This window comes from Bufo gargarizans, chromosome 8, assembly GCF_014858855.1.
Source record: "Bufo gargarizans isolate SCDJY-AF-19 chromosome 8, ASM1485885v1, whole genome shotgun sequence".
NCBI lineage: Eukaryota > Metazoa > Chordata > Amphibia > Anura > Bufonidae > Bufo > Bufo gargarizans.
In genome coordinates, this window is record NC_058087.1 from 44001793 (window position 1) to 44145971 (window position 144179).

Genomic DNA, 144179 nt, shown 5'->3' on the forward strand with positions numbered 1-144179 from the left:
AGAGGTGATAGATCCTTTTTAAATCAGACCATATAATTGGCCTTTTTACTGGCGGCATAACTTATTTAAATTTATTTATTTTTTCTTGTGTTTTATTAAGTATAATAACTGTTTGCACAATGGTATACTTCACCACAGGACTATTTCATAGTGTGTTTGCAGTGGTCCACCATACTTCTCATGATTTCTCTTTCTCATTTATAAAAAAAAAATGACGATGTAGCCTGTTGTCATCCCTTTTCTTACCACAGTTCCTCAAACTACTTAAACCATTAGTTCCTATTTTTATGTTAACATATAGCAACTTAATATCCCACGGCCAGTTGCATAATTTTCCCAGTACTATGATGACGTTTAATTTAAAGGCAATCTGTCACCAGCGACCTGCCTGACCCTTGTTTGTATGGACAAATAGCCGTGGTTCACCTGATGCAAACGCTGTTTTTATTTTGTTGATTAGAAGCTTTGTTCTTGAGTTATGATACTTTCTCTAAATATGCAAATTACAGATTCGATATATACCCCTCTTACCTTAGGCTGTGGTGTAATTTCATAAAAAATCTGACTTTAGTGATATGTAAATTTTTTCACTACCAGCAAGTTGGGTGGACTTGCTGGTAGCCGCTGCATCCTCTGTCTGAAAAAACGCCCCCTCCTCCACTTGATTGACAGGGCCAGCGAGCGCTCTCATCCTCTAGCTGGCCCTGCCTGCAGCTCAAATCCCACGCCTGCGTCGTACCGGCGTCATTCGGCGCAGGCGCTCTGAGAGAAGGGCGCTCGCTTGGCTGCTCCTTCCTCAGTGCGCCTGCGCCGATGATGTCAGCCCTACACCCGGAAGAGAAGACTCTGTTTACAGAAACACCCCATATGTGGTCGTAAACTGCTGTACGGGCACACGGCAGGGCGCAGAAGGAAAATAAATGCCATACGGTTTTTGAAAGGCAGATTTTGCTGGACTGTTTTTTTTGACACCATGTTCCATTTGAAGCCCCCCTGATGCACCCCTAGAGTAGAAACTCCAAAAAAGTGGCCCCATTTTAGAAACTATGGGATAGAGTGGCAGTATTGTTGGTACTAGTTTAGGGTAAATATGATTTTTGGTTGTTCTATATTGCACTTTTTGTGAGGCAAGATAACAAGAAATAGCTGTTTTGGCATCATTTTGATTTTTTGTTATTTACAACATTCATCTGACAGGTTAGATCATGTGATATTTTTATAGACCAGGTTGTCATGGATGCGGTGATACCTAATATGTATAATTTTTTTTTATTTATGTAAGTTTTACACAATGATTTCTTTTTTGAAGCCCAAAAAATCATGTTTTAGTGTTTCCATAGTCTGAGAGCCATAATTTTTTCAGTTTTTGGGCGATTACCTTGGGTAGGGTATGATTTTTGCGGGATGAGATGACGGCTTTATTGGCACTATTTTGGGGTGCGTGTGAGTTTTTAATCGCTTGCTATTACACTTTTTGTGATGTAAGGTGACAGAAAATTGTTTATTTAGCACAGTTTTTATTTTAAATTTTTACGGTGTTTATCTGAGGGGTTAGGTCATGTGAAATTTTTATAGAGCCGGTCGATACGGACGCGGCGATACCTAATATGTATACTTTTTTTTATTTATGTAAGTTTTACACAATAATATCATTTTTGAAACAATAAAAAAAAATCATGTTTTAGTGTCTCCATATTCTAAGAGCCTTAGTTTTTTCAGTTTTTAGGCGATTATCTTAGGTAGGGTCTCATTTTTTAAGGGATGAGATGACGGTTTGATTGGCACTATGTTGGGGTGCATATCACTTTTTGATCGCTTGCTATTACACTTTTTGTGATGTAAGGTAACAAAAAATTGTTTATTTAGCACAGTTTTTATTTTTTATTTTTTATGGTGTTCATCTGAGGGGTTAGGTCATGTGATATTGTTATAGAGCCGGTCGATACGAACGTGGAGATACCAAATATGTATACTTTTTTTTTATTTATGTAAGTTTTACACAATAACAGCTTTTTTAAAACATGTGATCGGAACTATACATGACGTGCTGGTACGTCATGGGTCTTTAAGGACTCGGGAACTATGCCGTACCGGTACGTCATGGGTCCCTAAGGGGTTAATAAACAGCTAGGATCAGTGACTACAACTTGAGTCTAAGGTAGTCTAATATCCTCCTCCTGTCTCCTCATTGGTTCAGGCTGCTGCTCTCACCCACTAAAGAGGGATTACAGTTTCAGCAAATAAATGTTATTCATTAACAATTACAGTATTTTTTGCCTTATAAGACACCACTAGGTTTTAGAGGAGGAAATTAAGAACATTTTGGTGATGGATCATGTGATGGACCATGTGATGAGCACAGTGACATCACCACAGGTCCTTTTTCTCACAGATGAAGACAGAAGAGAAGTCGGGCTGCGCAAACAAGTGGATTAAGGTGAGTAAAATAATATATATTTTTTTAACCCCTCCAGCCCTACAGGGAGTGCAGAATTATTAGGCAAATGAGTATTTTGACCACATCATCCTCTTTATGCATGTTGTCTTACTCCAAGCTGTATAGGCCCGAAAGCCTACTACCAATTAAGCATATTAGGTGATGTGCATCTCTGTAATAAGAAGGGGTGTGGTCTAATGACATCAACACCCTATATCAGGTGTGCATAATTATTAGGCAACTTCCTTTCCTTTGGCAAAATGGGTCAAAAGAAGGACTTGATAGGCTCAGAAAAGTCAGAAATAGTGAGATATCTTGCAGAGGGATGCAGCACTCTTAAAATTGCAAAGCTTCTGAAGCGTGATCATCGAACAATCAAGCGTTTCATTCAAAATAGTCAACAGGATCGCAAGAAGCGTGTGGAAAAACCAAGGCGCAAAATAACTGCCCATGAACTGAGAAAAGTCAAGCGTGCAGCTGCCAAGATGCCACTTGCCACCAGTTTGGCCATATTTCAGAGCTGCAACATCACTGGAGTGCCCAAAAGCACAAGGTGTGCAATACTCAGAGACATGGCCAAGGTAAGAAAGGCTGAAAGACGATCACCACTGAACAAGACAAACAAGCTGAAACGTCAAGACTGGGCCAAGAAATATCTCAAGACTGATTTTTCTAAGGTTTTATGGACTGATGAAATGAGAGTGAGTCTTGATGGGCCAGATGGATGGGCCCGTGGCTGGATTGGTAAAGGGCAGAGAGCTCCAGTCCGACTCAGACGCCAGCAAGGTGGAGGTGGAGTACTGGTTTGGGCTGGTATCATCAAAGATGAGCTTGTGGGGCCTTTTCGGGTTGAGGATGGAGTCAAGCTCAACTCCCAGTCCTACTGCCAGTTTCTAAAAGACACCTTCTTCAAGCAGTGGTACAGGAAGAAGTCTGCATCCTTCAAGAAAAACATGATTTTCATGCAGGACAATGCTCCATCACACGCGTCCAAGTACTCCACAGCGTGGCTGGCAAGAAAGGGTATAAAAGAAGAAAATCTAATGACATTGCCTCCTGGTTCACCTGATCTGAACCCCATTGAGAACCTGTGGTCCATCATCAAATGTGAGATTTACAAGGAGGGAAAACAGTACACCTCTCTGAACAGTGTCTGGGAGGCTGTGGTTGCTGCTGCACGCAATGTTGATGGTGAACAGATCAAAACACTGACAGAATCCATGGATGGCAGGCTTTTGAGTGTCCTTGCAAAGAAAGGTGGCTATATTGGTCACTGATTTGTTTTTGTTTTGTTTTTGAATGTCAGAAATGTATATTTGTGAATGTTGAGATGTTATATTGGTTTCACTGGTAAAAATAAATAATTGAAATGGGTATATATTTGTTTTTTGTTAAGTTGCCTAATAATTATGCACAGTAATAGTCACCTGCACACACAGATATCCCCCTAAAATAGCTAAAACTAGAAACAAACTAAAAACTACTTCCAAAAATATTCAGCTTTGATATTAATGAGTTTTTTGGGTTCATTGAGAACATGGTTGTTGTTCAATAATAAAATTAATCCTCAAAAATACAACTTGCCTAATAATTCTGCACTCCCTGTATTTTACTAAGCATTCAGTTTTAAGAATGCTATTATTTTCCCTTATAACCATGTTATAACCATGTTATAAGGGAAAATAATACAATCTACACAACACCTTAACCCAAACTTGAACTTCAGTAAAGAAGTTCAGGTCTGGGTACCACATTCAGTTTTTTATCACGCTTATGCAAAACGCATTGCACCTGCGCAATAAAAACTGAACAATGGAACGCAATCGCAGTCACAGCTGACTGAAATTGCGTAACTACTCGTGTGGGTTTGCCGCAATGCACCCGAGACGCACCCTGAGCCAAAACATGACGCCCGTGTGTTAAAGGCCTTAGTGTAATACACTGAGTAATACACTAGCAGGTTGCCTAGGAGACGAGTCTGAGGCAGGATCTCCTGGGCACCAGTAGAAGGCAGGTCCCGATGCTCTGCACGGCATCGGGCTGCCTTGTCACCCATTGGGTCCCCGCCACAGCAGTGCTGGGACCTAATGGGCTCCCTCATCCGCAGCAAACCCCTTCTATGTCGCGGCTGGCGCGGACCGCGGCATAGAAGGGGTTAATCCGCCGGCGTCGGCTTTTACAGTGATGCCGGAGGATACAGCAGGGGCCCGGCTATCAGTGACTGCTGGGCCCCTGCAGTGATCGGGCGCGCACCGCTCAGGTGACTGTAATTGTGCCTCTCTGTGGCTTCCTCATGCTGCTGCCACCTCCAGACTCTGTCATTGTGCCACTCTGTGGCCTCCTCCTGATGTGGCCACCTCCAGACTCTGTCATTGTGCTACTCTGTGACTTCCTACTGATGCTGCTGCCACCTCCAGACTCTGTAATTGTTCCTCTCTGTGGCTTCCTATTGATGCTGCTGCCACCTCCAGACTCTGTCATTGTGCCACTCTGTGGCTTCGTCATCCTGCTGCCACCTCCAGACTCTGTCGTGCCATTCTGTGCCTTACTACTGAGGCTGCTGCTGCTGCCACCTCCAGACTCTGTCATTGTGTCATTCTGTGGTCTACTCATGCTGCTGCCACCTCCGCACTCTGTCATCGTGCCACTCTGTTTCATCCTCCTGATGCTGCCACCTCCAGACTCTGACATTGTGCCACTATGTGACCTCCTTCTAATACTGCTGCCACCTCCAGACTCTGTCATTGTGCCACTCTGTAGCTTCCTCATGCCTCTGCCACCTCCAGACTATTTCATTGTGCCACTCTGTGGCCTCCTCCAGATTCTGCTGCTACCGCCACCTCCAGATTCTGTCATTGTGCCACTCTGTGGCCTACTAATGCTGCTGCCACCGCCACACTCTGTCATTGTGCCATTTTGTGGCTTCCTCATGATACTGCCACCTACAGACTCTTGTCATTGTGACACTCTGTGGCTACCTCGTGCCTGTGCCACCTCCAGACTCTGTCTTTGTGCCACTCTGTGGTTCCTCATGTTGCCGCCACCTCCAGAATCGGTCATTGTGCCACTCTGTAGCTTCCTACTGATGCTGCTGCTGCCACCTCCAGACTCTGTCATTGTGACACTCTGTGGCTTCCTCATTCTGCTGCCACCTCCAGACTCTGTCATTGTGCCACAATGTGGCTTCCCTCTGATGCTGCAGCTGCCACCTCTACACTCTGTCATTGTGCCACTCTGTTGCTTCCTCATGCTGCTGCCACCTCCAGACTCTGTCATTGTGCCACAATGTGGCTTTCCTCTGATGCTGCTGTTCTCAGCTCCACACTTCAAACTATGTAATTGTGCCACTCTGTAGCTTCCTACTGATGCTGCTGCTGCCACCTCCAGACTCTGTCATTGTGACACTCTGTGGATTCCTCCTGATGCTGCAGCTGCCACCTCCACACTCTGTCATTGTGCCACTCTGTTGCTTCCTCATGCTGCTGCCACCTCCAGACTCTGTCATTGTGCCACAATGTGGCTTTCCTCTGATGCTGCTGTTCTCAGCTCCACACTTCAAACTATGTAATTGTGCCACTCTGTGGCTTCCTCCTGATGCTGCTGCTACTGCCACCTTAAGACCCTGTTATTGTGCCATGCTGTTGCTTCCTCCTGATGCTGCTGTGCCACTCTGTGGCTTCCTCGTGCTGCTGCCACCTCCATACTCTGTCATTTTGCCACTCTGTGGCCTCCTCTAGATGCTGCTGCTGCCACCTCCAGACTGTCATTGTGCCACTATGTGGCCTACTCATGCTGCTGCCACCTCCAGACTCTGTCATTGTGCCACTCTGTGGCCTCCTCCTGATGCTGCCACCTCCAGACTCTGTCATTGTGCCACTCTGTGGCCTCCTCCTGATGCTGCTGCTGCCGCCACCTCCATGCTCTGTCATTGTGCTTCTCTGTGGCCTCCTCCTGATGCTGCTGCTGCCACCACCTCCAGATTCTGTCATTGTGCCACTCGTTGGCCTCCTCATATTGCATCCACCTCCAGACCCTGTCATTGGGCCACTCTGTGGTATCCTCATGCAGCTTCCACCTCACCACTATGTCATTGGTCCATTCTGTGAACTTCTCATGCTGTTCCTACTCTGTGGCTGTACTCACTCTGTGGCCTACTCATGCTGCTGCTACTTCTAGACTCTGTCATTGTGCCACGCGTTGGCCTCCTCATACTGCATCCACCTCCAGACCCTGTCATTGGGCCACTCTGTGGTCTCCTAATGCAGCTTCCACCTCACCACTATGTCATAGGTCCATTCTGTGAACTTTTAGTGCTGTATCCACCCTCCCCACTTCATGACTGGTCCACTATTTTAGATTTCAGCCTGGCTGACATCATCATTTATTTGACACTTCTTCTGATCTGTCAGAAGGAATTAAAAATGAGACACACAATGGATCCTGTCTGTGTAGCAGCTTTAAGTCCTGTATAGTCCCATCAGAATTGGCTTATGATTTGGTAGCCAAAAGCAGGAGTGGGTACAAAACACAGAAGACATGCAAATATTCCATTCACGTGTCATCTCTGTTTTAGATCCATTCCTGTTTTTTTTGGCGTTAGCAATACTGATGGATTATTGAGCAAATGCTGACCGAGTGAAGGCGTATGCTCCACAGACAGGATCAATTTTTTGTGGGTTGTTGTTCTGACGGATCAGAGAATGGGGAAAATGAATCAGTGATGTTAACATAAACTTACTGCTGACACCCTCTCCACTCTGTCAGGGGGGCTCTACTTGTATTAGCGTTTAATAGAAGAGGTTCTGTAGACATCTATGTGGAATCAGCTGACGACGGTGTAAAAGGAGTGCGCTTCTTCTTGACGCTAACAGCTACCTGTAGGACTGAGTTGATAATTCAGTTATTTGGTCAGTTTTGGCCCCGTGACTGCCCAAATAAGTGCCGTATGCAGTGATTCTAAGACCGACACCTGTCATCTGAATGTCATAAGGACTCACAGTATTATTTCACTACCAAAGCAAACTCCCTATGCGTGTTACTGCAAGGCACAGTGTTCTACACCCCTATAAAGGCTCTCTGCAGCCCAGAAATAGCCATTTTTTTAAATGTAATTCGCCGCAAATAAATTCGGATCGACCCAAAGTTTTCAGAAAAATTAGGCGAATCATCTCTAGTCATGACGTCACTGGGACTCAGGTAAACAGTGAGAAGGCCGTGGCACTACTGCCAGTGCCACTGCCTTCTCAAACAGCTGATCAGCGTGTTAGATCCCCATGGTTAAGCAGACCCCCAATGTTATTCAGACTTCAGATCAAATTAAAAAATTATAAATTAACTCAACTCATCTGCTCCAGACACCGGAGCGCTCTTCCTGCCACGCATTGCAATGTCGGGTCACAGCGTGGCAGGAAGAGCTCTCCAGCGTCTGGAGCAGAGGAGGTGACATGATTTATTTACAGGTCAGCATCAGCAGAAGACCACGGTATGGTGACTACAGCCAGCACAAGAAGTGCTAGATTCACCACTCCCTGGTCCTACTGTACTAATGATAGTTTTCAAGATTAGAGTTGAGCGGACACCTGGATGTTCGGGTTCGAGAAGTTCGGCCGAACTTCCCGAAAATGTTCGGGTTCGGGATCCGAACCCGATCCGAACTTCATCCCGAACCCGAACCCCATTGAAGTCAATGGGGACCCGAACTTTTCGGCACTAAAAAGGCTGTAAAACAGCCCAGGAAAGGGCTAGAGGGCTGCAAAAGGCAGCAACATGTAGGTAAATCCCCTGCAAACAAATGTGGATAGGGAAATGAATTAAAATAAAAATTAAATAAATAAAAATTAACCAAAATCAATTGGAGAGAGGTCCCATAGCAGAGAATCAGGCTTCACGTCACCCACCACTGGAACAGTCCATTTTCATAAATTTAGGCCCAGCACACAGGCAGAGGAGAGAGGTTCCGTAACACAGAATCTGGCTTCATGTCACCAGAGAATCAGTCTTCATGTCATAGCAGAGAATCAGGCTTCACGTCACCCACCACTGTAACAGTCCATTTTCATAAATTTAGGCCCAGCACCCAGGCAGAGGAGAGAGGTCCCGTAACAGACAATCTGGCTTCATGTCAGCAGAGAATCAGTCTTCATATCATAGCAGAGAATCAGGCTTCACGTCAGCCACCACTGCAACAGTCCATTGTCATAAATTTAGGCCCTGGCACCCAGGCAGAGGAGAGAGGTCCCGTAACAGACAATCTGGCTTCATGTCAGCAGAGAATCAGTCTGCATGTCATAGCAGAGAATCAGGCTTCACATCACCCACCACTGTAACAGTCCATTTTCATAAATTTAGGCCCAGCACACAGGCAGAGGAGAGAGGTTCCGTAACACAGAATCTGGCTTCATGTCACTAAATAACTCGCCCATCTACAGTACTAACGACAGATTTAGCTGGATATAAATTTGAGGCCTAGTATTTAGGCGCTGGGTGACAGGTATGGGTTTACTGACAGAATTAGACTTGGAAATGCACAGTAGCGGGTGTGTGAAGTTATTCTGAATGACCCTATGTGCACCTTCAATATGATCTACCCTTTTAGGGATAGATTTCAAATAGCTCTGATACAGCAGAAACCACTACATTTTTAAATTGCTAAATTGGGAATTGTATTTCAACCCAGAACAAGAAATGTGCTTGAACGGACACTAAATAACTCGCCCAGCTACAGCACTAACGACAGATTTAGCGGGATATAAATTTGAGGCCTAGTATTTAGGCGCTGGGTGACAGGTATAGATTTACTGACGGAATTAGACTTGGAAATGCACAGTAGCGTGTGTGTGAAGTTATTCTGAATGACCCTATGTGCACCTTGAATATTATATACCCTTTTAGGGATAGATTTCAAATAGCTCTGATACAGCAGAAACCACTAAATTAGGAAATTGCTAAATTGGGAATTGTATTTCAACCCAGAACAAAAAATGTGCTTTGACGGACACTAAATAACTTGCCCAGCCAGAACAGTACAGCAGTAACGACAGATTTAGCGGGATATAAATTTGAGGCCTAGTATTTAGGCGCTGGGTGACAGGTATAGATTTACTGACAGAATTAGACTTGGAAATGCACAGTAGCGTGTGTGTGAAGTTATTCTGAATGACCCTATGTGCACCTTGAATATTATATACCCTTTTAGGGATAGATTTTAAATAGCTCTGATACAGCAGAAACCACTAAATTAGGAAATTGCTAAATTGGGAATTGTATTTCAACCCAGAACAAAAAATGTGCTTTGACGGACACTAAATAACTTGCCCAGCCACAACAGTACAGCAGTAACGACAGATTTAGCGGGATATAAATTTGAGGCCTAGTATTTAGGCGCTGGGTGACAGGTATAGATTTACTGACAGAATTAGACTGGGATATGGCCAAAAAATAACCACACTATTGCTGGTTAAATGCACTTGGTGTGACAGCTTGACCAACCACACTACTGAGGGTTAAATGCACTTGGTGACAGGCGCAGCTTGCCCCTGATGTAGTATATGGCCAAAAAATGAACAGACTATTGCTGGTTAAATGCACTTGGTGTGACAGCTTCACCCTGATGTAGGCTTTAGCCAAAAAACAACCACACCATTGAGGGTTAAATGCACTTGGTGACAGGCGCAGCTTGCCCCTGATGTAGTATATGGCCAAAAAATAAACAGACTATAGCTGGTTAAATGCACTTGGTGTGACAGCTTCACCCTGATGTAGGCTTTAGCCAAAAAACAACCACACCATTGAGGGTTAAATGCACTTGGTCGCAGCTTGTGCTGGCGCACCACAAGACACAAAATGGCCGCCGATCACCCCAGAAAAAAGTGACTGACAAACGGTCTGGGCAGCCTAAAAACAGTGAGCAATTGAGTATCAGCAGCTCAATGACCCACAGCTGCAGATCGATCAATAATCAAGTCCTTTGGAGGAGTTAATCTGCCTAATCTCGCCCTACTGTCGCAGCCGCAACCTCTCCCTACGCTAATCAGAGCAGAGTGACGGGCGGCGCTATGTGACTCCAGCTTAAATAGAGGCTGGGTCACATGGTGCTCTGGCCAATCACAGCCATGCCAATAGTAGGCATGGCTGTGATGGCCTCTTGGGGCAAGTAGTATGACGCTTGTTGATTGGCTGCTTTGCAGCCTTTCAAAAAGCGCCAAGAAAGCGTCACAAAAGCGCCAAGAAAGCGACGAACGCCGAACCCGAACTTTTACGAAAATGTCCGGGTTCGGGTCCGTGTCACGGACACCCCAAAATTCGGTACGAACCCGAACTATACAGTCCGGGTTCGCTCATCCCTATTCAAGATCTCTGTTAATGGGAACCTATGAAGATTCATATTCAATGGCAGTAAACAGAGATCTTGGAATCCATAAGGAACTGCTACAGAAGCTATATAATAACTTTTATTTGATGAAATCGTAACATCCTTTCAATGGTTTTATACTAAATCTTGCGGTAATGCATGATACACAAGTTCCTATCTATTGAGTTGACTTTTAAGCACAAGCATTATTTAATAACTGTTGCTTCTAAATTAGTTCAGTTGTCAGGTCTAAAATCAGAAAAAGATCTTTTTTATTTTATTTTTTGCTGCGTATCCGAACGGCACTTCTAAAATTCCATCACCATAATGTAGACTTTTAAAGCAAGCATACATGGCCTTCCAAAGTAAATATATTTTCTTTAATTTAATTTAACAGATTGTCAGGCAGTGGGACTTCTGACCAGAACACTCCTTGTCCCAGCAGTGATACTTATACTTGATGCAAAACAATTTCCTTTTTCTCACCACCTGTTCCAACACAATGGAGGACATGCTACTTAAGATAACAACTTAAAGTCTCCAAGACATTGAAGGCAAACAGTCCTCCCAGTAGTTTATAATAAGCATTAGACATCATTTGTAGAATAATAGTAATTTGTAGAAATTCTTGGGAATATGGATGACCCACAAATAGCTTCATGGTTGATAATGGCTGACAGATACACCCTGAGATGTTTGAACTGTAGATTTTATGCAATTCTACATGTTCTGGGATGACTAATTTTATAGGTGCTCTATCAAGTCTATGCAGCCCAATCTGAGAACAGCAAAAAGTAGTGAAAGAAACCCTGACTTCATCAAAGTATAACTTTCTGGATGTCCTGCTGAAGTTTTCATAAAGTCAAACTTTAACAGCAACAAAGAAGCAGAGGCTGGAGTCTTCTCCAAGTTGTAAGCACACAGCTGAGTCCATGATATTCAAGAGGAATTCTAATGCCCACCCAGAGCTTTCTTCCTAGGTATAGAAAGCTGAATGCATTTAAGCTAAATGATCATTCTGGTAACAATTTAGCTTAAATGAGTGTTTATGATCTCTCAGGAGTGCAGAGATAAGGGCTACAGACCAAGTCATCAGACAGCTTCCCTCACAGATTTTTCTGAGAAGAGGAGTGAGGATCCATCAATATATATAAAAACATGTCCAACTAGCCAAGGAGAGGATAAAGGATAAAGAATTCAGAGGTACAAGACAGGGTCCCTTGGCAGCTGCAGATGTAGTGGTGCCAGAAATAAGGAGTCCAAGTTTGTTACTGAAGATTCAAGTTCAAATTACAGTTCTCAGTATGCATGACAGATATACAGATGTAAGTGCAATTTCCACAGCTCTTACAGGTTCCATAACTGCAGTTAGAATTAATAGGCACTGCAATTTTTCTCAAACTTTTGCTTAAGCATCCAGGAATTGGGGTGCAAAACTAAATGTTCTCTTTTTGCAGTGCAACTAAGGAGCGAATCCCAACGTGAGCCTTAGCTCTGAACCTTTTTTTAGAAGTTGCAAGTCTCACAATGTACGCTTTCACAAAAGTCTGCTTCCGGATGTGGATATTTCACACATGCAGATAGGCAATCTGTTGTTCAGGTGTGTCCAGACACCGTAAGGCCTCATGCACACGACCGTTGTGTGCATCCGTGGCCGTTGTGCCGTTTTCAGGTTTTTTTTTTTGCGGACCCATTGACTTTCAATGGGTCCGTGGAAAAATCGGAAAATGCCCCGTTTTGCAGCCGCATCCGTGATCTGTGTTTCCTGTCCATCAAAAAAATATGACCTGTCCTATTTTTTTGACGGACAACGGTTCACGGACCCATTCAAGTCAATGGGTCCGTGAAAGAACACGGATGCACACAAGAGTGGCATCCGCATCCGTGATCCGTGGCCGTAGGTTACTTTCACACAGACGGATTCACAGATCCGTCTGCATAAAAGCTTTTTCAGAGCTGAGTTTTCACTTTGTGAAAACTCAGATCCGACAGTATATTCTAACACAGAGGTGTTCCCCCTCTAGTTAGAATATACTACGAACTGTGTACATGACTGCCCCCTGCTGCCTGGCAGCACCTGATCTCTTTACAGGGGGCTGTGATCCGTACAATTAAGGGGTTAATTGTGCGTATCATAGCCCCCTGTAAGAGCTCATGTGCTGCCAGGCAGGAGGGGGCACACCCCCCTTCCTCCCCTGTAGTTAACACATTGGTGGCCAGTGCGGCCGGCCCCCCCTCCCTCCCCTGTAGTTAACACATTGGTGGCCAGTGCGGCCGGCCCCCCCTCCCTCCCCTGTAATTAACACATTGGTGGCCAGTGCAGCCGGCCCCCCCCCTCCAATGTGGCCACCAATGTGTTAACTACAGGGGAGGGAGGGGGGCCGCACTGGCCACCAATGTGTTAAATACAGGGGGGGGGGTCTGCCCCCTGCTGCCTGGCAGCACCTGCCAGGCAGCAGGGGGCAGTCATGTACACAGTTCTTTTAGTATATTCTAACCTGAAGCGTCCCCATCACCATGGGAACGCCTCTGTGTTAGAATATACTGTCGGATCTGAGTTTCATGATCTAACTCAAATCCAATGGTATATTCTAACATAGAGGCGTTCCCATGGTGATGGGGACGCTTCAAGTTAAAATATACCATCGGATTGGAGAAAACTCTGATCTGATGGTATAAAAGGAACTCCTGATTTTACATTGAAAGTTAATGGGGGACGGATCCGTTTGCAATTGCACCATATTGTGTCAACGTCAAAGAAATCCGTCCCCATTGACTTGCATTGTAATTCAGGACGGATTCATTTGGCTCCGCACGGCCAGGCGGACACCAAAACGACTTTTTTTTTCATGTCCGTGGATCCTCCAAAAATCAAGGAAGACCCACGGACGAAAAAACAGTCACGGATCACGGACCTACGGACCCCGTTTTTGCGGACCTTAAAAAAAAAAACGGTTGTGTGCATGAGGCCTAAGACTAATTCTTCCAGACCCAGACACATGGATATAGAGACTCAGAGTTCCTTTTCAGACAACATTTCTCCACAGAACTTCTCCTCACACCTTCTCCTTTCTTCTGGCATACGCCTTGTTATAGATTTGGACTTTTTTTCTAACTACTTTTCAGTTTGGCTTGTCTCTGGCTAATTTAATCTAGACGAGTGTTCAGATATGTTTGCTCTCATCAATCTCTAGACTTAAATTACCTCTAGATTATGCTAACTCCGACTCTCTAAGGTAGGGTACACAGTAATGTCTAGTGGCTGGATGTTATGGCTTGTGTACTCAAATTTGCTCTTTACAGGAAAATACATAAATGCACAGTAATTAATATTTTCCAGCAGCATTCCTATATAAATTGCATGTCAAACCCATTTGCAGGGGACAACCGCGGTAGCAGTGGGACTCTGCACATGTTGGATGCTCAGGGCAAAAAATTACATTTTAAATAAAGACCCGTTGATTTTTGGCGCCCAAAAAAACAAAGATTTTCAAGATATAACATATGGCATCTGCTGACAATGTAGAAGAGGAACTTTAACACTATTAACCAACTGAATTTTACCTCAGTCCTTTATTGTCTTCCTCTCCTACACTGAAACACGCTTACTTGGCCTATGTGTATGAACAGCTTATGTATGCATAGCATATCTAAAAAATCATAGCAGACAAAATACAGGAGGAAAAAGAACATTAATGTTGGCCATGCACATTAAATGAATGTCCACCGAACCTGCTAATTTTGGGGAAATTTGAAGATCATCTAATGAGTATATGGTAGAGGTGGGACGAATCCAATTTTTTATAATCCGAATCCGAAAATGTTCTCGAATATATTGAATCTTTCGAATTTCGATTCCTATGAATCCTGTACATAAGAATTGTGTGAATGGTGTAAGAAACAAAGTGATCCAAACACTTATTGGGGGATCTGTAGATGACACTGCTATGGGGGGGATCTGTGGATGGCACTGTAATGGGGGGGATCTGTGGATGGCACTGTTATGGGGGATCTGTGGATGGCACTGTTATGGTGGATCTGTGGATGGCACTGTTATGGAGGTTCTGTGTATGGCACTGTTATGGGGGATCTGTGGATGGCACTGTTATGGGGGATCTGTGGATGGCACTGTTATGGGGGATCTGTGGATGGCACTGTTATGGGGGATCTGTGGATGGCACTGTTATGGGGGATCTGTGGATGGCACTGTTATGGGGGATCTCTGGATGGCACTGTTATGGGGGATCTCTGGATGGCACTGTTATGGGGGATCTCTGGATGGCACTGTTATGGGGGATCTCTGGATGGCACTGTTATGGGGATCTCTGGATGGTTCTGTGATGGGGGGATCTGTGGATGACACATATATATCATCTTATGCTATGTGCCATCCACAGATCCCCCCCCCCATAACAGTGTCCCTGCAGTGTGAATGACCCCCAATACATGGGGCTGGGGGCCGGCATCTGGACTAGGAATGACAGTGGGGACCGTTGCAGTCCCTGTATTCTATTGCACCGGCCCCGCTTACTTGTATAATCTTATCCAACCTGTAGGCATTGTTAAAATTAGAGGTGGGACGAATACAATTTTTTTAGAATCCAAATACAAATCCGAAAATGTTCTCGAATATATTGAATCTTTAGAATCTCGACTCCTACGAATCCTGTACATAGGAATTTAGTGAAGGGTGTAAGAAACAAAGTGATCCAAACACTTATGGGGGGGATCTGTGGATGACATTGCTATGAGGGGGGAGTTGTGGAGTGTTAGGACCCGAGCTACTTGAGAAACCTTGGCACGGTGCTCGGCTCAGACATGTCCTCCTGGTAGGACATGTTTGCTAATCTCTCAATTTTAACATCAGTTTGAGGGCTTAGGAAGAATGCAGAGTGCACCTGTCCTTGTTGTTATTAGATTGTTATATTGGTTATCACATCCACATAATTGCTATCTTGTGTAGGATGTCTTTTGTGGTACTTGTAGTCCGCTGCAGGCATCCTCCACTGTATGCATTTTTGCTGGTGATTGCCATTAGCAACGGGCCACAATTGCAGGATTCGCTCCCCTGTATATACATGTACAACTGCATATGGGTTTGAGCACTTCCTGCCTGTTTAACACCACGCCATTCTTGTTGGATCTGTGGATGAAACTGTTATGGGGGGATCTGTGGATGGCACTGTTATGGGGGGATCTGTGGATGGCACTGTTATGGGGGATCTGTGGATGGCACTGTTATGGGTGGGATCTGTGGATGGCACTGTTATGGGGGATCTGTGGATGGCACTGTTATGGGGGGAGATCTGTGGATGGCACTGTTATGGGGGGAGATCTGTGGATGGCACTGTTATGGGGGATCTGTGGATGGCACTGTTATGGGGGAGATCTGTGGATGGCACTGTTATGGGGGATCTGTGGATGGCACTGTTATGGGGATCTGTGGATGGCACTGTTATGGGGATCTGTGGATAGCACTGTTATAGAGGATCTCTGGATTGCACTGTTATGGGGATCTCTGGATGGTACTGTAATGTGGGAATCTGTGGATGACACATATATAGCATCTTATGTGCCATCCACAGATCCCCCCCATAACAGTGTCCCTGCAGTGTGAATGACCCCCAATACAGGGGGTGGGGGCCGGCATCTGGATTAGGAATGACAGTTGGGAACGGTGAAGTCCCTGTATTCTATTGCATCGGCCCCGCTCTCTGTTGTATAATCTTATCTAACCTGTAGGCATTGTTAAAATATAATAATCATTTGTAATCCAGCTGTATTACTTACAACTAAGTTCCGGAGGAGGCAGGCCAGGAGGGTGGGCGAGCGGCGTGTCACTCATTGCGTCATGCACCTACGCCGCCCACTTTATGAATGAAGCAGGTGGAGAGGCCGCGTGACTCACTGAGTGACGCTTTGCACGCCCGTCCTCCCGGCCTGCCTCCTTCCTCCTCTCTGCTATGGAACTTAGTTGTAAGTAATACAGCTGGATTACAAATGATTATTATATCTTAACAATCCCTACAGGTTACATAAGATTATACAACAGTGAGCGGGGCCGGTGCATTACAATACAGGGACTGCATCGGGCCCTGCTGTCATTCTTAATCAAGATGCCGGCCCCCAGCCCCTCCTCCCTCTGTTGATACACCCCCCCCCCCACTGCGCTGTGCGGCATGGCGGCGGCCATGTATCATTAGGTAAACTAATCGCAGCATTTTTGGGTCGGCCAAATCGTCATATGCGTTGCGGGATTCGTCGAATTTCGAACTTAACTAAAAAACATTGAGATTCAAGTCCACAAATCCAACAACATTCGAGGGATTCTTGGATTTTACAGATTCATCCTCCCACCTCTAGTATATGGCCTCTCAAGACTCCCCTGATGAGAGATACTGGGGAATGCATGTTGGATTTTAACACACCCAATCCTGTTGTTTACAAAGGAAATTAAGCTACCATCAGGTTAGTCCACCATCACGACTGAGAACACATACATGCTTGTCCACATGCACATGTGTATGAAAGAGTCTGGAGGATCAATTGTCAACTGAACAATCCTTTGGCCTGGAAAGTGTTGCCAGCTTTTGGTATATGACACAATATGAATTTAGGAAAGTTCTACAACTTAATTCATCTTTTCATTTGTCTTAAAGGAGTTGTCAGGTTCAGAACTGTACTTTACGTCGTACTAGTATATTACCATAATTATTGCCATAGCGACAGTGTCTTGAAAAAGTATTCATACCCCTTGAACTTGTCCACATTTTTTCACATTACACCCACAAACTTAAATGTATGTTATTGTGTTTTTATGTGATAGACTAACACAAAGTGGCAAGTATGTGTGACGTGAAAAGAAAATGACACATGGTTTTCAAAATTTTTAATAAATACAAATCTGAAAAGTGTGGTGTGCATTTGTATTCAGCCCCCAGTACTCTGATACCCCTAAATAAACTCCAGTGTGACCAATTGCTTTCAGAAATCATCTAATTAGTGAATAGAGTCCAGCTGTGTTTAATTTATTCTCAGTATAACTATAGCTGTTCTGTGAAGGCCTCAGAGGTTTGTGAACATTATTGTTCAAACAGCATCATGAAAACCAAGGAACACACCAAACAGGTCAGGGATAAAGTTATGGAGAAGTGTAAAGCAGGGTTAGACTCACCTGAGTCATCTGAGACTCACAGCCTATCAAGGGGTTAATCAGGGGTTAAAATAAAAAAATATACACTCGCTTTATCCATTTCATCATGGAGAGGCAATTGCAGCAATCTTGATTGAAGGCAATTCTCTCTGGAGCGTTTTTTTTTTTATCAAGATGACTGCGATGGCCTCTTCGGGAAAAACTGATTTGTTACCACGAAGCACCAAGAAATTCAGGTTTGCGGCAAATCAAATTTGTCCTGAAATTCAGATCGAATTCCACTTTGTTAACTTTGATTCGCTCAACACTACCATCCACCTAAACTGACAGCCCAGGCAAGGAGAGCTCCTATCCTGGTTTTGGCTCACAATCACTGATGGAAATCACTGGCCAAAACACTGACGTGTGAATGAGGCATTAGAATGGCCCAGTCAAAGTCCAGACCTAAATACAATTGAGAATCTGTGGCAGGACTTGAAAATTGCTGTTCACAGACGCTCTCCGTCCAATCTGGCTGAGCTTGAGCTATTTTGTAAAGAAGAATAGGCAAATATTTTAGCCTCTAGATGTGCAAAGTTGGTAGACATATGTGTACCCCAAAAGATCTGCGGTTGTAATTGCAGCAAAAGGCTGAATACAAATGCACGCCACACTTTCCAGATTTTTATTAATTAAACATCTTGAAAACCATGTATCATTTTCTTTTCACATCACATATACTTGATACTTTGTGTTGGTCTATCACATAAAATCACAATAAAATCTATTTAAGTTTGTGGGTGTAATGTGAAAAAAATGTGGACAAGTTCAAGGGGTATGAATACCTTTTAAAGGCACTGTAGATCACACTATACTAAAACTGAACACAATCTGACTAATAATTTATATACTAATAATTAGAAACAATTCAATAGTGATATGATCAGTAGCAATACCAGAAATTACTATAGATTGTGAATGAAAAATGGAACTCAAGAAAGGATTTAATAAGCATTTTTGCTCTTTACAAGGCTTTAGAGGTTATTTCTTTCTCTGTAAGTTGCAGACATGACATCATAGGTCTTTAGTACACAGTCGCCAGTATTTTTCTTAAGAAGATCCACAAATAACTTTATAAATCTGGCCCTGAATGCAGAGAAGTCCTTCTTTAACTCCTCTGTGCTAACAGACAAATGAATAAATCATTAATAATATACTGTTCAAGAGAAAGCCAAATGCAGATGGAGAAAATTTCTAGTAGACATTATGGTGGCCCAGAAAAAAAAAGAGTTATGTGCCTAGGGTATTTATGATGTTTTTGTAGCAAAGGAGCAAGAAAAGGAACGAGTAACTGACTGAAAAATACTACTTGACCCTAAACCATGATTTTTAAAATGTTTTGTCTATTTGAAAAAAAAAAGTTTATCCTAATGGTAGCAGTGGTAGACCCTCTGCTGGTTAAACCAAGATGGAGAGTCTAGGAATTACCTGGTTTTTACTGCAGTGCATTGGTTTTTGCTGCAGGGAATTTGCACATTGCAGTTACTGCAGTAATCTCAGATTGTGGCGGTAGTGAAATAGTAATGGCTCCAATAATAGGTAGTCAGCAAATGTCAGGAGCAGGTAGAGAGAACATAGTCTAGAACAAAGTTGAGGTAAAACCATGTAAAATAACAAGTGCCAAGAGAGAGTCCAAGGGCACAAAGGGATTGCTAGTAGCGTAGTCGATTGGAGCGTTGCTTTCTTTATTTCCTGTGCGTCTCTGTTAGATACTGAAAACAAAGAAAAGAGTTAGGAGAATGGGACTACCAGTGTCTAGTGCTCACAGTAAGTCTACTATGTACAGATTTCTTTTGTTTTTGCACGTGTCACACTTAAATGTTTCAGATTATCAAACAAATTTGAATATCAGAAAAAAATAACCGGAGTAAATACCCCAAAAAGTTTTTAAATGATTTCATTTATTAAGGTAAAAAGGCTATCCCAAATAACATGGCCCCATGTAAAAAAATAATAAACCCCCCCCCCCCCATGAATTAACTGAGTTCAATTTCACTAGCCACACCCAGGCCTGATTACTGCCAGACCTGTAGAACCATGAAATCACTTAATTAGAACCTGTCTGACAACATAAAGTAGGCTAAAAGAACTAAAAAAGCAACACATCATGCCCCAATCTAAAGAAATTCAAGAACAGATGAGAAAGAAAGTAATTTACATCCATCATTCTGGAAAAGGTTACAAAGCCATTTCTAAGACTTTGGGACTCCAGTGAGCCATAGTGAGAATATTATTATCCACAAATGGAAAAAACATGGAACAGTGGTGAACCTTACCAGCAGTGGCCGGCCTACCAAAATTACTCCAAGAGAACATTGAAAATTCATCCAGGAGGTCACAAAAGAATCCACAACAGCACTGCAGGCCTCACTTGCCTCAGTTAAGGTCAGTGTTCATAATTCAACAATGAGAAATAGACTGGACAAAAATTGTATCCATGGGAGTGTTCCAAGGCGAAAATCACTGCTGACCAAAAAGAACACAAAGACCCGTCTCACATTTGCCAAAAATTATCTTGATAATCCCCAAGCTTTTTGGGAAAATTTTCTGTGGACTGACAAGACAAAAGTGGAACTTTTTGGAAGGTATGTGCCCTGTTACATCTGTCGTAAAAATAACACAGCATTTCAGGAAAAGAACATCATACCGAAAGTCAAATATAGTGGTGGTGGTGTGATGGTCTGGGGCTGCTTTGCTACTTCAGTATTTGGACGACTTGCTGTAATTGATGGAACCATGAATTCTGTTCTCTACCAGAAAATCCTGAATTGTATGGCCATCTGTTCATGACGTTAAGCTCAAGTGTACTTGGGTAGTGATGGACGAACATCTGCTGGGACGGTTCGCGAACGCGATCAAATGTTCGTGAACCGCAAGTTCGCCGCATTTCCCATTAATTTTAATGGCAGGCGAACCTGAAAAACCTTCAGCTCATATTTGCAGCCTAGAAATAATTACTAGAAATGCACAAACCCACAACATGGACAGTGACATTCCAGATGCATTATTCGAATTTGCGATCTCCATTCATTATTTTTTTTAATGTGAAATATCGGCAATATAATTTTCACGTACACACATGCGCAAATGCACTATACAGTACCCAAATGCACTATAAAGAAAGTATATTGTTATATAACACCCCGCTTCAACCTGTTTTTTTGAGGGGCGACTGGTATATCACACCAGTAGAAATTATTTGTTCTAATACCTGCAGTATCGCAGCAGAACCGCACACAACTGCCGCACAATACAAATACACTATAATATACTTTCTAACATAGAAAGTATATTATAACATTGTACACGGAAGGCAATCCATTAGAATATACATAAAGATAAAACGTAACCTTTAATAATGTTACTATGAGGGTCCATTCACATGCCCGTAAGTGTTTTGCGGATCCGCAAAACACGTAAACCGGCAATGTGCATTCTGCAATTTGCGGACCGCACATCGCCGACACTTTAATAGAAAATGCCTAATCTTGTCTGCAATTGCGGACAAGAATAGGACATGTTCTATTTTTTTGCCGAAACGGAAGCATGGATGCGGAAGTGCGGATCCGCAAATGCGGATGTGGACAGCACATTTTGGCCCTATTGAAAATGAATGGGTCTGCACCCTTTCTGCAAAATTGCGGAACGGATGCGGACCCATTTTGCGGACGTGTGAATGGAAAAGATATCCCTCAAAATGAAAATAAATTAAATTATTAAAGTGAAGCAAAAAGCATAGATGTTGTAGGCAATAACAAGTGCTCGGCGGCACCAAATCAGGTGCTCGGCGGCACCAAATCAGAAACCATATGTCCTACCACAGTCCGGGGGGTTCCAGTGCACATCGATGAATCCAGGAGCGAAAGCAAAAAACATCTATCCCTGGGCTAGATGATGATGTGGTATTGAAGGACAGGGTGGGCAAAGAACTGTCCCTGATATTGCCCTACAGGGGGGTGCTCTTTTGGCCCTGATAGCCTAACCACAGACCACCCGCCCTGATAAGAGCGACCCCATCCGGAACCTTACCCTATATAAAAATGGCCCTAGTAAGCCCCTAGCCCCTAGGCCCCTGACTTCCAGGTGATCACGATATAAATATATGTTTTTGACTCATTATAAAAGTATATTATAAGTATATTGCACCCCCCTGTGTGTCACACATATCAATAGCACACCTATACTAGTCCTTAAAAGGACTTTTGTGGCCCTATTAGCTAGTGTTTGGTGTCCCTAACAGCCTGTCCCTGCTCCACACAGCAACCTCTCTCTACACTGGCAAAACACTGACTGTAAAATGGCGGCCAGATCAGGTTTATTTATAAGGTAGGGGGTATGTCATGTGCTGAAATGTCTCAATTGGCTGTCCTGTACCACCTGATGGATGTGTCACGGCCGGGTCAAAGTTCCTCACAATGTAAAAGAATTTGGCGGGAGCGAATATCTCCATATGTTCGCATGTTCGGGGAATCACGAACGAGCCGGGCGAACCACAAGGCCATCTCTATACTTGGGTTCTGCGACAGGACAATGATCCAAAGCACACAAGCAAGTCCACCTCTGAATGGCTGAAAAAAAAACTAAATGAAGGTTTTGGAGTGACGTAGTCAAAGTCTGGACTTAAATCCAATCGAGATGCTGTGGCCCGACCTTAAACAGCCCGATCATGCTCAAAACCCTCCAATGTGGCTGAAATAAAACAATTCTACAAAAAAGAGTGGTCCAAAATTACTCCACAGAGATGTGAAAGACTCATTGCCAGTTATCGCAAACGCTTGATTGCAGTTGTTGCTGCCAAGGGTGACACAACCAGTTATCAGGTTTAGGGGGCGATTACTTTTTCACATAGGGCCAGGTTGATTTGGATGGCTTTTTCCTTTAATAAATGAAATCCTCGTTTAAAAACTGAATTTTTTGCATTAAGTGTGACAAATGTGCAAAAATAAAATAAATCTTTAAGGGGGCAAATACTTTTTCATAGCACTGTACAGATATACTAATCGGTGATAGGCCCATTCCCCTCTCTCATCTCCCCACTCAGTAATTAACAAAGGGAATAGAGATAGAGGAGCAAGCTGCCATTGGTCAGTGCTGGCCGCCAGTCAAATACTGTGGGCAGGGGCATAGGCAGAGATTACTAGGAAGCCAGCGGCTGGAGAAATGAGATAAGAGGCAGGCTACGGCTACTTTCACACTCGCGTTTGGTGCGGTTCCGTCATGGATCTGCACAGACGGATCCGTTCAGATAATACAACCGTCTGCATCCTTTCAGAACTGATCCGTTTGTATTAAAAAATACTCAAAGGGATTGTCCAGCTTGTTATAAATTCTACCACTGTATTTAATGTGCTCTGTTCTCCACTTGTAAATGTCTGGCATGGATGGGGGTCACGTGTGCCACCGCACCTGATCACTGGCTGCAGCGGTGGCGTGCCCCCTGCAGCACGTGATCCAGTGTTGTACCTCTTGGAGGACACTTCACCACTGCGGTTGTAGCATAGCACTGTAGCTAAGGAGCTTGAACTTAGCTACGGGGAGCAGGTAGTTGTGCTTGACTCCACAGGTCCAGCAAGGAGGGGGAAGAATTTGAAAACTTTTTAAAAGCTAAACAACCCCTTTAATATCATTGTCTCTAAACATAATTAAAAATAAATAAATTAAATAACATTTGCTCTTTACAATCACAGAGCAATGAGAAATGCAGCTAAGGACCTCTCAATAATTGAATAGGAATAACATTTTATGCTCTTCATAGCTATAGGAAATGAAGACAGAAGAGAAAATGTAGGTAATAAACATACATATTTACAGTATTTATAATGAATAAATAATGAATGTCTTCCGTCCAGGCCATGAACTGCTCATTCCTATAGAACAAGACATATACAGGATCTTTACACTGAAAACATGACTCATGTGAAGAATGCAGAGGACATAGAAAAGAACTGTTTGCAACTGCAAAAAAATAATGTATTAAAGAGGTTACAATTTAGCAGCTGTCTGAGATTAAGAAAACTCCTCTAGTTCCCCCATGTGATAAAATAACATATATTCACCACTTAGTTTCAAGCTCTGCTGATTTGGTCCTCACCTCTGATTTCTGTTTAGGGGCTGCAGCAGTGACATTGCCATATACTGTATGTACAACACGTCACCGTTGCAGCCAATCACTGGCCACAGCTGTTTTGTTTCATATACTGCTGAGTGCAGTGATTGCACATACTGTAGCTATGTCACTGCTGCAAAAATTGGAGGCAAGGAACAGAGTAGCAGCGCATGAACTGGTGAGTATGTGTACTTTTATTGTATTAGCACATTTGAGGGTACTGGTAGTGTTTTCTTATAATTCAGTCAACCTTTTTATCTGCCAAGTAGAGATGAACAGTTTGGGTCAGGCTGAATCCAACAAAATCTTTCACCCCATACTCAAAAAGGGTCTTCAGATTTATTTGAATTTACCACATCCAATCCCAGCCGAATTAAAGTCTTGAAAGGGGTTCTCCAAATGTTTAATACTGATGACCTATCCTAAGAGTAGGTCCTCAGTACCTGTTTGAAGAGAGAGCAGCACTCCGGTGAGCACCACAGCTTCCTTGAAGCTTACCGAGCACAGCGCAGTCCATTGGATTGCGATTGTGCTTGGTATTGCTTGATTGTGGCTTGAATGGGAATGAGCAGCGTCTAGGCCGGGGATCAGCAACCTTCGGCACTCTAGCTGCTGTGAAACTATAACTCCCAGCATGCACACCTTTTCAGCTGTTCTTAAAACTCCCACAGAAATTAAAGAAGTATCTGGAAGTTGCAGTTTCAGAGCAACTGGAGTGTCGGAGGTTGCTGGTACCTGGCCTAGGCTATTTGACCAATGAATGTTATGTCACTGACCTAGGAAGAGGTAGCCGTGCTCACCACAGCCCTGCGGTTTCTTCAGCTGATTGGCAGGATGCCAGAAGACGAACCTCCACTGATTTGATGACCTGACCCCTTGAGGACATCTGCTACACATGTACAGCGGATTTCTGCAGTTTAAAGATGGTGACCACTCCAGAGCAGACCAAACACCATAGCTGGTTTATGCTGTTTTACATAGCAGACACCCTCAAAGATAAGAGGCGACAAGCATTCTTTACAGTAAGGGCTGTGAATCTCTGGAATAGCCTGCCGCAGGAGCTGGTCACAGCAAATACAGTAAATGGTTGAAAAAAAGGTTTAGATGACTTTTCATTTCAAAATAACATTAAAGGGACACTGACATGCCCAAAAAGCATATTTAGGTATTTATATGACAGTACAGGTCATATAAAGTGTATTAGAATCATCTAAGTATCCCCCCTGTCCACCTCATAAATACAGTAATCTGAAGTTTTATAACCTGCTTTCCCGGTGTTCAATCTGCCCAAGGGGCGGTGCTTCATATCAACTTGCGCCCAGCCAGCCTCGCCACAACTGCCGTTTGAAGCGCCGCCCAGCTCATCAATATTCACTGAGCTGGGCGGCTACTCTGAAGCGCTGTACTAGTGTCCCCGGCCATCTTCAGCGCATGCGCCCGGCACCCTCACTGCCCGGGATCGCGCGTCTGCTTTATGCGCATGCGCTGGGCACAGCAGCGCCCCGCATGCGCATAAAGCAGACGCGCGATGCGATCCAGGCCAGTGAGGGTGCCGGGCGCATGCGCTGAAGATGGCCGGGGACACTAGTACAGCGCTTCAGAGTAGCCGCCCAGCTCAGTGAATATTGATGAGCTGGGCGGTGCTTCAAACGGCAGTTGTGGCGAGGCTGGCTGGGCGCAAGTTGATATGAAGCACCGCCCCTTGGGCAGATTGAACACCGGGAAAGCAGGTTATAAAACTTCAGATTACTGTATTTATGAGGTGGACAGGGGGGATACTTAGATGATTCTAATACCCTTTATAAGACCTATACTGTCATATATACCCCTAAATATGCTTTTTGGGCCTGTCAGTGTCCCTTTAAGGCTTATGAAAATGTATAGAAATAAATCCATGGTTATGATCACCCTGTAATCTAGCAGCGGTGGCGGTGCTTGCACTGTATAGGAAAAAGTGCCTGCCTTTTTGGTGGCTGGGACTGTGAGAACTCACATAGGCTGGTGCTTTTTTTCTATTGTGTGCAAGCACGGCCACCACTGCTGGGCAATCACTGTACATTACCAAGTGCCTTGTATTAATTTTCTCTACATACTAAATGCTATTTGCTGAAGTGACACAAACCTTTTAAAGAAGACAAAAATTTCTAAAAATATAAGTAAAAATAAAAAAAACTATAAAAAATGAAGATCATTTGTACTGCCGCATGCCAAAATGCCTGAACTATTAAAATATAAACATGTTTCCAATACAGTGAAAGCTGTAATGGAAAAAAAATCTAAATGACAGGTTGGCTTTTTTTTGTCACTTCACCTCCCCCCTAAAAATAAATAAAAAGAGTGATCACAAAGTCATACACACTCCAAAATGTGTCAAAAACTACAGATCTCGGAAAAAATTAGCCCTCTCACAGCTCTGTAGATGTAAACATAAAAAGTCATGGGGTTTAGGATATGGCAATGCAAAGAAAAAAAAAATCTATGTATACAAATGTGGTATCGTTGTAATTATACTGACCACAAGAATAAAAGGAAAAAGGTCAGTTTTACTGGATATGGAACACTGTAAAAACAAAACCCATAAAACTTTGGTGGAATAGCTTTTTTCCAATTCCAACCCATTTGGATTTTTTTCCAGCTTCCCATTACGTTGTCCAAAACCAGGTTTTTGGGTCAGCTGTTGGCCATCTGATGCTACTCAGGCCCCATGAGGGACATGCCGCCCAGCTGTATCCCTAACCACAGCCAGCGGGCCCACCACTCAGCAATACTTAGCCTTGACATGTGGGTCCACCAGGTATTACCTGGTACCACCTAGATGGTAAATCCCAAACTTATTCAGCATGAGACCTCCCTAGTCCTTAGAACCCCTCACACTACCCAGAGCTATTCAGCTGTCTATTTCTTCCCCTGACCTAAATTTCTATTGTCCCCAGGACCTCTCCTCGCTGCTACTAGACAGTTCTCTAACCCCCTGTAGCTATAGTAGCAGGCAGTTGATGTGGAGCCACTGTGCCAACTAACTGGCTTTGGTATAAACCTAAGGTTGTTGTTCTGGTGGTCCCCTGGTATTCATCTTTTAACCCCTATACAGGGATCTGGACTTCACTGCAGGAAACCAAACAGGCCGCTACCTCCTGGAATAGTCTCAGTGAAGTGGGAAGCTGACCTATGGGAGTTAGAGACACTAGTTTGAATGACCAAAGGGGCAGACAATGCTTGTAGGCAAGAAACAGGTCGGGATCACGGCAGAGTTCATGTGTATCTGTAAAATGAATCTGCTGCAGGGCAGGCAGCAGGGGATCAAAATATGGAAGATTCATACACAGGTAGACAGAAAAAGCACACCTTCACTAGGACTTGCTCAGGCAAAAGGGCAAATAGGAGACCTGGTCAGCAACTTAGTCAGCAACTGGACAGAGAGCAAGAGGGAAATATGAACTCTAAACGTACCACAAATAAGTTCACTGAGCACTAACTCAATACACACAGGGTGAGTGGAACAACGCCAATGTCTGCCCAGATAGGGGGGGGGGGGGGCAGTGGCGGACACAAGCCCCAGCATAACAACAATATCTGGGAAATTGTAATGGCTTCCTTATTGCTCATTTCACTTGTCACTCTTACTATTTCAAATGCTTAGATTCACATTTTTACAAGGTATTAATGGTCTTTCTCTTGAGTGTTTGAGTCTGTCACCCCTAGATGTCACTGTTTCTGCTGTATCTGATGGATTAGCTGTCAACTCCAATGATATAATACTAAATATCATGAATATGTATTCCTCAATATAGCTACTCAGTTCTTTTAAGTCTGTCTAATCCGTTCTCTGATTCTTTCTTATAGAAATAAAACTAAAAATGGAAACAATTCAATCAGTGCAAGATAGAGACTAAAACGGATCTACAAGGTTCTCTGGACCACAGGATAAATAGTACAGACTGTATCTGAAGTTAAGGAAAATGTGCATGCGGCCAAAGTAAAGTCCTGAAAATGTCTGAGCCGACATACACTATTTTAACACGGTAGCTTCAACTGCCAACTTACACTTACTCAGGGCACTAACAATGCTATTTTACTGTCAAGTGTTGTCAACTAGTTACTGTATATTAGACAATTGACCTGATTTACACTAAATATTTCCACTAAAAATGTTTTTATGAGGCTGAAATGGTACATAAAGATCACATTGCCCCCTCTTCAACCCTTTAGGGTACATTCACACGACCTTATGTGTTTTGTGGTACTCAAAATTCTGATAGGCAAAAAATATGGATGACGTCCGCGTGACATTGTTTTTTTTTAGAACCCATTGTAACAATGCCAACGCAAATCAGACAAAAGAAGGACATGTTCTATATTTTTTGTGGGACTACAGAAAGGACATACAGATGCATTCTTTGCAGCCCTATTGAAATGAATGGGTCTGCATAAATTGGATGTGGAGCAAAAATACGGTTCTGTGAATGGGACCTTATAGGAACCCAACTACTGTATCACAAAAACCCTTGATGCCCACCAAATGTACACATGAAGGAGCCTAAGGGGACCTGACCTTAGACGATATTCCAAATGGCAGCCCTGGTTGTTGACATTCACATGGCATTACTATAGGGCTGTGGGGTGACCTATGGTAAGTTTGATCAACTTGTGAGGGTCCTGTTGTTGAGTCCCCAATACAGACTTTATATGTGTGTTTCATCCATGTGATTGGCTAGTGTTGAGTGAATCGAAGCATATAAAGCGGAATTTGATCTGAAGTTTAGGAAAAATTTGATTTGCTGCAAAGCCGTATTTCCTTGTACTTCGTGGTAACTAATCGATTTTTCCTAAAATAGTGGCTGAAAATAATAAAATTATACTCACCTCATCCACTTTATTACGGAGAGGCAGTTCACTCCATCTTGATTGGAGAAAACCCACCAAAGGACCTGCAGCATGCATGAAGACGTCACTACGTGATCATGCTGGCTGCGCGCAATGACATAATTAGTTATGATGTCACCGCGCGCGACCAACGTGATCACGTAGTGATGCCATCAATCTTGTCGCAGGTCCTTTGGTGGGTTTTCCTCAATCAAGATGGGAGCGGACGGCCTCTTTGCGGGCAAGTGGATAAGATGAGTATAATCCAGTGAGTTTAATCCGAAACTCGATTCGCTCAAGCTTACTCATGAAAATAGTAGGTGTAGAGTTGGGATAACAGTATGACAGCTCTATTGTTCTCTTGCTAGGCCTAGACAAAGATGCCCACATGGAGCATTGTGTAATTTGTGAAGCTCTAATTGAGTCACTGATCCTCTCATCCTTCTCTGGTTACAGTGATGGTCTGACTCAGATAGTTGAGACAGGTTGCCGTGCTGAAAGTCCAACCAAAGGAGACATTTAAGGACAGCTAGGACAGGAAGTAGAATACGTGGAGTGACTTCAGAAAACCATCCACCCATTTTCTGTGAAAAAAACAAACATAGAATATTCACATATAGACTGTTAATATGACAGGAAAAAGTTGATGATAGTGTCCATTTAAATGTTTTTGCAATATCTTTATGGCCTGTGTCAGACTGGAGTGCTGAGGGCCCACCAGTAAAATTCATTCTGGGGGCCCACTGTAAAGCTACATGCAAATACTACCCGTTTCTTAGTTGATACATTGCATATATGATTTTTTTTCACTTTGTTTTCTATGATCAAATGCACTTGGAGGCACACATGCATCCAGAAATGTAACGTATTGAGCTACCTACCTCTGATGTTCTCCTCCAGCACCCAAGAAGATTCACAGTCCCTTTCTGTCTAACTCGTTGGCCATCCTCTTCCTCCACTTCTTCTGTAATAATATCTGGAGGCTGATGAGGAGAGTTATGGCTGAAGCCAGCTGTACTTACTCTTGTTAGGATTGCTCTGGTCAAAGCCTATTAGCAAAGAACAGATGAGTGACACACAGCAGATAAAATGCAGTGTCCTTTTCAGCTTAATGCCAGGAACATTACATATCCCTCCTAAATTCTGGTTCTAGGTTAACCCTCTATAGTGCTTACACTGCTTAAATGGAATTCTGCATATTCACTCCTAAATTACAGCAAATCAATGCCACCACTTGATAGTCTAGTTCTTAGATTTTATCCTAGAAGATATTACGGATTTTAATGAATTACAGTCAGAGTCTTTTTTTTTTTTCATACAAAATACACCGGAAATGACATTGATGACTCGGCATAATGTTCTGTACAACATATCCAGACTTCAGACGTAAATTCACTGTGGTGATCAAAAAAGTCACAGCACAAACGGACCTAAAAATATCTCTTTTCAAGACTCTGGAGACGTCTCTTCCTTCTTAACAATGAACTGCAAATAAGACTTAAACAATTTACTTGGGATAATATGACTCTATTAAATGTCGCATGAGAGACGGCTGAACAGGATGGCCTACTGTGATCTGTAACCCATGGAGGGAGATGAATCTTAACAGGATGTGTAACTAGATCCCTCTGATTTGTACGTCTTTGTCAGTCCGGTAGCGTGTGTGTAGGAATTTCTGAAAGTTAGCTCTTCTGTTAACCTGCTATTTTTATTCATCTAATGTAATCCCACATTAAACTGCTCTCAAACTTTTTCTCACTCATGAGTTACATACTTTCTATTTGTCTTTTCCTGTATGTATAGATGGCGTGACAACCAAGATATTTAAGCACAATAGACATCTGGAAAAAAAACATTTTGTTTTACTGTCTTCTTCCATATAATCTTCATACTAGTGTTGAGTCAATTGAATTATCTAATGTGGACTTCAATCCGAATTTCAGGAAAAATTCGATTCGCCACAAAGCTGAATTTCCTCATGCTTCGTGGTAACAAATCAATTTTTCCCTAAAAAGTCCTACTCACCTCATGCATTTGAGCTCAAAGAGGCCTCCATGTGGGATCTTCAATCAAGATGTATGTGACGGCATTTTTGTATTGAAATTGATAAGGTGAGTATTTTTTTTCCACCAATTAACCCCTAATTTTTTTTTATCTCAGATGCTGTGATCAGTAATGATGTTGATTAATGGGAAAAGATCCAGTAAAACATAAAAAAAAACTAAAAGGGTGCTCAAGACCTTCACATATTAATCTAAAATAGTTTAAAGGTCACCATAGAAATGTACCGAACCAGATTATTTATTTTTATCTATATCTATCTATCTCTCTCTCTCTCTCTCTCTCTCTCTCTCTCTCTCTCTCTATATATATATATATATATATATATATATAAATATATAAAGTATATACTATCTTTCAAAATAATACATCCATTAAAGTATGGCAAGGCACAACTGCCAATCACAAAAGCCCTATGAGACCATGATTATAGTCAGCTGTGACATTGATGATGATAATATTAACTATGCTATCTCCGGCAGTCCTATAGAGCCATAACGATTGGCAGTTCGCATGTGTGACCATTGATCCATTTAAATTAGCCCAGGCCACCATTCTAGTGATCGACAGGAACCCCAGCGATCAGACACTCATCCCCTCTCCTTTGGATATGGGAATAGTTGTCTTATAGGGACAGTCCCTTTAATATATGTATTTCCTTGGATTGCTGACTTATGTTGTTTCCCTGAGCTTTCAACCAAGGAAATCTCTCCATTGCCTGCTCCTGTGTTTGCACTATGACTAGTCTGCAAGGCATGTAATGCAGGAAGCATTTAAAATCTGGATTTATCTCCTAGTGGGAACAATTCACAGTCAGGAGAAACTTTTCAGCCTCCAATACGCTCCATATGTCTCATTTATCCAGTTCAGTGTCACATACAGTATGCCGCAGATGTTGTTCACGTTATTCAATGATTTGCCGGGACAGGAAAACTTGATTCCTCTACTTTATTGTAATTATGAAGGGTTTCCGATTCTCATACAAAATGTAAAATACTACAGTATATCTGAAGTCTGGAGCATTTGGAGAATGAGTTTGACCCTCATTTATAAACATTTTCACTTTTCCTATACATACATTGAGGAGTTTGTGCGCATTGAGTGTGTTTTGCATTTTGCTCCCTTCTTAGGGTACTTTCACACTTGCGTTGTTTAATTCCGGAAGGCAGTTCCGTTGCTGTAAACGCATAAATTTTTTTCTGACTTAGGCATTTTTCAGACTGATCAGGATCCTGATCAGTCTGAAAAGTAACTGATCAGTCAGAAAAATGCATTGCAATACCGGATGCATTTTTCCAGTGCCATCAGGCAAAACGGATCCGGTATTTTTTTTGTTTCACATTTTTAAAGGTCTGTGCATGCGCAGACCGGAATACCAGGTCCGTCAATGCGGCAAAATGCAGCATTCAGGCAAGTGTTCCTTTTTTTGGCCAGAGATAAAACCGCAGCATGCTGCGGTATTATCTCCATCCTAAAAAGTCAAATAGACTGAACTGAAGACATCCTGATGCATACTGAACGGATTGCTCTCCATTCAGAATGCATTGGATAAAACTGATCAGTTATTTTCCAGTATAGAGCACCTAGGACGGCACTCTATGCCGGAAAAAACCGCTAGTGTGAAAGTACCCTTAGGGGTGGCACCAGAACACTAATAACATTCCTCATTAAAAGACAGCTGGGTTCATGCAGGGGGATCTCTGTATTGAGATCTGAGGCTTGTGCCGGGGTGGAGGGCTGAGACCCATGTGAGGGGAAACAGGCCGACTAAAGCCTGCTGATTGACTCTTGTTGGCAGAACAGGCCGCATGGTGCAAACTAACACCAATACTACAAGCTGACTTTTTTGCTTGAAAGTGTTTTTTTGTTCTGTGACCTTTCTAACGTGTGAATAAACACTGAACTTTTGGTTTACAAACTGGTTGGTGCCTCTATACTGCGTCCGCTTATCCTGTGAATCCCCACACGATCACCTACACTGTATAGGGAAGAGTGATCTCTGCAGCGACCTTTCATCCCCACACAGATTCTTTATTTCTGGACAACAGATCCCTGTTTTAATGGGTTTGATCTGCTGCCTGGAAACAATGATTTTGGGTGCCACATCAACAATACTTTCATCTGATGACTGAGCATTTGCTCGTTGACTGGCTTATCAGTGGCAGCTTTAAACAGGGAAATTATTGAGAACGAGCAATTGAGTCAATAATTGGCTTAATCAAAGGGGCCTTTAGGGACCAGTTCTGACAACAGTATTTCAGGTCAGCTTTGTCAATTCATGTACTTTTGTAAATGGAATATCTTAATATTAAGATCATTTTTCGAGCAATCTCTTTAAAGCACAACCCCACACAAAATGTATAAATTTGAATGCAATTGTAGTTAAATCTGAAATATCTTTCTCCAATGTTCCCCCATGTCACACTCTAGGGAGATGAGACAGTGTTGTTTGGTGAGGTCCACACATTTAATTGCTGCTGTGGCCACCTGCATATGACACAGAGGGGACACTTTGGTCAATGGTAATTTTCTATCTTTAGTTTTGCATAATCACAAAAAAAGCAACAATGTAGAACCACTCTTTTAGGAAAAGAAGACTATTCAGTAACCACAGTATACTTTATATCAGTATACCAGAATAAGTAAAGTCCACACTATAATGACCCCTATTAATATCATTGACTGTGCATGGTAAATACTGCTTATTACAACACAACAGCTCTATTTTATGAAGACAACACTGAAAATAAAGTTCACATTATTCTTCATGATAACTGAACTGGTAATTTAGGTCATTAAGTACAGTAAAATGTTCTTAGCTTTAGTTTTGTTAATGTCTTTTCGGTTTTGCAAATTATACAAAATCCTTCACTCAAACCAGAATGTTAAGTTTAAAATATATGTGATGTCATCTTTCCAAGTAATTCCTCTTAGCATTAGGCAAAATTGCACTGGTAATGGAAGATTCAGGTCATTAAGGTCATAAGTTTCCAGTAAAATATGGTTAGTTTTCTTTTGTGCTTGCTTAGTTATTGATTGTTTGGTTTGCAAATTTTGTAAAGTCTTTAACGAAACCAGAATGTTTTTCCTAATTCTTTATTTTAACATAACCTTAAATTTATTTTAAACTTATCTTTCCAAGTAATTCCTCTGAGCATTAGGCAAAATTGCACTGGGGAGTTTCCTTCCATCTGTCATCCACAAAACGAGGAGGAAGGTAACATTAAGATTTATCCTTGTTATAATTCCTCCAAAATAGTATTATGAGATTTTATATTACAACTGAAAAATTATATGCACACATGCATCCTTGATGTCCTGCTCCTAATTATACACTAACAAGCAAAAGGGTAACAATGTTTTAAACTTTTGACTTTCAGGCTCCATATCTCACCATCCACTATAGCTTCGAACGTGAGACTACCATCATTTTATAGACATCTTGGCAATATAATACATAAATTGGACTTGCAACTATTTAGCCTATGCTTAGTTATGCAGAGTCTTGTCATTGCTACTGTTTTGCTCCTAAAATTCTAATTTTTTATTTATTTTTAATTATTATTTTGTTAGTATTTTGTAAATCCATCTGGCTTTTAACACTGCCTGAATCCTTCTGGACATGCTCTCGATCAGGTTCGAGCATGTCCTGACAAAAATATGTTCCCAGGTCTCTTCTATACATTTCCAATGTTGGTGCATACTGGTCGACTCACTTGGGTATGAATACAGATTTTTCTTTAACTATATCCACAAGCGTTTAATTGGGTTGAGGTCTGGGGACTGTGGGGGCCAATCCAGCATCTCTAATTCATTGTTATGGAACCATTTATTTGCCAATCTCGATGTATGCTTCAGGTCGTTGTTCTGCTGGAACACTATGTTGTCCTTTTCATACCCATAGTACTTGAGTTACAATTTAAAACAGAGCAGCGCTCACCTGCGTCTATAAACATTGAAGCATGGACACATCCTGGACCCGGATGAATCAACTTGGAAAGGAAAAGTAAAGTCCAGCTTCTAAAATTATTGATCCTTTATTTCATGCGGTTAAAAAATCTATTTCCAAACAACACGTGGTACGCGGTCTACGTGTTTCGGACCTTACAATCCTGGTCATGAGTAAGGACCAGGATTGTAAGGTCCGAAAGGTGTAGACCGTGTACCCCGTGTTTGGAAATAGATTTTTTTACCGCATAAAATAATGGATCAATAATTTTAGAAGATGGACTTTACTTTTTATTTCCATAGTACTCGAGTGTACGAAGTAACTCGTCTTGTAGGATACTCACATATAGCTCAGCATTGAGACCACCACCAATCCTGGTCAAGTATCCAATTCATTTGTCTATAAAATGACCCCATATCATCAGGCTTCCTTCACCGAACTTGACAGTTCCTTCAATTTCTCAATCAGCAAGCCCCCTTTTCCCTGTTTTCTTCCAGACCCATTTGCACCCATTAGAGCCTAGTCTATTGACTTTCATCTCATCGCTCCAAATAGCCTGTTTCTAATCTTCTACTGTCCACTGTTCATACTTTTTTGCCAACTGGAACTGACACTTCTTATGATGATATTGAAGTTGAAGCTTCTTCACCTTTTTTTGGGCCACCATTCCAGACTTGTGTAATTTGTGTCACATGGTGGTGTCACAGACGTCTGTGATCTCACTATTACAAAGCATACGAGCCACCTCCACTGCCGTGGAGTTTGTCAAGCCAGAACTAATAGACCTTGTGATGAGCCAACTTGTTGATTTCGATATTTTGCCTAGACATTGGCTTAGGAATGGCTGGACAGACTTCATTTTATATTCTTTCAACTGTCATGGCACTTACATGATGCAGTTTGGCTATTTTCTTGGCCCGAGATACTGCTATCAATAAGCTAGATGATGCTGTTTCTCTTTTCTTGGGAAATCTTCATGGTTTCTCCTGGATGCAAACCAGTGACCTTTCACTTGGGAATCAACCTAATAACACACTGAGCTATTAGGGATTGTGAGAACAGGTTGTAATTCGTAGTATACAAGAAGAAAAACAGTGTTCTACCTCCAGGAGCAAACAGTAGCAATGCAGTTACATAACAAGAATGTGCACAACTAATCATATCCTAAATAGCTCCAAGTCTAATTTATGTATGAGATAGCCAAGATGATTGTTTAGAAAATGATGGGAGTCTCGTGTTAAAGCTGTAGTGGATGGTGAGATATGAAGCCTTTAAGTCAAAAGTTCAAAACATTGTTACCATTTTGCTCGTCAGTGTACATGTATGTGGGAGAGATAAGTTTTCCTGTTCTCCTATTGGATATTTTCAAATTACAGCATTTTAGCACTATAAGGCAAGCCTCTTGGAGTCGATAACAGGTCATTTCCAGCCCCTCTCACTACAGCACATGTTTGATACACTTTCTTTTGCTGGCCTTTTGCTTCCCACCACTGACTCATCACATCTGTTCCCTTTATAAAAACTTTGAGAATTATGAATCATTGCCCAAATCCACTTAAAAAAGGGAGGGGGATTTATCAAGCCCTGTACTCCAGGGCTTCAAAAAGTCATATCTCAAGACAGAAGGTTTAAGCCTCTTTCACGCAGTCAGTGTTTGACCAGTGATTTTAATTGGGGTGGATCCCACATGGACATAACATACACAGTGTAAACTTTGACAGACAGTCGTTGATCTGGCACAGGCAAACTGTCTTGTCTTAGTTAAACTTTGGCCTAGTTAAAAGCAAATGTGTCCAAATGCCCCTGGAAATATGTCAGCATGCACCAAAAAGCTATTCACCAGAAACTTTTTAACAGATTAAGTTAGTTTAATCTGCACCACAGTTTTTTGCACCACAATTGTGGATTTCAGCTTCATAAAGGGCCATGCCCACTTTCTAGCTAAAGAATGGGGAATACCAAGGATGTAAAAAAAAGTAATAAATAATAATAAATGTGTCTAAAATAAAATGCATCAAAAGTTTTGCACATACAACGCCATTACCATGAAGCACGTAGCATAGTAAATGCTAAATTACAAACTCTTGCCATATAGGTAGTTATGAACAAATATAGATATAGCATGATGCATTGTTTGATCAGTCTATGTAAACTACAAATTGGCGTGGTATTAAAAAGCAGGAAGTGCTCAACCCCATATGCAGTGGTGCAGCTATACCGGGGGGGGGCAGATCCTGCACTTGTGGTCCGCTGCTAATGGCAATCTCCAGCAAAAATGCATACAATGGAGGATGCCTGCAGCGGACCACAAGTACCACAATAGACATCCTACACAGGATAGCAAATGTGTGGATGTGATAAACAATAAAACAAAATAACAATAACTTTTACAAAGACATAGTAACATAGTACATAAGGCCGAAAAAAGACATTTGTCCATCCAGTCCGGCCTGTCATCCTGCAAGTTGATCCAGAGGAAGGCAAAAAAATATAAAAAACCCTGTGAGGTAGAAGCCAATTTTCCTTACTTTAGGGGAATAAAAAATTCCTTCCCGACTCCAATAAGGCAATCAGAATAACTCCCTGGATCAATGACCCCTCTCTAGTAGCTATAGCCTGTAATATTATTACACTCCAGAAATACATCCAGGCCCCTCTTGAATTCCTTTATTGTACTCACCATCACCACCTCCTCAGGCAGAGAGTTCCAGAGTCTCACTGCTCTTACCGTAAAGAATCCTCTTCTATGTTTGTGTACAAACCTTCTTTCCTCCAGACACAGAGGAGGACAGGTGCATTCTGCAGTCTTACTAAACCCTCATACTGATGTTAAATTTGAGAGATTAGCCAACATATCCTACTGTGGAGGACATGTCTGAGCCCGAGCACCGCACCAAGTTTTCACAAGTAGCTCGGGACCTAACGCTAAACCTACCTGTGCAGTATGGGCAATACCAGGAGCCAGTGGGCAAATTACAGGAGCGCAAGGTCTGACTCACAGCAAACTCCCAGTTACCTCCGCCATGCAGCCATGCTTACAATGGGAGGAGGCAGAGAGCTCTGAGCTCCACCCAAGACAGGCTGATATAGCCCAGGCCTCACATGTGCACCAGAATGTTGCCTGTAGATGAAAATAAAGGCACATTCAGACTAGGAGTTTTTACACCTCCAAACAATTCTATATATAAACAAAAAATTGGCGTGGTATTAAAAAGCAGGAAGTGCTCAACCCCATATGCAGTGGTGCAGCTATAACGGCGGGGCAGATCCTGCACTTGTGGTCCGCTGCTAATAGCAATCCCCAGCAAAAATGCATACAATGGAGGATGCCCTGTCATGGTCTTACCTTCTTACTGTTCTCCTTCGTTTGACATGTGCTGGCGGCCATCTTGGTTTCTGGGTTTCTTGTAGCCTCCCACCCTGCGGCTTCTCCTTCCCACTGGGAGGAGCTGGATGCCTAGCTCATATATATAGGAGGTCTGTGGCTTCAGTTCCTTGCTTGGTCCTCCTGTGTTCACATGCTTCTAAGACTGCTGCTGCTTCTGGTTCCTGATCCTGGCCTCGTCTGACTACCCCGTTGGTTCCTGATCCTGGCTTCGTCTGACTACCCTGCTGGTTCCTGATCCAGGCTTCGTCTGACTACCCTTCTGGTTCCTGACCTCTGTCTACGCAAGACCCTGCTTCGGTTTAGCCATCTGTTTGGACTTTTGCTTACAGCTTGATTTTCAATAAAGCCTTCTTATTTCCACTTATCTCTTGTTGTACGTCTGGTTCATGGTTCCATGACATGCCCGCAGTGGACCACAAGTACCGCAATAGACATCCTACACAGGATAGCAAATGTGTGGATGTGATAAACAATAAAACAGTAACTTTTACAAAGACAAGTGCACTCTGCGGTCTTACTAAACCCTCATACTGATGTTAAATTTGAGAGATTAGCCAACATATCCTCCAGTGGAGGACATGTCTGAGCCCGAGCACATCCACACATTTGCTATCCTGTGTAGGATGTCTATTGTTGTACTTGTGGTCCGCTGTGGGCATCCTCCATTGTTTGCATTTTTGATGGGGATTGCCATTAGCAGCAGACCACAAGTGCAGGATCTGCCCCTTCCCCACCCCGGTATAGATGCGCCACTGCATATGGGGATGAGCACTTCCTGCTTTTTAATACCACGCCAATTTTTTGTTTATATATAGAATTGTTTGGAGGTGTAAATATCAGCCAGTCTTGGGTGGGGCTCAGAGCTCTCTCCCTCCTCCCATTGCAAGCATGGCTGCATGCTGGAGGTAACTGGGAGTTTTCTGTGAGTCAGACCTTGCGCTCCTGTAATTTGCCCACTGGCTCCTGGTATTGCCCATATGGCACAGGTAGGTTTAGCGTTAGGTCCCAAGCTACTTGAGAAACCTTGGCGCGGTGCTCAGGCTCAGACATGTCCTCCACAGTAGAAAATGTTGGCTAATCTCTCAAATTTAACATCAGTATGAGGGTTTAGTAAGACCGCAGAGTGCACCTGTCTTTGTAAAAGTTTTTATTAGTCAGTCTATGTAATAATGATATGGAGCTAAAGAAGGCAGACATCAATATTTGCACATACAAGTCCTATAAAGAATTTTATTTTGGCCTCTGGAAACAGAACACATCCCATCATCACTATAAGGCCTCATGCACATGGCCATATTACAGCTCTGTATAGAGCGATAATAAGACTGTACTGTACTGTATCAGCATCAATTTATTTGGCCAAATAAGTTTTCACTTACAAGGAATATGACTTGGCAGTTGCTTGACAGACACAAACAAAACAGTACAAGGACAGACAGTATGGATAGTGCAGGACAAGGACAGTATGTAAGTTTTAGCGGCAATAAACAGGGAGAAGTATTCGTTTTCAGTTCTATGCTGTATTGCTTTCAAGTCATAGCAGCTTTAGCGTGGTTCTGCATTAAGCAAGGCAACTTCCTGAGGGAAAAAGCTGTTCCTGTGCCTGGAAGTTTTAGTAGCCATTGAATGGTATCTCACTCCTGAAGGCATAGGCTGGAAGATGGAGTGAGCAGGGTGAGAGGGGTCTGAGGCAATCTTAGCCGCTCTCTTTCTACACCTGCTAGCGTGAAGATCCTGCAGGGAAGGTAAGCTACAGCCAATTATCCTTTCCGCTGTTCGGATGATGTGCTGCAGTCTCACCTTTTCTAATACTGAGCAGGAGCCGAACCATACAGTCATAGATGATGTCATGATGGATTCAATGATCGCGGTGTAGAAATGCACCATTCATTTTTGTGGTAGGCCAAACTTTTTCCGCTGCCGTAGGTGGTACATCCTCTGTTGCGCTTTCTTGATAATAGAGACAGTACTGTTGTTCCATTTTAGGTTGTTGGATATTGTGGTCCCAAGAAACTTGAATGACTCTACTCGGGTTACTGTAGATCCATTTATGATTAGGGGGAGGTGCTGGGGGGGAGATCTCCTAAAGTCTATTAAAGTATGTACCTGTGTATTCCATAGTGTAGAGGTCTTCTGTCAGATTTCATGTAAATTTGACAAAACAAATTATGGCAAGTTCCATTGGCTGTCATATTACATAACTGTTCTCTAAAATCACTGCTTTGCATAAAGTATAGCCTTGATCTGCACAGGGGACCACACAGAGTGTCTAGAGCTCTATAGCATGGAACTATGGGGACTCCATTTTTTTCTAGTAAAATATTGAATACAGTTTTACTCAAACCATATCAAAATGTTCCTCAGGTTGGTAGGGTGAGTTTTTGATCCCATGAGACAGACTGGCTGAAATATAAAACCAAATTGTTAGTAATAAATTACATGAATTATTCATGTCACTGGCATTTCTCAAAAACTGAATTCGTGAATAGGCCATTTCAAGATTTAGAAAACATTTAATAATAGCCATGCATATTAAATGAAGGATATAGCAACAGCTGTCTTGCTATCACCATTAGGAGGAAGGATATAAACAGAATGAGGGGTGCATTTAAAGGCTTATCGGCCCTGGTGCAAAAAATACAGCTTATGGCCCATCTCCCCAGAAACTGTCAGTGAAGTTGTTAATGAAACGATTCCTGGTGTTCTAGGGCATTAAGGGAGTTAGTGTAAGGATACCTGGTGGTCTATGAAAGTGAAAGGGTTAATGTCAGTATACTGTAATTGGGGGTCAACAGCATTGAAGGGGATTATTGTCAGTATACCTGGTGGTCTAGGGCAGTTAAAGGATTCATGTCAGGATAACTGGTGGTCTAGGACAGTGAGCGGGTTAATGTAAGTATGCTACTGGTCTTCAGTAGTGAATAGATTAATGTGGATATCCCCTTTGGTCTAGGACTGTGAAAGCATTAATGTTAATATTCTTGTTGGTGGGAGCAGGGTGCATACTTGGGGTCCAGTGGTTAGACTCACTTCTTCAGGCATCAACATTTTCTTGGTTGTAACTTCCGTTTTGCTCCCTGCACTGATTATAGGAAGTATGCGGTAAGAGAACTGTGAAGCTGTAACTGTATGGCTGCACAATTCTCTCTATGATTGGGCAAAGTAATTCAGAAGTGTTCTTACAGATCAGCTTTGTGGTAAAAACAGCCTGTGGGCCCGGTAATATAGTACCTGATTGCAACTGCCGCAACCCATATAGCTACCCCACTCATCACAGGCATATGAGTTACAATAGGGCCTAATAGAAATCAATTAGTGGAGTAATATGGCAGTATACAAATTGTAAGACATGCACACCTATTATATATGTGGCTTAAGTAGAAGGCTAGTTAATTACAATATTTTGATATGGTACAGCATTTGAATTGTCAAATTTATCGTTTTGTATATTGTTCAAATGTATAGATTTTTTGGTATATTCTATTAATAAAGTACTGAAATTAAAGCCAAATTAAATTTTATATTAAATTACAATTGCTTGTTCATTTAAGGTTTTAACAAACTAAAATATTTAATGTAATATGTAATATAATCCTAATTATTTAGTATGTTGATATAAAGAAACCAAATGTATAGTTCGCATTGAGAATGTATATATAATGAGGCCCGAATGTGTGGGGCTTCTGACACAAACATGAACTTTTTGTAAAGCCTGAGAACTTCCTGTTTGTGGTTGTTCCTTGTGGAATCAATCAGCAAAGAATGAACATCGTTGTATGGGAATCTAAATTCACAGAAATATTATAGCATCCTTTATAAAAATTTTATGCGACTAATCTCATTAAACAGAATGTATCTAAAAATAACGTAGCGACACTTAACACTACAATAGTAAGACTATTATATAGAGAGAAGGGCACAGCATTAGCAAATGTGTGTAATGCTCATATGCTCAATCAAAAGGAATTATGCATGTAACCTTTCCATTATCTGGCACAACTTAAACCATTGTGCTATTTTATGATGTGGCTTCATGCTTTGGCGGGTAAGGGCAAGCTTTCTATTAATCTCTTTCCAGAGCCTCCATGTTTTCAACACTTCTAAATTACATTTAGATAACGCAGTGACTTTACACTTTATGCATTGACATCATTATAAAATATATCCCACTGTGGCTGATAGAATTTTTCCTGATTGTGTTTTTTTTAGCTAGCTGCTCATCTTTAAAGGGCCACTAACCTAAGAGGAGGAGAACAACACAAATTAACTCATTACATAAGGCGCCCTATGGAACCTGTATGGCAGAGCTCCTATTATTTAGGACATCAAAAATCCAGCCCAGCGTATATATTTTTTATGATGCTTTAGCTGTCTATTGTACATCACAATTTTTTTTTATTAAGCTTCAGTTAGTAAATTACATTCTCTTAATATATATTACTCACAGTAATGTTTTGCCACAATGTCATCTGCACTATCAACAATACATTTCTTTTTTTTGGCCTCTGTTCACATTCCTTTCGTTAGGCCGGCAATAATCTGGATCGTAACATTTCATTATTTATAAAAGGAATGCCTTTGTTTCCAGTTCATAGCATTGCAAAACAGCTCCGACAACTCTCACTAACTTGAATTATGTGTTGTTTCTCTTTTAATAATCTAGTTTACAATATTTCCGGACCTTTACAAGATGAGGGTTCAGCAGTGTAATATTATATTATCCATTATTACTTAGTTTAAAGAACATGTGATATATAGTGCTATTAAAGGTGCGTGTAACAGGGAGAAAAAATAAATAAATAAATATATATATATATATATTGGAATAGTCCTCACCCTCCCTGCCACTTATATCAGACTGTGAGATATCATGGTAGGCTCCTAGGCCCCCCTCCCCTGCTTTGCATTTTCCCCAACTGCACTGTCGCTGCCCCCACCACCGGTGCCGTTACTACAGGTGCCACTATTACCACCACCATCAATACAGGTATGCATGGGGTCACCAGGCTCCTCCCCAGCCTCCTCCTCAGGGCAGCCCAAACGGTGAGGACTCTCACACAAGTCACAAGACTCTCTTGACTATCTACCTTAGGGCATGGTTGGGTTTTCTTGACACTTCTTAGAAAAAAAGCAAGGTGCCCCTCTAGGAAGTGGCAGTGAAGACTGGGAGATCTCCACTGAAAGCATCATTCTTTGGGGCTGCAAGCAGAAGGAGCTGAAGGAATGCTGTGACCCCTGGCTCCACAGCATGGTATCGGACTCTGATGTCACCTCCACTTCATCCTACTGCGACTGAGAGGAGGAGTGAGCCATCCAATTCACAATATCATCTTCTTTCTCCTCAACTATAATGTTGCACCTTTCCAAAGCCAGCAGGGACAACTGTGACCTACTACTACTACTACTACTACTACTACTACTACTACTACTACTACTTATTCTTCTGGATGGACAGTTGGTGTTTCTACTACCCATATTTTGGCTCTGGGTCTTTAGCTTTTGGCCCTCTCAGATAATGTTGTACACTACCCTGTGTATTGGTATAGTATTCACATATATATGCTGGTATGCTGCTAGTTTGACTATAATCAATGACCCCCCCAAAAAAAAAAAAAAAATGTTTATAGGGAATATAGGAAACTGATTTAGGCCTAAATTCATTATCCCTCACAGATACTTTTGTGTGCTAGCCTGTATATTTGTGTTGATCACCTATATGCTGGTTTAATTAAATTAAACAAGTCCCAATTTTTTTTTTTATTGCAGCCATGTGGAAATCTACCTGTGTGTATTAACGAGAAATTGAGCGTCAAGCCTTAATTGTCCATTTACGCATATTCAGTTTCCACACGGTCACAATAAAAAAAAATTGTGTGCGGGGTCTTTTAATTTAATTAAGCTACCTGTGTGTTAAGTTGAAATTGATCGTCAAGTGTGTGGAAACTGAAAGTACGTAAACGAACGACTGAGGCGTGACTCTCAATTTCAACTTAACATACACAGGGAGATTGCTGCCACACTGTGGGTATTGCTGCAGTAGTCACATATATATGCTGCTTAATAAATTGAAAGACCCCCCCAAAAAAATAAACAAAATTGCAGCTATGTGGAAACTGAAAATACATAGACTGACGATTCAGGCTTGATGCTTAATTTCTCGGTAAACACACAGGTAGATTGCTGCTATATCTTATGCCTTGTAGAAATCACACATATATGCTGGTTTAATTACGTTTAACAATCCCAAATTTTGTTTATTGCAACCATGTGGAAACTGAAAATATGTAAAAGAACGACTAAGACTTGACACTCAATTTCAACTTAATACACACCGGTCGATTGCTGCCACACCGTGGGTATTGCTGCAAAAAATCAAGTATATATATATATATACTGCTTAATTATATTGAACCCCACAAAAAATCTAATAAAGAAAGTATTTGCTTGCAGGTAGCTGCTTTTGAGGTGCACCTGATAGCGGGCACAGTCAGCCACAGGTCCTGTCTCTTTCCCTGTCAGCTGCCCTGATCTCTCTATTTTACACAACACACACAATCCTTCTTTGGAATCCTAGTCTTTCCCTTCTCTGTCCAAAGCAATAAGCTTGATTGATTCATTTCTGACTGTCCCTGAAGATAATTTTCCTGGCCAACACTGTAACACCCAACCACTCTCTTTAACAGCCCAACACAGAATGGCGTTCTGCTCATTCTGTTAGGGCACCTTCCTGCCTGCTGCAGCACTGATTGGCTCATCCAGGCTGTCTGTCGTCAGCCTGAGAGCCAATCAGGGCAAGCCCTCCCACTTCTTCCCCCCCTAGTGCTTTTTTCCTGACAACATGTGCACTAAACATGTGCCATTTTAGTGGATTTGTCCTAAGCTAACCTGGAAAGATGCAGGTTTGCCTGCGTCTGAAAAACAGCAAAGTTTGGACCGAACTCATTTTGGCCTGAACTGGTTCATTCATCCTTATTTTCGTACTTACGTTAATGTAATTCTTGTTCCCATGTCCCCTTTTGTTCTGTAGTTTGAATTTTGCCTACACTTTAGATGTGTTATATTGCTTGTGTGGCTGCTATCTAAAAATGTCTGCAAAATATGAAAAGTAGTCTCTTGTATAGCAAAAAAAACATACTGTGACATCTTTTCAATATGTAGCTCCATATACTGAAATAAAGGTCACTCAGACTGGACAGGTGCTACTAGGTAAATAAAAGAGGCGGGATAAATTAAGATTAGAAAAGAGGTGTAATACCTATTAAATGGGTTATCCCATGATTAGTGTGAAGAACGAAAAGCAGACATTATATAGTACATTAGAATCTCTACGAAAGCTAGAACCAGCCCGCTACCTCACATGGATCCAGGGATCTTCCCATTCATTGCTCCAATTGCTCTGCTATATATATTTTTTCCAGGAGCGTGTACATTTTAAAGGAAACCTGTCACCATGATTTTGCGCATAGAGCTAGGGACATGGGCTGCTAGATAGCCACTAGCACATCTGCAGTACCCAGGTCCCATAGCTCTCTGCGCTTTTATTGTGTTAAAAAACAGTTTTGACCCATATGCAAATGACCTGATATGAGTCCTGTAGCCAGAGATGAGTCAAGCGGAAAGGAGCCCAGCACCGCCCCGCGTCCTCCGAATCTCCTCCTTGCTGGCTGACGTCACAGAGCTGGAGTGCCGAAATCTCGCGGTGCACGAGCTAGCGCATGCGCAGTGTTGGCATCATGTTCATTCCCTGTACTGGCATCAGCACAGGGAACGAACTACGCATGCACTAGCTCGCGCATCGCGAGATTTCGGCGCTCCAGCTCTGTGACGTCAGCCAGCAAGGAGGAGATTCGGAGAACGCGGGGCAATGCTGCGCTCCTTTCCGCTTGACTCCTCTCCGGATACAGGACTCATATCAGGTCAGTTGCATATCAATCAAAACTGTTTTTTAACACAATAAAAGTGCAGAGAGCTATAGGACCTGGGTACTGCAGATGTGCTAGTGGCCATCTAGCAACCCATGTCCCCAGCTCTAGGCAAAAAATCCTGGTGACAGGTTTCCTTTAAGCTTTCTCCTAATCACAACTTAGAGGGTGTGTCATTTCTGATACAGTTTTCTCCTTGCAACGGTCACAGCTTATAATAGTAGATATAATCAATGTATAGTTGAAGGATGGAAATGAGCATTTTTGTCAACCCTATCGAGGTGGACAGAAAAAAAGTAAAAAGAACAAACAGCAGGTGGTACTATATGGATTGTTTTCTTGACTAACTCAGTAGCTATACTACATTTTTTATGACATGAAATTGCAAAAGCATTCAGATCCAGGTGCTGCTTTCAAAAATGTAGAATATATTTTAGTGGGAAATCCCGTTTAATTAATATATATATATGCTGTTAATAGAGTTGAGTTAGGTTTTAAAAGTTTTAGGTAGAACTCTTCATGAACAACCAACAACCAACTTTCTCAACCCAACAACCAAAAGTTGGACTGGGTGAAGATTGGGCCTTCTAATGGCAACTGGGTATTTAGGCACATGACTGCACAGTTTAAACAGAATTTGAAGTTCTTGACTGGAGACTAAAGTGTTCTTTTTTTGTGCTTGGTAGAAAAAGTTACAAGGGTTAATTAGTAATTGAGCAAATTTACCAACTTTTAAAGACTGCAAAAGGCATATGACCAATACCATAATTTTAGTTGTATTTCACTACTATGGTGGCATGAAAGTCACATTTCCTGTGTATCCTGCATGACAGACATGACTTTCTCCTGAGTGACATAATTGTAAGAGTTTTGAATTAAACTAGTTTTTCTTAATGTCACCAAGTCTTGCTGAACTCTTCTGAAACTCTGACTCAAAATTAAGATGAAAGTAAATCAGTTCATTCAGATGGAATGAGAAATGTCTAATGTATTTAGAGAGAGTAAGTACTTCTTTGTGTAATATTTGAAGTGCTGTTGAGCTACAGTATGCAGTCTATGTGGAGTTTTTCTTTTGGCCAATTTTAGGATGCATTTCAGACATTACATGAAGCAAATGTAACGTGAACACTTCCATCTATTCATAGTAACATCATACCACACCCATGACGATTCATGTATGTGTCATGCTAGAAAGAGTTTAAACCAGATTTCTCAATTTCTATACAAAACAGTAATCATAGGGGTTGCACATATTTATAAACATCAGTTCAGTCTCATTGTTCATTTGCTACCTAAATGCAAACAAACAACTTTCTAAAAGTCTTCATTGAACATGTCATACTATTTTGCTGCTATAGTTTGTGTAACTCCTTCAAACTGCTGGCTGTCCTGCTGCTTCTTTCTCTGCTGCCCCCTCTTCTCTTAGTCTTAGATGGAAGCAGGGAGGAGCAGAAGGTTGTACTTGCCAGGCAAAGAGAGCAAAGCACCCATCTCAAACCAAGATTTTGGTATGTTTGTCTGAGTGGAAATGTGGGCTGGTGCTTTGTAGCAAAATAAATAAATAAAAATGAGCACCTTGTCTCTATAAAATATTCCCTGTCACATACAAGGAGAGAAGAGACAGGTTGAGAGTAGACACCATTGCATCATACAGGTAGCCTATGTGAGCGCTCAGTAGACTCTGAATTCAGATTCTCCTTAAGAATGCTACTTAGAGGGTGACGCTTAAGAGACAGTTATTTTTTTAAATGAATATTGCACAAAATTCTCTCAGTATTTTACAAAAGTTATTAACATCAACATCACTAAACAGTGTTTTTAAAGTTGAAATTCTAGCCACACTTTGTGACATTTATATATTAATATTTTGTGATATTTAATAGTAAGCATATGAGAAAACTGCATTTATTTTAATGGTTTTTGCTTCGTTATTGTTTTTTTTATATATATATATAACATTTACTTTTAGTTTCCAGATTTTCTTTTACCATGAAGGAAACGTTTAAAAATAAAAGTTACATTTTTCTGCCATAACTTTTGTCATTACAATTATTTCATAAGTCTCTGGTAGGAAGATGTAGAGTCAACTGCATATGGAACATTTGTTGCAATTGACAAAACTAGTAATAAACAAACCGAGTAACAATATGTCAAGGAACAAGTAACCAGAGCTAAAAAGGAATTAATGACCAGACTTATTGATATACAACTCCAACAGATTATTGAACAATGCTGGTGACTAAAACAATAATAATATTTAGTAGCTTTTTAGGCACAGAAAATCCTATCTTTACAACAGAGGAGTTCTATAGTGTAGGGGTAAAGGTGCTGCCTGCCATGCAGAAGGTCTGAGGTTCATGAGGGATTATGGGAGCCCTCCTGAAGACCACACCAAAGGAAGGGGCCAGTCAGCTTCATTATTATTCACTGCATTGAAGTGAATGCGAATAAGGCTGACCATGTAATGGACCAGTATTGCCCTGATGGTGATTGTTTATAGGTAAGGAGGAGATATGGAGCCCAGTGTAGCAAAAATAGAGTTTAAACACCCTATAAATAAAGAGATGTAATTTATAGAACCAGAAAAAAAGATATATTCTAAAATATAATGATTTTTTTATTACTATGCACTGTGTACTTGCTATTTTGTGAGCAATTTGGGTGGTCACTTCACTTTACATCATCTACTAAGGATGAATCAGAATCTATTATCACTTCATTTCCTCATGTTCTGGACATTGCTTCTCTAATAATAGTCTGTGTCTGCCAAATACAAATACCTATTACTAGCACTTATATATGATGACCAGTCCCTAGTCCTCTACCTAGTGACTCCACCATGAGTAAAACCCATCAGAGTGAAGTGGATAATTATTTAAAGAATAAAAATAATTATTAAAAGAAGTGTTTGTGATATTTCTCTTGTGCATCAGGTCTGGTCGTTAGTGCTGGCAACTTTGGCAGAGATGGACATTTTCTAGAGTCCAGGAAAATGCAAAGATCTTGACATTAAGAGCTCATTCACACTACCTTTGCAGATCCACAAAATATGGGATACTGGCCCATATGCGTTCTGCAATTTATGGAACGCACATGGCCGGCACTAGGATAGAAATGTCTATCCTTGTCCGCAATTGCGGACAAGAATAGAAGATGCTCTATGTTTTTTGCGGTGCTGTGGAATGGAACAACGGATGCGGACAGCACACGGTGTGATGTTTGCAACTTTTGCGGCCCCATTGAAATGAATGGGTCCGCACCTGTTCTGCAAAATTGCAGAATGGATGCAGACCCATTCATATGGTCATGTGAATGAGCCCTAATAGTGTTATTTTTTATGTATCATTTGCTACATAAAAGGACATTGGTAACAAGTTTACTGCATTTCATACATATTCATAATAAATACAGGGTGTACGGTATACTAATAGTATACATTTACATGGCATGGGATGTAGTCCTACCAAGTAAAAAAAACTGTGGTTTACATTGCTGGCTGCTTTCAAAGAATACAAAAAAATTAGAAACAAGAATTCTATTACAACATTATTTAAAAAAAAATCTGATCTGGCAGCAGAACAAAAATATTTTGCCATTTAGCTATTTAAGTCAAATATTATACCAGATGCATCATACTTGATACTTCATGAGCACAGTGAGGTCATGAGGGAAGAGTCCCCCCCCCCCCCCCCCCCGCTCTCCTAAAAATGATTAATAGTCTGCTCTACTGCTGTATATGCAGCTACATGAATGTCTGAATGTCAGCTGGCAATCAACGCTAAAATTGGAGGCAGCAGAAGGGGAAATGTGGGGGAAAGCTCCGAACATAAACACTCTAATACTCTGTACTCATTATCCTTGAGTCCAGTGTATTCTTTGAAATCTCCTTTTGGCTAATAGGAGAGCAAAGCAGTCATCCTTACATAGGGCAGAATAAAGGACCTGCGCTCCAGCCTGATGACGTTTTGCAGCATTGACTGGAAGCAGCAGGACCTGCAAAACATCATCACGCTGGAGCACAGGTCTTGTCCTGAGCATTCAGTGAGCAGCGAATGTTTACTGAGGCACAATCAAATGTATGAGGTGAGTTTTATTTTTTTATTTTTTATTTTTGCACAAGAAGAGTGGGGAAGGGGGCATTAATAATACCGTGGCATCTAATGGGGTCATTATTAATACTGGGAGCCAGTAATGTAAGAAAAATAATACTAGGGGACACTAATGGGGGCATTCGTTTTACTGGGGGCCATTAATGGGGGCCTTATTAATACTTGGGGCCACTAATGGGGTATTATTAATACTGTGGGCCACTGATGGGCCATTATTAATACTGTGGGCAACTAATGGGGGGGCCTAATAATACTGTAGGCCACTAATGGGGGCCTTTTTAATATTGGAGGCTACTAATGGGTAGAGCTGAGCGAACACCTAGATGTTCGGGTCTCGGGGAGTTCAGCTGAACTTTTAAAAAAAGTTCGGGTTCGGGATCCAAACTTGATCCAAACTTGGACCCGAATCCGACCCCTATTGAAGTCAATGGGGACCCGAACTTCACTTTAATATTTTCCGTTATAACATGGTTATAACGGAAAATACTAGTATTAGCTTTTTCAGATCCCAGACCCCCCTCCCTCCTCAGTATTAAAATCATTGGTGGCCATGGTTACTTAGCACTTTTAGCAGCATTATACTTACATGCGCTGTCTGTGGCCGGCCGGCGCTCCTCCTAGTACTGGTAAGTGAAAGGTCTGTGCGGCGCATTGCTTATAGCACAGACCTGTCACTTACCAGTAGGAGGAGTGCCCGGCTGGCCACAGACACCGCACGTAAGTATAATGCTGCTAAAAGTGCTAAGTAACCATGGCAACCAGGACTGCAGTAGCATCCTGACTGCTATGGTAACCGATCGGAGCCCCAGCGATTAAACTGGGGGGGAGGGGGGTTGTTAACCTGTGGCCACTGCCACCAATGATTTTAATTAGGGGTGGGGGGGAGGCCGCACTGGACACCAATGATTTTAATAGGGGGGGCCGCACTAACCACCAATTGTTTTAATAGGGGGGGTGGGGATGGGGGGGGCCGCACTGGCCACCAATGATTTTAATACTGGGGAGGGAGAGAGGGGGGGGCCGCACTGGCCACCAATGATTTTAATACTGGGGAGGGAGGGGCGTCTGGCCCCTGCTGCCTGGCAGCACCTGATCTCTTACAGGGGGCTGAGATCCGCACAATTAACCCCTCAGGTGCGGCACCTGAGAAGTTAATTGTGCGGATCACAGCCCCCTGTAAGAGATCGGGTGCTGCCAGGCAGCAGGGGGCAGTTATGTACACAGCTCTTAGTATATTCTAACTTGAAGCGTCCCCATCACCATGGGAATGCCTCTGTGTTCGAATATACTGTCGGCACCTGAGGGGTTAATTGTGCGGATCACAGCCCCCTGTAAGAGATCAGGTGCTGCCAGGCAGCAGGGGGCCGTTATGTCCACAGTTCTCAGTATATTCTAGCTTGAAGCGTCCCCATCACTATGGGAACGCCTCTGTGTTAGAATATACTGTCGGATCTGAGTTTTCACGATCTAACTCAAATCCGATGGTATATTCTAACATAGATGCATTCCTATGGTGATGGGGATGCTTCAAGCTAAAATATACCATCGGATTGGAGAAAACTCTGATCCGATGGTATATTAATTACCCGAACACCGAACCCGAACTTTTACTGAAATGGTTGGGTTCGAGTTCGGGTGCCGAACACCGTAAAGTTTGGTACGAACCCGAACTTTACAGTTCGAGTTCGCTCAACCCTACTAATGGGGCATTATTAATACTGGGCGGCCCCGAATGTAGTCCTTATTAATAGTGGGGACCACTAATGGGAGCCTTATTAATACTGGGGGCCTGGGGGATTCATTGTACTGGGGCCTGTGTTAAGCCATGCCCCCACAGCTTAACTTGTATTTTTCAGTATTTAGGTTAAATTGCCGTGTTGGCACTTTGCAATAAATAAGTGGGCTTTGGGTTGCTGTCACGGTGGGGAGTGGGGAAAACCCCCCACCGTGCAATAGCTGAGGCTGCAACGCCAGATAGCAAGGAACAGGGAGCAGGTCACCTCCTAATGTAACCCTGAGCTCTCCCTAGACTATTAGCGCATGAGCCGCCTCAGAAGGTAAGGGGGCTCATGCTCACCAACCTAAGACCATGCTATCCCTGCTAAGCCCTAGGCTTGATGACAGGGCAGAGAATACCTGTGCATCCACGACACGGATGACAGGCGTCTCCAGAGGCCCAGTAGCTGACAGGATGCAAGGCTACGGGTGAAGCAGTATGGCAGGTAAGTCACACAGCAACATAACAATGCTATCTCCACTTACCTGCCGCAGCCGAGATGGACGGAGGCTCCAGGCTGGGAAACCCACAGCATTGCCTTCGCATAACCCCTCCGGGAAAGCACGCCCCTTCCGGAGCCGTCACACACCACAATCAAACCTCCAAGCAAAACCCACACCATAACTACATACACCAGGTGGGGGGAGGAATGACAGAAACACCTCCAGCTACCTTCTGTACTGAGAACTACAACAAAGCTGGGGCTGTACTGTAGTCTTCTACACAGTGGATAGCCAGTAGAATTGCTTTGCAAGAAATAAGCCAAAGGCTTCTCACTTCTTTCATAATCGTCTGAGAGGTTGTATTCCTACTGAGAGGTTAGATCCATAATGTAATTTTGGCATATCCAAACAATATACCATAACATTAATACATGGGAATAATAGGAAGATTGGACTTTAGGTGACTGATATTTTAGCCATGTGACAGGTAAAGGGTTTCATGAGACTTAAATATTGATGGTCTATTAATGTTTGATCATGGGGTTCCAAGGTCTAGGTTCCAAGGTCTAGAAGTCGCAATGAACAGCAAAATAGAGGGACTATGAATTCAATACATTAGGTTTTGCTAAAGAGACCAAGGGTATTGAAGCTGCAATTCTTATTTTTGCCAGAAGGTGGCAGGCAAACATAAAAAAAATTAGCAATTCTGAACAATTAGATTGGATGTAAATTGTTCAGAATTAAATTGGATGTAAAAAAATCCATGATTGTTCAGAATTTTAAAAAAAATGATGGATTTTGTAGGCTCAAATACAAAAAAAAGAGGTTCAAAATCTAAAAAAAGGAACTGTTAAAAATATATAAAAATATAAAAGTTTAATTCACCACCCTTTCCATGGAAAAAAAAATACATAAACAGTAAACAGAAAATATAAACTTCATGGGTATCACTGTGACCTAAAACTCTGTATCACTGTGACCTAAAACTCCCGTACTATTAAAATATAAAAAATATAAAGGGTCAAATTGGCCAATTTGCCATTTTTTCATCGTTTCTCTTACCCCAAAAAATGTAATAAAATGTAATCAAAAAGTCATACATACTCCAAAATGGTATCAATAAAAACTACAGATTGTCCCACAAAAAAAATCTGCCTCCTGCTTAAAAGGCTAGTGCAGCACAGTCCTATTGTATGTGAAAGGAGTAGTGTCTTGTGGCAGACAATGTTTACTCTAAAGTAGCTTCACTGATGATTTTTTACATTACACTAGTTGCCAGAACAGACACGGACATAGAAAATTAAAACATGTTTCACCAGCTAATCTGGCTTTATCAGGGGTAACGGACAGAATAGTTTAATCCTAAGGGTTAATCCCATATGCTACTCAGTGGGGGAACAACCATAAGGCAGTGTCCGGATTGATCGTATGTAATGTATACAACTGTGTTGCACAGATTGTCCTTAGATAAAAAAATAAATCCTTCCCATAAAACACATCTTATATGTCAAGAAAAGCCTCTGTAAAATGGTTACATTATTGATTACATTATTATTTTAGGTCAAGAGCAAACTATTTTACAACCTTAATCAAAATGTACCTGTTAAGCGATGGTATAAAATTGACAATAAATACATTAGGATAGGTTTGTGGTGCTTGGTGCCATTTTGCGGTTGCCTTATTTTACTGCAGCGATCTGATATTTTTTTTAAAGGGGTTACTATGATATTGATGGCTTGATCTTAGTATGCAGTGAGCCCCTAAACTCCCCCTAGTGGTGACCCAAGCTAACCATAATTTTATCATTTAGCACTATTTCAGTGCAGTGAATTTGGAGCTCTGTATCAGAAAAAAAAATGTTAACCACTATAGAGAAAGATATAAGAAATGAATCACTGAATTTTGGAAACGGAACCGCTGGTCCCTAATAGAACAGTCCTATCCTTGTCCATAAGACAGAAAATAATAGGACAAAAGGAGGAACAAAAATACCAAACTTCAAAAAAGCTAAATTTAGCCAACTAATAGAGGCCATAGGCCTAACTAACTGGGACAAAGTCCTCAAAAATAAAAATACAGCCACAAAATGGGATATCTTTAAAATCATCCTAAAATCTCATTGTGAGAGGTACATATCGTATGGGAATAAAAGGTTAAGGAACAAAAGAAACCAATGTGGATAAATAGAACTGTAAAGAAAGCAATAAATGACAAAAATAAAGCATATAAAACACTAAAACAGGAGGGTAGCACGGAAGCACAAAAAAACTATAAGGAAAAAAATAGAACATGTAAAAAACAAATAAAAGCGGCCAAACTAGAGACCGAGAGATTAATAGCCAAAGAGAGTAAAACTAACCCTAAAATGTTCTTCAATTATAAAAAGTATAAATCTGAAGGTGTCGGCCCTTTAAAGAGTAATGAGGGGGGAGTCGCAGAGAGCGACGAGGAGAAAGCAAAGCTGTTAAATATTTTTTTCTCTAATGTATTCACTGGGGAAAATAAACTGTCAGATGACATGCAGAATGTAAAAATAAATTCCCCATTAAAAGTGTCCTGTCTGACCCAGGAAGAAGTACATCAGCGACTTAAAAAGATTAAAATAGACAAATCGCCAGGACCGGATGGCATACACCCCCGTATCCTAAGGGAATTAAGTAATGTCATAGCCAGACCCTTATTTCTGATATTTGCAAACTCTATACTGACAGGGAATGTCCCACAGGATTGGCGCATGGCATATGTGGTGCCAATATTCAAAAAGGGTCCAAAAACAGAGCCTGGAAACTATAGGCCGTTAAGTTTAACATCTGTAGTAGGTAAAGTGTTTGAAGGTTTTCTGAGAGATGCTATGGTAGAGCATCTCAACGGAAATAAGCAAATAACGCCATATCAGCATGGCTTCGTGAGGGATCGGTCATGCCAAACTAATTTAATCAGTTTCTATGAGGAGGTAAGTTCCAGACTTGACAGCAGCAAATCAATGGATGTCGTATATCTGGACTTCTCCAAAGCATTTGACACTGTACCACATAAAAGGTTAGTATATAAAATGAGAATGCTCGGACTGGGAGAAAATGTCTGTAAGTGGGTAAGTAACTGGCTCAGTGATAGAAAACAGAGGGTGGTTATTAACTGTACACACTCAGATTGGGTCTGTCACTAGTGGAGTACCTCAGGGGTCAGTATTGGGCCCTATTCTCTTCAATATATGTATTAATGATCTTGTAGAAGGCTTGCATAGTAAAATATCAATTTTCACAGATGACACTAAACTGTGTAAAGTAATTTACACTGAAGAGGACAGTATACTGCTACAGAGGGATCTGGATAGATTGAAGGCTTGGGCAGAAAAGTGGCAGATGAGGTTTAACACTGAAAAATGTAAAGTTATGCACATGGGAAGGAATAATGCAAGTCACCCGTACATACTAAATGATAAAACACTCGGTAACACTGACATGGAAAAGGATCTAGGAATTTTAATAAACAGCAAACTAAGCTGCAAAAACCAGTCTCAGGCAGCTGCTGCCAAGGCCAATAAGATAATGGGTTGCATCAGAAGGGGCATAGATGCCCGTGATGAGAACATAGTCCTACCACTTTACAAATCGCTAGTCAGACCACACATGGAGTACTGTATACAGTTCTGGGCTCCTGTGAACAAGGCAGACATAGCAGAGCTGGAGAGGGTCCAGAGGAGGGCAACTAAAGTAATAACTGGAATGGGGCAACTACAGTACCCTGAAAGATTATCAAAATTAGGGTCATTCACTTTAGAAAAAAGACTGAGGGGAGATCTAATTACTATGTATAAATATATCAGGGGTCAGTACAGAGATCTATCCCATCAGTTATTTATCCCAAGGACTGTGACTGTGACGAGGGGATATCCTCTGCGTCTGGAGGAAAGAAGGTTTGTACACAAACATGGAAAAGGATTCTTTACGGTAAGAGCAGTGAGACTATGGAACTCTCTGCCTGAGGAGGTGGTGATGGTGAGTACAATAAAGGAATTCAAGAGGGGCCTGGATGTATTTTTGGAGCGTAATAATATTACAGGCTATAGCTACTAGAGAGGGGTCGTTGATCCAGGGAGTTATTCTGATTGCCTGATTGGAGTCGGGAAGGAATTTTTTATTCCCCTGAAGTGGGGAAAATTGGCTTCTACCTCACAGGTTTTTTTTTTGCCTTCCTCTGGATCAACTTGCAGGATGACAGGCCGAACTGGATGGACAAATGTCTTTTTTTGGCCTTATGTACTATGTTACTATATGTTACTATGTTCTATTTTTTTGTGGAACGGACACGCAGACATACGGAAACGGAATGCACATGGAGTAATTTCAGTTTTTTTGCCGACCCATTGAAATGAATAGTTCTGCATACACAGGGACAGACACAAACACAGGGACAGACACACATACACACAGGGACAGACACACACAGGGACACACATACACACAGGGACGGTCACACATACAGGGACACACAGGGATGGACACACACATGGACACACACACACAAACAGGAACACACATACATACAAGGACAGACATACACGCACACACAGACACACACAGGGACAGACACAAACACAGGTAAAGACACAAACACAGGGACAGACACTAACACAGGGACAGACACGCACACACACACGAACACACACATACACAGAGACACACAGGGACGGACACACACACAGAAACAAGAACACACAGGGACAGACACACACACACGGACATACACACACACAGACATACACACACAGGGACAGACACAAACACAGGGACAGACACACACACAGGAACACACATACACACAGGGACAGACACACACATGCACACAGGGATGGACACACACACACAAACAGGAACACACATACACACAGGGACAGACACACACAGGGACAGACACACACACAGGAACACACATACACACACAGCGACACACATGCACACAGGGACAGACACACACACAGGGACACACATGCACACAGGGACGGACACACAAACAGGGACACACACAAACAGGAACACACATACACACAGGGACAGACACACACACACGGATAAACACACAGCGACAGACACACACGGACAGACATACACAGGGACAGATACCTGTGCGATGGTGAGATTGTCAACCAACTTCTATCTAATGTGTGTGGCCACCTTTAGGGGACATTAAAAGGGAATTCCACCTTTAGTTATGCTTCAACATTTTGTTACCTTCTAATATGACTCCCACTGATTCCCAGTACTGAGGGGACATGGACTGGGGTTTAAAAAGGAATTAACTGTAACCCATTATGCACTGGCTAGACTGTGGTATGGAGTCTTAGCAATGCCTTAGACATACACACACAGGGACAGACAGAGAGACACACATACACATACAGGGACAGACACACACAGCTAGGCCTCACCACATTCCAGCCTTGCTCTTCTCTGTACAGGAACACAGCTCTCTGCTCCACCCACCCCCACTGGTCACATGGGAAGATGACATCAGAAAGGTCCTTTAGACCGGTAGGAAACTCCATCTACCCTGTTCTGAGTCCTGGGGCCGCCCACCCCAGCAGTGCACATGGCGAAAATTGTCTGCATTGCTGGGGTAAGCTGCCCTAGAATTCAGAACAGGCAGTTTAATGAAGAGCAGCACAGAGCTGCAGGAGTGAGTGGGCACAGTGGGCCCCCCAGGAGCAGAGGGCCCTGGCACTTGCCCGGGTGTGCCGGGTGCTTACGCCGGCCTGGCGCATACAGTCCACAAAAAAAAAACAGAAGGGACACGGAAAGAAAATACGTTCGTTTGCATGAGCCCTTAAACAAAGAGCTTTTCCTTTCCTCAGTCCAAATCACCATGTGAAGAACGTACGAGAATAAAAGGACCATATTTTATTTCTAGATGTAAAGAGGTTTTGTTTACTACATGTGTACATGTCAAAAGTATAAAGGCTGTATATTAATCAAATTTTATTTTAATAACAGATTGGGGACATTGATGTCATTAAATTTAATGTCAAAGCAAATTGTCCACATTGTGCTGCAAATTATTCACATGGGCATTTAGTTTTAAAATGTAATAGGGTATCTTATTAAATGTGAAGTTTATTATCATGCAAATACCATCCACTAAGCACATTTGTTAATTGCAACTCATTTGCATAATTAATGAACTCTCCAATGATTTATGTCTCTGCAGATTTGTCCATCATTGTTGAATAAATCATAAAACGCACATCAAATTTAAAGAGTCTTTTGGAATTAGACAAAATTATTTGACAGCAATGAAGCTTAAACCCCTATCCTGCGTATTAGTAAGCTGAGGTTACATGGGGAATAGTCTCATCTGTTCATCACCTATGACTACTTATTTTGCATTAGTGTTTGCTATCCAAAACCAGGAACGGGGCCAAAACATATAACCTGTGCAAATATTTCCATTGCACCTTTTCTTGGTGGAGGATCCCCTCCTGATTTTGTATGACAGCCACTGATCAAAACATTGACATGCAAATAAAGCCTCAGTCTTTACCTATTGCCTATTTGCAACTTTTGAATATCCATAAAAATGCACCTCAGTGGGGGGGGACATTTATCAAAGCTTTTATAATACTATTATGGCTTTAAAAAGTTGCAAATTATTGTGCATGCCATATTTTAGCCATAATTTGCTGCTTTTTCAGCTTCTCAATACTTTTCAGAAGAGGAAAGAAAGGGGTAGGAGCTTAGCTGGAGGGGTTGGGGCTCCCCAATGCCTATTGGATTTATTATAGCTTTTGCAAAAAAATATTTAAGTTATGGATCAACTTTATAACAGTCCCTAGCTGGTGTAGACTTGAGGTTCTGGCTCACAGACAGTCCCAGATGCAACAAATTTTCAAAGAGGTATCTGCTTCTGAATAAATTAGGTTCATCTTACTCAAGTGCAAGGGGGTCAGGACTTGTGTATTGGAATGTCAGTCTTGAAAATCTTCCCCCAATATATTTCACTTTAGGTTTAGTGCACATGACATTGCCAAATGCCATATGTAGACACTTGAAGTTGGACTCACACACCGTTTTCATGCATTTATTTTTTATTTTTTTTTATAAAATACGTTGTGGCAAGTTGGCAAGTGGCAAGTCTGGGGTCCTGGGGCCTTAATTCAATTTGTGGTGTAGTCTAGTTTTCAAACTAACAAGTAATAATAAATATTTGTACAAGACAACGTCCTTACTGTTGGTGTTCAATCTACAATCAGAAAACAACAGATTACATAAAAAAGAATATGTGGTTTCAACTGGCAAATTACATTTTTGGCGACTCATTTACTTTAACCTGGGTCTGCAATCAAGTAAAGATCTAAGTTTTTACATAAAAAAGCCATATGTAATCTGTTGTTTTCTGATTGTAGATTTTTTAAACATGATTATGGGGGTGGCCATCTTGTCTGAGCTGTTCTTAACAGCATTTACACAGCATTAAAAAAATTGCTTTACGGCAGCCCCATGGTCAGGACCTCATTGACTTCTATGGAAGAGCTTTTTAGGCATGTTGTGTGACATGTGCAGAGGTCATTGTACAAGAAAATAATAGATAAGATTTGACTGTCTGCTATTGTGAATGCTGAATTTTGTGTTATCTACACACAGAGCAGCAGATAAGGAAGCCACAGCACTCAAGTGGATCAATTTCAATTTCTTTATTTCACCTCTTGTAGAGACGTTTCGACCAAGCGGTCTTTATCAAGCACAATACAACCATAGCAAAGTGAACATTTAAATACCCCCCCTTTGGCCTCACATTGGTTATAATTTGGCCATACCCATTAACCCCCTGTGCACATCCTAAAAGATTCCAAGCATATCTTACACAACCTCATTAGCTTACATACTTAGATCTTTGCCTACCATGCCTCCATGCTGCAGGAGCCTCCACCGGACCTGCATCACTCTGATTTCTTTACACGCTGTATATTTCATCCCCGGCGTCCCTCAATTCAAACTGCGCTTGCGTCAGTGTAGTCACTTCCGCCCTTCTGATTTTGCTTCCGCCAGGCCTAATCCTTCTGTCATGTGCCGGAATTCCCAATCACATGACTAGATTTCTTTGGTGACGTATTGTCACCTGACCATGGGTTGCTACGTTACAGGACGCTGGGCGCTGGCGATATAACATTCTTATATTCAGACCCTAAATTCCCTGTAGGGGTCCCTAACTGAAAATAAAAATATTTCTTTATTGATTATTATTTTAAAATAGATGAACCAAACAACTATAGAAAACTATTAAAATTATCAGTGTCTGATGGAGGGTACAATTGGAGTGTGTAAATGTATTTGCCTTTGTCACATGTAGCCACTAGGGATGAGCGAACTCGAACTGTATAGTTCGGGTTCGTACCGAATTTTGGGGTGTCCGTGACACGGACCCGAACCCGGACATTTTCGTAAAAGTCCGGGTTCGGGTTCGGTGTTCGTCGCTTTCTTGGCGCTTTTGTGACGCTTTCTTGGCGCTTTTTGAAAGGCTGCAAAGCAGCCAATCAACAAGCGTCATACTACTTGCCCCAAGAGGCCATCACAGCCATGCCTACTATTGGCATGGCTGTGATTGGCCAGAGCACCATGTGACCCAGCCTCTATTTAAGCTGGAGTCACATAGCGCCGCCCGTCACTCTGCTCTGATTAGCGTAGGGAGAGGTTGCGGCTGCGACAGTAGGGCGAGATTAGGCAGATTAACTCCTCCAAAGGACTTGATTAACTGATCGATCTGCAGCTGTGGATCATTGAGCTGCTGATCCTCAATTGCTCACTGTTTTTAGGCTGCCCAGACCGTTTGTCAGTCACATTTTTCTGGGGTGATCGGCGGCCATTTTGTGTCTTGTGGTGCGCCAGCACAAGCTGCGACCAAGTGCATTTAACCCTCAATGGTGTGGTTGTTTTTTGGCTAAAGCCTACATCAGGGTGAAGCTGTCACACCAAGTGCATTTAACCAGCAATAGTCTGTTCATTTTTTGGCCATATACAAAATCAGGGGCAAGCTGCGCCTGTCACCAAGTGCATTTAACCCTCAATGGTGTGGTTGTTTTTTGGCTAAAGCCTACATCAGGGTGAAGCTGTCACACCAAGTGCATTTAACCAGCAATAGTCTGTTCATTTTTTGGCCATATACAAAATCAGGGGCAAGCTGCGCCTGTCACCAAGTGCATTTAACCCTCAATGGTGTGGTTGTTTTTTGGCTAAAGCCTACATCAGGGTGAAGCTGTCACACCAAGTGCATTTAACCAGCAATAGTCTGTTCATTTTTTGGCCATATACAAAATCAGGGGCAAGCTGCGCCTGTCACCAAGTGCATTTAACCCTCAATGGTGTGGTTGTTTTTTGGCTAAAGCCTACATCAGGGTGAAGCTGTCACACCAAGTGCATTTAACCAGCAATAGTCTGTTCATTTTTTGGCCATATACAAAATCAGGGGCAAGCTGCGCCTGTCACCAAGTGCATTTAACCCTCAATGGTGTGGTTGTTTTCTGGCTAAAGCCTACATCAGGGTGAAGCTGTCACACCAAGTGCATTTAACCAGCAATAGTCTGTTTATTTTTTGGCCATATACTACATCAGGGGCAAGCTGCGCCCGTCACCAAGTGCATTTAACCCTCAGTAGTGTGGTTGGTCAAGCTGTGACACCAAGTGCATTTAACCAGCAATAGTCTGTTCATTTTTTGGCCATATACTACATCAGGGGCAAGCTGCGCCCGTCACCAAGTGCATTTAACCAGCAATAGTGTGGTTATTTTTTGGCCATATCCCAGTCTAATTCTGTCACTAAATCCATACCGGTCACCCAGCGCCTAAATACTAGGCCTCAAATTTATATCCCGCTAAATCTCTCGTTACCGCTGTCCTGTTGTAGCTGGGAAAGTTATTTAGTGTCCGTCAAAGCACATTTTTTGTTCTGGGTTGAAGTACAATTCCCAATTTAGCAATTTCATAATTTAGTGGTTTCTGCTATATCAGAGCTATTTGAAATCTATCCCTAAAAGGGTATATAATATTCAAGGTGCACATTGGGTCATTCAGAATAACTTCACACACACCCGCTACTGTGTATTTTCAAGTCTAATTCTGTCACTAAACCCATACCTGTCACCCAGCGCCTAAATACTAGGCCTCAAATTTATATCCTGCTAAATCTCTCGTTACCGCTGTCCTGTTGTAGCTGGGAAAGTTATTTAGTGTCCGTCAAAGCACATTTTTTGTTCTGGGTTGAAGTACAATTCCCAATTTAGCAATTTCATAATTTAGTGGTTTCTGCTATATCAGAGCTATTTGAAATCTATCCCTAAAAGGGTATATAATATTCAAGGTGCACATTGGGTCATTCAGAATAACTTCACACACACCCGCTACTGTGTATTTTCAAGTCTAATTCTGTCACTAAACCCATACCTGTCACCCAGCGCCTAAATACTAGGCCTCAAATTTATATCCTGCTAAATCTCTCGTTACCGCTGTCCTGTTGTAGCTGGGAAAGTTATTTAGTGTCCGTCAAAGCACATTTTTTGTTCTGGGTTGAAATACAATTCCCAATTTAGCAATTTCATAATTTAGTGGTTTCTGCTATATCAGAGCTATTTGAAATCTATCCCTAAAAGGGTAGATCATATTGAAGGTGCACATAGGGTCATTCAGAATAACTTCACACACACCCGCTACTGTGTATTTCCAAGTCTAATTCTGTCACTAAACCCATACCTGTCACCCAGCGCCTAAATACTAGGCCTCAAATTTATATCCCGCTAAATCTCTCGTTACCGCTGTCCTGTTGTAGCTGGGAAAGTTATTTAGTGTCCGTCAAAGCACATTTTTTGTTCTGGGTTGAAGTACAATTCCCAATTTAGCAATTTCATAATTTAGTGGTTTCTGCTATATCAGAGCTATTTGAAATCTATCCCTAAAAGGGTATATAATATTCAAGGTGCACATTGGGTCATTCAGAATAACTTCACACACACCCGCTACTGTGTATTTCCAAGTCTAATTCTGTCACTAAACCCATACCTGTCACCCAGCGCCTAAATACTAGGCCTCAAATTTATATCCTGCTAAATCTCTCGTTACCGCTGTACTGTTGTTGCTTGGAAAGATATTTAGTGTCCGTCAAAGCACATTTTTTGTTCTGGGTTGAAGTACAATTCCCAATTTAGCAATTTCATAATTTAGTGGTTTCTGCTATATCAGAGCTATTTGAAATCTATCCCTAAAAGGGTATATAATATTCAAGGTGCACATTGGGTCATTCAGAATAACTTCACACACACCCGCTACTGTGTATTTTCAAGTCTAATTCTGTCACTAAACCCATACCTGTCACCCAGCGCCTAAATACTAGGCCTCAAATTTATATCCTGCTAAATCTCTCGTTACCGCTGTACTGTTGTTGCTTGGAAAGATATTTAGTGTCCGTCAAAGCACATTTTTTGTTCTGGGTTGAAGTACAATTCCCAATTTAGCAATTTCATAATTTAGTGGTTTCTGCTATATCAGAGCTATTTGAAATCTATCCCTAAAAGGGTATATAATATTCAAGGTGCACATTGGGTCATTCAGAATAACTTCACACACACCCGCTACTGTGTATTTTCAAGTCTAATTCTGTCACTAAACCCATACCTGTCACCCAGCGCCTAAATACTAGGCCTCAAATTTATATCCTGCTAAATCTCTCGTTACCGCTGTCCTGTTGTAGCTGGGAAAGTTATTTAGTGTCCGTCAAAGCACATTTTTTCTTCTGGGTTGAAATACAATTCCCAATTTAGCAATTTCATAATTTAGTGGTTTCTGCTATATCAGAGCTATTTGAAATCTATCCCTAAAAGGGTAGATCATATTGAAGGTGCACATAGGGTCATTCAGAATAACTTCACACACACCCGCTACTGTGTATTTCCAAGTCTAATTCTGTCACTAAACCCATACCTGTCACCCAGCGCCTAAATACTAGGCCTCAAATTTATATCCCGCTAAATCTCTCGTTACCGCTGTCCTGTTGTAGCTGGGAAAGTTATTTAGTGTCCGTCAAAGCACATTTTTTGTTCTGGGTTGAAGTACAATTCCCAATTTAGCAATTTCATAATTTAGTGGTTTCTGCTATATCAGAGCTATTTGAAATCTATCCCTAAAAGGGTATATAATATTCAAGGTGCACATTGGGTCATTCAGAATAACTTCACACACACCCGCTACTGTGTATTTCCAAGTCTAATTCTGTCACTAAACCCATACCTGTCACCCAGCGCCTAAATACTAGGCCTCAAATTTATATCCTGCTAAATCTCTCGTTACCGCTGTACTGTTGTTGCTTGGAAAGATATTTAGTGTCCGTCAAAGCACATTTTTTGTTCTGGGTTGAAGTACAATTCCCAATTTAGCAATTTCATAATTTAGTGGTTTCTGCTATATCAGAGCTATTTGAAATCTATCCCTAAAAGGGTATATAATATTCAAGGTGCACATTGGGTCATTCAGAATAACTTCACACACACCCGCTACTGTGTATTTTCAAGTCTAATTCTGTCACTAAACCCATACCTGTCACCCAGCGCCTAAATACTAGGCCTCAAATTTATATCCTGCTAAATCTCTCGTTACCGCTGTACTGTTGTTGCTGGGCAAGATATTTAGTGTCCGTCAAAGCACATTTTTTGTTCTGGGTTGAAATACAATTCCCAATTTAGCAATTTCATAATTTAGTGGTTTCTGCTATATCAGAGCTATTTGAAATCTATCCCTAAAAGGGTATATAATATTCAAGGTGCACATTGGGTCATTCAGAATAACTTCACACACACCCGCTACTGTGTATTTCCAAGTCTAATTCTGTCACTAAACCCATACCTGTCACCCAGCGCCTAAATACTAGGCCTCAAATTTATATCCTGCTAAATCTCTCGTTACCGCTGTACTGTTGTTGCTTGGAAAGATATTTAGTGTCCGTCAAAGCACATTTTTTGTTCTGGGTTGAAGTACAATTCCCAATTTAGCAATTTCATAATTTAGTGGTTTCTGCTATATCAGAGCTATTTGAAATCTATCCCTAAAAGGGTATATAATATTCAAGGTGCACATTGGGTCATTCAGAATAACTTCACACACACCCGCTACTGTGTATTTTCAAGTCTAATTCTGTCACTAAACCCATACCTGTCACCCAGCGCCTAAATACTAGGCCTCAAATTTATATCCTGCTAAATCTCTCGTTACCGCTGTACTGTTGTTGCTGGGCAAGATATTTAGTGTCCGTCAAAGCACATTTTTTGTTCTGGGTTGAAATACAATTCCCAATTTAGCAATTTCATAATTTAGTGGTTTCTGCTATATCAGAGCTATTTGAAATCTATCCCTAAAAGGGTATATAATATTCAAGGTGCACATTGGGTCATTCAGAATAACTTCACACACACCCGCTACTGTGTATTTCCAAGTCTAATTCTGGCACTAAACCCATACCTGTCACCCAGCGCCTAAATACTAGGCCTCAAATTTATATCCCGCTAAATCTGTCCCTAGTGCTGTAGCTGGGCGAGTTATTTAGTGTCCGTTCAAGCACATTTCTTGTTCTGGGTTGAAATACAATTCCCAATTTAGCAATTTCATAATTTAGTGGTTTCTGCTATATCAGAGCTATTTGAAATCTATCCCTAAAAGGGTATATAATATTCAAGGTGCACATAGGGTCATTCAGAATAACTTCACACACCCGCTACTGTGCATTTCCAAATCTAATTCTGTCACTAAACCCATACCTGTCACCCAGCGCCTAAATACTAGGCCTCAAATTTATATCCCGCTAAATCTCTCGTTACCGCTGTCCTGTTGTGGCTGGGAAAGTTATTTAGTGTCCGTCAAAGCACATTTTTTGTTCTGGGTTGAAATACAATTCCCAATTTAGCAATTTCATAATTTAGTCGTTTCTGCTATATCAGAGCTATTTGAAATCTATCCCTAAAAGGGTAGATCATATTGAAGGTGCACATAGGGTCATTCAGAATAACTTCACACACACGCTTCTGTGCATTTCCAAGTCTAATTCTGTCACTAAATCCATACCGGTCACCCAGCGCCTAAATACTAGGCCTCAAATTTATATCCCGCTGAATTTGAATACAATACATTGGGCCAAATAATATATTTGTTGTTGTGGTGAACCATAACAATGAGAAAAACATCTAGTAAGGGACGCGGACGTGGACATGGTCGTGGTGGTGTTAGTGGACCCTCTGGTGCTGGGAGAGGACGTGGCCGTTCTGCCACATCCACACGTCCTAGTGTACCAACTACCTCAGGTCCCAGTAGCCGCCAGAATTTACAGCGATATATGGTGGGGCCCAATGCCGTTCTAAGGATGGTAAGGCCTGAGCAGGTACAGGCATTAGTCAATTGGGTGGCCGACAGTGGATCCAGCACGTTCACATTATCTCCCACCCAGTCTTCTGCAGAAAGCGCACAGATGGCGCCTGAAAACCAACCCCATCAGTCTGTCACATCACCCCCATGCATACCAGGGAAACTGTCTCAGCCTCAAGTTATGCAGCAGTCTCTTATGCTGTTTGAAGACTCCGCTGGCAGGGTTTCCCAAGGGCATCCACCTAGCCCTTCCCCAGCGGTGAAAGACATAGAATGCACTGACGCACAACCACTTATGTTTCCTGATGATGAGGACATGGGAATACCACCTCAGCATGTCTCTGATGATGACGAAACACAGGTGCCAACTGCTGCGTCTTTCTGCAGTGTGCAGACTGAACAGGAGGTCAGGGATCAAGACTGGGTGGAAGACGATGCAGGGGACGATGAGGTCCTAGACCCCACATGGAATGAAGGTCGTGCCACTGACTTTCACAGTTCGGAGGAAGAGGCAGTGGTGAGACCGAGCCAACAGCGTAGCAAAAGAGGGAGCAGTGGGCAAAAGCAGAACACCCGCCGCCAAGAGACTCCGCCTGCTACTGACCGCCGCCATCTGGGACCGAGCACCCCAAAGGCAGCTTCAAGGAGTTCCCTGGCATGGCACTTCTTCAAACAATGTGCTGACGACAAGACCCGAGTGGTTTGCACGCTGTGCCATCAGAGCCTGAAGCGAGGCATTAACGTTCTGAACCTGAGCACAACCTGCATGACCAGGCACCTGCATGCAAAGCATGAACTGCAGTGGAGTAAACACCTTAAAACCAAGGAAGTCACTCAGGCTCCCCCTGCTACCTCTTCTGCTGCTGCCGCCTCGGCCTATTCTGCTGCTGCCGCCTCGGCCTCTTCCTCCGCCTCTGGAGGAACGTTGGCACCTGCCGCCCAGCAAACAGGGGATGTACCACCAACACCACCACCACCACCTCCGTCACCAAGCGTCTCAACCATGTCACACGCCAGCGTTCAGCTCTCCATCTCACAAACATTTGATAGAAAGCGTAAATTCCCACCTAGCCACCCTCGATCCCTGGCCCTGAATGCCAGCATTTCTAAACTACTGGCCTATGAAATGCTGTCATTTAGGCTGGTGGACACAGACAGCTTCAAACAGCTCATGTCGCTTGCTGTCCCACAGTATGTTGTTCCCAGCCGGCACTACTTCTCCAAGAGAGCCGTGCCTTCCCTGCACAACCAAGTATCCGATAAAATCAAGTGTGCACTGCGCAACGCCATCTGTAGCAAGGTCCACCTAACCACAGATACGTGGACCAGTAAGCACGGCCAGGGATGCTATATCTCCCTAACTGCACACTGGGTAAATGTAGTGGCAGCTGGGCCCCAGGCGGAGAGCTGTTTGGCGCACGTCCTTCCGCCGCCAAGGATCGCAGGGCAACATTCTTTGCCTCCTGTTGCCACCTCCTCCTTCTCGGCTTCCTCCTCCTCTTCTTCCACCTGCTCATCCAGTCAGCCACACACCTTCACCACCAACTTCAGCACAGCCCGGGGTAAACGTCAGCAGGCCATTCTGAAACTCATATGTTTGGGGGACAGGCCCCACACCGCACAGGAGTTGTGGCGGGGTATTGAACAACAGACCGACGAGTGGTTGCTGCCGGTGAGCCTCAAGCCCGGCCTGGTGGTGTGTGATAATGGGCGAAATCTCGTTGCAGCTCTGGGACTAGCCAATTTGACGCACATCCCTTGCTTGGCGCATGTGCTGAATTTGGTGGTGCAGAAGTTCATTCACAACTACCCCGACATGTCAGAGCTGCTGCATAAAGTGCGGGCCGTCTGTTCGCGCTTCCGGCGTTCACATCCTGCCGCTGCTCGCCTGTCTGCGCTACAGCGTAACTTCGGCCTTCCCGCTCACCGCCTCATATGCGACGTGCCCACCAGGTGGAACTCCACCTTGCACATGCTGGACAGACTGTGCGAGCAGCAGCAGGCCATAGTGGAGTTTCAGCTGCAGCACGCACGGGTCAGTCGCACTACAGAACAGCACCACTTCACCACCAATGACTGGGCCTCCATGCGAGACCTGTGTGCCCTGTTGCGCTGTTTCGAGTACTCCACCAACATGGCCAGTGGCGATGACACCGTTATCAGCGTTACAATACCACTTCTATGTCTCCTTGAGAAAACACTTAGGGCGATGATGGAAGAGGAGGTGGCCCAGGAGGAGGAGGAGGAGGAGGAGGAAGAGGGGTCATTTTTAGCACTTTCAGGCCAGTCTCTTCGAAGTGACTCAGAGGGAGGTTTTTGGCAACAGCAGAGGCCAGGTACAAATGTGGCCAGCCAGGGCCCACTACTGGAGGACGAGGAGGACGAGGATGAGGAGGAGGTGGAGGAGGATGAGGATGAAGCATTGTCACAGCGGGGTGGCACCCAACGCAGCTCGGGTCCATCACTGGTGCGTGGCTGGGGGGAAAGGCAGGACGATGACGATATGCCTCCCACAGAGGACAGCTTGTCCTTACCCCTGGGCAGCCTGGCACACATGAGCGACTACATGCTGCAGTGCCTGCGCAACGACAGCAGAGTTGCCCACATTTTAACCTGTGCGGACTACTGGGTTGCCACCCTGCTGGATCCACGCTACAAAGACAATGTGCCCACCTTACTTCCTGCACTGGAGCGTGATAGGAAGATGCGCGAGTACAAGCGCACGTTGGTAGACGCGCTACTGAGAGCATTCCCAAATGTCACAGGGGAACAAGTGGAAGCCCAAGGCCAAGGCAGAGGAGGAGCAAGAGGTCGCCAAGGCAGCTGTGTCACGGCCAGCTCCTCTGAGGGCAGGGTTAGCATGGCAGAGATGTGGAAAACTTTTGTCAACACGCCACAGCTAACTGCACCACCACCTGATACGCAACGTGTTAGCAGGAGGCAACATTTCACTAACATGGTGGAACAGTACGTGTGCACACCCCTCCACGTACTGACTGATGGTTCGGCCCCATTCAACTTCTGGGTCTCTAAATTGTCCACGTGGCCAGAGCTAGCCTTTTATGCCTTGGAGGTGCTGGCCTGCCCGGCAGCCAGCGTTTTGTCTGAACGTGTATTCAGCACGGCAGGGGGCGTCATTACAGACAAACGCAGCCGCCTGTCTACAGCCAATGTGGACAAGCTGACGTTCATAAAAATGAACCAGGCATGGATCCCACAGGACCTGTCCGTCCCTTGTCCAGATTAGACATTAACTACCTCCCCATAACCATATATTATTGGACTCCAGGGCACTTCCTCATTCAATCCTATTTTTATTTTCATTTTACCATTATATTGCAAGGCTACCCAAAGTTGAATGAACCTCTCCTCTGCCTGTGTGCTAGGCCTGAATTTATGACAATGGACTGTTGCAGTGGTGGGTGACGTGAAGCCTGATTCTCTGCTATGACATGCAGACTGATTCTCTGGTGACATGAAGCCAGATCCTCTGTTACGGGACCTCTCTCCTCTGCCTGGGTGCTGGGCCTAAATTTATGAAAATGGACTGTTGCAGTGGTGGGTGACGTGAAGCCTGATTCTCTGCTATGACATGCAGACTGATTCTCTGGTGACATGAAGCCAGATCCTCTGTTACGGGACCTCTCTCCTCTGCCTGGGTGCTGGGCCTAAATATCTGACAATGGACTGTTGCATTGGTGGCTGACGTGAAGCCTGATTCTCTGCTATGACATGCAGACTAATTCTCTGCTGACATGAAGCCAGATTGTCTGTTACGGGACCTCTCTCCTCTGCCTGGGTGCTGGGCCTAAATTTATGAAAATGGACTGTTGCAGTGGTGGGTGACGTGAAGCCTGATTCTCTGCTATGACATGAAGACTGATTCTCTCCTGACATGAAGCCAGATTGTCTGTTACGGGACCTCTCTCCTCTGCCTGGGTGCTGGGCCTAAATTTATGAAAATGGACTGTTGCAGTGGTGGGTGACGTGAAGCCTCATTCTCTGCTATGACATGCAGACTGATTCTCTGCTGACATGAAGCCAGATTGTCTGTTACGGGACCTCTCTCCTCTGCCTGGGTGCTGGGCCTGAATTTATGACAATGGACTGTTGCAGTGGTGGCTGACGTGAAGCCTGATTCTCTGCTATGATATGAAGACTGATTCTCTGCTGACATGAAGCCAGATTGTCTGTTACGGGACCTCTCTCCTCTGCCTGGGTGCCGGGGCCTAAATATCTGAGAATGGACTGTTCCAGTGGTGGGTAACGGGAAGCCAGATTCTCTGCTATGATATGAAGACTGATTCTCTGCTGACATGAAGCCAGATTGTCTGTTACGGGACCTCTCTCCTCTGCCTGGGTGCTGGGCCTAAATTTATGAAAATGGACTATTACAGTGGTGGGTGACGTGAAGCCTGATTCTCTGCTATGACATGAAGACTGATTCTCTGCTGACATGAAGCCAGATTGTCTGTTACGGGACCTCTCTCCTCTGCCTGGGTGCCGGGGCCTAAATATCTGAGAATGGACTGTTCCAGTGGTGGGTGACGGGAAGCCAGATTCTCTGCTATGGAACCTCTCTCCAATTGATTTTGGTTAATTTTTATTTATTTAATTTTTATTTTAATTAATTTCCCTATCCACATTTGTTTGCAGGGGATTTACCTACATGTTGCGGCCTTTTGCAGCCCTCTAGCCCTTTCCTGGGCTGTTTTACAGCCGTTTTAGTGCCGAAAAGTTCGGGTCCCCATTGACTTCAATGGGGTTCGGGTTCGGGACGAAGTTCGGATCGGGTTCGGATCCCGAACCCGAACATTTCCGGGATGTTCGGCCGAACTTCTCGAACCCGAACATCCAGGTGTTCGCTCAACTCTACTTATCATCCACCATTCATCACATGGCTGGTGTATAGACCATAAGCACAAGGAGGGTCAGCCCCCAGTCCACATGATCATCCAGCCCTATAATAACATTCATTCTTGCGGGATCCTAATCAAGGGAGGGTGACTCCTTCTTCCATCCAAGAAAGGGGAAAAAATATGACATTCGGGGTCATTATACGTGCAATACAGAGTTTGTTATCTATAGTTTGCAGTGCCCGTGTGGCCTTCTCTACATTGGAGAGACAACACAGCCCTGAAAAAAATAATAATAAACCAACATAGATATACAATACGCAAGCTACTAGCCAAAAAAGAGAGTCAGCAAAACCTGGATTGTGAAGATGAGGTACAGTTACCGGTACCAGAGCATTTTTGGAGATATAGGCATAATGTCTCTCAGTTAAGATATAGGATCATAGATAGTGTCCCCACGTTGAGGAGGGGTGGTGACAGGGAAAAGCTGTTAAAGAAGAAAGAACTGCGGTGGATCTATGAATTAGAGACCATGGAGCCAAAAGGCCTGAATAGGGAATTTAAGGTTGGCTCACTCTTCTGAACCCTAGATTAGGATGTGTAGTAATGTAATTTATACACCAGGCTAATTGCGGTGTGTGTGCTCTTTTTATAAAATTTAACCCCCTTGTTTATGTACCCTTTTATTTCATTTTATGCATCCTTATTTTTTATGTATGTTTATTTTTCTATTTTTATCTTGACCCTTAGATGCTGCCGTGCTCATGCTGTGGGAGAACCGTACTGGGACTCTAAAGCATTCTAAGAAAGAGAACTGTAGTTTACTAGTGGAGTGACTAAGCTTATTGGGGGAGCCTCTAGAAGGTAATGTGGGGCTACCCAGGTGTGTACCAGAAATATTTGATTTAATATCTGGGGTCTGCAAATATGGGGATTTGCTGCTGTCATTTTAGGGATACAAGTAATGATGATGGAGTAATATGGTGATGGAGCTGGATAATGAAAAGGGGAGAAGGGATAAGAGAAAGGGCTTATCCAGTCATTGGAGTATAGCCCCCCATTCCCCTAGATCCCGCAAGAATGAATGTTATTATAGGGCTGGATGATCATGTGGACTGGGGGCTGACCCTCCTTGTGCTTATGGTCTATACACCAGCCATGTGATGAATGGTGGATGATAAGCCAAACAGCTATTTAATTAACACCATGTGGTTTACTCTGAAATGGAAATATGGTAAAAATTGAAAAATGGACCCTTATTGTCATCAGTGATCCCCTAGTTGCAGTGCTCCGTATTGTAAAACATGTAATTGAAACATATGGTAATAAATGGTTACGCTCTGGTGTACCCTGGATCGCCCTCATTATGCTTCGGAGGGATTCCATTTAGGAATGTTATATCGCCAGCGCACAGCGTCCTGTAACGTAGCAACCCATGGTCAGGTGACAATACGTCACCAAATAAATCTAGTCATGTGATCGGGAATTCCGGCACATGACAGAAGGATTAGGCCTGGCGGAAGCAAAATCAGAAGAGCGGAAGTGACGACACTGACGCAAGCGCAGTTTGAATTGAGGGACGCCTGGGATGAAATATACAGCGTGTAAAGAAATCAGAGTGATGCAGGTCCGGTGGAGGCTCCTGCAGCATGGAGGCATGGTAGGCAAAGATCTAAGTATGTAAGCTAATGAGGTTGTGTAAGATATGCTTGGAATCTTGTAGGATGTGCACAGGGGGTTAATGGATATGGCCAAATTATAACCAATGTGAGGCCAAAGGGGGGGTATTTAAATGTTCACTTTGCTATGGTTGTATTGTGCTTGATAAAGACCGCTTGGTCGAAAGGTCGCTACAAGAGGTGAAATAAAGAAATTGAAATTGATCCACTTGAGTGCTGTGGCTTCCTTATCTGCTGCTGAAAATTACGGGAACCCCCGGACCGGGATCCAACGCTGCGGGCACCACCACAAACTGGAACACTGAAATAACAGTGAGTAGTGCTGACCTAATATTTTATTGTATCTATACACAGAGGTGATATCTCCTTATCATTACAGGCAGGTTTAGAATAATATCTAACTGCAGTAAAGTGATCTGTACAGACCAAGAAGTGACACCTATTATTTGGCTTAGTTGCCAGTGGGAAAACTGCAGGATTTCATGGTTTTTGTTTAAATATAGATGTTGACATGGAAAATTAAAAATAACATCATCAAAAATTCTTTAAAAATATGTAAAAAAAAAAAGTGATTTAAATAATAGGTCATTTTCTGTTGACACATTCCCTTTAATGGACCTTTACTGAAACTATTAGAATTTCTCTGCTCTGTAGGCATCTCTACTATTACCAGAAAAAGCAATAATCTACAAGTTATAGTGAATAATTCGACACAATCTACTCAGCTACTCTTAAGGGTCCTTTACACGGGCTAAGAATCATATAGATCATTGCTAACGAGGGTTCATAGTAATGCTTGATAACGATGCTCGGGCAGTGTAAATGAACCGCCAATTATCCGATGAACAAGTGAAATGCTTGTTCATCAGGTAATTGGATCGTTTGTGCGAACACAAAAACCCTCATTTCCCGAAAGCAGACCTTACTGTGTAAACACGATCTGCTGCAGGGAAAAATCAAGGTGTTATGGGGAAGAGCGATGGCATTAGTGATTGACAGTTCTCTCTGTATACACAGTCATAGAGGGAAGGCTGTCAATCACTGATGGCTCCGCCTCCTGGACATCAAAGCCCAGAACGAGCAGGAATTTAAATGAATAAAATACAATTTATACTAAATCTTTTGCCATAAAACTATATATCAATCTGCTCAGCTCCTCCTGCTCTATAGCATGCTGCCTACAGCTGAAACGCCATGTTCAGCTAAACAGGTTCTCTTTCAGGCCCCATTCACATGACTGTATTTTTGGTCCTCCTCTGAACTGTATTTTTCACGGGTCGGATGCGGACCCATTCATTTCAATAGGTCTGCAAAAAATGCTCTCCGCATCCGTATGTCCATTCCATAGTCCTGGAAAAAAGAGAGAACATGTCCTATTCTTGTCCTTTTGCGGACAAGAATAGGCATTGTTACAATGGATCTGCAAAAAAAGTTCACCTTTTCTGAAGCAGAAAAACAGAAGGAGGTTTGGCTTGAAAGGCAATAAGTGAGATTTGTGCTTTATTTAAATCCTGATCTGGGACAGCTTTTTGCCAGTGCATGCTACCTGGTCCACGTATGTTAGTTCTTTGTGCGTGTAGTGCGTATGCTTGTGTTTCTACCTCCTGTAGCTTGTTTACCAGATTGCTCTGCCTACTGTGTTTGACCTCAGACTGTTTAGTGACTATTCTTCAGCTTTTTCATCTCTGTACCTTCGATTCTCATGATTCTGACTCGGCTTGTTTCTGACATTGCAACTGGATATGGTTTTGGCCTTGAAGTTTGACCTCTAAATAAGCACTATATAAATCTGGTTTTTTTAGAGCCTAGGAGATCCGTTACACCCAGTAAATGCCGCAAACAGAAAACCAAAATAAACACTGGTGGATTTGGGTTTTTATTTCCAATTTCACCCCACAAAGAATTGCCCATTTTTAATATAAGATATGATAAATTAAATTGTGCTATAAAAAGATACAGATAGGGATGAGCAAACCCAAACTTTACAGGTTTGTGATCGGCATTCGGGTAGTGGAGGATTCACGTTATGGATTCCGTTGTAACGGAATGCAAAACGGAAGCCTTTAAGAGGCATTCCGTTTTGATCCGTCATAACAGAAGTCTATGGCCAAGCATAATCAATCCTTCTGGTTTCCGTTATGCAGAACTTAGTTTTTCGTCCTGCATAATGAAAACCAGACGGATTCGTTATGCTTGGCCATAGACTTCTATTATGACAGATCAAAATGGAATGCCTCTTAAAGCTTCAAGAAAGTGAAAAATGGCCTGGTCTTGAAGGGGTTAAAGTTACTGCAAACACTTTGGTCAAGGTATTCCTCGAAATGAAGATGATAACCACAAACTGAGTGGCGTTTTTTTTTTTTTTTTTAAATGTCAGGATGTGTTTGCTTACTGAACATCAGATCAAACCTGCAGTGTAGCCAGGCTGAACAGAACGGGGCACTTGTGTGCTATTGTGCAGCTGACACCATATCCAGAAATAAAATATTAATTGCAAAACTTTCACAGATGCCACCGACCGTTGACCAGGGATCTGGGGTTATCGCTTGTCAGTCTATAATGAGCTTGGCTAACCGTGGCAGTTATTATTTTTTCCACCTGTGAAATAATTTGTTCCGGCAGTATTTTCTACTTACTATGTAATTTATGCATGCGATTTGCCAACACTTGACAACTTTTGGAAATTAACATCAAGCGCACCTGCAAAGAGTAACAGTTTGAGATGTGTGAATGTCTTTTCCCTTTCCCCGTTACATCCTAGTAAACCACAAAACGTATTCTTCCTTACATGAACTGCAAAAATGTAGAAATCATTTATTATGTAGAGGGACCACTCCGTGCCCCTGAAAAGGGCTGAAACGCGTAAAATATATAAAGCTTTTAAAAGGCTTTCATATCCGGATTCCTTAGAGAGTCACAGCAGACAACAGTTCAAAGCGGAAGCAATGAAAGAATTCTTCTCTAAGAACAAAATAACCCAAATATCTTTCATCCATTTAAGTCTGCGGGTGATCTAATGTAGAAACTGTTGGCTTGGTGTTGTTGGTAGACTGTACTATACCTTGACCCAAACACGTAGAGTGACCTTAAAGTAAATGTGTTATCAAAAAATGACCTATTGTTTAAATCATGTTTTTATATTTAACATATTTTTACAGAATTTTTGTTACGTTCTTTTCATTTTTCATGTCAATATCTATATATATATATTTAAAAAAAAAAACAATCCTGCAGTTTTCACACTGGTCACTAAGCCTAATAATAGGATCCACTTCTTGGTCTGTACAGATCACTATACTGCAGTTACCTGCTTATCTATACACAGAGGTGATATCATTACAGGCAGGATTAGAATGGCAGATAAGACAGGATCCACCCATTCACAACAGGTGATTGTCAGAGCTTATCTATTCTTTCCTTGTACAATGACCTCTGCACAGGTCACAGAGCATGCCTAGAAAACTCTCCAATAGAAGTCAATGAGGTCCGCTCCTGACCATTGTGTCCATGGCCCATGTAGCTGCTGCAAATCAATTTTCTTAATACTTTCTAAATACTATTAAAAACAATTCAGGCAAGATGGCCGCCCCATAAAAAATATGCAATCAGCAAATAAAATGAGATTAGAAAAAAAAGATGTGTTGCTATCTGGTTTTAACTGGCAGATAACATTTTTGGTGACACATTTCCTTTAATCTCTTTTTATTTTAAGATTGTAGATTTTTTTTATTCTAAGTCCTGAACATTATTGTGGGGGGCGGCCATCTTGCCTGAGCTTTTCTTAACTGTACTTAGAAAGTATTAAGAAAATTTCTTTACGGCAGCCCCATGGTCCATAGACACAATGGTCAGGAGGGGACCTCATTGACTTCTATGGGAGAATCTTCTAGGCGTGCTCTGTGACCTGTGCAGAGGACATTGTACAGGGAAGGAATAGATACGCTCTGACAATCACCTGTTGTGAATGGTGGATCCTGTCTTATCTATCCACAGAGATGATATCATTACAGGCAGCATTAGAATGAGTTAACTGCAGGAAAGTGATCTGTACAGACCAAAAAGTGGTGCCAATTATTAGACATAGTGGGCAGTGCAAAAACAGCAGGATTTTTTGTTTTAGTTTAAATATAAAAAGTGACATGGAAAATAAAAAATTACATCAAAATTATTAAAAAATATTAAATAAGTGATTTAAACAGCAGGTCATTTTCTGATGACACATTTCCTTTAAGGGGTTGTCCAAGTTATAGTAAACCTTGCCCCATGCAAGGAAATTGTATAAAGTAAAATATAATGATCCTACACTCACCTGTTTCTCCGTCACGGTGCTACACCTTCTGTTCTAAGGCAGTAGTGACATCGAGGTGTACGGCACGTAACTGCATCAGCCTATGATTGGCCTCAGTACATAGTATAGATGGGTCCGGCAGCACTACTATGTCCAAAGAAAAGGCCAATTTGGAAAGTCCATATATTATACCTTAATCACGGTAATGTTGGTGCCAGCAGATCGGGATCCTGGCCGATGATCCACAGTCGAATAGCAGTATAAAGAAATCCGCAGCACTCATCAGGTAATCATGAATAAAATGGATTTATTCCATAAATCAGCAAGGAAATGCGACGTTTCGACCGCTCCCGGTCTTTTTCAAGCAATAAAGTGGTTACAATAGCATGTGTCTTATATAGTGCCTAATCAATTACCTGGGCCCTCCCCCAGGTACAGCCGTTAATCACATTGGTGCATATACGCAGTCATTAACTAGTGACATCTTGTGAAATTAAACTTAAGATCCATTACCTTTCCTACAGGGAATGTCCTTGGGGTCCACTTCCATTCGTCTTTAAGACGAATTTCGTTCGGCGTCCCGGAATCTCCAATGCGCATGCGCCTCCTTCGATCAAGCAGCCAATAGAAAAAATATCTTTAGCCGACGTCACTAGTTGTCAATGGTGCGGAGGCAACCTTTGCTCCACGTCACTGAAAAGCGTCCTTTCTGTCCCTTGGTAGTGACATGGGTGTCGTCATGGAGACGCGATCAGTTTACCTGAAACTCGCGTCACTCGACTCCTCCCCCGTCACTATTTCATGAGTCTCCGGACATGTCTCTGTAGGTACGGGTTCGTCTCACCGCTCCAAAATACCTCCAACATTCAATCTATGGGGATTTCTCCACTCCATACAATTCAAAAACTCTCTACTATCCCATTTTTCTTGACATGATTCCTCCAGAGCAATTGCCGTATCTCCTCAGCAATATACCCTTCTGAGGTCATCATATCCCAAACTGACATTCCTTTATAGAGGCCATATTGTCCCATCAGCGCCACTTGACGGGGCAGATGTCCTCCACCAGGAATTTTTTGGGGATCTCGTAGGTATTTAGGGTGCCAGTCAAGTTCAATGACAACGACTCCCATAGTACCACGAACACACACATTCATCAGCCATGTTTTCCTATTGACAGGTAACAGAGCATAGGAAGGACTCACCCCCCATACTGGACATGTCCGTTGGCTATATACACTGGACGAACTGCTGCATGATCTTGGGGACATCAGCATTAGAGAGTACGGGATGGAGGCGGACCCCAATATTAGACCTTCCTGCAGAGAAAGATAAAAGAAAGAATATAAAATTTTCGTGTTAGTGAACATAAAAAATCATCACAACGAAGTTGGGCACAATCTTAGGTTACACAAAATAATAAATATAAGTCCAGTCTACATTTTAGAGGTGATACACAGAAATTTCTAAAGGAAGACTCCCAAATTGAAATCCCTATTGAGTCCCCTTGGTTCACGTGTGTCTAATTTGTAAATCCATTTCAACTCCAATTGTTTAAGGAGGGTCTCCCGATCTCCCCCTCTCCGTAATGGTGAAACTCCATCTATGACCTGAAATCGGAGTTGTGACAAATTATGTCCCATTTTTTCAAAATGGTCTGGAACCGGGAGATCTAATGCTTTTTTTCGGATCTTAGATTTGTGCTGTGTGATCCTCTTTTTTATTTCCTGTGTGGTCTCTCCTACATATAGGAGTCCACACGGGCATTGGAGAGTATATATAACTAGAGTTGAGCGAACACCTGGATGTTCGGGTTCGAGAAGTTCGGCCGAACATCCCGGAAATGTTCGGGTTCGGGATCCGAACCCGATCCGAACTTCGTCCCGAACCCGAACCCCATTGAAGTCAATGGGGACCCGAACTTTTCGGCACTAAAAAGGCTGTAAAACAGCCCAGGAAAGAGCTGGAGGGCTGCAAAAGGCAGCAACATGTAGGTAAATCCCCTGCAAACAAATGTGGATAGGGAAATGAATTAAAATAAAAATTAAATAAATAAAAATTAACCAAAATCAATTGGAGAGAGGTTCCATAGCAGAGAATCTGGCTTCCCGTCACCCACCACTGGAACAGTCCATTCTCAGATATTTAGGCCCCGGCACCCAGGCAGAGGAGAGAGGTCCCGTAACAGAGAATCTGTCTTCATGTCAGCAGAGAATTAGTCTGCATGTCATAGCAGAGAATGAGGCTTCACGTCAGCCACCACTGCAACAGTCCATTGGCATATATTTAGGCCCAGCACACACACAGGCAGAGGAGAGAGGTCCCGTAACAGAGAATCTGGCTTCATGTCAGCAGAGAATCAGTCTGCATGTCATAGCAGAGAATCAGGCTTCACGTCAGCCACCACTGCAACAGTCCATTGTCATAAATTTAGGCCCAGCACCCAGGCAGAGGAGAGAGGTCCCGTAACAGACAATCTGGCTTCATGTCAGCAGAGAATTAGTCTGCATGTCATAGCAGAGAATCAGGCTTCATGTCAGCCACCACTGCAACAGTCCATTGGCATATATTTAGGCCTAGCACACAGGCAGAGGAGAAGTTCATTCAACTTTGGGTAGCATCGCAATATAATGGTAAAATGAAAATAAAAATAGGATTGAATGAGGAAGTGCCCTGGAGTCCAATAATATATGGTTATGGGGAGGTAGTTAATGTCTAATCTGGACAAGGGACGGACAGGTCCTGTGGGATCCATGCCTGGTTCATTTTTATGAACGTCAGCTTGTCCACATTGGCTGTAGACAGGCGGCTGCGTTTGTCTGTAATGACGCCCCCTGCCGTGCTGAATACACGTTCAGACAAAACGCTGGCTGCCGGGCAGGCCAGCACCTCCAAGGCATAAAAGGCTAGCTCTGGCCACGTGGACAATTTAGAGACCCAGAAGTTGAATGGGGCCGAACCATCAGTCAGTACGTGGAGGGGTGTGCACACGTACTGTTCCACCATGTTAGTGAAATGTTGCCTCCTGCTAACGCGTTGCGTATCAGGTGGTGGTGCAGTTAGCTGTGGCGTGTTGACAAAAGTTTTCCACATCTCTGCCATGCTAACCCTGCCCTCAGAGGAGCTGGCCGTGACACAGCTGCCTTGGCGACCTCTTGCTCCTCCTCTGCCTTGGCCTTGGGCTTCCACTTGTTCCCCTGTGACATTTGGGAATGCTCTCAGTAGCGCGTCTACCAACGTGCGCTTGTACTCGCGCATCTTCCTATCACGCTCCAGTGCAGGAAGTAAGGTGGGCACATTGTCTTTGTAGCGTGGATCCAGCAGGGTGGCAACCCAGTAGTCCGCACAGGTTAAAATGTGGGCAACTCTGCTGTCGTTGCGCAGGCACTGCAGCATGTAGTCGCTCATGTGTGCCAGGCTGCCCAGGGGTAAGGACAAGCTGTCCTCTGTGGGAGGCGTATCGTCATCGTCCTGCCTTTCCCCCCAGCCACGCACCAGTGATGGACCCGAGCTGCGTTGGGTGCCACCCCGCTGTGACCATGCTTCATCCTCATCCTCCTCCACCTCCTCCTCATCCTCGTCCTCCTCGTCCTCCAGTAGTGGGCCCTGGCTGGCCACATTTGTACCTGGCCTCTGCTGTTGCAAAAAACCTCCCTCTGAGTCACTTCGAAGAGACTGGCCTGAAAGTGCTAAAAATGACCCCTCTTCCTCATCCTCCTCCTCCTCCTCCTGGGCCACCTCCTGTTCCATCATCGCCCTAAGTGTTTTCTCAAGGAGACATAGAAGTGGTATTGTAACGCTGATAACGGTGTCATCGCCACTGGCCATGTTGGTGGAGTACTCGAAACAGCGCAACAGGGCACACAGGTCTCGCATGGAGGCCCAGTCATTGGTGGTGAAGTGGTGCTGTTCTGTAGTGCGACTGACCCGTGCGTGCTGCAGCTGAAACTCCACTATGGCCTGCTGCTGCTCGCACAGTCTGTCCAGCATGTGCAAGGTGGAGTTCCACCTGGTGGGCACGTCGCATATGAGGCGGTGAGCGGGAAGGCCGAAGTTACGCTGTAGCGCAGACAGGCGAGCAGCGGCAGGATGTGAACGCCGGAAGCGCGAACAGACGGCCCGCACTTTATGCAGCAGCTCTGACATGTCGGGGTAGTTGTGAATGAACTTCTGCACCACCAAATTCAGCACATGCGCCAAGCAAGGGATGTGCGTCAAATTGGCTAGTCCCAGAGCTGCAACGAGATTTCGCCCATTATCACACACCACCAGGCCGGGCTTGAGGCTCACCGGCAGCAACCACTCGTCGGTCTGTTGTTCAATACCCCGCCACAACTCCTGTGCGGTGTGGGGCCTGTCCCCCAAACATATGAGTTTCAGAATGGCCTGCTGACGTTTACCCCGGGCTGTGCTGAAGTTGGTGGTGAAGGTGTGTGGCTGACTGGATGAGCAGGTGGAAGAAGAGGAGGAGGAAGCCGAGAAGGAGGAGGTGGCAACAGGAGGCAAAGAATGTTGCCCTGCGATCCTTGGCGGCGGCAGGACGTGCGCCAAACAGCTCTCCGCCTGGGGCCCAGCTGCCACTACATTTACCCAGTGTGCAGTTAGGGAGATATAGCGTCCCTGGCCGTGCTTACTGGTCCACGTATCTGTGGTTAGGTGGACCTTGCTACAGATGGCGTTGCGCAGTGCACACTTGATTTTATCGGATACTTGGTTGTGCAGGGAAGGCACGGCTCTCTTGGAGAAGTAGTGCCGGCTGGGAACAACATACTGTGGGACAGCAAGCGACATGAGCTGTTTGAAGCTGTCTGTGTCCACCAGCCTAAATGACAGCATTTCATAGGCCAGTAGTTTAGAAATGCTGGCATTCAGGGCCAGGGATCGAGGGTGGCTAGGTGGGAATTTACGCTTTCTATCAAATGTTTGTGAGATGGAGAGCTGAACGCTGGCGTGTGACATGGTTGAGACGCTTGGTGACGGAGGTGGTGGTGGTGGTGTTGGTGGTACATCCCCTGTTTGCTGGGCGGCAGGTGCCAACGTTCCTCCAGAGGCGGAGGAAGAGGCCGAGGCGGCAGCAGCAGAATAGGCCGAGGCGGCAGCAGCAGAAGAGGTAGCAGGGGGAGCCTGAGTGACTTCCTTGGTTTTAAGGTGTTTACTCCACTGCAGTTCATGCTTTGCATGCAGGTGCCTGGTCATGCAGGTTGTGCTCAGGTTCAGAACGTTAATGCCTCGCTTCAGGCTCTGATGGCACAGCGTGCAAACCACTCGGGTCTTGTCGTCAGCACATTGTTTGAAGAAGTGCCATGCCAGGGAACTCCTTGAAGCTGCCTTTGGGGTGCTCGGTCCCAGATGGCGGCGGTCAGTAGCAGGCGGAGTCTCTTGGCGGCGGGTGTTCTGCTTTTGCCCACTGCTCCCTCTTTTGCTACGCTGTTGGCTCGGTCTCACCACTGCCTCTTCCTCCGAACTGTGAAAGTCAGTGGCACGACCTTCATTCCATGTGGGGTCTAGGACCTCATCGTCCCCTGCATCGTCTTCCACCCAGTCTTGATCCCTGACCTCCTGTTCAGTCTGCACACTGCAGAAAGACGCAGCAGTTGGCACCTGTGTTTCGTCATCATCAGAGACATGCTGAGGTGGTATTCCCATGTCCTCATCATCAGGAAACATAAGTGGTTGTGCGTCAGTGCATTCTATGTCTTTCACCGCTGGGGAAGGGCTAGGTGGATGCCCTTGGGAAACCCTGCCAGCGGAGTCTTCAAACAGCATAAGAGACTGCTGCATAACTTGAGGCTGAGACAGTTTCCCTGGTATGCATGGGGGTGATGTGACAGACTGATGGGGTTGGTTTTCAGGCGCCATCTGTGCGCTTTCTGCAGAAGACTGGGTGGGAGATAATGTGAACGTGCTGGATCCACTGTCGGCCACCCAATTGACTAATGCCTGTACCTGCTCAGGCCTTACCATCCTTAGAACGGCATTGGGCCCCACCATATATCGCTGTAAATTCTGGCGGCTACTGGGACCTGAGGTAGTTGGTACACTAGGACGTGTGGATGTGGCAGAACGGCCACGTCCTCTCCCAGCACCAGAGGGTCCACTAACACCACCACGACCATGTCCACGTCCGCGTCCCTTACTAGATGTTTTTCTCATTGTTATGGTTCACCACAACAACAAATATATTATTTGGCCCAATGTATTGTATTCAAATTCAGCGGGATATAAATTTGAGGCCTAGTATTTAGGCGCTGGGTGACCGGTATGGATTTAGTGACAGAATTAGACTTGGAAATGCACAGAAGCGTGTGTGTGAAGTTATTCTGAATGACCCAATGTGCACCTTGAATATTATATACCCTTTTTGGGATAGATTTCAAATAGCTCTGATATAGCAGGAACCACTAAATTATGAAATTGCTAAATTGGGAATTGTACTTCAACCCAGAACAAAAAATGTGCTTTGACGGGCACTAAATAACTTTCCCAGCTACAACAGGACAGCGGTAACGAGAGATTTAGAGGGATTTAAATTTGAGGCCTAGTATTTAGGCGCTGGGTGACAGGTATGGGTTTAGTGACAGAATTAGACTTGGAAATACACAGTAGCGGGTGTGTGTGAAGTTATTCTGAATGACCCAATGTGCACCTTCAATATTATATACCCTTTTTGGGATAGATTTCAAATAGCTCTGATATAGCAGAAACCACTAAATTATGAAATTGCTAAATTGGGAATTGTACTTCAACCCAGAACAAAAAATGTGCTTTGACGGACACTAAATATCTTGCCCAGCAACAACAGTACAGCGGTGGGTAACGAGAGATTTAGAGGGATTTAAATTTGAGGCCTAGTATTTAGGCGCTGGGTCACCGGTATGGATTTAGTGACAGAATTAGACTTGGAAATGCACAGAAGCGTGTGTGTGAAGTTATTCTGAATGACCCTATGTGCACCTTCAATATTATATACCCTTTTAGGGATAGATTTCAAATAGCTCTGATATAGCAGAAACCACTAAATTATGAAATTGCTAAATTGGGAATTGTACTTCAACCCAGAACAAAAAATGTGCTTTGACGGACACTACATATCTTGCCCAGCAACAACAGTACAGCGGTGGGTAACGAGAGATTTAGAGGGATTTAAATTTGAGGCCTAGTATTTAGGCGCTGGGTCACCGGTATGGATTTAGTGACAGAATTAGACTTGGAAATGCACAGAAGCGTGTGTGTGAAGTTATTCTGAATGACCCTATGTGCACCTTCAATATTATATACCCTTTTAGGGATAGATTTCAAATAGCTCTGATATAGCAGAAACCACTAAATTATGAAATTGCTAAATTGGGAATTGTACTTCAACCCAGAACAAAAAATGTGCTTTGACGGACACTAAATATCTTGCCCAGCAACAACAGTACAGCGGTGGGTAACGAGAGATTTAGAGGGATTTAAATTTGAGGCCTAGTATTTAGGCGCTGGGTCACCGGTATGGATTTAGTGACAGAATTAGACTTGGAAATGCACAGAAGCGTGTGTGTGAAGTTATTCTGAATGACCCTATGTGCACCTTCAATATTATATACCCTTTTAGGGATAGATTTCAAATAGCTCTGATATAGCAGAAACCACTAAATTATGAAATTGCTAAATTGGGAATTGTACTTCAACCCAGAACAAAAAATGTGCTTTGACGGACACTAAATATCTTGCCCAGCAACAACAGTACAGCGGTGGGTAACGAGAGATTTAGAGGGATTTAAATTTGAGGCCTAGTATTTAGGCGCTGGGTCACCGGTATGGATTTAGTGACAGAATTAGACTTGGAAATGCACAGAAGCGTGTGTGAAGTTATTCTGAATGACCCTATGTGCACCTTCAATATTATATACCCTTTTAGGGATAGATTTCAAATAGCTCTGATATAGCAGAAACCACTAAATTATGAAATTGCTAAATTGGGAATTGTACTTCAACCCAGAACAAAAAATGTGCTTTGACGGACACTAAATATCTTGCCCAGCAACAACAGTACAGCGGTGGGTAACGAGAGATTTAGAGGGATTTAAATTTGAGGCCTAGTATTTAGGCGCTGGGTCACCGGTATGGATTTAGTGACAGAATTAGACTTGGAAATGCACAGAAGCGTGTGTGTGAAGTTATTCTGAATGACCCTATGTGCACCTTCAATATTATATACCCTTTTAGGGATAGATTTCAAATAGCTCTGATATAGCAGAAACCACTAAATTATGAAATTGCTAAATTGGGAATTGTACTTCAACCCAGAACAAAAAATGTGCTTTGACGGACACTAAATATCTTGCCCAGCAACAACAGTACAGCGGTGGGTAACGAGAGATTTAGAGGGATTTAAATTTGAGGCCTAGTATTTAGGCGCTGGGTCACCGGTATGGATTTAGTGACAGAATTAGACTTGGAAATGCACAGAAGCGTGTGTGTGAAGTTATTCTGAATGACCCTATGTGCACCTTCAATATTATATACCCTTTTAGGGATAGATTTCAAATAGCTCTGATATAGCAGAAACCACTAAATTATGAAATTGCTAAATTGGGAATTGTACTTCAACCCAGAACAAAAAATGTGCTTTGACGGACACTAAATATCTTGCCCAGCAACAACAGTACAGCGGTGGGTAACGAGAGATTTAGAGGGATTTAAATTTGAGGCCTAGTATTTAGGCGCTGGGTCACCGGTATGGATTTAGTGACAGAATTAGACTTGGAAATGCACAGAAGCGTGTGTGTGAAGTTATTCTGAATGACCCTATGTGCACCTTCAATATTATATACCCTTTTAGGGATAGATTTCAAATAGCTCTGATATAGCAGAAACCACTAAATTATGAAATTGCTAAATTGGGAATTGTACTTCAACCCAGAACAAAAAATGTGCTTTGACGGACACTAAATATCTTGCCCAGCAACAACAGTACAGCGGTAACGAGAGATTTAGAGGGATTTAAATTTGAGGCCTAGTATTTAGGCGCTGGGTGACAGGTATGGGTTTAGTGACAGAATTAGACTTGGAAATACACAGTAGCGGGTGTGTGTGAAGTTATTCTGAATGACCCAATGTGCACCTTCAATATTATATACCCTTTTAGGGATAGATTCCAAATAGCTCTGATATAGCAGGAACCACTAAATTATGAAATTGCTAAATTGGGAATTGTACTTCAACCCAGAACAAAAAATGTGCTTTGACGGACACTAAATATCTTGCCCAGCAACAACAGTACAGCGGTAACGAGAGATTTAGAGGGATTTAAATTTGAGGCCTAGTATTTAGGCGCTGGGTGACAGGTATGGGTTTAGTGACAGAATTAGACTTGGAAATACACAGTAGCGGGTGTGTGTGAAGTTATTCTGAATGACCCAATGTGCACCTTCAATATTATATACCCTTTTAGGGATAGATTCCAAATAGCTCTGATATAGCAGGAACCACTAAATTATGAAATTGCTAAATTGGGAATTGTACTTCAACCCAGAACAAAAAATGTGCTTTGACGGACACTAAATATCTTGCCCAGCAACAACAGTACAGCGGTAACGAGAGATTTAGAGGGATTTAAATTTGAGGCCTAGTATTTAGGCGCTGGGTGACAGGTATGGGTTTAGTGACAGAATTAGACTTGGAAATACACAGTAGCGGGTGTGTGTGAAGTTATTCTGAATGACCCAATGTGCACCTTCAATATTATATACCCTTTTAGGGATAGATTCCAAATAGCTCTGATATAGCAGGAACCACTAAATTATGAAATTGCTAAATTGGGAATTGTACTTCAACCCAGAACAAAAAATGTGCTTTGACGGACACTAAATATCTTGCCCAGCAACAACAGTACAGCGGGTAACGAGAGATTTAGAGGGATTTAAATTTGAGGCCTAGTATTTAGGCGCTGGGTGACAGGTATGGGTTTAGTGACAGAATTAGACTTGGAAATACACAGTAGCGGGTGTGTGTGAAGTTATTCTGAATGACCCAATGTGCACCTTCAATATTATATACCCTTTTTGGGATAGATTTCAAATAGCTCTGATATAGCAGGAACCACTAAATTATGAAATTGCTAAATTGGGAATTGTATTTCAACCCAGAACAAGAAATGTGCTTGAACGGACACTAAATAACTCGCCCAGCTACAGCACTAGGGACAGATTTAGCTGGATATAAATTTGAGGCCTAGTATTTAGGCGCTGGGTGACCGGTATGGATTTAGTGACAGAATTAGACTGGGATATGGCCAAAAAATAAACAGACTATTGCTGGTTAAATGCACTTGGTGTGACAGCTTCACCCTGATGTAGGCTTTAGCCAAAAAACAACCACACCATTGAGGGTTAAATGCACTTGGTGACAGGCGCAGCTTGCCCCTGATTTTGTATATGGCCAAAAAATGAACAGACTATTGCTGGTTAAATGCACTTGGTGTGACAGCTTCACCCTGATGTAGGCTTTAGCCAAAAAACAACCACACCATTGAGGGTTAAATGCACTTGGTGACAGGCGCAGCTTGCCCCTGATTTTGTATATGGCCAAAAAATGAACAGACTATTGCTGGTTAAATGCACTTGGTGTCACAGCTTCACCCTGATGTAGGCTTTAGCCAAAAAACAACCACACCATTGAGGGTTAAATGCACTTGGTGACAGGCGCAGCTTGCCCCTGATTTTGTATATGGCCAAAAAATGAACAGACTATTGCTGGTTAAATGCACTTGGTGTGACAGCTTCACCCTGATGTAGGCTTTAGCCAAAAAACAACCACACCATTGAGGGTTAAATGCACTTGGTCGCAGCTTGTGCTGGCGCACCACAAGACACAAAATGGCCGCCGATCACCCCAGAAAAATGAGACTGACAAACGGTCTGTGCAGCCTAAAAACAGTGAGCAATTGAGGATCAGCAGCTCAATGATCCACAGCTGCAGATCGATCAGTTAATCAAGTCCTTTGGAGGAGTTAATCTGCCTAATCTCGCCCTACTGTCGCAGCCGCAACCTCTCCCTACGCTAATCAGAGCAGAGTGACGGGCGGCGCTATGTGACTCCAGCTTAAATAGAGGCTGGGTCACATGGTGCTCTGGCCAATCACAGCCATGCCAATAGTAGGCATGGCTGTGATGGCCTCTTGGGGGAAGTAGTATGACGCTTGTTGATTGGCTGCTTTGCAGCCTTTCAAAAAGCGCCAAGAAAGCGTCACAAAAGCGCCAAGAAAGCGACGAACACCGAACCCGAACCCGGACTTTTACGAAAATGTCCGGGTTCGGGTCCGTGTCACGGACACCCCAAAATTCGGTACGAACCCGAACTATACAGTTCGAGTTCGCTCATCCCTATATATAACAAAAGTAGAGTTACAAGTATAGAACTGTTTGATTGTATATTTCTTTCCAGTATGTGGATGTACAAATGTCCTCCCTTTCGTCATGCTATTACAATGACAACACCCCAAACAGGGGTAGCATCCTGTTTGTTTATGTACTGGTTTTTTAGAAGGTTTATCTGCATGCACTAACCTGTCCCTCACATTGGGTCCTCTCCTATATGAGAACAGAGGAGGATTTGCAAATTCTGGGGTATCTGGAAACGCTTGTGTAAGTAGCGTCCAGTTCTTTCTAATTACACCCGCCACCTGTCTGCTAATCATCGTATATCTGGAAACAAAGGGGATCCTACTTTGAGTGTTTAACCTATCCACATTTTTTTCAAGTAATTCCTCCCTTTTTATTTTTAGTGCCCTATTTTGATGTTTATCCGTCAGCTGTTTAGGGTATCCTCTGTTCGTAAATTTTTTGTTCATCTCTTCTAGCCTTTTTCCCACTACTTTTTCATTACTAACTATCCTACGGACCCGTAAAAACTGACTGTATGGCAGTGATTTTACCATATCTCGGGGATGCGAGCTATCATATTGCAGGATATTATTTTTGTCAGTGTTTTTTATATGTATATCCGTGCCCAGTTTTCCATCCTGGACATACACCAGTGTGTCCAGGAATTGTAGCTCGGTCATGGAGCTGACCTTCGTAAATTTTAAAGCGGGGTGAATGTTATTAAGATATTCATTAAATGTGTCTAGTTCCAGTTCGGTACCCGTCCATATGCAGAAGATATCGTCGATGTATCTCATCCAGCCCCTCACTAATTTGAAGGAGCTGGATGGATACACAAACATCTCCTCTACATATGACATGTAGATATTAGCATATACAGGTGCGGCGTTGGACCCCATCGCCATCCCTCTAGTTTGTAGAAAAAATTGATCTTTAAACCTAAAGTAATTACAGGTTAATATAATTTCAAGCAGTGCCAGTATAAAATTTGTCATCTCCAATGTATATTCCGAGTCACTTAGGGCATATCTGACTGCCTCCAGACCTTTATTATGTTCGATACTAGTATATAGACTGACCACATCAAATGAGACCAGTCTATCTCCAGATTTTATCTCCAGTTCCTTCAGCCTACATAGAAAGTGGGTGGTGTCCTTAACATAAGACGATGCTCTCGTTACATAGGGTTGTAACACCCCATCCAAGAACATAGCTGGCCGTGATAGAACAGAGTTGATGCCGGACACAATCGGGCGTCCGGGCGGATCATCTCTGTTCTTATGAATCTTGGGTAGGGTGTACAGAACCGGGGTGACTGGATGTGTCACAACCAAATAGTCATGCAGTGGACTATCGATGATATCCTCAGCGTACGCGTCGTCTACCAGAAGTTTGATCTTTCTAGATATTTCAAACCTTGGATCATAATCAATCATACGGTAGACTGAGGTATCATCGAGTTGTCTTTTTATCTCACATTCGTATCTCTCAGAATCCATGATGACAATTGCTCCGCCCTTGTCAGCCGGCTTGATAGTGATTTCATCTCTATTACTCAATTTTGTTAATGTATCCCTTTCCATTTTTGTTAGGTTAGATCTAAATTTAGTCTGTAACCGTTCTCTCAACTGCTGTATGTCTCTTTGGACAAGCGATATATACGCCTCAATCACATTGATATTGGGCGGTGGCTGAAACTTACTTTTCAGGGAAAGATTATATTTTTTGAGGGTCATCATATTTGATATATTTTCCCCTTCACTTCTCATGATGTCACTTTCCTTCCCTGAAAAGAAGCCTTTCAACCTTAAGCGTCTAAAGAAACGGTACAGATCCACCTCATACTCAAACCAGTCGATAAACATAGTGGGGCAATAGGATAAACCCTTGTTTAACAATGTCAGTTCTTGTTCTGTGAAAGAAGATGATGAGATATTTACCACTAAATTGCCTATTTTAGTCTGTTCACTGTTTGATTTTTCATTTTGTCCGTCTGTCCCTTCTGGTTCTGGCCCATTGGTGGTTTTTTGGACCTGGTTATTACAATATTTCCTCCATCGTCTATGTCTCGCTCCTCCCCTCCTCTGTGGTCTCGTTTTCTTTGGTCCAGTCCCTGGCCTAAAAAAAGAGGGTCATCACTACAGTCCTCGGACGATTCAGGGGTGGTGGTCATGTCTCTCTCTTTTCTTCCATCATAGGTTCTGCGTCGTGGTTTCCCTTTGAACTGTTTGTTTAAGTTCTTTTGTTGTCCCGTTGTTTGTTTACGATATACTTCACCCCGGGTGTAGTCTTCAAGATCTCGATGCCATTTTCGTCTCTTGGTGACTAATGACGTCGGCTAAAGATATTTTTTCTATTGGCTGCTTGATCGAAGGAGACGCATGCGCATTGGAGATTCCGGGACGCCGAACGAAATTCGTCTTAAAGACGAATGGAAGTGGACCCCAAGGACATTCCCTGTAGGAAAGGTAATGGATCTTAAGTTTAATTTCACAAGATGTCACTAGTTAATGACTGCGTATATGCACCAATGTGATTAACGGCTGTACCTGGGGGAGGGCCCAGGTAATTGATTAGGCACTATATAAGACACATGCTATTGTAACCACTTTATTGCTTGAAAGAGACCGGGAGCGGTCGAAACGTCGCATTTCCTTGCTGATTTATGGAATAAATCCATTTTATTCATGATTACCTGATGAGTGCTGCGGATTTCTTTATACTGCTATTCAACTGTGGATCATCGGCCAGGATCCCGATCTGCTGGCACCAACATTACCGTGATTAAGGTATAATATATGGACTTTCCAAATTGGCCTTTTCTTTGGACATAGTAGTGCTGCCGGACCCATCTATACTGTTGCTATGGCCTTTTTCCGAGCGTGCACACTTTGACATAGATCTTTTTTCCATATTTTGAAAGAAGATAAAAGTATTTTGCTAAAAATGGCGACAGCAAGGAGTTCAGTCTACACGGAGGAGGAGGTGACCAGGATTCTGGGGGAGAGTTCTGGAGAGGAATCCTTTTTGAATAAACCCACAACAGATGTTATCAAACGTAAATTGGAACAAGAGAAAAAAATACGGATCTCACATGAGCTTCATAAATCGACGCTAAGAGAATATTACAGAGCAGGGAGGATCCCGAGAGGTCTTCGGTCTCATTTGAGACCAATCTTACTTCCAAACAACAAGGAATTTTGCGCAAAATTTGAATTAATATCAAACCGTTATTCCATGGACATTATGCTTCTCAATATAGAATACTTGCAATTGGAATTGGACTCAAACCAGACACGTATTGACGCATTGGAAAACCAATTAAGTACTCTATTATCAACAACTGAGATAACAGCGATTAAAACTAAACTGGACATGGATTTGAATAGATATCGAAATAATATTGAAATCACCAAGAGACAAAAATGGCATTGAGATCTTGAAGACTACACCCGGGGTGAAGTATATCGTAAACAAACAACGGGACAACAAAAGAACTTAAACAAACAGTTCAAAGGGAAACCACGACGCAGAACCTATGATGGAAGAAAAGAGAGAGACATGACCACCACCCCTGAATCGTCCGAGGACTGTAGTGATGACCCTCTTTTTTTAGGCCAGGGACTGGACCAAAGAAAACGAGACCACAGAGGAGGGGAGGAGCGAGACATAGACGATGGAGGAAATATTGTAATAACCAGGTCCAAAAAACCACCAATGGGCCAGAACCAGAAGGGACAGACGGACAAAATGAAAAATCAAACAGTGAACAGACTGAAATAGGCAATTTAGTGGTAAATATCTCATCATCTTCTTTCACAGAACAAGAACTGACATTGTTAAACAAGGGTTTATCCTATTGCCCCACTATGTTTATCGACTGGTTTGAGTATGAGGTGGATCTGTACCGTTTCTTTAGACGCTTAAGGTTGAAAGGCTTCTTTTCAGGGAAGGAAAGTGACATCATGAGAAGTGAAGGGGAAATATATCAATATGATGACCCTCAAAAAATATAATCTTTCCCTGAAAAGTAAGTTTCAGCCACCGCCCAATATCAATGTGATTGAGGCGTATATATCGCTTGTCCAAAGAGACATACAGCAGTTGAGAGAACGGTTACAGACTAAATTTAGATCTAACCTAACAAAAATGGAAAGGGATACATTAACAAAATTGAGTAATAGAGATGAAATCACTATCAAGCCGGCTGACAAGGGCGGAGCAATTGTCATCATGGATACTGAGAGATACGAATGTGAGATAAAAAGACAACTCGATGATACCTCAGTCTACCGTATGATTGATTATGATCCAAGGTTTGAAATATCTAGAAAGATCAAACTTCTGGTAGACGACGCGTACGCTGAGGATATCATCGATAGTCCACTGCATGACTATTTGGTTGTGACACATCCAGTCACCCCGGTTCTGTACACCCTACCCAAGATTCATAAGAACAGAGATGATCCGCCCGGACGCCCGATTGTGTCCGGCATCAACTCTGTTCTATCACGGCCAGCTATGTTCTTGGATGGGGTGTTACAACCCTATGTAACGAGAGCATCGTCTTATGTTAAGGACACCACCCACTTTCTATGTAGGCTGAAGGAACTGGAGATAAAATCTGGAGATAGACTGGTCTCATTTGATGTGGTCAGTCTATATACTAGTATCGAACATAATAAAGGTCTGGAGGCAGTCAGATATGCCCTAAGTGACTCGGAATATACATTGGAGATGACAAATTTTATACTGGCACTGCTTGAAATTATATTAACCTGTAATTACTTTAGGTTTAAAGATCAATTTTTTGCTACAAACTAGAGGGACGGCGATGGGGTCCAACGCCGCACCTGTATATGCTAATATCTACATGTCATATGTAGAGGAGATGTTTGTGTATCCATCCAGCTCCTTCAAATTAGTGAGGGGCTGGATGAGATACATCGACGATATCTTCTGCATATGGACGGGTACCGAACTGGAACTAGACACATTTAATGAATATCTTAATAACATTCACCCCGCTTTAAAATTTACGAAGGTCAGCTCCATGACCGAGCTACAATTCCTGGACACACTGGTGTATGTCCAGGATGGAAAACTGGGCACGGATATACATATAAAAAACACTGACAAAAATAATATCCTGCAATATGATAGCTCGCATCCCCGAGATATGGTAAAATCACTGCCATACAGTCAGTTTTTACGGGTCCGTAGGATAGTTAGTAATGAAAAAGTAGTGGGAAAAAGGCTAGAAGAGATGAACAAAAAATTTACGAACAGAGGATACCCTAAACAGCTGACGGATAAACATCAAAATAGGGCACTAAAAATAAAAAGGGAGGAATTACTTGAAAAAAATGTGGATAGGTTAAACACTCAAAGTAGGATCCCCTTTGTTTCCAGATATACGATGATTAGCAGACAGGTGGCGGGTGTAATTAGAAAGAACTGGACGCTACTTACACAAGCGTTTCCAGATACCCCAGAATTTGCAAATCCTCCTCTGTTCTCATATAGGAGAGGACCCAATGTGAGAGACAGGTTAGTGCATGCAGATAAACCTTCTAAAAAACCAGTACATAAACAAACAGGATGCTACCCCTGTTTGGTGTATTGTCATTGTAATAGCATGACGAAAGGGAGGACATTTGTACATCCACATACTGGAAAGAAATATAAAATCAAACAGTTCTATACTTGTAACTCTACTTTTGTTATATATACTCTCCAATGCCCGTGTGGACTCCTATATGTAGGAGAGACCACACAGGAAATAAAAAAGAGGATCACACAGCACAAATCTAAGATCCGAAAAAAAGCATTAGATCTCCCGGTTCCAGACCATTTTGAAAAAATGGGACATAATTTGTCACAACTCCGATTTCAGGTCATAGATGGAGTTTCACCATTACGGAGAGGAAGAGATCGGGAGACCCTCCTTAAACAATTGGAGTTGAAATGGATTTACAAATTAGACACACGTGAACCAAGGGGACTCAATAGGGATTTCAATTTGGGAGTCTTCCTTTAGAAATTTCTGTGTATCACCTCTAAAATGTAGACTGGACTTATATTTATTATTTTGTGTAACCTAAGATTGTGCCCAACTTCGTTGTGATGATTTTTTATGTTCACTAACACGAAAATTTTATATTCTTTCTTTTATCTTTCTCTGCAGGAAGGTCTAATATTGGGGTCCGCCTCCATCCCGTACTCTCTAATGCTGATGTCCCCAAGATCATGCAGCAGTTCGTCCAGTGTATATAGCCAACGGACATGTCCAGTATGGGGGGTGAGTCCTTCCTATGCTCTGTTACCTGTCAATAGAAAAACATGGCTGATGAATGTGTGTGTTCGTGGTACTATGGGAGTCGTTGTCATTGAACTTGACTGGCACCCTAAATACCTACGAGATCCCAAAAAAATTCCTGGTGGAGGACATCTGCCCCGTCAAGTGGCGCTGATGGGACAATATGGCCTCTATAAAGGAATGTCAGTTTGGGATATGATGACCTCAGAAGGGTATATTGCTGAGGAGATACGGCAATTGCTCTGGAGGAATCATGTCAAGAAAAATGGGATAGTAGAGAGTTTTTGAATTGTATGGAGTGGAGAAATCCCCATAGATTGAATGTTGGAGGTATTTTGGAGCGGTGAGACGAACCCGTACCTACAGAGACATGTCCGGAGACTCATGAAATAGTGACGGGGGAGGAGTCGAGTGACGCGAGTTTCAGGTAAACTGATCGCGTCTCCATGACGACACCCATGTCACTACCAAGGGACAGAAAGGACGCTTTTCAGTGACGTGGAGCAAAGGTTGCCTCCGCACCATTGACAACTAGTGACGTCGGCTAAAGATATTTTTTCTATTGGCTGCTTGATCGAAGGAGATGCATGCGCATTGGAGATTCCGGGACGCCGAACGAAATTCGTCTTAAAGACGAATGGAAGTGGACCCCAAGGACATTCCCTGTAGGAAAGGTAATGGATCTTAAGTTTAATTTCACAAGATGTCACTAGTTAATGACTGCGTATATGCACCAATGTGATTAACGGCTGTACCTGGGGGAGGGCCCAGGTAATTGATTAGGCACTATATAAGACACATGCTATTGTAACCACTTTATTGCTTGAAAAAGACCGGGAGCGGTCGAAACGTCGCATTTCCTTGCTGATTTATGGAATAAATCCATTTTATTCATGATTACCTGATGAGTGCTGCGGATTTCTTTATACTGGCCTCAGTATATGACACAAGACCACTGAGGCAAGTGAGAGGCTGCAGCTCTTACATGCCATTTACCCTGACATCACTTCTGCGGAGGAAGATGGGAGACGGGAGGACGCTCCGAGAACGGCATGGGAAAAATTGTTCAGTATAGGATCATTATTTATTTTATACAATTTCCTGGGATGGGACAGAGTTTACTATAACTTGGGCAACACCTTTAAAGAGGTTATGCCATGATTAAGGTAAGACATGATCATCAGATATCATATAGGACAGGACAATCTCTTTCTAACATATCTAGAGCCAGGCCTGTAACTTACATGGGTCCAGAGATCTCCCTGTTCATTGCTCCAATTACACTGTTAGTTTCTTGGGAGCTTAGGGGCGTGTTCTTTCTTAGAAGGTGTGACCCTTCTCAAGGGGATGTGCCCTTTCTCAGGGGGTTGTGTCCTTTCAGATGCAGCTCTCTCCCTGTAACTGTCACAGCTTCCAACAGTAGTTATCTGCTTCAGCAGATCTTGCAGGGCCATGTCTAGGATAGATCTATCCCTGGCGACCCCAGGATTTCTGGAACGGATACAAAAAAGGAAGTACGAGCCACATGGTATATCTGACTATACTCCAATGTTACTATCAATAGTTGACTCTGCGCAAAAGGGCAGAAAACCTTTCAGGTTAAATCCACACTGGATCCATGTGGTTGGTGATCAAGAAAGGATTGGGGAGGATATCTTAGATTTTTGGGCACTCAACTACGGATCCACACATATACACTTTGTGTGGGATTCCCTGAAGGCCATGATAAGAGGGGTATACTGTAAGAAGATTTAAAAAAAAGGGCGGAATTTGCTAAGACTGAAAAGGAATTGGCAGAGAAGGTTGGGGCCTTGGAGGCAGATCTGGCCGGACAGAATGGGGAAAACACCCGACTATTATTAATGGAGGCTAAGAGGGAATATCAGACTTTCCTATATGAAAGAGCACAACATAAGGCCTTCTTTGCAGGACAGCGGGCCTTTTTTGAAAAAGGGAAAACTGGTAGATTGCTGGCATCTGTAGTCGCTAATCAAAAGATCCAAATCCCAATAAAGCAAATCAAGCTGTCTTCTGGTGCCCTAACCAATGATTATTTAAATATTAAATCTGCCTTTATAGAACATTTTACTAAATTATATCAGTCGGATCTCGGGATGGAAGATGGAGCCTCAGGTCACTTTTTGGACAAAGTGGTACTCCCTCGCCTCTCCAATCAAGATCATTCCAAATTAAACTCACCAATTACTCTTGAAGAGTTGGAGGTTGCTGTTAATAGTATAAAATGCAATACTGCCCCGGGCCGAGACGGATTGCCCTTTGAATTATATAGAGTACATCGTAAAACGGTATTGCCTCTCCTTCTTCAAATGCTCAATGAATCTTGGAGGAGTGATTTACTTCCTCCCTCCTTGAGGGAGGCTTCTATCTCTCTAATTTTGAAGAAGGACAAAGATAAGACCGAAATTGGATCGTATCATACAATTTCATTACTCAATACCGATTACAAGATACTAGCTAAATTGCTTGCTAATAGGTTGAGGGGGGTGATACACTGTCTGATCCATTCGGATCAGACGGGATTCATCCCAAAACGAAATATTCAATCTAATATCCGCAGAGCCTTTCTTAACATATATGTTGGGGATGGGGAGGACCGCTCCATCCTGTCTCTGGATGCCGAGAAGGCCTTTGACAGGGTAGAGTGGCCCTTCCTAATGAATCTGGGTGAACATTTAATTAAATGGATACAGCTCCTCTACTCTGGGTCCACCGCCAGTGTTAGGATAAACGGGATTTATTCAGAACAGTTCCCCTTACAGCGAGGGACCAGGCAGGGATGTCCCCTTTCACCTTTGATATTTGCTCTGGCGTTAGAGCCCCTCGCATGTAGAGATTGCTGGCTTTGGAGGAAGAGGAGAGGAACATAAAATTAGCCTATATGCGGACGATATTCTTGTTTTCCTGAGGCAGGGGTGGAAAGCCATCCCATCCGTAATGAATATCTTGGAAGAATATGGTTCTCTATCAGGCTATAAAGTGAACTTGGATAAGTCTGAACTCCTCCCCCTTGTTTGAACACCCCCCGATGGAGTTTTAGGTATCAGGCCACTTGGCCTTACCGACTCTATTCGATATCTGGGTATTAGAATTAGTGCAGATTTGACTAGATACAATCTCCTAAATATAATTCCTATGATCAATAAGGTAAGGGAGAAGATTTGCACTTGGCAGAAGTTGCCCCTGTGCCCCTGTCACAGATAGAAAGGATTCGCTGGTTAGGATGGTGGTCCTCCCTATTGCTCTATACCCCTTGACAGCATGTCCGATATGGATTGATGATTCATTTTTTGGGCTGCTGGATAGATTGCTGAATGAGTTAATCTGGGGGAGGGGAAGGGTTAGGATCAAGCAAAAATATCTTTGGCTCTTCGGGATACTACATTGCAGCTCAGATAATGTGGTGGGTGGGGCGAGGGGGGGGGGCACCAATCTGCGATGCTGCTGAGTATCCTGTCAAGGGATTTTCAGGGGCCGCACGCAGATATTTTTTCTATTTTGGAGACCGGGCATCCGGGGAAAAGGAAAAAACAGTGTTTAATCAGCGATCCGACAGATAGGGTCTGGAATAAGATTAAAAAGATACTGGGTGTAAGAAGTCCCAATCATTTTGCTCCACTTTGGCACAATTGTAATTTATAAGAATTTATGTTAATCGAGGATTACAGTTACTGGAATTCACGCGGTATCAACTGCTTAACTCATATAATATCACACGGTAGTATCATCCCTTTGGATGAATTAATAAAGGGCACAAATTTCACTTCTTTAGATAGATATAGATATGCACAAATCCGTCATGCATTCACGAGCACTCAGGATAAAAACCTTTTGATTGCTAGGGCAAATTCCCTTTTGGATTATTGCTTTAAATTCAAGGATACATAACTGACTCTTTCTCAAATATATCACAGATTTCGGGGCTGTCTAGGAGAAATAACAACATTCAAAAGCGAGGGAGGCTGGGAGGTCGAACTAGACGATGGGAGCTCTGTTGATTGGGACATAGTATATCAAAATATAAAAAAAGTATTGATCTCCCAAAAATATAGATTGATCCAGTTTAGGATTGTACATCGCCTGTACTACTCCCCCGCCTTCCTCACCAAAATATATAAGAAAAAAAAGGACATGTGTTGGAAGTGCTTGGCTGAAAATGCTGGTCTAAGTCACTTGCTATGGAATTGTCCAGAAATAAGTGGATTTTGGACCAGCATTTATGAAGATCTATATGGAAGATACAAGATTAAATTGAACCACTGTTTTATGCAGGCAATACTAGGTCTCTTCTCCCCTACTGATTTAACGCCCTATCAGATAAGAGTGTGTTTAGAGAGCTTCATGGCCGCAAAGGCCTTGATTCTTAAATATTTGGGCACCAAAAATAGCCCTAGCTATTCTGAGTGGAGGGCTCGGATAGATATCATTGATGCCTATAGAAGATTAGTAAGAAAAGCAGAGTAATGTTGGAAAGGGTAGGTCTTAAAAAAAATTCTCACCAAAAAGCTTTGGTTATCTATGGCACTAGGAAATAACTCCAGGTGGCAATAAAGGTACAGTCGGACCCCGCAGCATTGAATCAAGGGGGGGGGGGGGTAAATGGGGTCAAGTATATCAATTTGTGTATAATTATTTTTTCCAAATTGTATGCAATGGAATTTTGTATAATTGGCTTAGAAAATAATAAAGATATTTTTAAAATAAATAAAAAAAATGACCACAATAGCAACACCTGGAAGTTAAGGGTGTGGCCAGTACTAGAAACAACACAGACGCCTATTGATCCACAAGGTAAACATGTCAAATCAAACCACGTGTTGCCAGTATCAAAGATCTCCTGTCATTCACTGTCGCAGGAACGTCTGTATGTCTCGGTACCTCCATGACAGTATTCCCCCCTTCTACGCTAAACTCCGGGCACCCAGGATGGATCTTAACCAGGTGATACATATGAAAAGCTTTCACCAAATAACTGGCATTCACGTCAGATGCCGGAACCCACATCCTCTCCTCAGGTCCAACACCCTTCCAGTGATCAAGATACTGAACAGATCTATGGAGAGCTCGAGAGTCAATTATCTTGGCGATCTGGACTTCCAGACTACCGTTCACCATAACAGGAGCGGGTGGCAAGGAAGACTGCTCCAAAGGTTCAACATATCTCTTCAACAAAGATTTATGAAACACATTATGTATTTTCAGAACCAGAGGAAGTTCAATATAAAAATCTACAGGATTAATAATGGCAATGATCTTATATGGACCAATAAACCTTGGACCCAACTTCCAAGAAGGTACCTTCAACTTAATGTTTCTTGTGGACAGCCACACCAAATTACCCCATCTTAGGTCATTTCCTGTCAGCCACACGTTTATACTTGTTGCACATATTAATCAAGTTATTTAGAATTTTACGCCATATAGATGATAATGATGACGAAAAACGTTCCTCCAGTGGACTCCTGTCTACGATTATTTATGGCATACTCTTCCAAAGACAAAAACAAGGACCACTCCTCCTGGTTCTCAGAGACAAAACATCTTAAGTAAGTCTCCAGGCTCTGATAAGTGCGCTCCGTCTGTCCATCGACTGAGGATGAAAAGCAGAAGAAAAAGACAGTTGTACCCCCAGCCGAGTAGAGAACGCCTTCCAGAATCTGGACATAAACTGAGTCCAATAATCTGAACCCACGTCAGAGGGAATGCCATGGAGTTTCACAATGTTGTCAACAAACATGTCAACAATGTTGTCAACAAAGTGTTTTAGCATTAGGTAGTGTAACGGTCGCATACACACACACAGGGGGGAGGGAAGTGACCACTGCGCTCCACCCTCACCCCTGGCCCTGCCTACTTTCCTCGTGAGTCCTAATGACAGCGGACAACTAGACGGCAATACCTAGCTTGGAATAAGGACAGACCAGACAAACAATAGAATGTGAACGGACCGAGTCTATACCAGGAAAGCTACGAAGTACAAATGGAGCTAGCAGAGAATAGGGGTCATAAATACCAGGAGAGTTATGATGTACCAAAGGAGTCAGCAGAGGATTGTCAGGAGGAAGCCGGGGTCAGAATACCAGGAGAGCAGCAAAGTACACAAGGAGCAGGCAGAGGATCGTCAGGAATTCAGCAGGAGGTAAGTACGCCAGGAAAGACAAAGTCGCAGGTGGTACCTAAATAACAGGCAATCTGTGGCTAGCAGACTGCCTGTTTAAATGGGGAGCCAGAGGGGTCATGTGACGTGGCCAGCGCTGATGATGCGTGCGCGCTCCGGACGTGCCCACCTCCTAGACCCCGCCATGACAGGTAGTCCAGATAAAGCTATAAAGTGTACCATTTTACTAAAATGATCAACCACCACTAAAATAACTGTCTTTTCTGACAAATTAGGCAGATCAGTGATAAAATGCATAGATAAATGGTCTAGACGGGATGGGCAATGAAAGTAGGGATCCGGAACGCCGAGTAAATGTCACCTTAGCACATGCACAGATACTGGTGTTGAGCGAGCATGCTCGGCCGAATACCGGTCCGGCTCGAGCATCGTTATGGTTGGCACATGCCGGTACTCGGCCGAGTACCGCATGTGCTCGAGCGCAATGCTCGAGTCTCCTGCCTGCACGTTTTGCGGCTGGTAAGCAGCCAATAAACATCCAGGTAAGTACTGCACACACTGTTGGCTACTAGCATTACAGTGATTGGCTGGCCGCAAAGCGTCATCGGGTGCTATATAGCACCCGATGACGGGTGTTCGGCTCATTCTAAGTCAGGGAGAGCTGAGCATAGGAAGGGACAGAGAGTGTAGGGAGTGTAATTGAATAAAATGTTTCTACAAAAACATTTCATAGACCCAAAAGTCCTTGTAAGGACTATTGTGTGTGACAGCAATTGCTGCTGTCACACACAATAGTCCTTACAATAGTCCTATGTTTGTAGCGCAACCTGTGCTAAATTGCTCAGTGTTAGGGAGAGCTGTGCATAGAAAATACAAAAAGGGAGAGTTGTCCCTCCAAGGGAGAATATAACTTTTAATGGTATAAATTACAATATCCCAAAAACAGGGAAGAATGACCCCTTACAAACATAAACAGACAGACACAGTCGGGACGCTAGACACGTGTGTCCCGTGGTGAAACGGGTAATGCTTGGCGGGGACCCACAGTCAGACTCTTGTTATGGGGTTGTTGGGTCTGACTAGACACCTAAAAAGACGAGAAATGCAAAACCTAAGATGTGTGGACCCCAAGAGTCAAATGGAGCCACACGTAATGGTGAAGACTAACGTCAGAGTCCTGTGAATCTATGCAAGGACTAGGATGGTGCCTTATGTGGGTAAGATAACAAGGAAAGATCTTATCGGTAAAGATTCATAGGCAGCACTATTCACCGAGCAAAGGATGTCGCTGGAAAGGATTGTCTTTTCCAGATCGTAGATTCTAGATGAGGTGTCTTTTCTTTCCATAGACGGTGTCCCCTGTGGCCGGTAAATTATCCGTGCCACATCTCCTGTCTAAATTGTGCGCATCCTCAAAATATCAGTGACATCCAGTGCACTTTTTCCGTAGATGATGTCCCCTGCGGACAGTTAAATTGTCCACGTCACATATTCTGTTTAAAGTGTGTGCATCCCTAAAATATCAGTGACATCCAGTACACTTTTTATGTAGACACCCTGCACCTGGACCTTTGCAAGCACCATCAGCGACCACATCCACTTCCGTGTCCCAGCGCAGCATAAAAATATCTTTACCCCAGGCATTTGAACGCAAACGCAAATACCCAGCCACCCACCCTCAGGCCATAGCACTAAATGCTCAACTTTCCAAATTACTGGCCCTGGAAATGTTGCCATTTAGGCTTGTGGACACTGAGGCCTTCCGCAGCCTGATGTCGGCGGCCGTCCCTTGTTACGCAGTCCCCAGCCTCCGCTTAACCACGGACACATGGACAAGTGCATTCGGCCAGGGACGCTACATTTCCCTGATGGCACACTGGGTGAACGTTGTGGAGGCCGGGAGCGAGTCGTACCCTGGGATGGCACAGGTGCTACAGACGCCAAGGATTGCGGGCCCTACAGTCGATCAGGGTTTACTCCAGCACCTATGTTAGTGGCTCCAACACCCACTTCTCCTCCTCCTCCACTTCCACCTCAGAATTATCCGCTTGCAGCACTAGTCAGTCATCAGTTGGTAGCTGGAAGCAGTGTAGCACTGCAGTGGGGAAGCGGCAACAGGCCGTGCTGAAGCTGATATGCTTAGGGAACAAACAGCACACCGCCGCAGAGCTGTGGCAGGGGTTAAGAGACCAGAATGAACTGTGGCTCTCGCCACTCAACCTAGAACCGGGCATGGATGTGCCTGATAATGGCCGTAACTTGGTGGCGGCTTTGGAGCCCGGCAAGCTCAGACATGCCTAGCCCACGTGTTCAACCTTGTGGTTCAGCGGTTTCTCAAAACCTACCCCAATTTGCCTGAGCTACAGGTGAAGGTGCGCCGCGTGTGTGCACATTTCCGCAAGTCACCGACAGCTTCATCCAGTCTGTCAACGCTGCAGCAGCGCTTGAAATTGCCAGCTCACTGGCTGTTGTGCGATATGAGCACGTGCTGTAACTTGACATTCCACATGTTGGCCAGGCTTTGTGAGCAGCAGAGGGCAGTAGTGGAATACCAGCTGCAACATGGTCGTCGCATTTCCAGTCAGCTTCCGTTATTCACAAGTGAGGAGTGGTCATGGATGTCTGACCTCTGTGAGGATTTAAGAAACTTTGAGGAATCAACACAGATGGTCAGCGGCGATAACGCTATTATCAGTGTCACCATCCCACTTCTGTGTCTACTCAAACGCTCACTGCTCCAAATTAAGGACAATGCTTTGCATGTGGAAGAGGTGGAAAGGAGGGTGATATTCAGACCACCCTCAGTTCATCTTCTTAGCGCAAATTGGACGATGAAGAAGAGGAGGAGCAGGAGACGGTTGCCTCCGCTACAGAGGGTAGTACCAATGGAAATTTAATTCCATCTGTTCAGCGTGCATGGGCAAAAAAGGAGTAAGAGGATGAGGAGATTGAGAGTGATCCTCCTGATGACTACAGCGAAGTCTTGCCTGTTGGTACTCTGGCACACATGGCTAACTTCATGTTAGGCTGCCTTTCCCGCTACCCTTGGGTTATACGCATTTTAGACAACACGGATTACTGGTTGTTCACTCTTTTCGACCTCCGCTACAAAGATAACTTCTCATCTCTCATTCCTTTGGTGGAGAGGACGAGCAAAACGGTGCAGTACCAGAAGATCCTTGTTGAAAAATTGCTCCCAAAATTTCCATCTGACAACGATGGCAGCAGAGCCTGTAGTTGCTTGGCCTTCCGAGGAGGGGATACAAGGGGAACACACAGCAATTCTAACAGAGGCAGGGAAACACTCTCCAAAGCCTGGGACAGTTTCATGACACTCCGCCAGCACCCTCACCCTGATGCGCGGCCTAGTGTCACAAGGAGGTAAACATTTTGGAAGATTGTGAAGGAGTACCTAGCAGACCGTGTCAACGTCCTCAATGATCCCTCATTGCCTTCCAACTACTAGGTGTCCAAGCTGAATACCTGGAGCGAACTGGTGCTCTACGCCTTGGAGGTGCTGGCCTGCCCTGCCGCCAGCGTTTTGTCTGAGCTGGTATTTAGTGCTGCTGGTGACATTATAACAGATAAGCGTATCCGCCTGTCAACTGAAAATGCTGACAGGTTGACTCCTATAAAAATTAACAAGGATTGGATTGACCATGACTTCTCGACTCCACCAGAGAAAAGTGGCTGAACATAAAGGCACTTTAAATGTGATGTTTATAATGTACTGAATACACTGTATTCCCATGCATCCCTTACACCACAAACAAGGGTATATGGTTGAATTCCTTTTCTCATCCTCATCCTTCTCTTCCACCATATCAACATCCTTATTCGTCACATATAATACCCTTGCATATATGCCTTTCGCATATAATGTTTTACAGGGTCAGCTCACATGCAGACTGACGCATATAATTTTTTTTTAGCTCAGCTGCAGACCCTTGCATATCATTTTTTAGAGGGTCAGCTCAGCTTCAGGCCTTCACCTACAATCTTTTACTGGGTCAGCTCACCAGCAGGCCCGCACATAAAATCATTTACAGGGTCAGCTCACCATCAGGCCCGCACCTCAAATCTTTTAAAGGGTCAGCTCACCTGAAGACCCTCACATTTAATTTTTTAGAGGGTCAGCTCACCTGCATGCCCTCGTATATAATGTTTTACAGGGTCAGCTCACCTGAAGGCCCTTGCATATAATGTTTTAGAGGGTCAGCTGACTAGCAGGCCTTCACCAACAATCTTTTACTGGGTCAGCTCACCAGCAGGCCCGTACATAAAATCTTTTAAAGGGTCAGCTCACCAGCAGGCCTGCACCTCAAATCTTTTACAAGGTCAGCTCACCTGAAGGCCCTTGCATTTAATTTTTTAGAGGGTCAGCTCACCAGCAGGCCTTCACCAACAATCTTTTACAGGGTCCGCTCACCAGCAGGCCCACACCTCAAATCTTCTACAGGGTCAGCTCACCAGCAGGCCTTCACCAACAATCTTTTACAGGGTACGCTCAACAGCAGGCCCACACCTCAAATCTTCTACAGGGTCAGCTCACCAGCAGACCCGCACCTCAAATCTTATACAGGGTCAGCTCACCTGAAGGCCCTCGCATTAAATTTTTTAGAGGGTCAGCTCACCTGCATGCGTGGTAGCCGTAGCTGTTTCTCAGGCTTCCTCTCTGGAATCGAACCATGATTACCCCGTTACCCATGGTTTGGGCTGAGAATAACATCAAAAGTTGATAGGGCAGGCATCAGAATGGATTGTCGCCATCACGGGGATGTGCGATCGTCCCCAGGTTATCTAGAGTCACTAAAGCGGCAGCAGGCCCTCGCCCATAATGTTTTAGATGGTCAGATCAGCAGGCCCTTGCTCCAAATGTTTTTGAGGGTCACCAGCAGTCCATCAATCATAATTTTTCAAGGCTGTGTATGATGCCCTCCTTTTTGTGTAACAAAGGGTGTATTGGAGTGCCGATTCCTTGTAATTTTTGGCAGCCCTTTCACTTGTGCATAGGCTTTATGAGTGTAGGAGTCCCACTACATGAACAATTGTCCCACAATTTGAATGAGGCCCTCCTTTATGTGATATACAGGTTGTATCGGAGTGCCTCTTCATTGTAATTTTTGGCAGCACTTGCACTATATATACAAGTAAATATACAGAAAAGAATGTTTCCTATAAATTTTTCCTCTTAAATCGATTTTTCTTTGGTTTTGTGCGTATTATTGTCAGTCTGTAAAAGTAGCAGACTACTCGGACAACATAGTTCCCAGCAGTGACCTGCGAGTACAAGATGCATCCAGACATCCGTCCCATGCTATTCCATTAATTTCTGACATTTTCCTTTGAACCAGGCATCCTCCCCTCTTCAGAGCAGGAGGTACCTGGTTTAATGCTCATGTTCTCCCATTGACTTCCATTATACTCGATCAACACTAGCCAACACATAAATCTCAACACTCTTACGCAAACCCGGCCACCAGAATCTACGAGAGATGAGGTCGTCAGTGAATCTGCTCCCAGGGTGTCCCGTAAGAACCATACAATGATGTTTCTCAAACACCTTGTGACGCAATTTTGATGGCACAAGCAATTTCCCAGAGGGGCAAGAATCCGGTGCGTCTCCCTGGGCCTCTAACACCTTCACTTCTAGGTCAGGGTATAGAGCGGATATCACCACCCCTTCCGACAGAATAGGCGACGGACCCTGCAATAAAACTGCTCCTACTCTCACCTCGGATTCGTCCACTTCCACAATGAAAGGTTGTAATACATCCTCCTGCACCAATATAGGAGCAGAAGAGAAGCACTCCTTAACTGCAGAAAAGGCTCACAACGCCGAATCAGACCACACTGAGAAATCCGTCCCTGTCTTAGTTATGTCAGTTAAGGGTTTCACCACTGTCGAATAGTTCTTAATAAATTGTCAGTAATAATTAAATTTTTCGGGAGAAACAACTATAAATAGGGAAAGTTAAATGAGCACAATAGCAACACCTGGAAGTTAAGGGTGTGGCCAGTACCAGAAACAACACTGACACTTATTGATCCACAAGGTAAAGATGTCAAATCAAACCACGTGTTAACAGTCTCGAAGATCTCCTGCCATTCACTGTCGCGGGGACATCAGTATGTCTCGGTACGTCCGTGACATTACCATGTTACTTAGTTATTATAGTCAGTGAATGGCAAGCTGTCAATCAGGTTGTGGTGGCAGTATGCAGTTAGCATGTGAGTCATCAGCAACACTGATCCCCACCATGATATTGAGATATTTTGGCAAAACACAAACATACTCTCAAAGTATGCAAATCCAATAGTGATTTTTTTATCCATATGCAATGTTTCAGCTGAGAAGCCTTGTCATTTTTGGATTTGCATAATTTAGAAGTTCTGCCTTTCTTTGTGTTTTGCTGCACTCTCCATTAGGGGTGAGTTGGACCAAATCCTTGGAGGCGTGCCTCCACCTGCGTTGTATCTCTGGGAGTGCTGTCCACATGTCTATTTGTCATGTGATATTTAGATCAGTGTATTATCTACTGAAACAGGGATCTTAGTGGCACACAAGCCCTAGCAGCTAACAGTGCATCCCTAAATTATAGTGTGTGCTGAGTGATATATCTAAACGAGAACCGATAATGCATGGCTGTCATTACTCTGCACTCAAACTCCGTATTCGGGTGGGCCATTGTGTACAGTTCTGGACACCAGTGCACAGACCAACACTAACCGGGGCACTGGGCAATCTAATTGAAAATAAATAGGGAGTTGCCTGGTTTCATCCTGGACCCAATGAAAAAGCCAAAACCAGCGTAACGTGGCAGGACATCTGAGAGCCTATATATTAATTTTTAACTAGATTGTAAGGTAGCTTTTTTACTATTTATATTGAAGAACATTTTAGGGTTTATTTCTCTTGCTTAGGCAATAAATCTTTTTGTCTTCAGCCTTGTTGCTTATATGCGTCTTTACATAATTATTTTTTTCTTATAGCTATTTGGTTCTTTTTCACTGCCTTCCTATTTTAGTAATTGAAACTTCTTTTTTTATTCTTTTTATTGCCTTTTTTAATTTTCTATGTATAAATATTGTTTTTCTCCACCATTTAATACTGATAAAAATATTCTATTGAGTGTTGGTAATCTTATTTTTGAGGACATTGGGGACTATTTCCTAAGACTGGCATTTAGATGGCCCTTTAGAGAAGGATGCTCTAAATCTATTAAAAGGTACAGGGCTCTTGCTGTTTGCTGCATATTGTGCTGTATATGTGCCACAAGCTGAAATCTATGCTAGCTATGGGCTTGTGTAGATTTTTGTGATAATTTACGCCAGTATTCTTGTGTAAATTATAGTAAGTATTTACCTCACACTCTTCCAAGCTCTGTCCACTTTTTTAAGTGCTGTGAGTGGTGGAAAATCTTAAAATGTTGCACATTATTGCACAAAATTCTGTGTGTGCAAAATCTGATACTTTTGAACATCAACTAGCCTACAGTAAATGTGCCTATTGTCCCAATTAATACAGTATGTCCATATAGGCATTGATGTGCTTCTTTCTTATTTGTGACAATTAATAAATGTAGATATAATCTGAGTCATGTGGGTGGGCCTACTCAGTGACTGACCGATATCCCTTTATGACTGTGCAGTAGGGGAAGTTGCCAATCATTGAATAGGACCGCCAACATGACTCCTAAGACCAGAAAGAGCATAAGTTTAAATTATTAAAATACAACCTTACCGAATCGAAAAACTATATATCAATCTGCTCTGCTCCTCCAGCTCCATACCACGCAGATAAAACTGCATTTTCATGGTGCCAGGTTCCTTATAATTATGTTATATGATGAATGCGTTTCAGTATCTCAGGAGACTTTAAGTAGTCCCAGGTGGCTTTGCCCCAGATGACATACTAACTGGTAAATCTTAGGTTAGTTTTTTTTCGTCTACGATCCAAAATAAGGTCCTCTCACAACATAGGAGTCTTTGTACTTTATTTCTATTAGAAAGGACAAAGGAATGTTGTACAATCTTGATGAGAACAATTCATGTTTACCAGTACATGTGACACATCAAGTGCTTTGAGAATACCAATGCAGGATACAACGCGCGCGTGTTAATAGTCCAGGACATCTGGTAACCAGCTTTTTTTCTGATTCATTAGCTGGCTGCTTCTATGACCAGAGGGGGTGATAAGGGAAGCTAAAAGGCATTTGCTGAGAGAAAATGGAGTCTTGATTGATGCTTCATTTCCTTGACCCAGCAGCTCTACACCACATTGTACATGCCATCATTTATCCAACTGTATACTGTTGCCTAGAGATGGAACGGTACATACAACAAAAAGCAAAGACAAAATTATAAAACAAACAAAAATGTAACTAAAATTATGCACATAGTGACAAGTCATAGTCAGCAGCTGGACAGGGAAAGAGGGAAATATTAACTCTAGCAGTACCACAGAAGTTTACTGAACACTAGCCAACAGGGTGAATGGAGTAACTCCCACAACCCCCTGGATAGTGGAGCAGCGGTGGACATGGGCCACCTCCATAACACTCTCACCCACCTTAGGAATATAAGGTAAAAATAAATAACCATCCCTCTGACTCCATAAGGATATTATAATTAACCCATAAACCTCTCATGTTTACTAAGATAGTACCTACAATTACTAACCTCTGAACCACCCTGTATAAAAATATATGATGTAGATGGCTTCATTTATAAAGCACTTGCAGTGCAGCACAGAGATCGTCATTACTCACTGCGCCACTGGGGCTCACAATCTAAATTCCAAATTACTGTATCTGTATGTTTTTTTTAATTGTACAATAGAATCTTGCCTTCAATTTACACAAAGAATATTAATACATTTATCGTTACATTCCATGGCACTGTACATATGATAAGGGGTATACATACATAATACATACATTTAAATTAGTAAACGTATCCTTTTCCTTGAAATTGGACTAAATTGTATTAAGCTATTTTGGAATATTCTACATTTAAGAAAATGTATTGTTTGCTTCTTGTCATTGCTTTAGAAAGACACCAGAAAAGAGAAATATCTGTTAAAGTGTCATTATGAGGACACGTTCCCTCGCCCCCCCGCCCACACGAATACTCTCACTTTGTTCTTGAAGGTCCTCTTTGTGACCTTTTAGGAGACATGCCACTAAGTTAAATGTGAAAAGAAAAGCAGAGTCTGGTTAGATTGACATCCTGACAGCAGCACAAAGTGACCTCTGACATATCCAAGAAGATCTCTGAGACACATCAAGGAGACACTGATTACCTTAAAAATCAAGGGGCACCATCAAGAACAGCAGAAATTTGTCATGTCTTTCAAGTCATAAATACAATAAAGATGTAATTTTTTGTTTCAAGATATTTTTTTTGCTTGTTATAATTTTCTGCCACAAATAAATTGATCCATAGTAGTAGCAGAGATGTTTCAAATATACAATTTCATAGCTAGATTCAGGTTTCCTTAGACCATCACTCAACAGTGGTCTAAAAGGAAATGTGTCATCAGAATTTTATTAATTTTTTCACATTTTTGGTATGTTTTTTATTTATTTTCCATGTCACTATCTGCATTTTTTTTAAAATCCTAAATTCCTGCAGTTTTCACACAGACCATTAGGCCTAATCTATGTCAAGACTTCTTGTCCTTTGAAAGCATCTTCATGGACCATAGACACAACGGAAAGAAGGCATACACTGTGACCTGTGCAGAGGTCAGGGGGAGCAGATAAGATGTGATATCACCCATTCTGAACGGTGGATCCTGTGTTATCTATATAGAGGTGTTACTTTTCATTGTAATTCTGCCTGTGTTGATAATAATAACTACTGAACAGTTAGTTACCTGTAGTGAACAGGAAATCGCGACCTATTATTAGACCTAGTGGCCAGTGTAAAAATTGCAGGGTTATTAACATTTTTTTTTAAATATAGTTAGTAACATGGAATATTAAAAACCAAATAAAAAATTTAGAAGAGCGCTTGGTAGTGGCTGGAAATCTAGGGCCCTCCAGCCACCGTTCTCCCCGCTCCGTACTTCGACGTATGTGCGGGCCCCAGAGGTGGAACCCACACTTATCAGACAATGGTGGCATATTCGAGCGATACGCCTCCATTGTCTGTGATGGGAATACCCCTTTAAGCCACCACTAGGGGGAGTTTATGAGTAGAGATGAGCGGATTTCTCAAAATCTCGCCAAAATTTTAAAAAAAATTCTGCTTGATCTGAATTTATTTGTGGCGAATTGTGTTAAAAAAGGCTAGTTCCTGGCTGCAGAAAGCTTTTATAGTGGTGTAGAACACTGCCTTGCAGTAACACGCATAGAGGTAGTGGTAGTGAGTCAGTATGACATGCAGATGACAGGAGTCGCTTTTAGAATCACTGCACACTTCACTTATTTGGACAGTTACAGGGCCAAAACTGACCAAATAACTGAAGTGTGAATTCAGCCTTACAGGTCAATGTTAGCGTCAAGAAGAAGCACCCTCTTTTTACACCGTCGGCAGCTAATTCCACATAGATGTCTACAGAACCTGTTCTATTAAACGCTTATACAAGTAGAGCCCCCCCGACAGAGTGGAGAGGGTGTCAACAGTAAGTTTGTGCTGACATCACTGATTAATTTTCCCCATTCTCTGATCCGTCAGAACAATAACCCACAAAAACAGATCCTATCTGTGGAGTATACATCTTCACTCGGCCAGCATTTGGTCAGTAATCCATCAGTATTGCTAAAGCCCAAAAAAACAGGAGTGGATCCAAAACAGAGATGACACGTGAATTGAATATTTGGATGTCTTCTGTGTTTTGTACCCATTCCTCCTTTCGGCTACCAAATCATAAGCCAATTCTGATGCAAAATAGGTTACCATGTCATGCAGGCCTTACAGCTGTTGCATAGACAGGATTGTTGTGCTTCTCATTGTTGTGCTTCTCATATTTCCTTCCTTCTGACAGATCAAACGAAGGGTCAAATAAATGATGATGTCAGCCAGGCCGAAAGGCAAAATAGTGGCCCAGTCATGAAGTGGAGAGGTTGGAAACAGCATGAGAAGTCCACAGAGTGGCCCTATGACATAGTGGGGAGGTGGAAGCAGCATGAGGAGACCACAGAGTGGCCCAATGTCAGAGTCTGGAGGTGGCAGCAGCATCTGGAGAAGGCCACAGAGTGGCACAATGACAGTGTGGAGGTGGCAGCAGCATCAGGAGGCCACAGAGTGACACAATGACAGTGTGGAGGTGGTGGCAAAAGCAGCATCAGGAGGAGGTCACAGGGTGGCACAATGACAGTGTGGAGGTGGCAGCAGCATCAGGAGGACGCAGAGTGGCACAATGATAGAGTTTGGAGGTAGCGGCAGCAGCAGCGGCAGCATCGGGAGGAGGCCACAGAGTGGCACAATGACAGTGTGGAAGTGGCAGCAGCAGCATGAGGAGACCACAGAGTGGCACAATGACAGAGTGTGGAGGTGGCAGCAGCATCATCAGGAGGAGGCCACAGGGTGTCGCAATGACAGTGTGGAGGTGGCAGCAGAATCAGGAGGCCACAGAGTGGCACAATTACAGAGTGTGGAGGTGGCAGCAGCATCAGGAGGAGGCCACTAGGTGGCACAATGAGAATGTGGAGGTGGCAGCATCAGAAGCCACAGAGTGGCAAGGTGACATAGTGTGGAGGTGGCAGCAGCATCAGGAGACAACAAAGTGGCAAGGTGACATAGAGTGGAGGTGGCAGCAGCATCAGGAGACCACAGAGTTGCAAGGTGACCTAGTATGGAGGTGGCAGCAGCATTAGGAGACCACAGAGTGGCAAGGTGACTGTCACAACCAGACAGCTGAGAAGCTCTGACAGAGGCCTTTCAGAACCTCCCCCTTGAGTTTCTATGTTGTGGTATTCAGTTACTCATCTCGTTAGCCTCTCTCAGCTGTCATGTGTTGGACTAATTGCTTCCCTTTAAATTCCTCCCCAGAATGCTTTTCTGGGCGGCTTATACTTCTTCCTGGAGTGTGTGTGCATGCTGGTCTTGTTCTCCTGTCTGCTACAAAGTTAAGGTTTGAACATTTATCTGTTATTTTCTGTTTGCTGGATCCCAGGTGACCCTGACTCCCTCCGTATCTTGTGTAGGGAGCCGGTGGTCGTGTCCCCTCACTATTGTAGGGTGCTCAGGGGTTATATAGTCAAGGTACGTGGATATGCAAACTTCCACCATTCGGATCTTTGCATAGGCTGAGCAGCCAGGGAAAGTGCCAGGTCTTCTGCAGGGGTCTCCCTTTGGTTCCTTAGCTCTTGGATCCAGCAGGTCATTTATGCATGTTGCTTTGCCTTGTTTCCTGTACACCGTCCGTGACATTATAAGCCGCCCGAACCGTCTCAAGCATGGATCCGGTTTCACTTTTGGCTGAACGCTTCCAGGGTCTTTCATTGGAGGTAGCTGATCTCCGTAAGACTTTTTCTCAGCTTCAAGTGACCGGTTCAGCTTGCGTTCATGGAGTTTGTTCTGAGCCTAAGATCTCGCTCCCGGATACGTTTTCCGGGGGTAGTGAGAATTTTGTGCGTTTTAGAGAGGCTTGCAAACTCCATTTTCGCCTTCTTCCCCTTTCCTCTGGTGATGAGGAACGGAGGGTGGGGATCATTATATCGCTGCTCAGGGGTAACGCTCAGTCCTGGGCCTTTTCGCTGCCGGAGGGGGCACGGCCCCTCCGTTCAGTGGATGAATTCTTTTTAGCCCTGGGTCAGATATATGATGATCCGGATCATATTGCTCTGGCGGAGTCTAGACTACGTCTATTATGCCAGGGTAAACAATCCGCAGAAATATACTGCTCAGAATTTCGGAGATGGGCAGCTGATACTGGTTGGAATGATGCTGCACTCCGAAGTCAATTTTGCCATGGTCTTTCAGAGGGATTGAAAGATGCATTTGCCTTTCATGAAAGGCCTATTTCTTTGGACTCTGCTATGTCTCAGGCCGTTCGTATTGACAGGCGTCTTAGAGAGAGGTGAGAGATGTCCCCTTCCTGTCATACTCGGTCCCAGGACTGTGCAGCGGTCCCATTCTGTGCGCAGGGGTCTCAGTCGCTGTCAGCCCCTTCTGAGCAGTAGCCCATGCAGCTGGGGTTGATTGCTTCTGACAATAGAAGATTCAGCCCGCATGGGAGGGTTTGTTTTTGTTGTGGAGGTATTAATCATTTGGCAAATATTTGTCCCTCTAGGAGATTCAGGCAGTTCTCTGGGAATAATAAAGAAACAAAGAGGAAAAAATCTTTTAAAAATGTTCCGTCTGTTACTATTGGCAGGGTTGAGGCGGAAATTGAAGGTTTTCCGTTTGTTTGTAGTTCCCGTTTTGTCCTGCCTGCTAGGGTGGCGCTAGAGAGCAAGATCATTTTTTGTGAGATTTTTGTGGATAGTGGAGCAGCGGTCAATCTCATTGATAGTCAATTCGCAATAGCTCATGGTTTCCAGGTGTGCACTTTGGGAAAGGATATTCCGTTTTTTGCGATTGATTCCGCTCCACTTTCTCAGAAATCATTAAAGGGCATAGTTCACAATATCCGTTTAATTGTGAGTGATGCTCATGTTGAGGATGTGTCATGTTTCGTCCTTAGCGGTTTGCCTACCCCTCTAGTGTTGGGGCTACCTTGGCTCACTAAACATAACCCCACCATTGATTGGCAAGCGAGGCAAATAAATGGTTGGAGTGACTTTTGCAGAGAGAATTGCCTCATGACATCTGTTTCTGAGGTTGCTACTAAGACTGTACCATCTTTTCTCTCTGAATTTTCGGATGTCTTCTCTGAGAGTGGAGTTCAGGATTTGCCCCCGCACAGGGAGTACGATTGCCCTATTAATCTCATCCCAGACGCCAAGCTGCCTAAATCTCGTTTATACAATCTTTCCCAACCTGAGAGGATCGCTATGCGTGCTTATATCTCTGAGAGTCTGAGAAAAGGACACATACGACCCTCGAAGTCACCTGTTGCCGCTGGTTTTTTCTTTGTTAAGAAAAAAGATGGTTCTTTAAGACCATGTCTGGATTTCAGGGAGCTGAACAGTATCACAATTCGTGACCCCTATCCGCTTCCTCTGATCCCGGACCTGTTTAACCAGGTTGTTGGGGCTAAAGTCTTTTCCAAATTAGATCTAAGAGGGGCATACAACCTGGTCAGGGTCAGAGAAAGGGACGATTGGAAGACGGCCTTCAATACACCTGAGGGCCATTTTGAAAATTTGGTTATGCCTTTTGGTTTGATGAATGCCCCAGCCGTTTTTCAGCATTTCGTGAACAGCATTTTTTATCATTTGATGGGAAAATTTGTATTGGTGTATTTGGATGACATTTAGATTTTTTTCTCCCGATTTCAAAACTCATAAGGAACATTTACGTCAGGTCTTGCTTATCCTGCGGGAGAATAAATTATATGCGAAACTGGAAAAATGTGTGTTTGCGGTTCCAGAAATTCAATTTCTGGGGTTTCTTCTCTCCGCTTCTGGTTTTCGCATGGACCCCGAGAAGGTCCGCGCTGTGCTTGAGTGGGAGCTTCCTGAGAATCAGAAGGCGCTGATGCGTTTTTTGGGCTTTGCCAATTATTACAGGAAGTTCATTTTGAATTATTCTTCTATTGTTAAACCACTCACTGATATGACCAGAAAGGGGGTAGATTTTTCTTCTTGGTCAGTAGAGGCGCGTAAGGCTTTTTCTGATATCAAGGAGAGTTTTGCTTCCGCTCCCATCTTGGTGCAACCTGATGTTTCTTTACCCTTCATAGTTGAGGTTGATGCTTCTGAGGTGGGTGTGGGGGCGGTCTTGTCTCAGGGTTCCTCTCCTGCCAATTGGCGACCGTGTGCCTTTTTCTCAAGAAAACTCTCCTCCGCAGAGAGAAATTACGATGTGGGAGATAGGGAATTGTTGGCCATCAAGTTGGCTTTTGAGGAATGGCGCCATTGGCTAGAGGGAGCCAGACACCCTATTACCGTATTTACTGACCATAAAAATCTGGCCTACTTGGAGTCAGCCAAGCGTCTGAACCCGAGACAGGCCAGATGGTCTTTGTTCTTTTCTAGGTTTAATTTTGTTGTAACGTTCCGCCCTGGAGTTAAGAATGTGAAGGCAGATGCCCTGTCACGTTGTTTTCCGGGAGGCGGGAATTTTGAAGACCCGGGTCCCATTTTGGCTGAAGGTGTGGTGGTCTCTGCTCTTTTTCCTGAATTGGAGGCAGAGGTGCAGGCAGCCCAGTCAGAGGCTCCTGATCTTTGTCCTCCTGGGAGATTGTTTGTGCCTCTCGCTTTAAGACACAAGATTTTTAAAGAACACCACGATACGGTCCTTGCTGGGCACCCGGGGGTAAGAGCCACACTGGATCTCATAGCACGGAGATTCTGGTGGCCTGCGCTTCGTAAGTCGGTTGAGGGTTTTGTGGCAGCCTGCGAGACTTGCGCTCGTGCCAAAGTCCCTCATTCACGGCCATCAGGTCCTCTCCTTCCCTTACCCATTCCTTCCCGTCCTTGGACACATCTGTCCATGGACTTTATCACGGACCTGCCTCGTTCCTCGGGGAAGACTGTGATTCTGGTGGTGGTGGACCGTTTTAGCAAAATGGTGCATTTCATCCCTTTTCCTGGTTTGCCCAATGCTAAGACGCTGGCGCAGGCATTTATTGATCACATTGTCAAATTGCACGGTATTCCTTCAGACATAGTCTCTGATAGGGGCACGCAGTTTGTTTCCAGATTCTGGAAGGCTTTCTGTTCTCGCTTGGGGGTTCGGTTGTCATTCTCTTCTGCTTTCCACCCGCAGTCGAATGGCCAGACAGAGCGCGTCAATCAGAATCTGGAGACATATCTGCGCTGTTTTGTGGCGGAGAATCAAGAGGATTGGTGTTCTTTTTTGTCCCTTGCTGAGTTTGCTTTAAATAACCGTCGTCAGGAGTCCTCTGATAAGTCACCATTTTTTGGTGCATATGGGTTTCATCCGCAGTTTGGGACTTTCTCGGGAGAGGGGTCTTCTGGTTTACCTGATGAGGACAGATTCTCCTCGTCTTTGTCATCTATTTGGCAAAAGATTCAAGATAATCTAAAGAGCATGAGTGAGAGATATAAGCGTGTGGCAGATAAGAGACGTGTGCTTGGTCTGGACCTGAATGTTGGTGATCTGGTGTGGTTGTCTACCAAGAATATCAAATTGAAGGTTCCCTCCTGGAAGTTGGGTCCTAGGTTTATTGGGCCTTACAAAATCCTGTCTGTCATCAATCCTGTTGCATACCGTCTTGATCTTCCTCAGACTTGGAAGATCCATAATGTTTTTCATAAGTCCTTATTGAAACCTTATGTTCAACCCATTGTACCCTCGCCTTTGCCTCCTCCTCCGATTATGGTTGATGGGAATCTTGAATTTCAGGTCTCTAGGATTGTGGATTCTCGTCTTGTCCGCGGTTCTCTTCAGTACCTTGTTCATTGGGAGGGGTATGGTCCTGAGTAGGGATGAGCGAACTCGAACTGTATAGTTCGGGTTCGTACCGAATTTTGGGGTGTCCGTGACACGGACCCGAACCCGGACATTTTCGTAAAAGTCCGGGTTCGGGTTCGGTGTTCGTCGCTTTCTTCGCGCTTTTGTGACGCTTTCTTGGCGCTTTTTGAAAGGCTGCAAAGCAGCCAATCAACAAGCGTCATACTACTTGCCCCAAGAGGCCATCACAGCCATGCCTACTATTGGCATGGCTGTGATTGGCCAGAGCACCATGTGACCCAGCCTCTATTTAAGCTGGAGTCACATAGCGCCGCCCGTCACTCTGCTCTGATTAGCGTAGGGAGAGGTTGCGGCTGCGACAGTAGGGCGAGATTAGGCAGATTAACTCCTCCAAAGGACTTGATTAACTGATCGATCTGCAGCTGTGGATCATTGAGCTGCTGATCCTCAATTGCTCACTGTTTTTAGGCTGCCCAGACCGTTTGTCAGTCACATTTTTCTGGGGTGATCGGCGGCCATTTTGTGTCTTGTGGTGCGCCAGCACAAGCTGCGACCAAGTGCATTTAACCCTCAATGGTGTGGTTGTTTTTTGGCTAAAGCCTACATCAGGGTGAAGCTGTCACACCAAGTGCATTTAACCAGCAATAGTCTGTTTATTTTTTGGCCATATACTACATCAGGGGCAAGCTGCGCCTGTCACCAAGTGCATTTAACCCTCAATGGTGCGTTTGTTTTTTGGCTAAAGCCTACATCAGGGTGAAGCTGTCACACCAAGTGCATTTAACCAGCAATAGTCTGTTTATTTTTTGGCCATATACTACATCAGGGGCAAGCTGCGCCCGTCACCAAGTGCATTTAACCCTCAGTAGTGTGGTTGGTCAAGCTATCACACCAAGTGCATTTAACCAGCAATAGTCTGTTCATTTTTTGGCCATATACTAAATCAGGGGCAAGCTGCGCCCGTCACCAAGTGCATTTAACCAGCAATAGTCTGTTCATTTTTTGGCCATATACTACATCAGGGGCAAGCTGCGCCCGTCACCAAGTGCATTTAACCCTCAGTAGTGTGGTTGGTCAAGCTGTGACACCAAGTGCATTTAACCCTCAGTAGTGTGGTTGGTCAAGCTATCACACCAAGTGCATTTAACCAGCAATAGTCTGTTCATTTTTTGGCCATATACTACATCAGGGGCAAGCTGCGCCCATCACCAAGTGCATTTAACCAGCAATAGTGTGGTTATTTTTTGGCCATATCCCAGTCTAATTCTGTCACTAAATCCATACCGGTCACCCAGCGCCTAAATACTAGGCCTCAAATTTATATCCCGCTAAATCTCTCGTTACCGCTGTCCTGTTGTGGCTGGGAAAGTTATTTAGTGTCCGTCAAAGCACATTTTTTGTTCTGGGTTGAAATACAATTCCCAATTTAGCAATTTAAAAATTTAGTGGTTTCTGCTGTATCAGAGCTATTTGAAATCTATCCCTAAAAGGGTATATAATATTCAAGGTGCACATAGGGACATTCAGAATAACTTCACACACCCGCTACTGTGCATTTCCAAGTCTAATTCTGTCACTAAACCCATACCTGTCACCCAGCGCCTAAATACTAGGCCTCAAATTCATATCCAGCTAAATCTGTCGTTAGTGCTGTAGCTGGGCGAGTTATTTAGTGTCCGTTCAAGCACATTTCTTGTTCTGGGTTGAAATACAATTCCCAATTTAGCAATTTCATAATTTAGTGGTTTCTGCTATATCAGAGCTATTTGAAATCTATCCCTAAAAGGGTAGATCATATTGAAGGTGCACATAGGGACATTCAGAATAACTTCACACACCCGCTACTGTGCATTTCCAAGTCTAATTCTGTCACTAAACCCATACCTGTCACCCAGCGCCTAAATACTAGGCCTCAAATTTATATCCAGCTAAATCTGTCCTTAGTGCTGTAGCTGGGCGAGTTATTTAGTGTCCGTTCAAGCACATTTCTTGTTCTGGGTTGAAATACAATTCCCAATTTAGCAATTTCATAATTTAGTGGTTTCTGCTATATCAGAGCTATTTGAAATCTATCCCTAAAAGGGTATATAATATTCAAGGTGCACATTGGGTCATTCAGAATAACTTCACACACACCCGCTACTGTGTATTTCCAAGTCTAATTCTGTCACTAAACCCATACCTGTCACCCAGCGCCTAAATACTAGGCCTCAAATTTATATCCAGCTAAATCTGTCCTTAGTGCTGTAGCTGGGCGAGTTATTTAGTGTCCGTTCAAGCACATTTCTTGTTCTGGGTTGAAATACAATTCCCAATTTAGCAATTTCATAATTTAGTGGTTTCTGCTATATCAGAGCTATTTGAAATCTATCCCTAAAAGGGTAGATCATATTGAAGGTGCACATAGGGACATTCAGAATAACTTCACACACCCGCTACTGTGCATTTCCAAGTCTAATTCTGTCACTAAACCCATACCTGTCACCCAGCGCCTAAATACTAGGCCTCAAATTTATATCCAGCTAAATCTGTCCTTAGTGCTGTAGCTGGGCGAGTTATTTAGTGTCCGTTCAAGCACATTTCTTGTTCTGGGTTGAAATACAATTCCCAATTTAGCAATTTCATAATTTAGTGGTTTCTGCTATATCAGAGCTATTTGAAATCTATCCCTAAAAGGGTATATAATATTCAAGGTGCACATTGGGTCATTCAGAATAACTTCACACACACCCGCTACTGTGTATTTCCAAGTCTAATTCTGTCACTAAACCCATACCTGTCACCCAGCGCCTAAATACTAGGCCTCAAATTTATATCCAGCTAAATCTGTCCTTAGTGCTGTAGCTGGGCGAGTTATTTAGTGTCCGTTCAAGCACATTTCTTGTTCTGGGTTGAAATACAATTCCCAATTTAGCAATTTCATAATTTAGTGGTTTCTGCTATATCAGAGCTATTTGAAATCTATCCCTAAAAGGGTAGATCATATTGAAGGTGCACATAGGGACATTCAGAATAACTTCACACACCCGCTATTGTGCATTTCCAAGTCTAATTCTGTCACTAAACCCATACCTGTCACCCAGCGCCTAAATACTAGGCCTCAAATTTATATCCAGCTAAATCTGTCCTTAGTGCTGTAGCTGGGCGAGTTATTTAGTGTCCGTTCAAGCACATTTCTTGTTCTGGGTTGAAATACAATTCCCAATTTAGCAATTTCATAATTTAGTGGTTTCTGCTATATCAGAGCTATTTGAAATCTATCCCTAAAAGGGTAGATCATATTGAAGGTGCACATAGGGACATTCAGAATAACTTCACACACCCGCTACTGTGCATTTCCAAGTCTAATTCTGTCACTAAACCCATACCTGTCACCCAGCGCCTAAATACTAGGCCTCAAATTTATATCCAGCTAAATCTGTCCTTAGTGCTGTAGCTGGGCGAGTTATTTAGTGTCCGTTCAAGCACATTTCTTGTTCTGGGTTGAAATACAATTCCCAATTTAGCAATTTCATAATTTAGTGGTTTCTGCTATATCAGAGCTATTTGAAATCTATCCCTAAAAGGGTATATAATATTCAAGGTGCACATTGGGTCATTCAGAATAACTTCACACACACCCGCTACTGTGTATTTCTAAGTCTAATTCTGTCACTAAACCCATACCTGTCACCCAGCGCCTAAATACTAGGCCTCAAATTTATATCCTGCTAAATCTCTCGTTAACGCTGTCCTGTTGTGGCTGGGAAAGTTATTTAGTGTCCGTCAAAGCACATTTTTTGTTCTGGGTTGAAATACAATTCCCAATTTAGCAATTTCATAATTTAGTGGTTTCTGCTATATCAGAGCTATTTGAAATCTATCCCTAAAAGGGTATATAATATTCAAGGTGCACATTGGGTCATTCAGAATAACTTCACACACACACGCTTCTGTGCATTTCCAAGTCTAATTCTGTCACTAAATCCATACCGGTCACCCAGCGCCTAAATACTAGGCCTCAAATTTATATCCCGCTGAATTTGAATACAATACATTGGGCCAAATAATATATTTGTTGTTGTGGTGAACCATAACAATGAGAAAAACATCTAGTAAGGGACGCGGACGTGGACATGGTCGTGGTGGTGTTAGTGGACCCTCTGGTGCTGGGAGAGGACGTGGCCGTTCTGCCACATCCACACGTCCTAGTGTACCAACTACCTCAGGTCCCAGTAGCCGCCAGAATTTACAGCGATATATGGTGGGGCCCAATGCCGTTCTAAGGATGGTAAGGCCTGAGCAGGTACAGGCATTAGTCAATTGGGTGGCCGACAGTGGATCCAGCACGTTCACATTATCTCCCACCCAGTCTTCTGCAGAAAGCGCACAGATGGCGCCTGAAAACCAACCCCATCAGTCTGTCACATCACCCCCATGCATACCAGGGAAACTGTCTCAGCCTCAAGTTATGCAGCAGTCTCTTATGCTGTTTGAAGACTCCGCTGGCAGGGTTTCCCAAGGGCATCCACCTAGCCCTTCCCCAGCGGTGAAAGACATAGAATGCACTGACGCACAACCACTTATGTTTCCTGATGATGAGGACATGGGAATACCACCTCAGCATGTCTCTGATGATGACGAAACACAGGTGCCAACTGCTGCGTCTTTCTGCAGTGTGCAGACTGAACAGGAGGTCAGGGATCAAGACTGGGTGGAAGACGATGCAGGGGACGATGAGGTCCTAGACCCCACATGGAATGAAGGTCGTGCCACTGACTTTCACAGTTCGGAGGAAGAGGCAGTGGTGAGACCGAGCCAACAGCGTAGCAAAAGAGGGAGCAGTGGGCAAAAGCAGAACACCCGCCGCCAAGAGACTCCGCCTGCTACTGACCGCCGCCATCTGGGACCGAGCACCCCAAAGGCAGCTTCAAGGAGTTCCCTGGCATGGCACTTCTTCAAACAATGTGCTGACGACAAGACCCGAGTGGTTTGCACGCTGTGCCATCAGAGCCTGAAGCGAGGCATTAACGTTCTGAACCTGAGCACAACCTGCATGACCAGGCACCTGCATGCAAAGCATGAACTGCAGTGGAGTAAACACCTTAAAACCAAGGAAGTCACTCAGGCTCCCCCTGCTACCTCTTCTGCTGCTGCCGCCTCGGCCTATTCTGCTGCTGCCGCCTCGGCCTCTTCCTCCGCCTCTGGAGGAACGTTGGCACCTGCCGCCCAGCAAACAGGGGATGTACCACCAACACCACCACCACCACCTCCGTCACCAAGCGTCTCAACCATGTCACACGCCAGCGTTCAGCTCTCCATCTCACAAACATTTGATAGAAAGCGTAAATTCCCACCTAGCCACCCTCGATCCCTGGCCCTGAATGCCAGCATTTCTAAACTACTGGCCTATGAAATGCTGTCATTTAGGCTGGTGGACACAGACAGCTTCAAACAGCTCATGTCGCTTGCTGTCCCACAGTATGTTGTTCCCAGCCGGCACTACTTCTCCAAGAGAGCCGTGCCTTCCCTGCACAACCAAGTATCCGATAAAATCAAGTGTGCACTGCGCAACGCCATCTGTAGCAAGGTCCACCTAACCACAGATACGTGGACCAGTAAGCACGGCCAGGGACGCTATATCTCCCTAACTGCACACTGGGTAAATGTAGTGGCAGCTGGGCCCCAGGCGGAGAGCTGTTTGGCGCACGTCCTTCCGCCGCCAAGGATCGCAGGGCAACATTCTTTGCCTCCTGTTGCCTCCTCCTCCTACTCGACTTCCTCCTCCTCTTCTTCCACCTGCTCATCCAGTCAGCCACACACCTTCACCACCAACTTCAGCACAGCCCGGGGTAAACGTCAGCAGGCCATTCTGAAACTCATATGTTTGGGGGACAGGCCCCACACCGCACAGGAGTTGTGGCGGGGTATTGAACAACAGACCGACGAGTGGTTGCTGCCGGTGAGCCTCAAGCCCGGCCTGGTGGTGTGTGATAATGGGCGAAATCTCGTTGCAGCTCTGGGACTAGCCAATTTGACGCACATCCCTTGCTTGGCGCATGTGCTGAATTTGGTGGTGCAGAAGTTCATTCACAACTACCCCGACATGTCAGAGCTGCTGCATAAAGTGCGGGCCGTCTGTTCGCGCTTCCGGCGTTCACATCCTGCTGCTGCTCGCCTGTCTGCGCTACAGCGTAACTTCGGCCTTCCCGCTCACCGCCTCATATGCGACGTGCCCACCAGGTGGAACTCCACCTTGCACATGCTGGACAGACTGTGCGAGCAGCAGCAGGCCATAGTGGAGTTTCAGCTGCAGCACGCACGGGTCAGTCGCACTACAGAACAGCACCACTTCACCACCAATGACTGGGCCTCCATGCGAGACCTGTGTGCCCTGTTGCGCTGTTTCGAGTACTCCACCAACATGGCCAGTGGCGATGACACCGTTATCAGCGTTACAATACCACTTCTATGTCTCCTTGAGAAAACACTTAGGGCGATGATGGAAGAGGAGGTGGCCCAGGAGGAGGAGGAGGAGGAGGAGGAAGAGGGGTCATTTTTAGCACTTTCAGGCCAGTCTCTTCGAAGTGACTCAGAGGGAGGTTTTTGGCAACAGCAGAGGCCAGGTACAAATGTGGCCAGCCAGGGCCCACTACTGGAGGACGAGGAGGACGAGGATGAGGAGGAGGTGGAGGAGGATGAGGATGAAGCATGGTCACAGCGGGGTGGCACCCAACGCAGCTCGGGTCCATCACTGGTGCGTGGCTGGGGGGAAAGGCAGGACGATGACGATACGCCTCCCACAGAGGACAGCTTGTCCTTACCCCTGGGCAGCCTGGCACACATGAGCGACTACATGCTGCAGTGCCTGCGCAACGACAGCAGAGTTGCCCACATTTTAACCTGTGCGGACTACTGGGTTGCCACCCTGCTGGATCCACGCTACAAAGACAATGTGCCCACCTTACTTCCTGCACTGGAGCGTGATAGGAAGATGCGCGAGTACAAGCGCACGTTGGTAGACGCGCTACTGAGAGCATTCCCAAATGTCACAGGGGAACAAGTGGAAGCCCAAGGCCAAGGCAGAGGAGGAGCAAGAGGTCGCCAAGGCAGCTGTGTCACGGCCAGCTCCTCTGAGGGCAGGGTTAGCATGGCAGAGATGTGGAAAACTTTTGTCAACACGCCACAGCTAACTGCACCACCACCTGATACGCAACGTGTTAGCAGGAGGCAACATTTCACTAACATGGTGGAACAGTACGTGTGCACACCCCTCCACGTACTGACTGATGGTTCGGCCCCATTCAACTTCTGGGTCTCTAAATTGTCCACGTGGCCAGAGCTAGCCTTTTATGCCTTGGAGGTGCTGGCCTGCCCGGCAGCCAGCGTTTTGTCTGAACGTGTATTCAGCACGGCAGGGGGCGTCATTACAGACAAACGCAGCCGCCTGTCTACAGCCAATGTGGACAAGCTGACGTACATAAAAATGAACCAGGCATGGATCCCACAGGACCTGTCCGTCCCTTGTCCAGATTAGACATTAACTACCTAACCATAAGCATATATTATTGGACTCCAGGGCACTTCCTCATTCAATCCTATTTTTATTTTCATTTTACCATTATATTGCGAGGCTACCCAAAGTTGAATGAACCTCTCCTCTGCCTGTGTGCTAGGCCTAAATATATGCCAATGGACTGTTGCAGTGGTGGCTGACATGAAGCCTGATTCTCTGCTATGACATGCAGACTAATTCTCTGCTGACATGAAGCCAGATTGTCTGTTACGGGACCTCTCTCCTCTGCCTGGGTGCTGGGCCTAAATTTATGACAATGGACTGTTGCAGTGGTGGCTGACGTGAAGCCTGATTCTCTGCTATGACATGCAGACTGATTCTCTGCTGACATGAAGCCAGATCGTCTGTTACGGGACCTCTCTGCTCTGCCTGTGTGCTAGGCCTAAATATATGCCAATGGACTGTTGCAGTGGTGGGTGACGTGAAGCCTCATTCTCTGCTATGACATGCTGACTGATTCTCTGCTGACATGAAGCCAGATCGTCTGTTACGGGACCTCTCTGCTCTGCCTGTGTGCTAGGCCTAAATATATGCCAATGGACTGTTGCAGTGGTGGGTGACGTGAAGCCTCATTCTCTGCTATGACATGCAGACTGATTCTCTGCTGACATGAAGCCAGATTGTCTGTTACGGGACCTCTCTGCTCTGCCTGTGTGCTAGGCCTAAATATATGCCAATGGACTGTTGCAGTGGTGGGTGACGTGAAGCCTCATTCTCTGCTATGACATGCAGACTGATTCTCTGCTGTCATGAAGCCAGATTGTCTGTTACGGGACCTCTCTGCTCTGCCTGTGTGCTAGGCCTAAATATATGCCAATGGACTGTTGCAGTGGTGGGTGACGTGAAGCCTCATTCTCTGCTATGACATGCAGACTGATTCTCTGCTGACATGAAGCCAGATCGTCTGTTACGGGACCTCTCTGCTCTGCCTGTGTGCTAGGCCTAAATATATGCCAATGGACTGTTGCAGTGGTGGGTGACGTGAAGCCTCATTCTCTGCTATGACATGCAGACTGATTCTCTGCTGACATGAAGCCAGATTGTCTGTTACGGGACCTCTCTGCTCTGCCTGTGTGCTAGGCCTAAATATATGCCAATGGACTGTTGCAGTGGTGGGTGACGTGAAGCCTCATTCTCTGCTATGACATGCAGACTGATTCTCTGCTGTCATGAAGCCAGATTGTCTGTTACGGGACCTCTCTGCTCTGCCTGTGTGCTAGGCCTAAATATATGCCAATGGACTGTTGCAGTGGTGGGTGACGTGAAGCCTCATTCTCTGCTATGACATGCAGACTGATTCTCTGCTGACATGAAGCCAGATTGTCTGTTACGGGACCTCTCTCCTCTGCCTGTGTGCTAGGCCTAAATATATGCCAATGGACTGTTGCAGTGGTGGCTGACGTGAAGCCTCATTCTCTGCTATGACATGCAGACTGATTCTCTGCTGACATGAAGCCAGATCGTCTGTTACGGGACCTCTCTGCTCTGCCTGTGTGCTAGGCCTAAATATATGCCAATGGACTGTTGCAGTGGTGGGTGACGTGAAGCCTCATTCTCTGCTATGACATGCAGACTGATTCTCTGCTGTCATGAAGCCAGATTGTCTGTTACGGGACCTCTCTGCTCTGCCTGTGTGCTAGGCCTAAATATATGCCAATGGACTGTTGCAGTGGTGGGTGACGTGAAGCCTCATTCTCTGCTATGACATGCAGACTGATTCTCTGCTGACATGAAGCCAGATCCTCTGTTACGGGACCTCTCTCCTCTGCCTGTGTGTGTGCTGGGCCTAAATATATGCCAATGGACTGTTGCAGTGGTGGCTGACGTGAAGCCTCATTCTCTGCTATGACATGCAGACTGATTCTCTGCTGACATGAAGCCAGATTCTCTGTTACGGGACCTCTCTCCTCTGCCTGTGTGTGTGCTGGGCCTAAATATATGCCAATGGACTGTTGCAGTGGTGGCTGACGTGAAGCCTCATTCTCTGCTATGACATGCAGACTGATTCTCTGCTGACATGAAGCCAGATTCTCTGTTACGGGACCTCTCTCCTCTGCCTGTGTGTGTGCTGGGCCTAAATATATGCCAATGGACTGTTGCAGTGGTGGCTGACGTGAAGCCTCATTCTCTGCTATGACATGCAGACTGATTCTCTGCTGACATGAAGCCAGATTCTCTGTTACGGGACCTCTCTCCTCTGCCTGTGTGTGTGCTGGGCCTAAATATATGCCAATGGACTGTTGCAGTGGTGGCTGACGTGAAGCCTCATTCTCTGCTATGACATGCAGACTAATTCTCTGCTGACATGAAGACAGATTCTCTGTTACGGGACCTCCCTCCTCTGCCTGGGTGCTGGGCCTAAATATATGCCAATGGACTGTTGCAGTGGTGGCTGACGTGAAGCCTCATTCTCTGCTATGACATGCAGACTAATTCTCTGCTGACATGAAGACAGATTCTCTGTTACGGGACCTCTCTCCTCTGCCTGGGTGCCGGGGCCTAAATATCTGAGAATGGACTGTTCCAGTGGTGGGTGACGGGAAGCCAGATTCTCTGCTATGGAACCTCTCTCCAATTGATTTTGGTTAATTTTTATTTATTTAATTTTTATTTTAATTCATTTCCCTATCCACATTTGTTTGCAGGGGATTTACCTACATGTTGCTGCCTTTTGCAGCCCTCTAGCTCTTTCCTGGGCTGTTTTACAGCCTTTTTAGTGCCGAAAAGTTTGGGTCCCCATTGACTTCAATGGGGTTCGGGTTCGGGACGAAGTTCGGATCGGGTTCGGATCCCGAACCCGAACATTTCCGGGATGTTCGGCCGAACTTCTCGAACCCGAACATCCAGGTGTTCGCTCAACTCTAGTCCTGAGGAGAGGATGTGGGTCCCAGTGACAGACATTAAGGCCTCTCGTCTCATCAGGGCTTTCCATAGGTCCCATCCTGAGAAGGTGGGTTCTGAGTGTCCGGAGTCCACTCGTAGAGGGAGGGGTACTGTCACAACCAGACAGCTGAGAAGCTCTGACAGAGGCCTTTCAGAACCTCCCCCTTGAGTTTCTTTGTTGTGGTATTCAGTTACTCATCTCGTTAGCCTCTCTCAGCTGTCATGTGTTGGACTAATTGCTTCCCTTTAAATTCCTCCCCAGAATGCTTTTCTGGGCGGCTTATACTTCTTCCTGGAGTGTGTGTGCATGCTGGTCTTGTTCTTCTGTCTGCTACAAAGTTAAGGTTTGAACATTTATCTGTTATTTTCTGTTTGCTGGATCCCAGGTGACCCTGACTCCCTCCGTATCTTGTGTAGGGAGCCGGTGGTCGTGTCCCCTCACTATTGTAGGGTGCTCAGGGGTTATATAGTCAAGGTACGTGGATATGCAAACTTCCACCATTCGGATCTTTGCATAGGCTGAGCAGCCAGGGAAAGTGCCAGGTCTTCTGCAGGGGTCTCCCTTTGGTTCCTTAGCTCTTGGATCCAGCGAGTCATTTATGCATGTTGCTTTGCCTTGTTTCCTGTACACCGTCCGTGACAGTGACATAGTGTGAAGGTGTCAGCAGCATCAGGAGACCACAGAGTGACCCCGTGGCAGAGTAAGGAGGTGGGTGGCAATACTAGTACCAGCTGAAGATGGTGGGTGAAAGAAGGAGCACTTGGCATCAGATGTGTGGCATCAGGCGGGTGGCAGCATCAGAATAGTAGCTGAGGCAGGTAGCCTGAAGAAAGCGTTCTCTTTTGTCAAAGAGTTGGTGTGGCACCATGGATGATCTAGTCTGATGCATCAGGCATTGGTGGGTGGAAAACCTGGCTGATCAATGCTGATCCACATTTTTGGTGGACAGGCGAGCTCTTGTTGGGGTAACTATGTCCCCTGCCGCACTAAACACCCGCTCTGATGCCACACTTCTGCTAATGGAGCTGTAACTTCTCCCTCCTCCCCACCCTGCCACTGCAGCCATGGCAGAGGAACGTGAGCGCAGAGGGCCCCCCGGTCCGATCTGCAAGAGGATGGACGATGGCGCAGATAGGCAGCAGCCAACTGACTACATAGGATGTCTCTATAGTAGTTCAGTTTGTCCTCCCTCTCAGTGAGTGTAAAAAAAGGCCCCCATTTTGGACCGGTAGCGAGGGTCCAACAAGGTGGAGAGCCCGAAGTCATCCCTCTCCTGAATATAGACAATTCGGCTGTCACTAAGCAAGCAAGTGAGCATGCATCGGGCCATTTGTGCAAGTGACTCGGAGGGACTCCCTGCCTCCATCTCCACTGCATACTGCCACGGTGTGTCTGGATCCTCTGCCTAATCTTACTCATCTCCCTGTAGCTCCTCCTCATCCTCTCCTGTCACCTGTGTAGAAAAACAACCCATTTCGCTACACATTGCTTGTGCTCCAATGTCCTCCTCCTCCTCCAGTTCAGCCCTCACAGGGCTCATGTGGCCATGAGATCTAGACGCCATGTCTCCAGCCCCCTGACCAGCCATTTACCAGCATCTGTTCCAGGACATGAAGCTGTGGAATGACGTTGTTCATCCAGTAGTCCTGGCGACAGACAAATTACGTGGCCTCCTCAAAGGACCTGAGCAAACGGCAGATGTCACGCATGAGCTGCCACTGGCTGACATTGAAGTTATACAGGTGAGTACTCCTGTCCACTTGGATCATCAATAAATTGTTTATGGCCTTTCTCTGTTCGTGTAGTTGGTCCAACATATGGAGGGTAGAATTCCAATGGGTGGAAACTTGTTGGGGGATGCCGTTCTGCTGCTGCAGCTCAAGGAGGGTGTGCTTTGCAGTGTACGAGTGGCTGAAGTGCATGCAAAGTTTCCTGCCCCTGTCTTGCAGTTGGGTGGAAGACTTCAGAAACCGCTTGACAACCAGATTGTACACGTGTGCCATGCAGGGCGCATGGCTCAGCCCTCCTTGATGCAGCGCTGACACCATGTTCTTCCCATTGTGGGTCACCATGGATCCGATTTGGAGTTATTGCGGAGAAAGGCAGGATTCGATTTCTTGATGAAGGACATGGAGCAGTTCCTCCTCTGTGTGACTCCGTTTACCCAGGCAAACGAGGTGCAGAACAGCATGACAACGCCGTGCCCTGCTCATGTGGTATGCTGGAGGGGCACTGCGAGTTGTCCCTGCAGTGGAGGCTGAGGACGCGGTGGAGGATGAGGAAGCAGAGGCGGACATTGTCGCAGGACCAACGGTGTGAGAACGTGGAGGCGGAAGTGGCGTCACCTGGCCAAGTTGCTGGTGTGGCTGTGCAGGAACCAAATTCACCCAGTGGGCCGTGAAGGACATGTATTGTCCCTGATCGTAGTCACAGCTCCACACGTTGGTGCTGCCTTGCACTTTGGCAGACACCAACAGGCTCAAGGACAGGCCCACCTTCTGTTCTACATACATGTGCAGGGCTGATACTGCCTTTTTGGCAAAGAAATTACTTCTTGGGACTCTCCACCTCGGCTCGCTCAAACCATCAGTTCTCTGAAAGGTCCAGAGTCTACCACTTGGAAATGGAGGGACTGCAGCACCAGCAACTTGGCCAGGAGCACATTCAGCTTCTGCGCCATTGGATGAGTGCGCACATACTGTTGTCTCTTGGTAATCGCTTCGGTGATTGATTGATGACGGAATGACTGACAAGGAGGATGAGCAGGAGCATCAGGACCAGCAGATGATGGGAAGGACAGACCGCTCCCTTCTGCTGAAGTGGTGGAGCCTTGACTGCCTGAAATCAGGTGCGTGCCACTGGGTGATGCAGTGGTTGCTGTGGCAGGCTGGACCACCACATCGGAGTCATGTTTCTTTCAGGCCACTATATGGTGATGCAGGGCCGTGGTGCCAACATTGGTAGCCTGGCCACACTTCATCTTTTGCCCACAGATTCTACAAATGTCCATGTTCACCTCCTCCGGCGGCTTAACAAAAAACTGACACCGCCGAGTGGGTGATTCTACTCCCAATACTCTGCACTAACTGACTGCTCCTGCCGCTGCTTCCGCGAACCCCTGCACCACTAGTTTCCGGGCAGGTAGGCTCCTGCGAAGCGTGTGGTCTACCCCGGGAATGTTTGGCTCCCGACCTCCCACTGCTGCCACCCTGCTGACTCCCGGCCACGCTTGCGACTTGATGGCTCCGCCACTCCTCACGGGCAAGCTGCCACCCTCTTCTCCTGATGATGATGAAGCCCCTAATTCACCCGGAGTACTGTCTGCATGTCACTGATGTCCTCCTCAACTGTCTCTGGGTCAGCAGTCTGACCGCTCCCAACACCAGCTCCCACGACGCTCTCCTCATCACTACTTGCCCGCCTGGCCAGTAGCTGCTGAATGTCCACTATTAGCTCGTCCTTGCTGTATAGTGGAGCTGAGCCCACAGCATATAATACTTCTCTGGCTGAGGGAACAGAAAAGTACAGAGGCAGGGTGAGGACAGGTGAGGGCAAAGGGTCTGCTCCCGGGCCATGCCAACTAAGGGTTGTGTCTGATGAACCCATCGACTCTTGGCTGGGGGTGTCTGATGTCACTTGGGATGAAGTGGATGACCAAGTCAACCATTCAAGACCCACTGGGTTGCTGGTCAAGACACGACCGCTAGATGCCATGGAGAGCTTAGGCCTCTCGCTGCGACTCCTGCTTCCACGCCCCCTTACTCTGCTGCGACCTGTGCCTGCGCCAGAAACATTTAGGCCTCTGCCACTACCCTGTGCTAGGCCTGGCACTTCTCTGTCTGACATACTGTTAGATCAAATAAATAAATAAAAAGGAAATTAAAACACCCCAAAAAAGTCTGTAATTTTCTCACTTCACCACACAACGGCTAATAAGCCCTTTTTTTCCCACTAATACATGCCAAAAAGGGCTTTAAAACATATAACTGCACCTCTGAACGGCAAATAGGCCCTTATTTTCCACTTATACATGCCACAAAAGGCTTTAGAACATATTACTACACCGCTGAATGGCAAATATACAGGTGAAACTAGAAAAATTTGAATATTGCGCAAAGTTCATTTATTTCAGTAATGAAACTTAAAGGGAACCTGTCACCGGAATTTTGTGTATAGAGCTGAGGACATGGGTTGCTAGATGGCCGCTAGCACATCCGCAATACCCAGTCCCCATAGCTCTGTGTGCTTTTATTGTGCAAAAAAAACTATTTGATGCATATGCAAATTAACCTGAGATGAGTCCTGTCCCTGAGATGAGTCAGAGACAGGACTCATCTCAGGGACAGGACTCATCTCAGGTTCATTTGCATATGTATCAAATCTTTTTTTTTTTTTTTTACAAAGTGAGATATTTCAAGCCTTTATTTGTTATACTTTGGATGATTATGGCTTACAGTTTATAAAACCCCAAAGTCACAATTTTGAGGTATACTTTGGATGATTATGGCTTACAGTTTATAAAACCCCAAAGTCACAATTTTGAGGTACCCTTTGCTCAGGGGATATGGATAAATTAGCATAAACTGTAAACTCCCCTACTGAACCCTGTTCTGCTTCAATACTGTGGAATGATTCCTCCCTATCCTTTCCATGAACTTCTATTCAGCAAAATAAGTTTTAAAGTCTTTCTTAGCACTGTCCCTAGAGCCTGCTGACGTCTCTCCCTGCACTAAGTACACTGGAAAATGTCTGAATCTAAGATGGCTGAGGCTATTTATAGGGCTGTGACATCACAGGTCTGTCTGGCTGCTGATTGGCTGCATGCATGGCATTGTGGGTGATCACTCGTTCCGGGAAGTTTATTGCTCCATGTCCTAATTGGGGTAGGTTTTGAGAAACCGCTGAACCACTAAGTTGAAGATGTGGGCTAGGCCTGAGATGTGTGTGAGCTTCCCGAGCTCCAAAGCCGCCACCAAGTTACGGCCATTATCAGACACATCCATGCCTGGTTCTAGGTTGAGTGGCGAGAGCCACAGCTCAGACTGGTCTCTTATCCCCTGCCACAGCTCTGTGGCGGTGTGCTGTTTGTCACCTAAGCAGATCAGCTTAAGCATGGCCTGTTGATGCTTCTCCACTGCAGGGCTACACTGCTTCCAGCTACTAACTGATGGCTGACTGCAAGAGGATAATTCTGATAATTCTGAGGTGGAAGTGGAGGAGGAGGTGGAGGAGGAGAAGTGGGAGTTGGAGCCACTAACGTAGGTGCTGGCGGAAACCCTGATCAATGTAGGGCCCGTAATCCTTGGCGTCAGTAGCACCTGTGCCATCCCAGGGTACGAATCGCTCCTGGCCTCCACAACGTTCACCCAGTGTGCTGTCAGGGAAATGTAGCGTCCCTGGCCGAAAGCACTTAACCATGTGTCAGTGGTTAAGTGGACCTTTCCAGTAACTGCGTTGGTCAAGGCACGGGTGATGTTACGGGACACATGCTGGTGTAAGGCGGGCACGGCACACCGTGAAAAATAGTGGCGGCTGAGGACTGCATAACAAGGGACGGCCGCCGACATCAGGCCGCGGAAGGCCTCAGTGTCCACAAGCCTAATGGCAACATTTCCAGGGCCAGTAATTTGTAAAGTTGCGCATTTAGTGCTATGGCCTGTGGGTGGGCGGCTGGGTATTAACGCTTGTGTTCAAATGCCAGGGGTAAGGACATTTGTACGCTACGCTGGGACACAGAAGTGGATGTGGTCGCTGATGGTGCTTGCGAAGGTCCAGGTGCAGGGCAAGATTGATCTGGGCCAGCGCCTTCGAAAGGGGATTGGCCAGCACGTAACACAGGGCAAGAGGAGGCAGTGGTGTGACCCGCAGACACAGATTGTGGACCCAGGCGTTCGGCCCACCTATTACGGTGTTTTGATGCCATGTGGCAGATCATGCTGGTGGTGGTGAGGTTGCTAGTGTTCACGCCAATGCTCATTTTCGTATGTCACAGGTTGCAAATTACAATTGTTTGTCTTCCGCACTTTCAGTTTTTTCGTACAGTAGAATAAGATTTGTAAGTGTATGTGCAAAAAAATAAAAAAAGGTATTTTGGATGTGGAAACATTACACAGGAGAAATACCGCAGATAATGTCGCTAATGTCACTAGCGGCCAATATAAAATTACAGGGAATGTCACTGATATTTTGGATGTGGAAACGTTACACAAGAGAAATACCGCAGATAATGTCGCTGATGTCACCAGCGGCTAATATAAAATTATAGGGAATGTCACAGGTATTTGGGATGTAGAAACGTTACACAGGAGATGTACCCCAGGTAATGTCACTGTCGGCAGCGGACATCGTCTACGGAAAAAGTACACTGGATGTCACTGATATTTTTTGGATGTGCAAACGTTACACTGGAGATGTAGCGCAGCTAATGTCACTGTCCGCAGCAGACACCGTCTACGGAAAAAGTACACTGGGTGTCACAGATATTTTTGGGATGCGCACACGTTACACAGGAAATGTAGCGTAGATAATGTCGCTGTCTGCAGCGGCCTAACTATTGCACGCTATTTAGCGCAGGATGAGCTAAAAATAGATATTGCTGCCACACACAATTGTCCTTAAAAGGACTTTTGGGTCTGTAAAGTTTTAGCAATTTAGCGCAGGTTGCGCTAAAAATATATATTGCTGCTGTCACACACAACAATAGTCCTTAAAAGGACTTTTGGGTCTGTAAAGTTTTAGCAATTTAACGCAGGTTGCGCTAAAAATATATATTGCTGCTGCCACACAACATAGTCCTTAACCCCTTAAGGACTGGTCATTTTTCACCTTAAGGACCAGACTGTTTTTTTATCAAATCTGACATGTGTCACTTTATGTGGTGATAACTTTAAAACGCTTTTACTTATTCAAGCCATTCTGAGATTGTTTTCTCGTCACACATTGTACTTCATGACAGTGGTAAATTTGAATCAAAATATTTCATTTTTATTTATAAAAAAATACCAAATTTACCCAAAATTTGGAAAAAATTGCAACTTTCCAAATTTCAATTTCTCTGCTTTTAAAACAGATAGTAATACCTCATATAATAGTTATTACTTTACATTTCCCATATGTCTACTTCATGTTTGGATCATTTTGTGAATGCCATTTTATTTCCAAAACCCACTTTTTGAGGCTTACATTATAGAAACCACCCAAATGACCCAATTTTAGAAACTACACCCCTTAAGGTATTAAAAACTGATTTTACAAATGTTGTTAACCCTTTAGGCGTTCCACAAGAATAAATGGAAAATGGAGATGAAATTTCAGAATTTCACTTTTTTGGCAGATTTTCGATTTTAATCATTTATTTTCGGCTAACAAAGCAAAGGTTAACAGCCAAACAAAGCTCAATATATATTGCTCTGATTCTGTAGTCTACAGAAACACCCGATATGTGGTCGTAAACTGCTGTATGGGCACACGGCAGGGTGCAGAAGGAAAGGAATGCAATATGGGTTTTGGAAGGCAGATTTTGATGGATTGGTTTTTTGACACCATGTCCCATTTGAAGCCCCCCTGATGCACCCCTAAAGTAGAAACTCCAAAAAAGTTACCCCATTTTGGAAACTACACCCCTCAAGGTATTCAAAACTGATTTTACAAACTTTGTTAACCCTTCAGGTGTTCTACAAGAATTAATAGAAAATGGATATGAAATTTCAGAATTTCACTTTTTTTGGCAGACTTTCCATTTTAATAATTTTTTTTATGCTAACAAAGCAAGGACTAACAGACAAAATAAACTCAATATTTATTGCCCTGATTCTGTAGTTTACAAAAACACCCCATATGTGGTCGTAAACTGCTGTACGGGCACACGGCAGGGCGCAGAAGGAAAGGAACGCCATATGGTTTTTGGAGGGCAGATTTCACTGGGATCATTTTAACTTGCCATGTCACATTCGAAGACCCCCTGATGCACCCCTAGAGTAGAAACTCAAGAAAAGTGACCCCATTTTGGAAACTACGGGATAAGGTGGCAGATTTGTTGGTACTATTTTAGGGTACATATGATTTTTGGTTGCTCTATATTACACTTTTTGTGAAGCAAGGTAACAAAAAAATAGCTGTTTTGACACTGTTTTTTTTTGTTATTTACTATGTTCATCTGACAGGTTAGATCATGAGCTATTTTTATATAGCAGGTTGTTACGGATGCGACAATACCAAATATGACCAAAATTTTATTTAGTGTCTCCATATTCTGAGAGCCATAGTTTTATTATTTTTTGGGCGATTGTCTTAGGTAGGGTATAATTTTAGCAGGATGAGATGACGGTTTTATTGGAATGATTTTGGGTTGCTCATGACTTTTTGATTGCTTGGTATTACACTTTTGGTGATGTAAGGTTACAAAAAAATTACTTTTTTGACGCAGTTTTATTTTAATTTATTTACGGTGTTTACCTGAGGGGTTATGTTATGTGATATTTTTATAGAGCAGGTTGTTACGGACGTGCCAATACCTAATATGTATACTTTTTTTTATTTATTTAAGTTTTACGCAATAATATCTTTTTGAAACAAACAAAAAAAATCTTTTTCGTTTTAGTGTTTCCATAGTCAGAGAGCCATAATTTTTTTTATTTTTTTAGCAATTGTCTTAGGTAGAGTATTATTTTTGCGGGATGAGATGACGGTTTGATTGCCACTATTTTGAGGTGCGTATGACTGTTTGATTGCTTGCTATTACACTTTTTTGTGATGTAAAGTGACAAAATGGCATTTTGATACTATTTTTATTAGATTTTTTTACGTTGTTTACCAAAAAGGTTAAATCATGTGATATTTTTATAGAGCAGGTGGTTACGGACGTGGTGATACCTAATATGTATACTTTTTTCTTTTTTTGACATTTAACACAATAAAAGCATTTTTGAAACAAAAAAAAAATCATGTTTTAGTGTCTCCATAGTCTGAGAGCCATAGTTTTTTAATTTTTTTAGGCAATTACTATTACACTTTTTGTGTTGTAAGGTGACAAAAAAAATTGACACCTTTTTTTTTATGGTGTTCACCTGAGGGTTTAGGTCATATGGTATTTTTATACAGCAGGTTCTTACAGACGCGGCGATACCTAATATGTATACTTTTTAATTTTGTTTACATTTAACACAATAAAAGCATTTTAGAAAAAATCATGTTTTAGTGTCTCCATATTTATTTTTATTTTTTGGGCGATTGTCCTATGTAGGGACTCATTTTTTGTGGGATGAGGTGACGGTTATATTGGTAGGCTTTTAGGGGGCATATGACTTTTTGATCGCTTGGTGTTGCACTTTTAGTGATGTAAGGTTTTTTGACACAGTTTTTTTTTTTATGGCATCTATCGGACGGGGTGGATCATGTGATATATTTATAGAGCCGGTTGTTACAGACGCGGCGATACCTAATATGTGTGTTTTTATTTTATTTTATATTTTCTATCATAAAATCAGGGGAAAGCGTTGTTTTTTCCTTCTTTTAACTTGAAACTTTATTTTTTTATTGAAAACACTTTTTTTACTTTTACTTTACTTTACTTTTGGGGGTCTGATCCACTCTGCAATGCATTACAATTCATCTGTATTGTAATACATTGCCTGTTAGTGTATTACACAGAGTAACTCACTAGCAGGTTGCCTAGGAGACCCATCCTGAGGCTGGATCTCCTGGGCACCCCGAAGAAGGCAGGTCCCGATGCCGTACAAGGCATTAGGCAGCCTATGCATGGCATCGGGCTGCCTTGTCACACATCAGGTCCCTGTCACAGCAGTGCAGGGACCAGATGCGCTCCTTCGCCCGCCGCAAACCATTTCTATGTCGCAGTCAGTGCTGACCGCGGCATAGAAGGAGCTAATCCGCCGGTATTGCTGTAAACAGCGATGTCGGCGGATACAGCACTGGCCCAGCTATCAGGGACTGCTGGACCCCTGCAGTGATCGGGCGGGCGCAGCTCCTGCACCCGCCCGATCAGCCCGCCGTGCATGTACGGCAGAATGCATTCTAGCAATGCATCCCCCGCCGTACATGCACAGCTTTTTGCGTTAAGAGGTAAAAGGACTTTTGGGTCTCTGCCAAGTTTTTCAACTTCCCCAAAAAATATTTATTTCCCTACACTATCTTTCCCTTCCTCAGAAAAGCTCTCCCTGACTAACACTGAGCCAAACACGTGTCATCGGGTGCTATATAGCACCCGATGACGCGTATCGGCCAGCCAATCACTGTAATGCCAGTAACCAACATAGCTACGGCATTACAGTGAAGGGCAGTACTTACCTGCACATTTCTTGGCTGTGTAGCAGCCAAAAAACATGCAGGGAGGAAACTCGAGCATTGCGCTCAAGCACATGCGGTATTTGGCCGAGCATGCTCGATCAACACTAATGCAGAGGCTTTAGAATTCTAGAAAAACTATTTTGCAGACATTATGCAGAGAAGACATTATGATATTTTCTTTACACTTGCTGTTGCCCACATTTTTCTTTGCCTTAAAATTCTATTATGTAGCAATTAAACATAATCTATTTATATAGATTTCAGGTTCATGGAGTAAGCATTTGTTTCTTTTAAATTTTTTTATTTTTTTTAGTTCTTTATTTATTTACAAATTTACATAAATTGCATATCCGTAAGACATTAAATATCAGTATATTGACATAAATACAGTTACCGTCTTGCTATCAATTAACATTTTACATACATGATCCCGTTACATCCATTCCTACACACAATATTCTTGCCATATTCATGGAAAAAAAAAAAAAATATTAAAAAAGAATCAAACAAATGAAAGTTGTTTTCAAATTTGAGTATTTGCTACAGAATATCTAAAGGAAGGAAGTAACAGTATATAAAGAGATAAGAATTCGAATATTATAAACATAACTAAAGATTAGAAAGAGAACGAACATGGTGACAGATTGCAAACTGCAGCTTGGGATTTGTATGGAGTGAAATGAAGTACATGCAATAAAATTTTACTGTGTGTGATAGTCATGTGGCATCATGCTGGCACAGTTTATGTCTTTTGGCACAGCTGTTGGAAGTGGATGTCTGTCGGTATCCGCGTGAAATGCAAAAATGAATTGTATTCCTCAGGAGAGTCCTGCATATGTCAAATATATTGTCCCATTAAACCAATTCATTTATCAACACACTGAATGCCAATTAGACCACGCAGGATGGTGCAAGTATATGGTGAGCGGATGGTGCCAACCTGCATTACAGATGATATTTTCTGCTTCACTACAGCTACAGCACAATGGAAAAAGTCAGATCACAGTCAGATAAATTACCATGGATATAACAACCTTAAAAGATAGAAAATACTGTGATACAAGCTAGCTGGGTAACTGACAATATACAGAATTGGCTATTAATTCTGCATAATTCCAATGGAGATGTCAGGAGCCACATTTGTTCCAGTCTGTGGCAAATGTCTTTAGAGTGTGCAAATCAAATCAACTTGATTTAATTAGAATAATCGTCAGACTCGCCACTAGTTAGAAATTTAACTTTTACTTGCCTGATTAGTGTAGCTCTTCCTTTCATTCCTCCCTTAATTGTTTTATATAGTGTGAAGGACACAACATAGAAAAAAATTATTATTGAGGTCTGATTTGAACACAAATCAGAATCGGAACCTGCGCTGATTCCGATACGTTTCCAAGCATTGGCTCAAAGTACAAGAGGTAATCATAGTAGTAAGGAGAAATGTTCACAATTTCTAGTCCCTGACGAAGGAGCCCGTTTAGGCTCAGAAACGCGTCGGATTGAATTTGTCCCCTGAAGGCTTCCATACCCAGTGCGGTGACGTCACACGCCAAATTCCCGGACTTCAACTGGGGTTCCCTCGTGTGAGTGATCTGCTGCCGGCGGGAGCACCACCCACACTAGAGGTTGAACCTGAAGGCGCTTTGAAAACCAACCCACCGTATCCAACAAGAAGAACACTCTATGGACAGACAGACTACCTGCTAAATAAGGTAACTACTATAAAGACTACTGTGAACAATTTTTTATTTTATTTTTTTCTCCCCATGTACTAGAAATTGTGAACATTTCTCCTTACTACTGTGAATACCTCTTGTACTTTGAGCCAATACTTGTGTTCAAATCAGACCTCAATAATACTTTTTTATTACGGTCACTGCAGCAGACCGTGGCAGTGAACCTTGCAGCGATTCCCTGCATGATACAAAGATTTTAGTGAATCGGGGAGCGCGGGTGGGCTTGTATAATATTCTAGAAAAAAATGATGCATGCCAAAAGGTCATGAGTAATATTGAGCGAAGCATTTGAAGTGGAATTCGGTCCAAAGTTTAGGAAAACTTTGATTCGCTACGAAGCCGAATTTCCTTGCATTTCATAGTAACGAATCAGGTTTTCCTAAAATGGCAGCTGCACTTGTTACAAAGTGAAAGTAAGAAGTCCCAGAACGCGAGATCACCCATAATGCCATGCAGACAGCTAATTAGCAGGTAGCCATCCCCTGTGATGTCACAGCCCTATAAAATGCTCATCCTCCACGGTCTCCACCATTGTCCTGTGAGATGAGCATACGGAGAGAGATGTGGCAAGTGCTCATGCGCTAGAGACAGTGTTGCTGTAATAATCCAGCAGTCATGTTTGATCCATCCACCATGTTCGGCATCTGGTTTTATTTCTAATAACTTTAAAAGCAGAATACCATTAGGTTTATAGTTGGGAAGGATCCCGGACCTTATGGAGGGATCCACATGGGATTATGGTCCCTGTTGTGAATCCCTCAATTTTATTGCTTTAAGGAAGGTATTCCCTCCTAAATGCTGTGTACCATCTCTGATACCATCACACAGGAGGACAGGAGCTGCCGGTTTACAAGTCCACAAACGGCATAACTACTGGTCATGGACATTAGTGTCAAGTGTCTGCTCTTTAAAACAGCAGACACCCAGCGGCCATGCATTTGCCAGCCGCCGATGTGAATTTACTGTAATCAGTCGGGAAAGGGTTAACTTCCAAGCCTTAAAACTGAGATTGTGCCACCAAGTGGGAAGAATATGATTTGGCAGAGTGGCCTGGGTATAACTGATTTATAACGATTCGTGACAAATTAATTCAAAATGAATCAAATTTCTTGGTGAACTTCAGTGAATCTGCCAAATCGAAATTTTTAAAAGTTCCCTCATCCATAGTCATGAGTATCAAGTGTTCATATGCTTGTCTGCTTAGTAATCTTATGTATTTAATAGTTCAAATGCTTGGTCTTAGAAACCTTATGTATGCCATCCATGATCGAGTTAATCAGAGTAGAGTTTGGCAACATTGCTTGGAGGACTTTGAGGAACACTGAACACAGGAGGGAAGGGGAACAGTAACTGGGCCTGGAAACTAGGGAAGAAACATGTCACCTCCTAGACAACCCTAATCCGGGCCCTGACTACCTATCAATATGAATAGACCTTGAAGGTAGGAATATTCATATGCAGGATACCTAGGCCCTGATTTCCCTATAAGGTCCTGGAATAAGTTAAGGACCAGAGACAACCTAATCCTCCCCAAATAGGCGAATGGAAGTCTCTGTTCCAGGCCCAGATACAAACAACAGGGAATATAACAATCACAAACAAACGCGACACTTAACTTCTGTAGAGACGGACGAGCAGGAACACCAGAGACAAACTCACACCAGCTCAGCCAAACCCAAATGAAGCTATCTACAGAATTGTCAAAAGGGTGGGGTCAGACTATTAAGGGTAGAAGTGATGACCACTGAGCAACAGCTCAGAAAAGGCAAATGGTCATTAACCCTATCAACACTGAATCAAGAGAAATCAAGGAGGCTGTTAGATTCCTCCACGCTCAGCCAATCTCCTTGATTTCCTGACATCAGTCATCTGAGGGACCGTGACAATACCCCTTTCAGATATTATACCTCCTGGGCCTGTCTTCAAGGTCGTATACTTTACTTTTGAGTCGCGCATCCTTCTAAATCAGCATATCCACCACCATAATTTCTAGGATTATCGTGCATTCAATTAACACAGACATATCTGTTCAGCACCTTAACATCTCCTTGTAGCAAGGAGCAGAGGGAGCAGTTTTCGATAGTATGTTTAGTAAAAAAGGGAATCAGAGGGCTCCTCTCCAGTGTCTGCACCAGTTAAGGAAGTATTCCCATCTAGGACATTTATATCATATCAATAGGCTATGCCATAGATGTCTGATTGGTACAGGTTACCTTCTGGAGTCTACTCCAATCTCCAGAACCTCAAAGTGAATGAAGAGTAAGTCGCAAATGTGCAGCCACCCATCATCCACCACTATAGGACTTTTGGAAATACACAAGCCATAGCTAAGCTATTTTCTTTCTTTTTTTAAGTCTCATATTGGAGAATAGAGGGTTGGTTACTCTAGCGCAGCTTGCTCTTCAATCAGTAGTGTGAGATTTCTGAAAACAGTCAAGCTTACTTGCTCTGTTATTTTCAGATGTCCCATAGCAGTGAAGTATGCTGCACATGCACATTGTCATCAACAACATTGGTTTCTTGAGTAATGTGCAGTTATGTGAAGAGCAGTATTTCCTCTCTACAGACTATTTTTGAAAGTGCACAGGACTACAGTCATGGCCAAAGCTTTTGAAACTGACACAAAATTAGTTTTTCACAAAGCTTACTCCTTCAATGCTTTTAGATCTTTTTTCAGTTTCTATGGTATACTGAAGCACAATTATAAGCATTTTTTTAAAAAATCTTTTATAACTTTTATTGACTAATACATGAAGTTTATGCAAAGATTTAATATTTCCAGTGTTGGCTCTTCTTTTTCAAGACTTTCACAATTCATCCTGTCATGCTGAATATCAGCTTCTGGGCCATTTCTTTACTGATGGCACTGTTGTATGGGGGCACACTGCTGGCACTCTTTTATGGGGGCACACTGCTGACATTGTTTTACGGGGGCACTTTGGCTGTTGGTATTTAAGCACTGGGGTGCTTATAACCGCTATGATTAGGATGGACTTGTAAACAAGCATTTCTTGGGTTGGGGACCCTGGATTTGTTTTGCCGCTTTGTGCCGAACTCCTAGCTAGACCGCTGTAACTTTGGAAGACTTTAAAATGTAATATCATCCCTAATTTAAAAGGATACTATTTAGATATTACAATCTATTCACAAAAAAACGTCACCTCATTATAGGTTGTGTACAGCATAGCCATATCCTGATTCTATCTAGAACCAGCTGGTATTGACAGATCCGTTATTATCGTTATTTTTATATGCCTATATTCATGGGACATGACAAAAAACAAAGTTAGACCAGAACCTCCAAACAATGTGAAAATAAAGAGTTCACACTACCAATGTAAAAGCAAATAAAGACTATAGGTAACAGCACACTGCCATGCGCAAAGACACATCCAAACATTGGAAACATCAATAAATGTAAATTGCATTACTGGTATACTTACTATACGAACATTAGAAGGTCTTTGCGCGCATTTTCGATCAAAATTGTTTTGATCAATACAACTCTCCTCTTCAACCCCTGCAGTGCCCAGCCCGCCTTTCTTCCAAGCCCAGCACGCCTCCTAAGAAATAAATGTAC